General features: G+C 41.4%; 5 protein-coding genes across 6 annotated transcripts; 4 read left to right on the forward strand and 1 right to left on the reverse strand.

Moving 5' to 3' along the window:
* The first annotated feature begins 2,465 nt into the window (after positions 1 to 2,465).
* On the forward strand, positions 2,466 to 46,230 carry trappc8 (trafficking protein particle complex subunit 8). The gene is made up of 29 exons (XM_070908537.1): positions 2,466 to 2,638; positions 5,789 to 5,998; positions 9,110 to 9,199; positions 9,620 to 9,794; positions 10,172 to 10,325; positions 12,545 to 12,641; positions 14,595 to 14,857; positions 16,296 to 16,411; positions 16,534 to 16,684; positions 18,662 to 18,762; positions 19,609 to 19,714; positions 21,855 to 21,986; positions 22,592 to 22,816; positions 23,820 to 23,925; positions 24,564 to 24,758; positions 25,013 to 25,185; positions 25,308 to 25,382; positions 27,722 to 27,827; positions 28,441 to 28,598; positions 30,933 to 31,357; positions 34,425 to 34,581; positions 34,711 to 34,807; positions 36,014 to 36,082; positions 36,183 to 36,241; positions 37,288 to 37,494; positions 39,117 to 39,218; positions 40,173 to 40,312; positions 41,594 to 41,683; positions 44,724 to 46,230. The coding sequence occupies exons 1-29, from the start codon at positions 2,482 to 2,484 to the stop codon at positions 44,956 to 44,958; spliced, it is 4,371 nt and encodes a 1,456-aa protein (XP_070764638.1). The 5' UTR covers positions 2,466 to 2,481; the 3' UTR covers positions 44,959 to 46,230.
* A 1,917-nt stretch (positions 46,231 to 48,147) lies between these two features.
* On the reverse strand, positions 48,148 to 61,470 carry ctns (cystinosin, lysosomal cystine transporter). 2 transcript variants are annotated; one of them, XM_070909238.1, is made up of 11 exons: positions 61,397 to 61,470; positions 60,407 to 60,484; positions 60,070 to 60,151; positions 58,042 to 58,132; positions 56,762 to 56,865; positions 55,655 to 55,792; positions 53,806 to 53,905; positions 52,897 to 53,016; positions 51,993 to 52,163; positions 51,543 to 51,660; positions 48,148 to 48,580 (listed from the first exon to the last, which is right to left on the reverse strand). In XM_070909238.1, exons 2-11 carry the CDS (start codon positions 60,480 to 60,482, stop codon positions 48,417 to 48,419), a joined length of 1,164 nt encoding a protein of 387 aa, XP_070765339.1. In that variant the 5' UTR covers positions 60,483 to 60,484; positions 61,397 to 61,470; the 3' UTR covers positions 48,148 to 48,416. The 2 variants fall into 2 exon arrangements, with proteins under 2 accessions (XP_070765339.1, XP_070765340.1); XM_070909239.1 differs by lacking the exon at positions 61,397 to 61,470 and having other exon boundaries at positions 60,407 to 60,508.
* Positions 61,471 to 66,188: 4,718 nt separating this feature from the next.
* Positions 66,189 to 68,351, forward strand: mrpl55 (mitochondrial ribosomal protein L55). Its single transcript, XM_070909302.1, has 3 exons — positions 66,189 to 66,308; positions 66,609 to 66,837; positions 67,879 to 68,351. The coding sequence occupies exons 1-3, from the start codon at positions 66,265 to 66,267 to the stop codon at positions 68,026 to 68,028; spliced, it is 423 nt and encodes a 140-aa protein (XP_070765403.1). The 5' UTR covers positions 66,189 to 66,264; the 3' UTR covers positions 68,029 to 68,351.
* A 230-nt stretch (positions 68,352 to 68,581) lies between these two features.
* ndufa11 (NADH:ubiquinone oxidoreductase subunit A11) lies at positions 68,582 to 74,085 on the forward strand. Its single transcript, XM_070909403.1, has 4 exons — positions 68,582 to 68,677; positions 70,448 to 70,540; positions 72,183 to 72,305; positions 73,894 to 74,085. Exons 1-4 carry the CDS (start codon positions 68,599 to 68,601, stop codon positions 74,004 to 74,006), a joined length of 408 nt encoding a protein of 135 aa, XP_070765504.1. The 5' UTR covers positions 68,582 to 68,598; the 3' UTR covers positions 74,007 to 74,085.
* Positions 74,086 to 82,616: 8,531 nt separating this feature from the next.
* slc5a9 (solute carrier family 5 member 9) lies at positions 82,617 to 118,737 on the forward strand. Its single transcript, XM_070909614.1, has 13 exons — positions 82,617 to 82,649; positions 84,080 to 84,151; positions 86,835 to 86,939; positions 89,340 to 89,504; positions 89,623 to 89,728; positions 90,833 to 90,913; positions 91,290 to 91,495; positions 98,792 to 98,927; positions 99,620 to 99,727; positions 114,080 to 114,230; positions 115,568 to 115,736; positions 117,188 to 117,403; positions 118,426 to 118,737. Exons 1-13 carry the CDS (start codon positions 82,632 to 82,634, stop codon positions 118,735 to 118,737), a joined length of 1,845 nt encoding a protein of 614 aa, XP_070765715.1. The 5' UTR covers positions 82,617 to 82,631.
* Positions 118,738 to 144,179: the final 25,442 nt, after the last annotated feature.

Consider the following 144,179-nt stretch of genomic DNA (forward strand, 5'->3'; position numbering starts at 1 on the left):
AACACAAAATAATGAGTACTGTGACTATTCTAAAGTAATTTTGTAGAATTCCTCATTAATGTAGCACATTCTTCTGAGGCCAGTGAGGGTGATGAAGATGTGTGAAAATCCTTTCAGTGCCAAATATACCTTTTTAATGGAGCTGCAAATAGTGGCTTTGGTCAGATTTTCAGCCACTTTCATGCCACTAGCAAAAAAATCATAGCTCAATACATGGTTCCATGTTACGCGGTGCTGAATCTTCGAGCCCAGCAGTCCGCACAGGTAGAGTATGCCGTCCCCAGAAAATCTGTGCCGCTCTTGCAGTTAGTTGTTGGGAAAAGCCAATAGGTCCGACCTGTCCCGCAACACTCTTTCCCGTCGAGAAGTCCCTCTCAGTATGAGGTGGTAAATGATGTGCCACTGCTTTCATGAAACCGAGTCATGACTAAATTCAACCAGGATAACTGGAAAATTCCGACTTAATCCGCTATCTAGGTTTTGTGAAATAGCCCCCTGGTTTAATTGGTAATCTGGTTTTATGACACACCTCTCAGGTGATTCTTTTGGTGTGGACTTTCGACAATCAGGCCAGGGACCGTAGTGTGCCCCAGTTACACCGCAAAGTATAATACCTGACATTCTCTGTGAGGGGTTTAAGGCTGGGAACAAAATAAAGCCTACAGCTATGAGGAAGAGGAGACGAAGGTTACGCACTGTGACAGTCCAGCGAGGAGCAGAGGAGGGGAAAAATGCAGCTCTACACCGACAGGCAGGAGGGAGAGAGCATAAACCATTAGGTGATATCAAAACAGAAGCTCAGTACAGAAGCTCTGATGTTCAAGTTCTTCCATCACAGGCACGTTCTCCACAGCTACGAAGAAAAAAATGTGTTTTAGTCATTGTTTGAATTATTAAGACCGAGAAAAGTGTAAAAATATATAGGCCCCTGCAAAAGGGCAGAGCCCCGGACAGCCCCGACCCAATTTAACCACTGGATGTAACCTAACAGTTTCTAACAAATGAGGTCCGATAAATAACGGAGTGCTTTACAATAGTATGATTCAATATGTTACATGCAGAGAGGGCACTGTTACTGAGATTCATGACAGAACAAAACAGGTTGTGGATGAAATGAATTTAATTGAAACATGGTTAGAATCCCAATTTTCTTAAATGTCATTTCTCTTTGGAGTCCTTATAATGGGTATACGTGAGTTTACAGCAATTCATCACATCCAGATGTGTTAGCTGAAGGGGCGGAGTATTTAAACAGAAAGTCTTCCGGGGAGGCTGCTCTCGTGTATCCTCGCTCATCGTTCCTCAGAGATCCCTCGATCCTCGTTCCTCGGTGCAGAATTAAGAGGTTTGGGACGGCCTGCAAGATGGCGGACCCCAACGACTTCCGGTTCAAGTGAGGAGCGAGGAGCGAGGAAATGACAAAAAAGAGCCTTGGAATGTACCCAAAGTTGCATCAACACAGTCCAGATATAGTGTGACCTCTGGGGCCTGCAGATTACGGCTAGGTGTATTTTCGGACAATTGATGTCCATAAAACTTAACAGGAAGATGAAAAAGTAATTTAAATCCGACATGAATTAAATTGCATTAAGACTCCCCATAATTAATACCAAGAACACATGAGTTGGACCAAAACTAAAGTCATCTACTTTCTCTATGGTTATGCAGCTGTATACCTTGTACTATGGGTAGGCTTATTTTTAGGAGAGAATAGAGAAAAGTGAGAATTTAAGTGAATGGTGACACTGAACCCATGTCAGTTGAGCATCCTCCAACATTTTTTCCAGACTATCAATTTGGAGTCCCTTTAGATGAAAATGTAAACATTTAATAAATGTTGATTTTGGAAAAGCTCAACTCCCTCCCTGGAACAGAGTTATCCCTCTCTGACAGAATCCTTATAAATAATCAAAACCAAATATGCAAAAGGCAAGAAGCTAAAGTGAATAGATTCATATTACAATGTGGAGTACAATTTGCGTATTTGTGTTTCACTACTTATTTTATTGTGCTACATATACTTTTATAGCAGATATTTATTTGCTGCTCAAAACTATACAAATGTCACACTATCATTGATTATATTGTCTTGCTTTTTACTTTGTAAATTCAGATTGGTACCAAAATCCTTTCTGACTGACGCACATCATAATAATCTCGGCACACAGAAAACAGTGTGGGAATGTCATAAATAAGCATATAAAAGTCATAAAATGTATATAGTGATAATTTCTTTATTTATATAATCCCCATGACATCTTTTCTCCGGATGTCAGATTGCCAAACGGCAGTGAAGGCAAAGGAGGAAGTAATTCTGTGTGTTAGCCATCACATGACCGTCAGTGGGTTGGCGAATTCAACATGGCTGTTGTCTGCAAATAAAGGAGGAGTTGTCTTAAGCAATGAAATAGTCAGGCTTTTTCAAACCATAGGATAGTTGACTCGGTTCAGTGTGTTCGCTGGTTTTGACGCTGGTCCGACATGGCCCAATGTGTTCAGTCTGTGCAGGAGTTCGTCCAGGACTCGTTTGTCCCGATGGTGGCCGTTTTATGTAGTGAAGAAGCGGAGAGAGTGACTCGCAAGAACAACCTGAATTTCGATGAGCTGCTGAGGCCTTTCTGCAGACTAACGTCCGAAGGTAACGTTAAGAGCAACTATTTAGAACACAGCATGACCCTCCACTGTCGGCCTCATAGCTGTCACAAATGGCGCTTTAGTGAGGTAGCTGCTAATATCTTTAACCGAAGATGGGTTATAGTTGACATTAGCTTCGCGCTAACAAACGGCTAACGTTAGCAGACTGGATTGTGACTAAGCAGCTGTGTGTTGACAGGAGAGACTTGACATCTGAGAGGACCGAGTGACACCTGACCATCCAGCCTTTTGAAAGCTGTTCTGAATGATAACTTTCAGACAGCCACTTTACAATTCTGTTGATGTTGGATAGTCAGACCGAGCAAGAAATAGCTGAAGTAATCAGCGAGCTAATTGGCTAACGGGCTTTAGTTACAGTCCGCACATGAAGGATAACGTTAACTTGATAGCCAAGTGAGATCAAGATTAGTGTTGTCACAAGCCGTTGTCGACACAATAGACTCCCTCGAGACGAACTGCGCCTCGCCTGGAAAGGGCAGAAGCAGGGGGCAGTGACAGAAAGCTGCAGTCAAGACGGGCAGTTTCCGTCAGCCTTCACGGTGTTTACAGTAGCCTAAGTCATATGCACTCAAACCCCGTTAGATCCGATCCCAATTTGATTAAATATTATCAAATCAATTATGTTCTTCTGTGTTAAAGGGTAGCCTATTAAAATGCTAACGCTTTATGGGCTATCTGTGATGATCATGACAGCATTTTAATTCAATTTTAGACAGACATTATCTCATGACACTTTACATATAGATCAGGTTTAGACCTTACTCTTTATAATATATGAGCAGGTCTAGACCGTACTCTTTATAATATTATTTACAGAGACTCCACAATTTATGGTTTAACCTCCATGTTACTCAGTTATTTTACATTAAAATTCAGATGAGCTGGAAGTCGTTTATATTCATATTGTAGACTAGAACTATCATGGATTGTATGCAGTCTATGAGAACTGTGTAAAATAAATGCATTCAGCCTCTCTGACTGATAACAGTCACACAACTATTCTGTTAACCAAATAAACCTTCATGAACAAAGTCCAACTATTCTCTCCAATTAAACAAAAAATGAAAAGTTTCCACAAAATGTTGATCAGTAACAGTCTTAGGCAGTGACTTAATTTAGGATTTTAGTGCCCTGAGGGTAGAAGCTCTTCCTGAGCCCCTTAGTGCTGGCTTGGTGTATCTGGTATGTTCTTCCCGACAGCAGGGAGAAAAGGTCGTTATCCGGGTGGTTGGGATCCTTAATGATTCTCCTAGCCTCATTCTTGCAGCTGAACGAACCACTCTTTGTAGGGCCTTGTGTTCCTGGGGAGAAACAGTCTCAACCTTGCATTTCTCACCGTAGGGGGCGTAGTTCTTTCCCTGCTTCTTCCCAAAGTCCACTATCAGCTCCTTATTTTCACTGATTTTCAGGAGTAGGTTGTTGTCCTGACACCAGCAGGCCAGGTCCTCTACCTCCAGATAGGCCTTTTCATTGTTATCTGTGATCAGGCCCACCACAGCTGTGTCGTTAGCGAACTTGATGATGGTGTTGGAGATGAAAGTGGCTACACAGTCGGGAGGTGGGGGAGGTGTTAAGGATGAGGGTGGAAGAGGTGTGTCTGCCAGCGCTTCTGTTACAAAAAATTGGTGCCGGTCAACGTGTCCGGGAAGATTTCAATGTCCCGGACAAACATTATCTGTGTTTATTATTGAGCTTAAAAACTATTTATAAGCAGGCTATATAAAGCAGGCTTATAATATTTCTTATTGAAAAGTAGGCTATTTCAAAGAAAAGAAGTTCCGTCAATAGACTCGCGTGTATAACGCAAAAATAAATAAATAAATATTATGCACATTGTAACACGTAGAAAAAAAGAATTTCCTTCAGCTTTAGGCCTACATAAGAATATGTAAAATAAAACAAACAAAACAATACATGTAGGCCTATCTGGCTCATAACATTTTAATTACAGCGTGCTGCTGGCAACTTGAAATCAAAGGTGCCAAGTGTCTCTCCACAACTTGCAATGCACATAAGCCTTGTGACCTTGTTCTCCCCAAGGCGACTTCGCTGTGCTGTAGACTGAGATGGGGGTCATGCAGGCTACCTTGGCCAGTTTGCCTCACTGGGGATAGATTTAGCTTAAATCACTGATGAGGACTTTGCAGGCCATTGAGAAAGTCAAGCCTCCATAACCGCGGAGCCCTGTCATCACAGCGATGGCATCTCATTGTGCGCTTGTGGCATTGATGAGGCTGTGGCTGGTGCTGACTCGTCCTCGCTGGTAATTTGTAGGCCAAAATGAGCAATACTGGTTCCGCATGGCTGGTTCAGCATATTCTTGAGTCACCAAGCCTATTTTAAAACAATTAAATTGTGCAAGAATTATTTTCACCGGAGAGATTTACATTTTGTCAAACACAGATTTTCCTGGTCAAAGTCCGGTAAATGGAAACCCTGGTGTCCGCCCACCCTCACCACCTGGGGTCTGCCGGTCAGGAAGTCAAGGATCCACATGCACAGGATCTTGAGCTATGTGACAAGTCTAGAGGGAACTAGGGTATTAAATTCTGAATTGTATTCAATGAACAGCAATTTCACATTGCTACCTTTCTAGGTGAGATAGGGTGGTGTGGAGGATGTGTGCTGTGGTGTCTTCCGTTGATCGGTTGGGAGGGTAGGCAAACTGTAGTGGCTAGTTAGAAGCAGGTACAGTTCTTGACCAGCCGTTCAAAGCATTTCATCACTACAGAGATGAGTGCCACTGTGCAGTAGTAAATCAGGCAGGCTGTCTTGTTTATTTTTTTTTGGCACAGGAATGTTGGTGGACTTCTTGAAGCATGATACTGTCTGGTCCTGCTGCTTTCTTGGTGTTTGAAGCCCTTCCTGACATCATGCTCAGAAAGGGTGATAGATGTCTTAAAATGTTTGCTGTTTCAATACAAATAAACTCAACTTCAGTGCGACCGTAGAAGAGTCGTAGCCAAAATGAGGCTAACAGCAATACATAAATACATACATACATGTATTTCTTGCGAGGCTCCAGACCACAGCAATGTAGTCACATTTGGGTTTTTTTGAGACAGTGTGACTTAAATGCAGTGATCTACTGTGCTGAATGACTAAACAAAGTGTTGTTCTTCTTTTTCTGTAGGTCACATCCGGGACCCCAACAACCAGGTGCAGGTTGTGAAAAACCTGCGCATCTGTATCAACAATATGGTGACGAGACCAAGTACAGCATCTGCTGCCCTCAGCCCTGCCCAGCGGCGACTGCTCAATGAGGTGGTGTTATCCTGCCAGCCACAAGAGGGCGCTGTAACCAATGTGATAACTGCAGGAGACTATGTCCTCAACTTCAGTGGTAAGGAGTAGAGCTTGAATGCTCCTGATATGTCATGGCAATTTGTATGTTGCCATTTATTGTGCAACCACAAAAAAGTAGGATGACTTTGAAAACTGCTTGTAGGCTTGCATTTTTTGTTAGATGGCCTCTTACTGCAATAATCTCTATATATCAGTAGTTTCTGAATCGTGGTGCTGTGGAGGTAGTGGTTAGTGTTTTTCTTCCGCGTTCCTGCTTGGTTGCATTTTCTGGGCAATATTGTTGCAAGATTGACACCCATTGGTTCTCGAGTATACCTGTAACACACAGCAAATGACACTTTTTACATTTAGGCTGTAGCTTAGGTCACATATACTTAGAACTCTATGGTACCCTAGTCTTAGCCAAACGAATATGCACTAGGCCTACTTACCAAACCTCGTCAACACAGCAGATCACTTTTCTTTTTGGGTGAAGATAGAAGGCTGGTGCTTCCCAGGGTAGGTGGGAGACATATTTCTCTATAGATGAAATGGGGCAGAGGGGATCATCAGGCTGTTCATACCTTGTGCTCTCTTAATTCTTCTCTTGTGGGTCATTGTGATTCTTAATGTGTTTGTTGAAGGCCAATGTTGCACTGTTTCGCCTCTTTTGTGAATGACGTGGGTTTGAGCTGTCGACTGCCGCCATTTTCCCTGTGCTCGAAGTGTAGTTGAACGTTAAACCATGCTTTGTTTACTAGCCCCTCTGGAGTGTTGGAATCCAGCACTTTCTGTATATTTTTTGAAGTCATCTTTTGATATTGATGCATGAAGAATCGTGTCGAGTCCTTTTTCTTTTCAAGGGTTTTCACAATGCCAGTGAATACATAGCTGCACGTTTTAAACTCTGTGTCTTTGAGGAGGCACATCCAAGCACTACACACCTATCACTGTGTCCTGACTGATGTGTGGGTAGCTATAGTCCTCTCAGCTCTGCTGCACTTGCTCTGCTCCTCTCCTTTTTGTGTCCAGTTACTGCTCTGTCTTGTGGGCATCTCCAGCTTTTTGTTACAAAGTGGTGGGCACCCGCCACTTTCTTTTGTATATATTGAGATTACCAGAAGCATTAAATAATAAATCATTATTTTTGACGTGCGGCCAGATATAAACGATGCGTATGCACAAAAAACAAGCATTTCCCACATACATACTGGTATTCATAGAAGAACAATGTGCGCACCTCATGCATTCTTCAGACCTGACGTACACTTTTCTAGAGCCAGCTACGGGTGATGATGATGATGAGGAGATTAAATATAAGGTGATACTATGTAAAACATTGTTTGTTAATGTTGTTTCCCAATTTCCCTGATTGTCTTGTTGTTTTTGCAGTCTACACAATGTTCTGTAAAATGAATTTTATCATTCTTTTTATTTACATTTGAGCCATCGTTTTCCCGGGTCAGTGATCTTTAAATTTGATCCTCAATTGTGAATAACTTTGTAAAGTCTGTTTCAATATGTGCTATAAATTCACAAATTGTTCATTCTCTTTCTGACCTTTTAATAATTATGACTGAGATATCACCGTCGATGATGATGTGTTTATAGGTACATGTGATAAATTAAAAGGGCACTATAAATAGCCAGTTAGAATGTCACTGAAGTTGAAGCTGTCCAAAATGAAGTCCAAAATGTCCCAACATGTCCAAAATCAAGCAGGTGTAGTATTGGCATCCCATACATTTAATTCCCTTTTCTTACTACTATATCTCTCCAGCTCTTTAGAAATTGCGTGGGGACAGGGGAAAAAAATTATGAAAATGCCAATATTATATTATAGTTTTGTTTACGATAGTTTCCGTTGGTGTGCTAGATGATGATGTCACTTCAGGACCTCAGTATACATGATGTCGTGCAACACAGCATCTGTCTGAGTGGCAGCTGAGCTGCTTTGTCAGAGTGTGGTGGAGAAAGTGAGAAAGGAAACTATGATAAATGGTAAATGGTAAATGATCTCACTTATATAGCGCCTTTCAACCCTCACGGTTCCCAAAGCGCTTTACAGCTAAGTCTCATTCACCCCTTCACTCACACATTCACACGCCAATGGCGGGTTCAGTGTCTTGCTCAAGGACACTTCGACATGACTGGATATTAATGATTTATGTTTCTGTTATTGTAATTGTGGTTATATAGTAAGGAAGGAAAAAATTGGATTAAGAATCAAAATCAAATCATGAGATAACCACAGGTACTGACTGTATGTGTATCACACAGTTTAATTCCACTCTTTATTTGGATGTCATACTTTTTATGAAGCCATAACCCTTTATTACAAAGGAAAGGAGGCAGTCATTTTACTTTGGATTGAAGTTTATGCCAACTTAAATTTTTAGTTGATTTCTCTGGGAAATATGAGCAAAACCTCACCCATGACTCTTTAAATTGTTTCCCTCTATCATCTTTCTGATTTTCTTTTAGAATTTTGTGCCTTTTTATTAGCTAAATAGTAAAGAGATGACAGGAAATGGCCACAAGCAAACCAGAGACATTGTGGTTCATGGTCGGCACCTTAACTCCTAGGCATCCAGGGTGCCCCCAACTTTGTGATTTCATTGATGATCTTGTAGCAAAGATGTACACGTTGACCTTTGAGCAATCAAAGTTTAACATTTGTTACCTTACAAATTCTGAACAGGTCTAAATTTTGGTGTTGCTGGTGTTGCTTTTCATACATCATATTGAGATGATGAGTTTAATTTGTTTTATTAAAATGTGTTACTTTGGCACCATCCTGTCGATGAATTCCCCACAGATCTGACCCATGGACAATGGGATGAATGGTCTGAAAGCAACATATTGACTGCACCATGTTTCAATGGGATTGTTTCATTTCTCAACGTAACAAAAACAGTTAAAATAAAAAAAGAGGCAATTACACATAGTGGCTTTAAGACAAAAACCCTGCATCTTATTTAGCAGCCCAGGTTGTATTATCTTGATGAAATTGTGACAGTGTCAGTCACATATGTTTTAACACCAAAATTCACTAAAAGCAATGGTTTTTCATAATAGTCTGGTAAACAAGGAAATATATATAGTATGATGGCTGATTGATGTTTGTTGGATGGAAGTCCTGTATCTCATTTTGTCTTTGTGTTTCTAGCAACCACGCCCTGGTTTGAAACCTATAGGGAGAACTTCCTGCAGTCAATGCCTGCCTCCGACCATGAGTTCCTCAATCACTACCTCGCCTGTATCCTTTCATACATTTTAAATACCAGTTAGGTTAAGCAGTGTCTTTGTGATATCATTCATGGCACAGACTGTTAAAATGCAACATTGATTAAAAATTGTATTAGCAATTAGATATTATCGTCAGTTGGGTCAGCCCTACAATTAAGTTTTACTGTACACAAAAAGCTGTTACTGCTTCAAAACATGATGTCTTGATAGTTTCCTGATGTAAAGGCCCCATGAAAATACAACTTTACTTGCATAATGTGATGCATTTCCTGTTTATTCAGGATATAACATTGTTGTTGTTGTTGTTGTTAGTAGTAGTAGTGTTCTTCCGCTCCCATAGACCCTCCTGGTTCCTGGTTCAAATTCTCTGCTCTTCTCTGATGGATCCACATGATTTATAGTTGTGTCCTTGACATGCTTGTCCTGACAGGCCTGCTGGTGGTGTCCTCCACTGAGGCAGTCCCTGTGGAGCAGTTCCTAAAGCTTTCCCAGGAGCAGCACAGGATTCAGCACAGTGGAGAATGCACTAACCCTAAGTGGTTTATCCCCAACACGCTCAAGTACTACGTCTTACTGCATGACATGAGCGAAGGGGATGAACAGAGGTACAGAAAGAAACTTCATTATGTATGTATAGATTTCTGCAGATCTGCCAGTTTGTGTTGTAGTACTGTAGAGAAAAAAAAAAAGATACCATTACACAGTCTAAGGTTGTGTAACCTCATTGAAATATACCATGTTGTATAATTTCTCTGGTAAAGACCTATGAATGACAAGACTTCTAGTTTTGTGATTTTTGACTTTTGGGCTACATTTTGATTTAAAAGGCATCCATGCATGATTAGAGAAAAGCAAGCAGTGTTGAAAATGGTGTCTGAAAAAAAAATCTCCAATTAAAACCACTGCAGTCATGTGTCATGCTGTTGTATTGGTTGGGAGTAAGCTGTTTTGAGTTTGATCAGTGTTCCTCCTTCCTCTCCAGGGCAGATACGGTGTATGAGGATATGAAACAGAGGTATGGTTCTCAAGGCTGCTATCTGTTGAAAATGAACTCTCGTACCTTCTCATCTGAAGAAGATGAACAGATTCCAGACCCTTGGAGTCAATACCTACACAGGAATAACCTGCATAACCAGGTAAGCACTGTAGCTTCCTCCACATGGTCCAGTGTCATCAGCTGTGGCAAAAGTAATCTAAAACTTTGGAAAAAAAAAATGGAACGCAAAATCCACATGCCTCTGACTGAGGACCACTAATGAGCGAGCATGGCCACTGGTGAACCGGAAAGTCTGCCTGCAGTGTGCCCCTGCTGTCCTGTAGTAGATGTTGCTTGTTATAATAATTTATTTCATCTGATTAGAACGCAATAAAGAAGAAATTTCAAGTTTGTTGATCACTGAACTGTATTGTGGCACATATAAGTAGCCCTGAATGTCTGATTCCAGCATTACACATACATTTTCTTCCGTCTTGGTATTCCAGTGGTTGTTCTAGACAGTTGATTTTTGACAGGATATTTGGATTTTGGTGCGGTGTCTGTCGATCCATGTAGGCAGGCATATACGTGCGTGCGTGCGTGCGTGCGATTATTTACTAAAAGTCCCAGTACCTAGTAGTGTAGGTACATGCACACGCACGTGTGACTCTTAGCCCAGGCTTCTGCTGCAGGTGAAATCTGTTATCACAGAGGCAACAGAAACCAGCTATTTATCTAATTGACTTAATTGATCTATTAACTAACTATAAATCATAATGCAGCTGTATGACCTGTCCATTAAATGCTTCTATGACATTATGAACTAAAACAAGATATAACTCCATTTGTTTTTAGTCATGTCTATTTTTCCAGGTTATGGAAACTAGCATAATGGGCCTATTAATAATTATAGGCTAATAATATTAGTCTATTAATCTTTTTTTTGTTTTAGATGTATTGTCATTCATTTTTTACACTGAGGCGTTGTACAATATCTCCAGGCTCTGTGGATCTTTGTTGTGCTCTGACTTCTCTCCCCCTGACCTGCCGGACCAGCACCCTCTCTGTGATCCTGGACTTCCTGATTTACACATTAAGCACTGGCCCTGGTGTTGGTCCCAATGTGGGAGGTCCCGGATCTTGCCTATATATAGTAAATAAAATATTCATTTTAAAAGGAAAATGCTAATACTATACCTCAAAAGGAAAGGCTACACATCATTTCACTTCAAAGTCCTGCAGGTGAAAGCAGTGGAAGTTATCACTCTATTATCACAGTGTGCATGGCTGAGTTGTACTGATCACACACACATGCACGTATATACACAGGTGTGGGAGAAAATAATCACACGAACGTATCTACGTATTTCTCATCCTCCGTGAACCTTTTCATCCCCCATAGTGTGTGTGTGTGATCAGACCAGCCAAACGAAACACAGCTTCACCAACTGAAGTTCTCACAGAACATTTGGTACCAAACAAGCAGCATTCACAGGATTCATTCCTGTGTGTGATTCACAGTTGGTTTTGTCCAGCAGAATTCCTGCGCCGTTGAGCAGTCAGGATGGCGTCGTGGGCCGGTCCTTTGTCTTGCACTCGTCAGCAAAAAAGTTTCTACTTTACTCCCTTTGCATTGAAGAAAACAAAGAGGAGAAGGGAAACTGGTTGCCTTTCTGTTCTTTTTGTCTTGCAGTGAAAAATCAACCGGTTGTTCCTCGTGTTTACTCGAGTACTAAGCTAAGTTAATCTTACTCTAACGTGGCCAAGCAGTGAGATCAGAAAAACTTGGTCTCTTTGTTCTTTCTCCAAAAAGGAGGGAAAATCCCTTCAGTATATGTGCAATAACGGAGGTCAGCGAGTTGTGGCATCACACAGAGAGACCAGTTTGAATCCGTTATAGGCCACACTCAACCAATGGTAGACGAAAACTGGCTCCATGGACAGGGTTTCACACACAGGTGTGAAAACGTGAAGGATCCTGGGAAACTGAGTTCAATGGCTCTCCTTTGTCTACAGAACAAAGGAGTATGCGGTCTCTGCCGCCATTTTGAGTTGGCTGAGGCCCTATTGTACTTGAACATCCATGCTGTAGAGTTTAAAAGTGGTACATTAATGTTTTTCCCCCAAACCTGCGTGTCAACCTATACACTGTGTTTTGAGACTCAATAAACTCCCACATTAATATGAACTACCTTCATCTGTTGGAGGGGGTGATTGTGATTGAACAGTGACCAACCCAAACATCTATGCTTTCACTGTCGATAAAAACGTGTTCAGTTCGACTCATGTCATAGTAGTAAGGGCACAACACGAGTCATCCAGAGGATTAGTCTGTTAAGTCAAAAACTACTTGTGTTAATATGGTGACCCTTATTGCAGGATATGCTTGATGATGTAGCTCCAACTGTGAACACTGCTGCTTTTGAGAACAATATCAGTGCAGCTGAAGTGGACTGCCATCACTCAACAGAAAAAGGTCAGTCAATTCAACAGCTATATATACACACGCATACATATACACACGCGCATGCACGCATACATGCATACATTCATACATACATACATGCATACATACATACATGCATGCATACCTACATGCACGCATACATACAGTACATGCACACATACATACATGCACACATCCATGCACACATGCACACATCAGAATCAGAATCAGAAATACTTTATTGATCCCCGGGGGGAAATTGTACAGTACCGGTGCTCCCATTCCAGAGTAGAAAAATAGCATAATTTAGAACTAAAGGTATGTACAAAATATAAAAATAAGAAATAGAAAATAAAAAATATACACATTTACAGTATTTAAGTGAAGTGAGGTAAAAAAATATATATATATATACAGTAACAATGTATATATATATGTATGGATGTGTTGCACTGTAGTGTATGACTATATATGTATTGCACTATACATGTATTGCACTTAAACATTCACAATAAATAGTGAGGTAGTGTATGACAGGTGAAGTAGTTACAGATACAGATTTCCAGTTTCTTCCTGAGTGTCTGACCCTCAGAGGGAGGAGTTGAACAGTCTGATGGCCACAGGCAGGAATGATTTCCTGTGGCGCTCTGCATGCATACATACATACAGTGGGGTCCAAAAGTCTTAGACCACTAGTCAAGATACTTCTATTTTTCATTTGTTTTGAATGTAATACTATTTTTTTTTCATTACAAATGATAATATCAGCTGAATTTTTGAAAAATGTACAGGAATTTCAGAAAAAATGGAGTAGTACTTCTCCTTGGCCAGGGTGTAGTTGATTCGGTGCAGATGTCCATCTCCAGAGTAGGCAAAACACCCCCAGACTTTTGAGTTTGGTACACAGCGGTATCATTCTCTCTCCTGTTCGTCTCCTTACATACACCCTTCTGTTACTTCCATAAATCTCTAACTTGGATTCATCAGTAAATAGGACTTTTTGTCATCCACAGTAAAATGCTGGTATTTCTTAGCCCACCCCAAGTGTTTAGCCGTGTTTCCCCTTCTGAGAAGTGGTTTAGAAACTGCTACTCATCTTCTGAGACCACTGCAAGACAGCCTTCTTTTGCGTCTTGCGTTCTTTATTTAGAAAATTCTGTGTCTGTGATGAAGTTGCTTTTTTATCTATCAGGGAACTAAGCTTGATGTATTGATCTTCTGATGGTGTGGTCACTTTTGGTCTGCCTGATCGTGCTTTGGATACAACTGATTCTGTTCTGGAAAGCATTTTAGAGTTCCATGCACTGCCTTCTTAGAAACCTTTAGTCTTGGCATGATTTGACACTGAGAAAGCACCTCTTTGCTCAGAATAACAATTTTACTTCTGACGTTTTCACTTAGTCTGGATGCCATGTTTCCCACTATCACAATGCTACTTAGTATGTGATGATCTGTTGGAAACCTGAGGCACAGCCATATTTATAATAGGTAAACACTGGCTACAAGCTGAGTTAATTGAACGAGCCTCTGATGAGTAGATCAAATCCACCTGAGTGTCATCTGGACGCATGCTTCAATGGAAGGGATGCAACTCTAACCTTTTGTATGAAGGAGTTAAGTTGGTCAATGCCATACATTTCCTTAAATTTGATTGCTGACCTAAAGATGGTGCAGAATCAAAAATGAGGATGGATGGGCGTCTGGCATGAACTGCCTGCTTCAGGTCCCACCACAGCATTTCAATTGGATATATATCTATGTATATTATATCAGTGGCCTATATGATCATAGGGTACCTCAGCAGGAAACTTTGAGTCTTGGCAACACTCAATGTTGAAGAAGTAATGTTTTCTGTCAAATCATCTGATTCATCTGCACAGTGTTGTTTGGTTGCTGTGACAAATAAAAGCTCTGATAAAGTGAGTGAAGGCCAAATGTCACTATGTTGTGAGTGAGCTTTTTTAAAAATCTGTTTCCTATCAGACCGACGGTCCACCAGCCTGGAAAGCAATCCTCTCCAGCTGGACACAACAAGCAGCTCGGAGAGCCTGCACACCCTCAGTGCTGTTAGCACTGATGTGAAGAAGGGTGCAAGAGATCCAGAGATCCTGGCGGGGGGAGCAGGGAGCCACGGGGCATGTCTGACCCTTAATGACCATGACCACATCAGACAGTTCATTCAAGAGTTCACCTTCAGAGGCCTACTGCCACACATAGAGAAGAACATCAGACAGCTCAACGACCAGGTACAACTTCAAGTCTTTACCCTCAACATATTTAAACTGATTTTCATTGTGATAAATGGGCATTGTAACTGAATCACCAAAACTGCTCTCCAGACATAAAAAATGTATTCAATTCCAGCTTCTCCAGTGGTATGTGCAATTACTACCAGAATGATCCACAGAGATAGATATAAAACAACTGAAGTGAGATCTAATATTTAGAAGTGAGCTGTTGATTCAGCTGTGTGGTTGTTGTGGAGGATTTATCTTGTGGTGCTGTTGAATGGTATTGCATTATACAGAGAGGTTTTTCTACTTACTTAGCCTACCCTCACATAAATGGGTAGACAAAATAATAGAAAGACCTGTCAGTATAACGACCATACAGTCGAATCAACACCTCTGTAAAACAGTTTCAACACAAACTGAACATTAGAATCCTCACGAAGGAAGGATTTATTGCAGGACAGTTGTATTAGACTGCATTAATTTTAGCTAGGTGTACCTAAAGAAAATCCTAAAAAACATTTAACCCTTTGTTACGTTTTCAGTCACTTTTATGTCCTTGTATCTTTGATTTAGTTTTTGGGGTGGTTTGGGAGCAGTGGCACCCACATGTGGCCATTTATATAGCACTTCATCTTTTGCCCAGTAACTACTGTCTTAAAAATGTAAACACACACCTTTTAACTAAATGTATATCCTATTAAAACTGCATTCATTAAAATAGACTTAAAGAGACAATAATATTTCAAACCGTTCATTTACTTATGCATTGGTCAAATGTATTGAATAACCATGACATTTCATTCTCAGCATCAATTATTATCATAATTAAAATATTCAACTATTAAAACTGAGTGTCCCAGTCCTAGCTTATAATGGAGTATATGAGAATGTCCATATTGAAATGTAACCGTTTTGGTTTTCATTGTTTTAATTGACTTGGCCTGTAATTATCGGCTACTCCCACCAATTTCTAGTGTCATGAAATTGCACATATGTAGCTAATGTTAATTGGCATGCAAGGTACATTTTGGATTTGGATTTCGAAAGCCGTTAGTTAGGTTTAGGAAAAAAAAAAAAAAAAAGCTCTGGGTGGGTTGTCATCTGCCTCGACTGGTTTGCTTGAGAGAGAAGGGGAGAGGAGAGAGAGTTATGTTCAGATTATTTGACACATGTACAACCTTAATGCACATAAGAGATAACTGTACGTATTCTCAAATTGGTGTGTGCGTTTAGAGATTGTTGTACACATTCACAAATCTGAGTACGCACATACAGATTGAGATCCAGTTTCACAACTCTGCACACACATTTGCAAATAATATTGCAACAATAATACCCCTAATACCCCTACCGTTTCATAGTTTGCTCAGCTGGACTAGTGCTGTTTAGCCTGACATCCCCCCAACATCCTCCCAGCCCTTAGATACATGATCTTCCTCTCTGTCTACAGCTGGTCTCCAGGAAAGGTCTGAGCCGGTCTCTGTTCACTGCAACCAAGAAGTGGTTTGGAGGAGGAAAAGTTCCAGAGAAGAGCATCAGTGAACCAAAGAGCACATGTGGCCTTCTGTAAGATTACACTTCATATGAGATGTCAACAGGACTCCCCCATGCATTTATACATTAAGATCATGCTACACCATAAACACTATATACATTGCTGGTTTGATCTTTCACATCTATGTTGTCAGATATCCCCCAGAAGCCCCTGAGCTGCAGATCAGGAAGATGGCTGACCTGTGCTTCCTGGTTCAGCACTACGAGCTAGCCTACAGCTGTTACCACACTGCCAAGAAAGACTTCCTGTCAGACCAGGCCATGTTGTATGCTGCAGGGGCACTGGTGAGAACACACACACACACACACACACACACACACACACACACACACACGCACCTGTATGTCCTTATGAGGACCATGTGTTAATGCCATTAATTCCTCAACCCAAATCATAAAGTTGCATTAAGGAAGCCTGGTGTCAAGCAGGCCTCTCTAACAGGAAGTTCAACTTCAGATGAACGTTTCTGACAGTTATGCACACAGATTTGTTGCTGTGTGTGTCACAGCTCAGGCTCAGTAAGCTAGTCAAAGAGGGGTAGAGAGAGCGCTACCTGCAGGAAACCTGTAAAGGGAAAAACACAAGACAGCAGGAAGAGCACTGACAGGGCTTCTCACTCACTCATAAGGTACAAGTAAACTCCTTAAAGAGGTGACTGACTGGCTGATCAACTGACTGGCTGATCAACCCTCTGCTCAATATAGCTCCAGCTGGATGATCAAGATGAGGAGCAGCAAGCACTGGCTTGGACATTTTTATTCCAATGTCGAAAAAGTTGACATTAAGCTTCAGGCACCAGCTCATAGGCTTTTAACACAGCAGCTTTCATTTTGACATAGTCTTTACTGTCTGCTGGGCTTAATGCTTAATATGCTTCTTGAGTTTTACCAGTAAAAACTTGCATGTATCTGCCACTCGCTCAAACAAGGAGAGAAATTTGTCCAGACAACTTACTGTTTCAACCCTGATTTGGTCTGCCCTGTCTTGAATTACATTTTTTCCAATTCTAGTTGCATTTCAAGTTATGGGTTAGGGTTAGGGTTAGGGTTGCAATATTAACAGCTTGTTTTTGTTGTTCAAAACTTAACCCTGCATTTACCAAATTAGGCTGAATCCCTTCCTCCTTTTAAGGACTCCAGCCTCTAATATATTTGCTTTCAAAATGGCTTTGATATTTTCTTTCAAATGTTTATCACCAACCTCTATATCATAATGTTCTGCTATTTTCAAAAGCTTATCCTTAGTACACTGATTGAGAGAGTGATCAGAAGGAAAATTAAGAATCTCATCCACCACAGAAACCGTTACCCATTGAGCAGATTTTACAAATTCAAATTTTTTTGTTGAGAGTGCCAGAGAGGAGGGACTGTGGTACTTTTTGCACACTAAGAGTTCAGTCATACCAGTAGGGATTAGTATTGATAAGATTTTAACGGTTTAGCCATAAATATGTGTGTGTTCATAACAAAAAGAACTGATAAGAGTACCATTAAAGTATTGGATGGATAAGCAGTATTGGTAAGAGTAGTAGTACCATTAAAATCTTATTTTATCGATACTCATCCCTACTGGCTATCATTGGGCTAATGGGTAATCAATAACCCATGTTTGTATCATTTAGTTAACTATGTGTTTTAACTGCACTCCCGGCACAATACACAATCAGTAGTAAGTCAGAAGAAAATTGACATGGAACCCTAAAAAATGCGCTTTATCTAGCAGTTTTCTGCATCAAGCGTGAGACTTAAATGTTGCTTAAGGTTGAGTATTGATTAAAGGTTTTTTGCTCATATCACTGGGGGAATGCACTGCGATAGTTCAGGCCATGTTTTTCTTGGGTTTTAAGTGAGATTATGTAACTTTGGCTGAACCGTAGTGTAACAGTAGCACAATAGGAAAGAGTCATAAAGTCAGTGAACAGACTAATTCATTTCAATTTCACAGTAATATCTAAAAGTAGACAACATAAACCACAATAAGCTACTTCTCATACCAGACCAAATAAGGCTATAACAGCAAATCCCTTGAGTGGATTCAGCTGAGCAATGGTGTGTTTTCATTGCGTATCAATTCAACATTTCAGTTGTAAGAAGAAGAATGTTTTCTTTCTTCTTTCAAAAGTCATATCATCTCACTTCAGCTCCTGTGTTAAATCGTAATCATGACATTTATTTTCCTCAGTCCCTCTATTCTCTGCCTTCCTTTGTTGATTACTCCATCTGTCCTCATGTTTCATCCATTTATTCTGCCACCTTCTATAGGAAATGGCTGCAGTGTCAGCCTTTCTGCAGGCTGGAGCTCCTAGGCCATATCCAGCACACTACATGGACACCGCAATACAGACGTACAGAGATGTTTGCAAGTATGACCTAATTAGATAATTTTTTCCTGCCTGCTGTTTCAATTTAAAGTCAGTTTGTGGGTAACATGCTGTTGTGCTAATGCAACATCACTTACAGGTTCAACAAAGTAGATCTTTCTTTGTGGACCTTTTTCAATGAAAGTTTCAAGTGCTTAATATGTCTATTTTCATCATTTTTTTAGTGTAAGTTCATTTTGTCTCTGGAATGTTTACCCAGGATTTAACCCTCCTTTGACAGCAGGGTTTTTCCTGGCTCACAAAGGATGTTTTGGTGGTATCCAGTGTGTGTTCAGTGCTCACCACTATGAGCCAAGGCCCTCTCACTTTTCAAACTTGTTGGTTGTCAAGAATAACCACGGGTATTCTCAGGGGTTTGGGTTCATAAATCTGATTCTAAAACTATTGAACACTATTGGGAAAAAAAAGAACACTTTTAGACCTGGTTTAGAGATGGCCCCCTAGTGTCCTTAAGGCTCTGATATTTCAATCACATTAGTCATTCAGGAACTGCACTTTGAACTGTATGGCCCCTCATATGAGACCAGTTTACCATGAGGAACTCTTGCTCCAAATGCTCGTGAAGCTTACAAACCCCTCTCCATAATGATGTTACATTTTGAGGACACAACATGGCAACATGTATGACAAAATTTGGATTATTGGAGTACAGACACATGAGTTGGCTGTAAACTCATTTGACAACTGTGTAATGCGGGCTGCCAGAGTAAATCAGAATTAATCATTTAGTTTTGCTTATCCTTTCAGTAATTCCTTTCAGTGTCATGTCTGTGACTTTGATCTAGCATGTCGACATTTTTTCTCCTGACTTCCTTCTACCCTGTACAGGAACATGGTGCTGGCTGAGCGATGTGCTTTACTCAGTACTGAGATACTCAAGAGTCAGGGCAAATACTCAGAGGCTGCAACTCTCCTCATTAAGATGACCAGCGAGGTGAGGAAAACCCACATAATTTTCAGTCCTGTTGTATCCTACAGTCCTTATCTCTACTTTCATGAAAATAGGGATGCCTGTACAACATACTCCAGTAGTTCTCATATACACAGGTAAAACTGTGATAAATTGTTTACTTGTGTGATAAATGTATTGATTTCCATTATGTAGTGCATTGGTCGTTTCATAGTGATGTCCAAATGAGAATTTTTATACCTTTTTATACAGTGGACATAAATGATCCCACAATGAAATGTAAAACATTGTGTAAAATTGATGGTCACCAAGAGATACAGTGCATCCGGAAAGTATTCACAGCGCTTCACTTTTTCCACATTTTGTTATGTTGCAGCCTTATACCAAAATGGATTAAATTCATTTTTTTCCTCAAAATTCTACACACAACACCCCATAATGACAACGTGAAAAAAGTTGAGATTTTTGCAAATTTATTAAAAATAAAAAACCTGAGAAATCACATGTACATAAGTATTCACAGCCTTTGCTCAATACTTTGTTGATGCACCTTTGGCAGCAATTACAGCCTCAAGTCTTTTTGAATATGATGCCACAAGCTTGGCACACCTATCTTTGGGCAGTTTCACCCATTCCTCTTTGCAGCACCTCTCAAGCTCCATCAGGTTGGATGGGAAGCGTCGGTGCACAGCCATTTTCAGATCTCTCCAGAGATGTTCAATCGGATTCAAGTCTGGGCTCTGGCTGGGCCACTCAAGGACATTCACAGAGTTGTCCTGAAGCCACTCCTTTGATATCTTGGCTGTGTGCTTAGGGTCGTTGTCCTGCTGAAAGATAAACCGTCGCCCCAGTCTGAGGTCAAGAGCGCTCTGGAGCAGGTTTTCATCCAGGATGTCTCTGTACTTTGCTGCATTCATCTTTCCCTCTATCCTGACTAGTCTCCCAGTTCCTGCCGCTGAAAAACATCCCCACAGCATGATGCTGCCACCACCATGCTTCACTGTAGGGATGGTATTGGCCTGGTGATGAGCGGTGCCTGGTTTCCTCCAAACGTCACGCCTGGCATTCACACCAAAGAGTTCAATCTTTGTCTCATCAGACCAGAGAATTTTGTTTCTCATGGTCTGAGAGTCCTTCAGGTGCCTTTTGGCAAACTCCAGGCGGGCTGCTATGTGCCTTTTACTAAGGAGTGGCTTCCGTCTGGCCACTCTACCATACAGGCCTGATTGGTGGATTGCTGCAGAGATGGTTGTCCTTCTGGAAGGTTCTCCTCTCTCCACAGAGGAACTCTGGAGCTCTGACAGAGTGACCATCGGGTTCTTGGTCGCCTCCCTGACTAAGGCCCTTCTCCCCCGATTACTCAGTTTAGATGGCCGGCCAGCTCTAGGAAGAGTCCTGGTGGTTCCGAACTTCTTCCACTTATGGATGATGGAGGCCACTGTGCTCATTGGGACCTTCAAAGCAGCAGAAATTTTTCTGTAACCTTCCCCAGATTTGTGCCTCGAGACAATCCTGTCTCGGAGGTCTACAGACAATTCCTTTGACTTCATGCTTGGTTTGTGCTCTGACATGCACTGTCAACTGTGGGACCTTATATAGACAGGTGTGTGCCTTTCCAAATCATGTCCAATCAACTGAATTTACCACAGGTGGACTCCAATTAAGCTGCAGAAACATCTCAAGGATGATCAGTGGAAACAGGATGCACCTGAGCTCAATTTTGAGCTTCATGGCAAAGGCTGTGAATACTTATGTAAATGTGATTTCTTAGTTTTTTATTTTTAATAAATTTGCAAAAATTTCAAAAAAACTTTTTTCACATTGTCATTATGGGGTGTTGTGTGTAGAATTTTGAGGAAAAAAAATAATTTAATCCATTTTGGAATAAGGGTGTAACATAACAAAATGTGGAAAAAGTGAAGCGCCGTGAATACTTTCCGGATGCACTGTAAGTATCATCATGCACTGCAAGACAGAAAAAAGAAAAGGGGCTGCAAAGGTAAATGCAACTTCCACATGAGAGTAATGACCTGAGTACTGTGGAAACTGCTATTCACCCCAATTTACAGTTCTACAATGGATCTAGAAGCCTAAGTAACTCCATAAGTAAAATTGCAGTGGATTAATTCTGCTTGGACATTATTTATTTTACTTTTTTGTCCAGGACTCTGACCTGCGCAGTGCTCTGCTGTTGGAACAGGCCGCCCACTGCTTTATTAATATGCGTAACCCTATGGTACGCAAGTTTGCCTTCCATATGATCCTGGCTGGTCATCGTTTCAGCAAAGCAGGACAGGTGAGCCATTCAACCATCACTGATCTGTGTGCACTAAGCTGACACTGGTGCACAGGAGCTCTAAACAAGTTTATACCTGTGAATGGGGTGATGTGCCTGTCTGTAACAAAGTGGATGAGAGCACTCCATTTGTCCCCATTTACACCATACAATTGTCATAACCATGCATTTTATTTCTTTTGTTTTAGCCAAAATTCCACACTTACTATCCCAGGTTTGTTTGTGTTTAGCAATTAACGGTGAAGTGACATACACCAGACTGATTTACTATCATATTTAGAATCAGGTAACTATCTGTAATGTTCCACTGATTTACTGTTAGTGTCAGAGAGGATGCAATATATGAGAGGAAGATGGACACTCAGGTCAAGTTTCTTTTAGTTGGAAGGTCATGAAGATAGAATATGGAGTGAGTTGTGAGTTCAGTGATCCATTATAAAACCTGACTAATGGCCTGACAAATGGGGCATCTTAAACTTTTCTTGCCCTCACACTCCTTTTGTACTCCTTTTCCTCCTTATTTTCTGCTCCTCGTTGGTTGCCTTATTTACTCACAACCTCTTCTTTCTCCTGCCCCTTGCCCTCCCTACTGTGTCTGCATATAGAGGAGGCACGCACTGCGCTGTTACTGCCAAGCGATGCAGGTGTACAAGGAGAGGGGCTGGTCTTTGGCAGAGGACCATATCAACTTCACAATCGGTCGTCAGTCCTTCACACTTCGCCAACAAGAGAATGCTGTAACAGCCTTCAGACAGATCCTGACAAATGACAGCAGGCAGACGGCCACACAGCAGGGCGCCTTTCTCAGAGAGTACCTCTATGTCTACAAGGTAACTACAATTTGTAACCATGTCTAAATACTAAAATTGCTGACTTTACAGGATAGACACTACTTTTTTTACGTAACAATATCACCAAGTGACTGTGGTCATTTACAGTCACTGAGTAAGTGCATTGAACAACTCAGTGATTGTGGATTGAAGAATTAAATCTTCTATTTTAGTTTGTTCTTTTTATATCCTATTTATATGCCCATCTTAGTTTACCCTGACTTGTCTTGCCTTCACGACAGTAGCAAAAGGTAAAATCCCTTACAACGGTAAGTGTCAAAGTAATAAAACAATGACAACATGAACTGAATGAGACCACCTAATATGACCTAGTAAAATGAATTTGGTGCAGGTCATTGTTAACGATAACAAAATCACATACATATCTCAAAACCTACATATTGTAAAATATATGATGACATTTTATGACTGTATATTAGCGTTTTCAGTAGATACAGTATATACACCCAAAAAACCCATGGCTAATATGGATATCATTCTTAAAGAGGTAGAGGCATTCACTGTTTAATTAAATCAGCCAGTCAAATAAGCTCAGAAATGTGTGTGTCACAGTATGTCACTCAGCTGTAATGCCGACAAGGAAACCAGGTATTGAACAATACCACAACATGATGGCTTTACATATTTTTTTGAGAATGTATACAATTTGCAGAAGAGATAATGCATAACGAGGGGTTACTTTGATCAGAAATGTCTCCAAGACTTGACCCATAGATGCAAGTCATTGTTTCCTAAGAATGACATGAGAAATAATACATTACTCATGATATAATATATATATATTATATATATATATATATATATATATATATATATATATATATATATATATATATATATATATAAATAATATAAAAATATATATCATTATATCACTCTGTATAGTCAGATAATTATATTAAATGAATGAAAGAAAATTAGAATAGGTTCGGAGCCTAAACACAAGTTGACACACAAATAACCTAGTGTGTGTGTGTTTCAGAGTGTGATAGGCGGAAATGAAGTCAGCCTTCCCCAGCTGCCTCTGCCCTGCATCCACAGCTCAGCCACAAGGGTCTACTTCGGACATGAACGCTGCCTTGCAGAAGGTAACCCACTGATAAGTAATTTGTGATCTGTTCCTAGCTTGACTGAAAGAGTGGGGATTAGTTCTCCTCACCCTTGACCATTTGCTTTGGGTATATGCTCAGGGTTTTTCAGGCATCAAACACACAGACACACCACTTAGACTTAGCTGTAAGGGTTTTTTTAAGCCCCTTTCGGGCTGTTGGGAGACATTATGCGTCTATGAACTAAAGTATTTTTTGTGGACTTTCAGTCAGCACCATCAGCATGGTAGCACACACTGTCATTGTCACTACTGCTAGCTACAATAGCTAGACAGCAGCTCATTGTCTCGTATTAGGCCAGTGCAGATTTTATCAAAGAGGTATTGAAAAGTCTAGAATTTAACTTGGTGAACCCTGCGACACACTAGTACGATTTTCAAACCAAAATATACAATGCAATACTAGTGATGGCTGACCAAGACTACCCTTATATATTAACAGCAATATATTAACTACCGAGGTGCCTTTGAGCAAAGGTTTACTCTTACCTTACAAAGGTCACTCTAACTTGGGGCTCCAATGTGTGAATGTGTAAGTGTGACAGAGGAAAGACTTATTATTATTGATACTATTGATTGGTACTAATCATGAATTTTTGATTGAACTGCTGTACGAAGGGGAAAAGCAGGCAGCCACTCATGTGTCCCTGGACCAGGAGTATGACCAGGATTTGGCAACCATGTGGTGCCACCTAGAGGAGCAGCTTGTGGCTGCTGCCAATCGTGGGGCCGTCCCAGTAAACTTCCAGCCCACCCAGTGCTGCCTGAACAGCCAGACAGACAACCTGCGCCACCCACTGGCTGTGGTAGAGGGTAAGAGTTCCTCAGCAGACACAATGGCAATGGAACTTTATTTAAAATGGCACCTAGACTATGACTTAGTACTAGTCCATACCTAAGTACTAGGTATTTAGGTGTTCTGACATACAGTTTTAGCAGACACTTATACATACACACAGACATAGCATAAAGAATAATAATATAAGCCATCCCATCACTATCTAATCGAATTGGACTGAATTGTGCCTGCTCAGTATACAGCCCTCTTTCTGTCTTTGTCTTTGCAGAGCCAATCATAGTGGAGGTGATGTTCAGGAACCCTCTGAAGGTTTCTCTGGCTCTGTCCAGCCTCTCACTCCTCTGGAGGTTCACTGCCAATGGTGTGTCTCAATTGAAGGAGAAGACAACTGAAGAGTTGGCAGGAGAGGCCATCACCAATGAGGAGACCATGACTCTAGGGGTGGGCAACCTAGGCAAATTTCCTCTTGGAGATTGTGATTTTTATTCAGTTTGATGGATAGATGCAATAAAAAACAAAACTACAATTTTCATAGTCTCTTCAATATCTGTTTACTCTTGCAGATGACACAGGAAGATGACATTGTCACCACTGAGGTCATTGGGGAGTTTCATATGGGTCCAGAGGAGACTAAAATGGTAAGGTGCTCACTTGACTCCTTGATGGTAAATTGTCGACTGACTGTGCAATCAATATACAAGGACAACAAAGGTAAACCTTAAGTATTATGTACATACAAGTAGGTGGAAAAAGATATTATAAAATAAATAAAATATATAAATTTAAAAAATATAAAAAGTATATATACACTATATTGCCAAAAGTATTGGGTCACCTGCCTTGACTTGCATATGAACTTAAGTGACATCCCATTCTTAATCCATAGGGTTTAATATGACGTTGGTCCACCCTTTGCAGCTATAACAGCTTAAACTCTTCTGGGAAGGCTTTCCACAAGGTTTAGGAGTGTGTTTATGGGAATTTTTGACCATTCTTCCAGAAGCGCATTTGTGAGGTCACACACTGATGTTGGACGAGAAGGCCTGGCTCTCAATCTCTGCTCTAATTCATCCCAAAGGTGTTCTATCGGGTTGAGGTCAGGACTCTGTGCTGGCCAGTCAAGTTCATCCACACCAAACTCTCTCATCCATGTCTTTATGGACCTTGCTTTGTGCACTGGCGCACAGTCATGTTGGAACAGGAAGGGGCCATCCCCAAACTGTTCCCACAAAGTTGGGAGCATGGAATTGTCCAAAATCTCTCTCTCAATGCTGAAGCATTCAGAGTTCCTTTCACTGGAACTAAGGGGCCAAGCCCAGCTCCTGAAAAACAACCCCACACCATAATCCCCCCTCCACCAAACTTTACACTTGGCACAATGCAGTCAGACAAGTACCGTTCTCCTGGTCACCGCCAAACCCAGACTCGTCCATCAGATCGCCAGATGGTGAAGCGCGATTCGTCACTCCAGAGAGCGCGTCTCCACTGCTCTAGAGTCCAGTGGCGGCGTGCTTTACACCACTGCATCTGACGCTTTGCATTGCACTTGGTGATGTATGGCTTGGATGCAGCTGCTCGGCCATGGAAACCCATTCCATGAAGCTCTCTACGCACTGTTCTTGAGCTAATCTGAAGGCCACATGAAATTTGGAGGTCTGTAGCGATTGACTCTGTAGAAAGTTGGCAACCTCTGCGCACTGTACGCCTCAGCATCCGCTGACCACGCTCTGTCATTTTACGTGGCCTACCACTTCGTGGCTGAGTTGCTGTCATTCCCAATCGCTTCCACTTTGTTATAATACCACTGACAGTTGACTGTGGAATATTTAGGAGCGAGGAAATTTCACGACTGGACTTGTTGTACAGGTGGCATCCTATCACAGTACCACGCTGGAATTCACTGAGCTCCTGAGAGCGACCCATTCTTTCACAAATGTTTGTAGAAACAGTCTGCATGCCTTGGTGCATGATTTTATACACCTGTGGCCATGGAAGTGATTGGAATACCTGATTTCAATTATTTGGATGGGTGAGTGAATACTTTTAGCAATATAGTGTATGTAGATAATCCAATAGTCATATCCAACAAATTAAACAACACTTTAGCTGTAACACGCTCCTCCTTAACACTCCAATATGTAGTAATGAACTATTCAAACCTGCTAAGATTGACGCTAGATTCTCTCTTTGGGACAGACAAGGTCTTAGCACAAATGGTGATTTCTATAGTGAAGGCATATTCTCTAGCTTCTCTCAGTTGTGTATTGCCTTCAACCTACAGCAATCTAACCTTTTCAGGTACTTTCAAATTCAGCATTTCCTCAAATCTAACACACTTTATTTTCCAGATTCCCTACCCTCTTTGGGAATTGATAACCTTTTGCCAGTGATGAAAATAATAAGGTGGCATATGTTGTTTTTATATGACCTAATAGCTCCAGGTACACCTATGGCTTTGCTGAAGATTGAAACAGAAAGACAAACAGAAGTGGGCATTATCATGTCTGACGATCGGTGGACTAAGGAGCTGAAATAAATAAAATCTTGTTCATCTTGTGCAAAATTTCAACTCATACAATTCAAAATTCAGATAAATCAACAAATTGATTTATCTGCATTGTGTTATTAGGTTATGGATTTATTAGCAGTAGGGATCATCAACCTGATGAGGTATTAAAGCCCCCAGCAACAAAGGGCTTGACACATCTCATGAGATGCTAGTTAATAAGGTTATCTAGTTAGTGCAGAAAGGCGGCTGTAAAACTGGTTACTCTTGTGCACGTAAATGTATGTGTGTCCCCCAGATGCTCAAAAACCTGCTCACATCCGGAATAAAAATGCATAAAGAGCATTAAAATTACTGATTTTTTAAAACTCTTTTAAATCTCCAGCAGGTAATTATTGGGACTGTACCTTCTTTGGCTGGACAAAAATCTAGTTATGTTGCTTAACAGTCACTGTGACCTTTTGATCTTAGGCTCGACTCAGGTTGCTGCCACACAGAACTGGCCAGCTGAACATTGTGGGTGTGGTGTACAACCTGGCTGCAGCCTCCTCTGGAGAGATGGTTTCCAGTACTGAGGGTAAGGCGTACAGTTTTCATACATCAGCTGATTGCTTTAAGTATTGTTGGCTGCTTTAGTATCAGTTCATACTCATTTTGTGTCAGTAGATATGTCTGATATGTAATTTACTTGTAGTTTTGCTTCCTTAATGGATTTACTGTCTTCGGGGCCATTCAGATGTTGCGACAATGTGTGGAAAGTGCCAGCTGTGAAGCTTTCATCCTTTTATCCAAGCTGCTTGGGGGGGTTGTGCTATTGTCACGCCTGCCGTTGCTAAGCAACGAAAACCGATTGCTATTTCATGTGGAAAAGCTGTGCTGACCTCACCTACTTGATTTGTCTGTGAAAAAGAAAAAAAAACCTTGCTGTCTGGGTGCATCCAATCATTCAAGCCTGTTAACTTAACAACTAGTAACTTAAAAATGTCTTATCATGCCCACCAGTTATCCCAAGTTCTGAGCTGATAAATCTCCAGGAATTTGGCTGACCTTTCAACTGGATGTTGTGACGGAGCTGAACATTTTTAAAGAAAACATTTAAGAAAGAAAATAAAAATCCCAATGACAGATCATTAAGTATGTTTTGCATTATGCTGCCACACTTACACACAGTGTCTTCTTCCGCTCTACAGGTCAGCAGACATTTGATTTGATGGTGGTTCGTGGCAGACAGGACCTGAAGATCCAGGGCCCACGACTCAACCAGACCAAAGAGGACAAGATGTTGGTTCGACATGGTCCTGATCGACGTCTGGATCCCATCGTAACACCACCCATGCCCCTAATGGAGGTACTATTGACTCACTGATCATAGAGATACTAATCCCATCCTGCAATGCTAACAGAGTCTGCCAAATCTAAAGACTAAGGATGTGCCGATTTGTTTTTTATTGCCCCCAAACACCTGTCTTAATCACTTAATGTTGAGCATGTGCTGATACTGTCATTAAATTTACAGTTTATTTGCAGTTTACTTCTGATATTTCCCAACATAATACAAATGTGTACAACCAGTGCACACATGGCCCACTTTAAGCATGCATCCCAGATTTTATTATTAGGCTCCTCAAAATATTATACATAAAAGTGTTTATAATGTAGTGTTTATGTGTAATGATTAATGTAATAGGAGGCTTTAAACATGTTCCTGGGAAATGAAAATGAGATTAAGTGACACAAGACGACTTGAGACATCTTGGAATAGGATCCCACCAGCCGCGACGCCCGCCAACATGTTGACATTCCGACCCATGAGTTTTCATGAGTATTGTAATGACTACTGAGTCGTACCGCACCCACATTTTGGGATACAGTGATCTGTGCCAGGGACGTAAAGTGAAGGGGCCAATGGCTACTTTCTACCCTCTACTTCCGGCTTCCAAAAATTAACAATCTTTTTTTTCTTCATTAATGTAAATTCAAATACCAAGCTACCAGAATGTATTATCAACTGATTGGTTATGCTCTTGGAAGTGCAGCTACATGTCACAAAACAAATCACTGCCTGTGCAACAGTTCTACTTTGAAGAGAGTTTAATGTCAGCCAGAAATGTAGCACTGCCCAGGCTGAATAGCAGCACAAGGCCAACCACATTAACAGGGTGGGTGCAGGTCCTTAAAAAGTCTTAAAATGTCACATGTACTAATAAAAGGTCTCTAAAAAGTATGAAGTAAAATTCACTCCAAACGCAAAATGCCTGTACATTTACTCTTTGGCGAAATCAACAAGAGTTGAATTTGAATACCACAGTTATCCTTGTCCCCTCGTCTTTTAGGCTTTGCTATTTGTGCAAACTATGTCCCCTGGTGACCATGCATCTGTCTGGATGTCATGGAGGAGCTAGCTAGTTAGCAAACACTCCGGTTTCTGTGGGTTTATTTTCTACCTAACTTAACCCTTTCTCCATTGCTTCCATTTAGACATTAATCTCCAGTATTTCAGAGCAAGTTTCATTCATGTCATTGCACCCGTCAACGTGAACTGGTGATTTGCAGCGATCGGTCCCTCGGTTTCCTATTCACCATATAAATACAAGAAGCTATATTGGCTAAATAATGTGTAGGAAACACTGCCAGGTAATAAATAATACCAAAATAATCGTCCAACTCCAAGTTTACTGGATTCATTATGACAACAAACTGTCTATAGGCTGAATGAGCCTGGATGGCATTTACCTATTTATTTAAAAGCCATGTATAAACCAAAAACGGACAATCGCAATAATAATACAAATCTACATTTTGCATTTGGCATTCTACCTTGATATAGCCTTATTTCAGACAGTTGTAGACAGTTTAAGACAGTTGTAGTGATTAATAACATAAAGGACAAATATATTTTTTTCACACAAATGTATTTGGATTGTAATTGTTTTACCTTACTTAGAATTTTGAACTGACAATATATGTATTTACTCAGAAGAGTATGCCTGTAGACACCCTGAGTAAATGTAATAGAAGTATGTTATAAAGCATTTTTTAAGATCAGACGCCCCAAATTACTTCACAACAAGTAGTAGACATATAATACAGTAAATACAGTATATGTATTAAGTAGTAATACAAACAAAAAATAAATAAATGAAATAAATAAAAACTACACAATGGCAAGTCTAAACAGGTGGATCTTTTGCCTTTGGGCTGCTTTTTAAAAGTGTCCACACCTAATCACAAAACTTCAGAGACCTACTGGTGATGTAGGGCAGACAGGTGCCTGACCATGTAGTGCTCGAAGAGTGATCACAAGAATCTTGAATTGGATCATGGTCTCCACGCTTGACTATGCAGATTATATCAAATTAAGACATTTTACCTAAAATGCAAGATTCAGTTATTTTCAGCATATTTTCCATAAACATTATCATTTTCAAGATTCAAAATCGTGTTCTATTCATCATATACAATCCTCTGGACTGCTCACAAAGTCTTCTGTGACACCACCAAAAGATTATGCAAGGTTATGCAGTTATGCCAATGCTGCCTGTTTATCGTGTGTGTGTGTGTGTGTGTGTGTGTGTGTGTGTGTGTGTGTGTGTGTGTGTGTGTGTGTGTGTGTGTGTGTGTGTGTGTGTGTGTGTGTGTGTGTGTGTGTGTGTGTGTGTGTGTGTGTGTGTGTGCGAGTCAGGTCTTCTTCCTGCAGTTTCCGACTGCTCTGCTGTGTGGTGAGATCAGGAAGGCCTATGTTGAGTTCTGTAATGTCAGCGGTGTTGCTTTGTGCGGTCTTCGAGTGGCATCCACACATCCCGATTTCTTCACCTTTGGCAGCCATGCCCCAACACCCCTCAGCCCGACCTCAGCTGAAAACTGCTCAGCCTATAAAACTTCAGTCACGCCCTCCCAGCCTGGCTCAGTGGCATCTGAGATGTTTGTTTCAGCTGAGGATTTCAGCCAGCCGTCTGGTGTGATGGTGATCCCAATAGATGGCAGCACACTGCAACCCGGGGAGTCCACCCAACTACCTCTCTGGCTCAGAGGACCAGACCAGGAGGGAGTCCATGAAATCAACTTCCTGTTCTACTATGAAAGCAGGCAGAAAGGAATCAAAATCAGGTAACATTTTAAGTAAACTGAAGGGAGGTGGGAGAAAAAAAATGTGATTTAGAGATACAAACAACTAATTTTAACATACAATATAGCTGCTTGCAGCCTTCTCGAGCTGCTACTCAGCAAATGGCACCTAATGATTTTTTTAAGATATTTTTTGGGGCATTTTTTGCATTTTATTATATAGGGACAGGTGAAGACAGACAGGAAAGATGGGAAAGAGAGGGGATGACATGCAGCAAAGGGCACAGGTTGGAATCAAATGGAATGGCCATGACCGCCACAACTCGGCAGTCATAGCCACTCAGACATATCCACACATGTCCACCACATGTGGTTGCAATAGCAAAAAGCATTCTGGAGATACATTTTTTGTAATGTAAGCCCTGCCCACAGCATTTTAGCAAACTTTGAGGGCCAGCTATAGAAAAACTGTATGGAATATCAAAAATCCAAAAAAGTAACTTTTGTGGGCATGTTCTGTACCAAATTTGGTGATGATTGCTCAAAATCTGTTGCGAATTGGACAAAATTCAAAATGGTGTGAAATCGATGTAGACACAAATGGAGGTGGCTTATATGGGTAGATTCGCCTGGACTCATAGAATCCAGAGGAGTAAATGCGTCATTTGGGTGCAAAAGCTCACACAAACATTTTATGGCCTCAATGAAGTCAAACCCCCATTCAGTGGCTATGGATAAGCCCCAGATTTTACATACCTCAATAGTGCAACTTAAGGTGATGTTGTTCTTGGAGCAAGCAGCAGGCACATTGCATCTGGAATACACGTAGTATCACCAAGATGGGAGATCTCCAAGTACAACGCTGTTGCATCTCTTCCAGGTGTTGCCATGAAACCAAAGCACAGTCAACCCTCTGGCATGTTCACAACTCCATCAGCAAAAGATCTGAGATGTGAATCACCAATAACCAACACAAACTACATAAAGGAAAAGACAAATCAAACATCATGTTACTAAGTTGGCTAATTACTGTTGGTATTACATTAACTGATGTCACAACTTTGCTTGTATCCAATTATATTGTATTAGATGCTATAGACTACATAAACTTTTGCATACGTCCTCATTGGCGTAACATTTGTCTGGGAAAACAATCTTGATGATGCCTACTGATGTCTGACAGAGGCCATTGAAGGACGTCATGGTCTGCATTGCACACAGCGATAATATACATTCTAAATTTTTAATGTAATACTTTTGTGATCTGGCAAACAACCAACGCACTCTTGCCAGGACTAGCACCTGGAATCTTCAACCCAATGGACATGGCAGGTGCTTGAAGCAATTCCAAACACGAAGTGGGAATAACTCTGCAATGCTTTAGTAAATCAGCCTCAAACTTCATATGGTTACTGAAGGACCAGTCCTGATCAAACATATGAGGGATTTATTATTCTTAGCTATAGCACCTATAATTAGGGGTGTACTACACACAACAAGGGTTTTCACTATTTTCTTCAAATTTTGTCACCACAACCCACAAGCATGCCTGACTCTGAATTGGAAAGGTATGGGTGATGTGTTGAACAGGGTTGCCATTGCAGATGCATGGCATTATGTTAAACATGAAGTGGGAATAACTTAGCAATGCTTTGGCCTAAAACTGGTTATTGATGGACCATTTCTTATCCCCACCTATGTGACATTCACGATAGTGTCACTTTTAACTACGCCTGTGATGTCTTGTCCTTCTCTGAGGCTTCCCATAACAGGTTGTTGCAAAACAGATGGTGTTGTTGCTCAACTGGAAGTGAATGTGTATCTCGGAACCAATTTGGTGTATTGGCATGGAGCTTCATATGTAAACTGTAGGATTCACCAAAATTATAAGCAAGGTCATCACAGGGAGTTGAAACCCATCTAAGTAAACTGATAGTACCATCACCAATGACCTTTGGTTTTCATGGCTAAAATGTTATCAAAAGCAAAACCTGTATTAAATTTGGTTTGGGATCAATGTCACGCTATATAGAGGGACTGAAATTTAGCCATAAAAAGTGAAAGAATTTCAGTGTTGTCTGACAAACTGTAGCCATGAAACTGATTTTGTTTTTATGGATTTCTTTTTTTGTTTGCAAAGATATTATTTTGGGCATTTTGGGCCTTTATTTGATAGTGACAGCTTGAAGAGAGACAGGAAATGTGGGAGAGAGAGAGGATGACATGCCATGGGCCAGGTTGGAATCGAACCTGGCCTCTGTAGTAAAGACTTAGCCTATATGGTACATGCTCTACCAGGTGAGCTACCAGGGCGCTGCTCAATGGGTTCATATATATCCTTGGGCACTGACTCTGTCAGTTCATTTTTGTTTCTTCAAAAAGTATCTATAGCCATTTTTATATAAGTATAATTTAAGCTGTGTTGTAATAAAGGTAATGAACTCTCAATCATACACTTTTAGTGTCCACGAGCGTATTAAGTTTAAGCAGGATTTCATGTTGAAGAGCTGATCTGCAGGCTGTCATTGAGCATGTCCTACTCCTCTATCTCTTGCTCAATAGAGCGTATGTAAAAGTGATTTTTAGTTCCCAGTTAAGTTCCTGTGTGGCTTCATAGTTCCTGGAACTCTAGTTGAAAAAGTTGGCTTCCATTAATTTTAAAGCTGTTGGCAGTCACACAGCCTGCAGTTTGACTTCTGGGGACTTGTGTTGCAATGCCATACCCCTTTCCGTGTTTCCTGTCTTTCTCTACACTGACTATAAAATGAAGGCAAAAACAAAAAAAAACAACAGTATCTTGCCAAAACAATTTAACAGAAAATTCTGAAAAAAGTCTGTTGGCAGTTGACTTTTCAAGCACATTCAAACATATTACAACCGACAGCTTGACATTTTGTATTCAACATTTCAAAATGTCTTGCTTTTTTATATGCATAAATTCAATATAACAGTTTTATTATAAATTAATTAGTGATATAATGGCTATAAACTGAGGTCTCTTCATTGACACTGCACTAACCCAGCAGTGAATGCAGCTCAAACTGTTTATCATGTGTAGACAACCCATCTCCATCATGTCTTACTCTTTCTACTCTCTCTTCATGTGAAGTCATCGGGTGTTGCGTCACACAGTGTTTATCTGTGCCAGTCGGTCTCTTAGTGTGCAGGCATCGGCCTGCCGCAGCAGTGTTCCTCCCCATCACAGTCTGGAAGACAAAGGCAGTGGTGGAACGCTGGTCTTTATTGATGTGGAGAACATCAATACGGTGAGCTACCCAGCATGCCACACACCTCCAGGACACACTTATAGTATGCAGCTTTTTGCTTTTGCTGTCAAGTTGAACAACCTCTCACTGCTCAAACTTTGTTTTAATTTGCCTCTTCTTGACTCCCAGAGTGAAGCTGGCGTGCGTGAGTTCCACATCGTCCAGGTGTCCAGCAGTAGTCAACACTGGCGCCTCCGCAAGTGTATCAACCTAACCAAGGATAAAGGTGTGTCTTTCACACTGTGCTTTATTTCTTCCACTAGTGCAGTGCCCATTTGGAGCGTGTGCCCAGGGGTTCAAAAGTTACAGGCCAAAACATAAAGTTCATTGTTATAGTGCCACCATCTGGCCAAATTGCACCAAATTGGACACTGCACTCCCTTGGGTCCTTAGCAATACACCTACCAAGTGTGGAGTCGATCAGATGAGTAGTTGAGACAGATCTTCCTTGTTCTTTCCTTCCTTCCTTTATAGTTATATGGTCTATTTCAATCTGCCCATTTATTCTATATTGTGTGCAGCTGTATGTAGTCTCCATTTCAACAGAATCATCTACAGTATCTGAAGAAAATAAGTAAAAACAGCCAGATGAACAATTGAGCTGAGTCTGTACTGAATTCACTACTCGTTTACCAAGACCCTCTTTGTTTTTAATATTACACAACTTTTGTTTTCCACCTTTTCACCATGGTTGTTATTACTCACTTGTATCTTGAACACCAGGAGCAAGGAAGATTTCCCAGTGTCCTGTCTTTCCCTCACAAATTTCAAGAACAGAGTCTTACATTTGGGAACTACACATCAACCTCTGAATATCCAGATAGTCAACCTTTTTCCAAGTACCATCTGGAATTTGCAATGACTGATATAAAATCCATAGTTCATTTAGCTCAGAGAAGTCTGTATCAGTTACTTGTCACCTCGTTTTCAAGGTGGCTGTGATAGTGTACAGCTCAGACAGGTGCGATCTGGGTGAATGGCTAACACTCTGCCCTCCCTAAATACACACCTGTGCACTGCCTTTGAGCAAGGAACTTTACCCCAAAATGCTGCAGTGGAGCTGTTCAGTTGTAGTGGTAAAAGACTTGTTCTAAACTAGTCCTATATATATATAATGAGAAGTAATATTTAGAACTGCACTGCCCAGCTTTGTCCTTAAGTGACTTCAGAGGTAGTATAGTCCCCAGAAATCTTGCAAAATGACCATGATGATGATAAATTAATCTCAACTCACATCAACTTTTTTTTTCTGAACTTTCAACCACATCTCACGGCTCAGGTGTCATCATGGAACTTTGGTGTCGTGATAACCAGTCGTCATGTATCATAATGTATGCTTAAGCTAGTTACTGCTACATGTACTGTAACAAAAATGACACATCCTTCTAGCTATACAGAGCTTACATGAAAAGCCTGCCCTCTTCCCCTCCAGACTGTAAACTCACCAGCAGAGAAAGAGCCAAGCTGTGTTTCAGGGCCACACGATGCAAGCCCCACCAAGGTACTTCATGCAGAATAAACAAACCATATATATGTGCTTTGATTAGATTTACTGTTTTGAATAAACATCAGTTTGGTTATGTTTGGTCTCTTGTTTCTAGCTACCTTGGATGCTGTAGAGAAATACACCTTTGCAGACCTGAATCTAGGAACTGAACGGGTAAATTGAAAGCATTTTTTTTTTCAGATGTATGTTCTCATTTTGATAATTTGTAATAGTTTGTTGCAATTTGTCATCTGATCCTTTGGAGCTCAGTGATCAGACATAGGCCTGATTTCACCTGATTCCACACTCTATCTCTGTGGATACCTCTGGTGTTTGATACTTTGTCAAACAAAATTAAATGGTGAAAGTGAAACAATACTGTAAACTTGCAGGCTGTAAAACCAAAATAATTAGCTGAAAGATGCTATAAAGCTCCGTAGAGCTAAGGGAACTGCAGAGTCTGTTGATAATTCTCTGTGAGAGCATCACTATGAGACATACCTTTCACATACAAGTCATCATGTAATCCATTTTTTTTTTTTTCTGACATAGTTGTTTTTATAACCCGGTATTGAAATAAGTGCATACAACATTGATCTAGTGATGCGTTCCTGTCTTTTATTGGCTAGATTATTCGCATAGTTATGAAATGTCAGGGCGTTAGAATGTGAAAGACATTTTTTGGGCATCCCCCCTTTATTTTATAGTGACAGCTTGAAGACATGTAGCAAAAGGCAGATGGAATTGTATGTAATGAAATTACATAATATAGTCAGAAAAAATGTGTAGGGCAAAGTCTGTGAAGATCTTATTTTGAAGCCACTGGTCAAGGGCTGATGATGCTTTGCTAATCTCATTTTGACTTAGTATGTTCTGCCTGTTGCTGTGTAGTTCAAATCAAAAGAGGTGGATGGAATACCCCTTTAACCACTTTAAGGTTACAGAAAACACAGTAGTGTTAGTAACTGCTAAGAAATAACAATTTTAGTAAGACCCCAGGATAAACCTGGTGTGATAAACCTGTGGCAGTGCACCACAGATGGCCCTCTGTTGGGGAAACACTTAGATAAGGGAAGATGATGAAACAAAACTGGTGTGGAGGTCATGGTGGTAACATTCACACAGCCTGGCTTTCCTTGGTCTATGTGTTCTTTCCGTGTATTTTCTGCTCTCTTTGTCCTCCTACCTCCCCCTCACCTCTTGCTACTGTCTCTTTGCAGATCATCAGTTCCTCCACACCCTGTGGCGATTTCTTCTTCCGTGGCGGTCGGACCTCAGAGTCTCAGCAAGTGTGTGTGGCATCATCCAGGACATCATCCAGCAGCAAGAGTCAGGGCTCTGTCTCCATTGAGGACAGAGCCTCTGATATCACCAACATTGTCAAGAAGTGTAATGAGCTGGACCTCAACATAATCGTCATCTGGAAGGTACACAACAGAGCCAGATGATAACCAGTTCCATGTCACAGTATCAGGCTTAGTGAAGCCAAATAAGCATGGTTCGAATTAAGGGTGGGGGGGCCCTAATTAAGACTTGGACCCCCCCCAAAAGAGGTGAAAACAACAGGTCATGAGGGACATGGAACATTTTGTCTGCCTGCCTCAGTTCCGTCATTGCAGTGGCTCACGTCCTCATTAAAGTCTTGCATGTGTCACACAAGCCAGTGGTGATGCTGTAGGTTAATGTAAATAGATAGCTCTCTAGTTGTTGTTTTTTTATTTAAAGATATTTTTGCCTGCATAGTGACAAGTGAAGTGGGACAGGAAAGGTGGGAGAGAGGAGATGACTTGCAGCAAGGGGCAGGGTCGTAATCGAACCCGCGCCGCTGTGTTGAAGATTCAGCCTTTTTACATGGTACGTGCACTCTACTAGGTGATCTACCAGGGCACCCATATCTAGTTAAATGGTAAATGATCTCACTTATAGCGCTTTTCAACCTTCATGGTTCCCACAGCGCTTTACAGCCCATTCACTCACACATTCACACACCAATGGCTGCCATGCAAGGTGCTGGTCTCCATCGGGAGCAACTTAGGTTTCAGTGTCTTGGTCAAGGACAGCCGGGGATCTCGTGCAACAGTGCTAACCACTGCGCCACCATGCCACCCTTGATTTAATAGTTGATTTAATTTAATAATTTAGTTGATTTAATACACTTTACATTTTACTTTCTTAGCTTCAGAGTTTCTGAATTACATTGTGTCAACTGTCGATGTCTGAACGCTGGCAGGTTTGCTCTAGAATACTTTGTTGGTGACCCCTGACTACAGAAGTTGTGTTGTATGTGCTGCATGAGCTGGTGTAATAATTTGATTTATCATCTACAGACTGCAGACATATGTTAAATAAGCAAGATACTGTAAGGACTGTAAGATTTCAGTTCACTGGAGCATTTGCCTGTGCTGTACTGGGTTTCCTTTATGTCCTGGATTAGAAGTTGATCCCCCGATTATCATTGTATAACTCGCACTAAGTCATAGAGAGCCTGATTATGTTGGACATCCTTCCTAATATAGGCGTTGTGATATGGACCATAGACAAAACAGTTTTTATTGAAATTGCAAAAACTTCTTGTTTACATTTAAATTTATCCTAACAAGCTACAGTATAAACATTTTACATTTTGGCTGCTCTCACCAGCTTAAATGATGAACGTACCCGTCCCCATTTTCGTAATTAATACTGGCAAATTTGAGTATCCTAACACTGTTCACCAGGAACAAAATGTTAAGAGTTTTGTGGTAAAGCGGCACCAGTCCCCTCATACCCGATTCATGCTAACATCTTGAAACATTTATCATTTTGTTCATATTTGGGTAAAGCAAGCAGAGGGTGGTGATTGACAGATGTATCCAATGCTTCAAATCTTGCATGAAATTATTTGCCAGTGGAGAAAAGACACCACGAAAGTCCTGCCAACCACTGATATTTAATACATCAACTAGATTTCAATATTTTGTTCACAACTTAAAATATAATAACTGTAATGAAACTCAATATGGACGGTCAGTGCTTGAGTTTCCAGTTTATGATGTGTCTGTCTGTACAGGCCTATGTGGTTGAGGACAACAAACAGCTGATCCTAGAAGGTCAGCTCCATGTGGCGCTGCAGACCATCGGGAAAGAGGCCAGTTCTCTGACTGCCAAAGAGGTACAGTATGCACGCACATGCACACACACACACACACACACACACACACACGCCCTCTCTGTAACTCAGTGAATGCTTCAATGCTTTAATGGTGAGATACGGTTTTATCTAAAAATCCAAAAAAGGGTCCAAGGTTCTACATAACATGTATATTCGCAAAAAAGAAACCATTGAAGTAGCCCTGTGCTGATGTAAAAAATGCAACGTGACATGCTTCTAAGGTTGTGCTAAAAGAAAAGCTAGCATATAAAAAGGAAAATGTACAGGGCAGTGCAAAGGATTATAAGCTAGACAAGGCCAAGGATATATAGAGGTCACCATCCTGATGACGTGATGATGTCTTTCTTTGTTGGACTTGTGGCTATAGAGGCTTTTGCCTTAGTGTAGAAGCTGTAATAGTCCATTGCTGGGTTGGTGAGGATCCTTCATAGGTCTGGTTCTGCACCTTCTGGTTATTGAGTCCTGCGGAGTGGGGAGTGTACATCCGACGGCACACCACTCTCTGTAGGGCTCTGCAGTCCTAGGCAGAGCAGTTCTCAGACCAGTTGGTTATTTCTGCTGTTTGGATGCTTTCCTCAGCATCAGAGTAAAATGTCTTTGGGACCCCCAGAAAGACTCTGAATTACGAAGCTGTCTGATGTGGTTAAGGCGTTGCCTTGACTTCGTCAAGATGTCGACCTTGATGTGTGGACCATGTCAGATTCTTAGTGATTGACTTTAAAAACACATGCATTTGCCCTTGCATATAGTTTTCTGCTGGCACTTGGAATTACATGACCAGACACTGTACCTGCCGGGCACTGAAATCTTTAAAATAAAAATTTGATGTGATGCTTCATATCTCAGTAGGGTTTTATTTTGAAAACTGATTGACATCGACTCTTGTTTATGGCCTCATCCAGAGCAAGTGTTCTGCACTGTAACTTTGAGTGTGTCTGTGTGTTTTTGTTGCAGGAAGCTCAAGAAATGGTGCTGCTCAAGTTTAAATCAGAACTGCCTCCTCCAGCCGTCCTGCCCTCTGCAGAGCTGTCACAACTCATCAAAACCAACCTGCACTACCCTGAGACCTACACACATCCATTTGTCCAGGAGAGGTGGGATACGCACGCACGAACGCACGCACTATGGGGGATGTGAAATGGGTCATGGAGGACGAGACGCACGTACATACATTCGTGTGATTATAACAGTCCCACGTTTGTATGTACATGTGTTTGTGATAAGTTAACAATTAGCATATTTTGAAGTTGAAGGTATAATCCAAAAAGAGGTTTGTGTGTGTTATTGGATGTTGTCCTCTTTCACACACACACCAACATCCTGTGGGTCACAATGTATGAGGAGAGAGGGACAAGTGAAGAGGTTAGAGATCTGGTTTAGGGGGAGCAAGCAGTAAGCACTACAGGAGACTGGTGGGTCTTTCTGTGGGTTGCTGTGTGTTGTAGTTATCAATGTTGTGTCAGTTATTAATGTTTGCCCCAGGAAGATGTGTGTATGAACAGAAGGTAGAGGTGTGTATGAGTAGCTTGATATCAAAGATAGTGGTGTTTTTTACGTCTCTCTCAGATGTAGATGATTGTGGCAGAGCTAGCAAGGTTACATGTAGCATCGTTCTCTTGATCAGTTATTAAACTGCCTTCCTGGAGTGCCTGCACCACTTGTCAGAACTGAACAGTATTGGTATCCTTCTCATACTAAATCCCAACTACTTTCTAAGCCACCACTTAGTCTAGTTTCAAGCCCCCATCTTGCATTGGAATAAAGCTTTAAATGGCTCTAATTTAGCCAAAAAATCTGTCAGCATTTTCTTCTTTCAGCCCTTAATAACTTTAGATAAATATCAGGTTTGTATGACCCAACACTGAGATACAGAAGAACAAAACACTCTACTTCTTTAGTACAAAGTAGTTTATTCTTCAGATTGCAGAAAGTATAATACAAATCTGGAATACAAATGGTCTGGGTCTCTTGATGGGATGGAATACTTCTGGTTGGTAAGATTTAGAGACATGGATCGTGTGTCATACAACTGTTGCTATGAAACGCATGTCTGCAAAAACTTTCCCCTACATTCCGATAATAGGGCGACTTCCTGTACCGATGCTCTTGTCTTCTTTCTTTCAATAACGAGCCTTCTAGCATCTGGAGGGCAAGATGACCTTTTCCTTTTGTTCATGTGCTTGAATATACTTACTTTCCTATCATCTGTGCATCATGTTTTCTATAATTAAAATTAACGCACATATGTTATCCAAGTAAGTATGCTTTGATTGAAATAAACACGTGTTATTTATATAATCATTGCATACCCTAAGTTCCTTCAACAACCACTTAGAGAGAAAAGCAGCTTCACTGACCAGTTTTTCTGTCTCTAGTCTCTGTGTAGTGCCGGTTACTCTGACTCTGTCCAACTGCTCCTTGGCTCAAGTGGATGTCATCATTGACTTGCAGCACAAAAGCAACAGGTGCGTTTAACAGATTATGTGTTTTATACACACACACACACACACACACACACACACACACACACACACACACACACACTGTGATCTCCTCCTAACACAAATCCACTTTAAGACATGGAGGACAAAGTGCACTGCCCTGGTTCTGTGTAAAAATACAGTGCATCCGGAAAGTATTCACGGCGCTTCACTTTTTCCACATTTTGTTATGTTACACCCTTATTCCAAAATGGATTAAATTAATTTTTTTCCTCAAAATTCTACACACAACACCCCATAATGACAATGTGAAAAAAGTTTTTTTGAAATTTTTGCAAATTTATTAAAAATAAAAAACTAAGAAATCACATGTACATAAGTATTCACAGCCTTTGCCATGAAGCTCAAAATTGAGCTCAGGTGCATCCTGTTTCCACTGATCATCCTTGAGATGTTTCTGCAGCTTAATTGGAGTCCACCTGTGGTAAATTCAGTTGATTGGACATGATTTGGAAAGGCACACACCTGTCTATATAAGGTCCCACAGTTGACAGTGCATGTCAGAGCACAAACCAAGCATGAAGTCAAAGGAATTGTCTGTAGACCTCCGAGACAGGATTGTCTCGAGGCACAAATCTGGGGAAGGTTACAGAAAAATTTCTGCTGCTTTGAAGGTCCCAATGAGCACAGTGGCCTCCATCATCCATAAGTGGAAGAAGTTCGGAACCACCAGGACTCTTCCTAGAGCTGGCCGGCCATCTAAACTGAGTAATCGGGGGAGAAGGGCCTTAGTCAGGGAGGTGACCAAGAACCCGATGGTCACTCTGTCAGAGCTCCAGAGTTCTTCTGTGGAGAGAGGAGAACCTTCCAGAAGGACAACCATCTCTGCAGCAATCCACCAATCAGGCCTGTATGGTAGAGTGGCCAGACGGAAGCCACTCCTTAGTAAAAGGCACATAGCAGCCCGCCTGGAGTTTGCCAAAAGGCACCTGAAGGACTCTCAGACCATGAGAAACAAAATTCTCTGGTCTGATGAGACAAAGATTGAACTCTTTGGTGTGAATGCCAGGCGTGACGTTTGGAGGAAACCAGGCACCGCTCATCACCAGGCCAATACCATCCCTACAGTGAAGCGTGGTGGTGGCAGCATCATGCTGTGGGGATGTTTTTCAGCGGCAGGAACTGGGAGACTAGTCAGGATAGAGGGAAAGATGAATGCAGCAAAGTACAGAGACATCCTGGATGAAAACCTGCTCCAGAGCGCTCTTGACCTCAGACTGGGGCGACGGTTTATCTTTCAGCAGGACAACGACCCTAAGCACACAGCCAAGATATCAAAGGAGTGGCTTCAGGACAACTCTGTGAATGTCCTTGAGTGGCCCAGCCAGAGCCCAGACTTGAATCCGATTGAACATCTCTGGAGAGATCTGAAAATGGCTGTGCACCGACGCTTCCCATCCAACCTGATGGAGCTTGAGAGGTGCTGCAAAGAGGAATGGGTGAAACTGCCCAAAGATAGGTGTGCCAAGCTTGTGGCATCATATTCAAAAAGACTTGAGGCTGTAATTGCTGCCAAAGGTGCATCAACAAAGTATTGAGCAAAGGCTGTGAATACTTATGTACATGTGATTTCTCAGGTTTTTTATTTTTAATAAATTTGCAAAAATCTCAAACTTTTTTCATGTTGTCATTATGGGGTGTTGTGTGTAGAATTTTGAGGAAAAAAATGAATTTAATCCATTTTGGTATAAGGCTGCAACATAACAAAATGTGGAAAAAGTGAAGCGCTGTGAATACTTTCCGGATGCACTGTACATCTCTTCACAGCCGGTATGAAGAGGAAGAATGATTACAGCCACCTATAAAGGTTCAAGGTTAATTTATGTCATTTTTACAACATTAAAATGAAATGAATCCCCCTTTATGCTACACACAGAGAGACATTACAAGAGAATAAAAATATGCTGGTTTTACACATCATTTATTTATGGTGGAGTGTGGAAGATGAGCTGGAGCTGAGGAGCCTCACAGCCTGAGGAAAGAAGCTGCCATGCAATCTGGTGGTATAGCAGCAGATACTTTTGTATCACTATCCTGGGCCGTGATGCCCCATGCCAGTTTGTAATGTTTCCAGTCAGGATGCTTTCTATTGCTCTTCTGTAAAACACGTGAGGTGCGGGAATTTTGCCTTCTTAGGTTTCCTTAAGAAACACAGTCGTTTCTGAACTTTCTTTACTAGACTGTAGACCATGACAGGTTCTCTGTGATGCTGATTACCAGGAACCTAAAACTGTTCACCTGCTCCACCTTAGCTCCACTGATGTAGACATGGTGAATTCATGCAATATGAAGTCTCATCGTTGTTTGAAATCTGGCCAATAACTCTTTCAGTTGCTAGAAGCATACAGTACGACATGGGCCGTAAACACCCATGTCTTTTAAACTCCACACCTCCAGTTTGTAATACTCGTCTGTTATTAACTTCTCTAAACCCAAGCAGAAATAACACTGTCAAATATGAGAAAATAACCTTGATGACATCATATTGATCAAAGTTCATCCAGAGCCACAAAAGACATTGTTTAACTGTGTTCACAGGCTAATTAGTCCTCCTTATGATGAGGTAACTGATTTTCATGTGTAATTGGAGTGCCACGTTTTAAATGGTTCACCCCAAAACAAAGCTTACCTCCTAAAAAGTTGTTGCATATAATTTATCATAGTTGATTCTGGTGACTTCTTTCCATTTCCCTTCTTTTATTTTATTTATACCATTGATACATATTTCAGTCAAAATAATGACTGTTAAAAAAAATAAGGTTTAGCTATGTGATTGTCAAAGTAACTTATGTACATAGAGAATGTAATGCTGTCAAATTAAATTAAAGAATAGTCCTATTTCCTAGACTTGTATATCTAATAAACTGTACACACTGAAGGCATGTTGCTGACTGACAGTTGACATGACTTGTATTTGGCCAGTTAAATATAACTTTATCTTTCAATAGTCTTGGTTAAGGTGAACATATTGTCTAAGCTCTCCATCCATCCATGCCTTTTTCAGCACAGAGTCTCTGGAGGTCCACAGCTCGTTCACCTGGGTGGGTCAGACCCAGTACAAGCTGCAGCTGAAGCCGCAGGAGGTGCTGTGCCTGACCCTGCGAGCCTGTTTCCTCCAGGCAGGAGTCTACAACCTTAACACGCCTCGAGTCTTTGCCAAGCCAGCTGAGCAGGGCACCATGTGTGAGACAAGTCAGCAGACAGCTAGTCCTGCTCTTATAATCATCAACAACGCCTGAGCAGAGCATCATGGTCTGCGGACAGGAAAACCTGGACTCTCTGGACACAGAAACCACTGAGCACCAGCTACTACGCTACACACATGACCATACTTGTTCTTCTTGATTAATACTGGACAGCAGGAAACACTTGTTTTGTACCAATTGGTAAAATAGAAAAAGGTTTATTTAAAACAAACATTCACAGTTTATAGAGATTGATGAGCTGATGTTACAGATTAAGTGGTCAGACAGTTTATGGACCTCAGAACTATTTAGTTTCATCAGCCAAGCATCAAAGAATTTCACTTGCACGTTACCTTTTCTGTACGAGGCCCTCTCATTAACTCACAGGTTTACCCTCCTACCATCCCCAGCCCTCCATACCTCTACGGTCTTCACCCGCTCTGTTTCACCCACCTGTCACCAGCATCTCAAACACCCACTTGTGTTTGGACCTAACAAAAGCTAGGTCATCTGGCAGGCACGTGCTGGTGTTAGACCAGAGTGTTGACTCTGATCTAAAGCCTTAAAGTAAAGTCAGAGACAAGCTGCTGCACTTATTTTGAACAGAGTAGTCCATTTTGAGTGCTCACATCACTTCGGGGTTTTTTTTTGGTCGAGTTCAGCTGGAATGGCCTTTTGTTCCAAACTCTGTGGATTGATGTAAATATAACTTCAATCTGCAAATATACTGAAATCTGGAAGAATCCGATGTGTCAATGTGTGAGCAGTAGTCTTGAAATGTCAGTTACTGTGACATTCTAACAAGAGCCGTTTACATCCTGAATACTGTACACCTCACCACCTAGCCGTCTTTTCATTGAGTCTACAGCTTTGGGGCTTCCAGCTTCTCCTGAAGTACTTGGCAAGAGGCTGATGACTGAACCCCATCTTACTGCCCATTATCTGTGTGATTTTTCCAGTCCAGCCAATCCAATCAGCATACCACACCTAATCTGTGTGTTTAACCTCACCATGTTGTGATCGAGCTCTTGTATGCATTGACTTGACAGCTTTTCTGAAAATGATGTATTATATTTATATAACAAATTGGATGTAAATAGAAAATAAAACTGTAACTAATGATACTGTATGTACTATGAGAGATTGTCTGATATCTGTAGTAGTCTGGTGCGAGTCTCTTGAGGGGTGTGTGTGGAGGGGACTTGACTCATTACTTACTCATTGCTACAGTCCTGTTTACAACAACAACTTTTATGTATGAAAACAAAATATATGGATGAATCAAAATCCACTTTAACAGTAAAGTATGTTGACCCATACAAGCAATTTGACTCAGTTTCAGTTTTCAGTAGCTCTCAATACACTCGCACATTGTGTCTAGAATATACAGAAAAAACATATAGATAAATATAATAAACAATATACATGTAGACATACAGTTGAACAAATATATATGTAGACCTAATGAAGCTATTACTGTATGTAGGAAGGTATGCTGGAAATAGGCCTCAACAAATGCACTTTTTGCTTCTGTTTGACAGTGTTTGCTAAAAAAAAACCAGTGCTAGTGCTACAGACAGGGTAGAGAAGCCATAAATTATTGAGAGATGGACTAATGCATTTTTGTTTTTGGTCTTTTCATCTGCCAGAGCAAATAAAACGTGTTGCAGATTTGTCTGGTTACCAGGCAGCTACACTGGTTTATTGATGGAGCACATGCTCTCAAGCAGGCCTGCAGGAGAATGGCGCGCAAATGAGGTAAATCAAAACTGGACGTTTTCTACCACTCATGGCACAAATGTCCCCTGTCCGCTGCCAAAGCACGTAATTTCTCTAGCTTAATCAGTAACAATAAAGCCCAGATTTCTTTTTGACACTGTAGCTCAAAAGCAGCCATCTCTTAGCTGCTCACACTTTACTGCTCATGTTTTAGACTTTCCCTGAAGAAAAATAGATGTGATCAGATACAAAATTAGTTCCTCATCTTCAGCTATTTCTGTAAAATCAGTTGTACATTATTCATATGTTGAATCCTAGTTAGACTCTGTTCTTACAAACTATCTCTCTTGAAACATTTTCGACCTGTTTTCAGAACTGTCACTCCATGATGATCTCAATGATCGTCTGCTTACAACTATATAGATATATATATCCCCATATATATATAGATATATATATAAATGGGGTAGATATGTAAGTGTGTAAGTGTGTTCAAATCAAATCTGTCCCTATTCATTAAGCCTATTGAACTACATGAATGAAAACCATGACATTACTTTTACCTCCTCTGATCATTTCCATTGGAATAAATTGATTTCACTGTCAAATGCTGCTTTAAACTCTGATGTGTCCAGGCCTTAAAACTCAATTGTGGGAAACAAGTAGATATGAGGAAACACTGGCTGGTCATGACAGGTCTGTCAACGTCTGAAAAAGTCTCACTGGACCTTTGAGTTAAGGTTGTTTAGCTGAGCTGGTGGTGTCAGCAAGAATGTTGCTGTCCCAGTGGCAAATTGACTGTACTGTGTCCTCCTGTCCTTGGAAGTCTGGACAGGCTGAGCAAGAACACTTTCAGTCATTTGAACCATCCACAAGAAGAAAGTCCAAACAAGAACACAGATTGAGAAAAGCCTAGTGTATCTGACCTATATGCAGCTATCATTCAGATCAAACTTTTTCATTTAGATTCAGTCATGAAAGAGAGTTTTCCACGGTATTGGCCTTCTCATTGTATTTTGTCACATAAGCCATTAAATCAGGTTAGCGTAACAGGTACATGCCCTTTTTGTGCAGAATAGGAAAAGGATAATGGAACATGGATGGCACAGCATTCTTCCCAAAGATATTCCCTCATTTGGTGTTTTCATGATGGTGGTGGCGAGTGCTGTCCAACACATTGCTCCAAAATCTCTCATAGGTTTTCAGTTGGGTTGAGATCTGTGACCCTAACATATGATTCACATTTTCCTTCTTATCAAACCAGTCAGTGAGCCTTCATGGAAACATTGAAGTTGTCGCTTCCAGGATGACAATCATTCAGATCAAACTTTTTCAAATGTTTGTGTTGAACTATGTAATGGAGCCACAGTCTCTAAAATATTATTTCTGTACTGACATTTCCACCAAAATGTATGCCAATACTGATCTGTGATGAGCTAAAAGTGGCTGAATATTGGCCTGCCAAGTTATCAACCAGGTCCTCTAATTATATTATCCAAAAATACTATGATTTCAGGTGTGATATTGCATTTAATAAAAAGTGTTTACATTGACATTATTACATTCCATCAACCAAAAAGTTTTGTACAGTGGTAAAAAAAGAAAAGTGCTGATCCTGAGATATTTAAGAAGGCACACTGAGCTCAGCTGGATACAAATGAGATATGTGTATAACCTGATCTGGAGAACTGGAGCAACATATCATGATGGAAGTTAAAGATGACAACCTAATCAGGTGTGCTCTTTCCAGTTGACTGAGAAATTGGTTGTGTGCTCCCTTGTGATTGTGTGTTCTATCCACACAGCCTTGAGTCTTCTTGTTGCTCTCTAACAGCTTCGTACTGTGGTGGCTGTCTGTAGAGACAGTAGTGCTGAGTCATGAAGATGATGTCAAACACCACAGAGAACAGGCCCAGACCAAACTTTGTAGGATCACCAAATATCAGCTGCCACTCATCTGAGGAGGGACACACATTACAGTTAATATAAAAACATGCTCAGTCAGTCAGATAAACAGTATACTATTTGTTGTGGCAAATGTATGTGAATTATCACCAGCAGGTGGTCAAAGTATTTTCATTTGTTCAATTGGAGTGTCAGTTGAGATGATCAATGTGAGAACATTTGCACATTCCTTGGTCAATATTTTGCACATTCCATCCTCTTTGTTTTAAAATGAAAAGAGCTGTACAGTGTTTAAAAAAGATCAAATTTAAAAAGTATTTATGATTCTTGACTTTCAGTACTGTTTGTTCTTTTCAGATTCCCTGTAGGTAGAAACTTACTTTAACTGTATCATGTGAGGGAAGATGTCATAGACCTTAACCTAACATATGGTTTCTGTAGTTCAGAAAAGGTGATTAGATTGGGTTGAGCAAGCTGTGTTGATTATACTGTTGCAAAAAGTTTATACATTCCAACAGTACAATTCTATAATTACAGTGAATAACAGGCTGCTTGAGGCACAACCCTGACGTCCTGTGTGGCAACACTCCCATTCACATGGCATCACGTCACCTATTTGAAATTCTTAACTTTTAACATACTAATCCAGAAGTACAGAGTTGAGAGACATCAGCTCTTTCAGTACCAACGACTTAAATCCATCATTAAATCTCAGATTAACATAACCAACAATCCACTCAACCCCTCAAAACTAGTTGAAAAAAATCATGAAGATCACAGACTCCAAAAGATTGATCTCGTAACTCTCTCAAACTAACCCAACTCAGATGACTCCATAACAATCTCAACCTCAAAGAGGGGAAATTACCTAGCTATCCCTCCCAACTCCACTTTCTGGACACTAATCTGCAAAAATACCATCCCTATGACAAGTAACACAAATTTACAACTTATACAGTACAAACTTATCCGTAGAACTCACATTACTCAACATAAAATGCTACAAATGGGCTTAAATGACATTTGTTGACAATGTACTTTGGTTGGCATGTCAAGGTTACGTGAAAGTAATTGTCAGCGCTACTCAGGATAGTGGTCACAGAAAAACATTCCAGTATATTGGGTGGCAGAAATGGCGACAGGCGGCAGCAGTTGTGCAGTGGTTTTTAACCTGTTTGACTGGTTTTATCATCACTACTAAGTTATTTTTAACTGATCTGCGTATGACAGAACGACTCACTTCAGTTTGACGGGCTTTTTCCTCCTTTATAACAATGCTTGTCTTCTTGCTTTAACAGAAACATGGCTAAAAGAACAAGACTTACACTCCAATCTAGAAATCAAAGGTTTTCTGAGGACCGTTTCGCCTTGACAGGGACCCCACAGTGAGAAGAGAGTTGAGGCAGAGCAGCCGGAGGACATCAGAAGAAAACCCAGAAAACATTTTCTCCATAAAATATGATCAGGTTTCAAAAATCAGTGAATGTAATTGTGTTTTTGTACAGTAATCAGTGAGGCCCAGTCCCCAGAAACACTCAGCTCCAGCATTATCTATCCTTTAAGAGACATGAGCTCAAACGGCTTGTGTCAGACAGACGGTGAACGAAGGGGCTGCATGAAAGACCAGTATAAGATGAATGAGGACTTTTTTTGAACTGTGAATCATGCAAAGCTACTCTATCGGTGTCCCAGAATAGAAATATAGAGCTGGAAATGAGGTCCCCCTTTAACTTGTTTATTTATGTTGTTTGCAAAAGTTATTATTAAAGTCTGTTTCAATATGAGGCTATAAATTAACCATTGATCTTTGACGTTTTAATAATGTTGATTGAAATATCACCACCGATGATCATTTACAAGTACGTGTGAAAAATTAACAGTATGGGCACTATTGATAGCCATAACTGTGCGAAACTCTTACGCATAATGATAGTTGGACTGGTGCTGTTGGAGAACCTCGTCAATGTGACACAGTCGGTAAAATTGCACTTCTTCTTTGCCATTCTTTTCATCAACTGAGTGGTTGGCGCAGGGTGAAGTATCGATATGCAAACGTATGGTTAAGGGCATTTCTACATCCATTTATGGCTAACTGTGGAAGTGAAAATGGGGCTCCTGCATGTGCGCCCAGTTCCACAATAATGTGTATGCATGTTTCTGTCTGTCGAGTTTTGCATATCTGGCCCCTGGTATCTGGTTTGCACAATTCATCACATGTATACACACATATAGATAAGGGTTGGGTGATATGACGGTATATACGTGCAACAGTATAAATGTATCCACCGGTCAAGATTTGGTAATACCGTTTCCACCACGGCGCTGTCTCTGCTGTATATTCAGGGCTGGATTCTCACGGTTCTCGAGAATCCAGCTGCCTCGTCACGTAACATGATTTGGGCAGAAGGACTGCTTACCACGTTCTCACGAGGTGAGAGCAACAGTTGGTACTGCACCTCTGAACTTGTTTGGCAAGTGACAAGTAAACTTGGAGGAGGAGAGTGAAATTGTAAATACTGAGCAAGAAGTAAGGTATGGTTAAACCATTTCTTGATTGAATTTACAAAACAATTACTGTATCGTGATTTTTACTGTTATCGTGATATACAATTTCATATACCGTGATAGAAGATTTTGGTCATATCGTCCACCTCTAATATAGATATGAAAAAAAACCCAACATATTTCTAAATCAGGTTTCCTTGATCTTTAAAGACAAGAATGCCTCATTTCAAAATAAATCAACCTCTTTTTAGAGTTTTCCCCTTTTTAAGAATAGTCCTGAATACATCTACAGCCACATTACATCAGTCTTTTCAGACATCTTTTACTAACCTTATTTAGACCTACAATCCAAGTCCAATGGAGGTCCTTCAAAGGACTCTCTGAGATTAGTGATGCAACCACAGAAACTTTTTGTCCTACTTTCATTTTATTTAAATGTGTGGCTGCCCTAAATGCTACAAAAGATACCAGATGAAGTACATCATAGAGTATAAAATAGCAGTAGTTACCATTGTTGTAAGACTGTAAGATCATCTGTAGAACACTGAGGATTCCGCCAGTGAAGTCCAGCAACACGTTGCCTATACTCCACCCCTCAGTACTCTGTCTTCTGTAGTTCATGTACGCCTGGAAAAACAGCCAGAAAACCACCAACACTGTAACCATTTGTCAGTGATAATTCATCAGATGAACAACAGAAAAATTAAAAAATACAACAAAATATAATACTGGACTGAATTTTGTGGAATAGCATTGAAACAGATTCTCTATTGATCAATTTTGCAATAAACATTGAATCAATGAAACTGCATCCTGTTTGTCAGTGTATATTCTATACATAGAAAAATATAGAAACATGTGTACATTGTCCTGTACAACAGTCCTGTAACAGATCCTACACTTATGAAACTTAGAATTTTAGTTAATAAACATTGTCACTGTGTATGTGTATAGCTTACCTGTGGCACATATTTGATCAGAGTGACTGCTAGTTTAATGTAGGAGAAATAGTAGAGGCAATCCAACCAGGTGATCTGTTTGGCTACAGCAAGAAACAAGCTGACCAAGGCAAATGTCCAGCCAATCAGCAACAAGAACAAGGCTGTCCAGGAAACCTTTTGACCCCCCCTCTAAAAGGCAGAGGACACAGATTACACACTGCTACAGAGTCAAGGATATCCAGTGGCTGGGCATGGAACACTTATTGTTTCATCTCGTGAAGTGAGTGTGTGTGTGTGTGTGTGTGTGTGTGCTTGTTGTTACTGGACGGATCCAATGAGGGTATATATAGACTATACATAAACCTGTGTTGGCGTCATCAGAAACGGACGTCGCTTCACATGACACTTCAGAGGAAAGGACGTCTCATTACTCTTAAAAACACATTTCCTCGTTTCCTCTCTTAACATGGTTTCCTTATGAGGAAAGTGAGGGAAACGTGGATGTAATTAAGAGACTTGAGGTGTGTCTACACAGGAGGTGCAGACGTTAGCAGACCAGCAGCAGCATCAGTGCTCAGTCTGTATCTACGGAGGACGCGTTTAGGCACAGCACTGCAGAATGTAAATAGAAAATGTAGCACTCCTTCTACCGCTTCACAGACTTCAAAAAGGAGAAGTGACAAAAACAAACCAACAAAAAAGGTTAGTTTTGAATGCAATGCAACCATGTCCAATGGAGGAGGACCACCACCTAGTTTTCACTCTGGAGCTATAAGCCAAAACAGGATCTTTGTCACTTTATGTGGGAAAAATTTAGCAAACAGGCATCCGGTTGGATATTTGACACAATTTCACCTTCTGAATACTGGGACTTCAGATGAATTTTTAACATCCAGTCTATCACAAGCTTCTCCATACACACCTCATACACAGCAGCCTGGATGATGTAGATCAAACACAGCAGCACAGCATGGAGACTGAAGAAGACATCGTTAGCATTGACAGGGTTAATTCCATTAGGGTTCCTCTTCAGAAACTCCTCCTACAGGGCAGGCACACAGCAGCTTAACAGACCACAAACACTATATACTGTACATGCTTTACTCAAAACCTAATGTAGCTCTAACGAAAGGCAACGTGTGCAACATTTCAGCTATTTATAAGGGGTCAAAACTGTTCACGTAAATATCAATACATGAACAAGAAATGCCCAATGTATGTTGCAAAAACTAAAATATACAGACAAATGTGTTTCTGAACCCCTGTCCCCCATTGTTAACACAATCCACTATGAACTGACCTGATATTCAAACCTGGAACACTGAAAATGTGTTAAATTGTTTCTGATTAGGAAAACATGACTGTGAGTTGTAATGTTATTTAGCAAAATGAAGTCAGACAGCATTGGCATTGTAGCAATTTTCCATGCTGAGCACTTCCACTATACCATCGAATCACTTCTCTGAAACTTGAATAAATTAAACTTAATTTATTCCTGTCCATTTCCTCCTGGATTGAAGTGCAAGTCTCATAATTCAATTCAACTGTATTTATATAGCGCCAAATCACAACAAAAGTCATCTCATGACACTTTACAAATAGAGCAGGTTTAGACTGCACTCTTTATAATATAGAATATAGAATATTCCTGTTCAGTAGCTGCCCACTGAAGTACAGTTGTGTCTATGACTGTACACTGTTGATTAAAGTGGTACCCCAGTGATTTAGCATTTCACTACTGAAAGGTTTCACCAGGCTCAGTAGTGCTAAACATGATTGGTAAACTGATCATGTATAGACAGTGGAGTGCCCCTTTAAAGGATCAAGTTACCTTTATATAAGACACCCAGAACAGCCCTATATTGAAGACACTGTAGGCGATGAAGCCAGTTAGGTTGAGAGCCAGGAAGTCAAAGTTGAGACCTACAACACTGAAAACAAACATGTTAAGAATTTCAACTAGTTTCACTATGACAATAATTTTGGAAACATCCACTGAATTTATTCTGAACCCAACAGATATGATTAGCAAACTACAGGGAGTGTTTACATGATAAAACTCGTGAACAACTACAAAACAGGTGCTGCAGATATAACTTTCTACTGATACAACTGGTTCTGCATATACAGTATATGGCCTATTTTTAGCCTTAAAAATATTAAAACAGAGACCTGAGTTTTATTTTCACATGTCCAGCGCCACTGTGTTTTTCTAGTTTGAAAATTCAAGAACAGGGCTTTGAGTTGGAAGTCTGTTTGAGCAAGAGCATATTTGAGTGCATGCATATGGTTTCATACTGTATATACACTATATTGCCAAAAGTATTCACTCACCCATCCAAATAATTGAAATCAGGTGTTCCAATCACTTCCATGGCCACAGGTGTATAAAATCATGCACCAAGGCATGCAGACTGTTTCTACAAACATTTGTGAAAGAATGGGTCGCTCTCAGGAGCTCAGTGAATTCCAGCGTGGTACTGTGATAGGATGCCACCTGTGCAACAAGTCCAGTCGTGAAATTTCCTCGCTCCTAAATATTCCACAGTCAACTGTCAGTGGTATTATAACAAAGTGGAAGCGATTGGGAACGACAGCAACTCAGCCACGAAGTGGTAGGCCACGTAAAATGACGGAGCGGGGTCAGCAGATGCTGAGGCGCATAGTGCGCAGAGGTCGCCAACTTTCTGCAGAGTCAATCGCTACAGACCTCCAAACTTCATGTGGCCTTCAGATTAGCTCAAGAACAGTGCGTAGAGAGCTTCATGGAATGGGTTTCCATGGCCGAGCAGCTGCATCCGAGCCATACATCACCAAGTGCAATGCAAAGCGTCTGATGCAGTGGTGTAAAGCACGCCGCCACTGGACTCTAGAGCAGTGGAGACACGTTCTCTGGAGTGACGAATCGCGCTTCACCATCTGGCGATCTGATGGATGAGTCTGGGTTTGGCGGTTGCCAGGAGAACGGTACTTGTCTGACTGCATTGTGCCAAGTGTAAAGTTTGGTGGAGGGGGGATTATGGTGTGGGGTTGTTTTTCAGGAGCTGGGCTTGGCCCCTTAGTTCCAGTGAAAGGAACTCTGAATGCTTCAGCATACCAAGAGATTTTGGACAATTCCATGCTCCCAACTTTGTGGGAACAGTTTGGGGATGGTCCCTTCCTGTTCCAACATGACTGTGCACCAGTGCACAAAGCAAGGTCCATAAAGACACGGATGAGAGAGTTAGGTGTGGATGAACTTGACTGGCCTGCACAGAGTCCTGACCTCAACCCGATAGAACACCTTTGGGATGAATTAGAGCGGAGACTGAGAGCCAGGCCTTCTCGTCCAACATTAGTGTGTGACCTCACAAATGTGCTTCTGGAAGAATGGTCAAAAATTCCCATAAACTCACTCCTAAACCTTGTGGAAAGCCTTCCCAGAAGAGTTGAAGCTGTTACAGCTGCAAAGCGTGGACCGACATCATATTAAACCCAATGGATTAAGAATGGGATGTCACTTAAGTTCATATGCGAGACAAGGCAGGTGAGCCAATACCTTTGGCAATATAGTGTATGTTGATATCTGACAGTATAAAAAAACATACCTATTTAAGTCACTTGAGCAAAACTGCACAAGGAAAATATTAAAGAAAACCTAGATTAATGAAGAGAAGGGCAGAGGACTGACGGAAAACTACCTTTTCCTCCTCCAGTTTTCCCAGGCTTGTGGATAGAAGGACACCGACCAGGCCAGAAAGTAAATCCAGCCAATCACCTGGCTGATTACTGACAGGACGTTGCTATGGACGACCATAAAGCGGATCCTGACGGACAAACTAGAGAATAGAGAATCATACTTACTGACACAAGGAAACTGGACAGTGGCAATGTACCATCATACTCTACAGTACATTTGTCTTTATCAAAATGAATAAAAGCCTTAAAATAGGCTTTTAAATGCTTATTCTCATGTAATTTCAGCATACAGAAGAGAAAATATATCGTAATACACTATCACCCATATCCAGGTGTTCTGGTAGACCCCTGTATCTATCTATCCAGCGTAATTAGCTCTTGAATGTATTAATGTAATCTGATAAATACAGTCTGATCTGTGCTCACCAGATTGGCCAGCATGATGTGCTGAGAGAGATTATGGTATTTTTATTATTGTACAAAAAATTCATGTACAATAATATGTCTGTCCATGGTGGGAAAAATGTGGAGTCTACCTAAAGATGAATGAATTTGACTCATGGAATAATAACCACAGTGCTCTAATTTTAGTAAGGCTAACAAGATTCAGGTTACCAACATTTCTTCAGACAGCAAAATGACACGTAAATTACATGATGGACAGATTTATGAAAAGGACAAAAAGACAAAGAGGTGATACTCATCAAGCAAAATATGATAAACATGTTGAGAATATGGATTCGTGTGGAAATCTAAAATAGTTAAAAAGACACATTTTAGAGGGAAATTTGTTTGGACATTACTTTAGCACTATCTTAACTCATCTTGGCTCACTTCTTTTCAAAAGGAACACTGGAAGGAAGGCAGCGCACTCCATGAGTGAGAATAAAGGGAAGACAGTTGTCATCTTATGTTGATTTTTTTGTACAACAGTGTTAGCTGCCAGACATCACTGCATCACTGTCAACAAGACAAACCCCTGTTAATTTATTCTACTGAGTGAATAAAGTGATTCTTATTGTCATACTGGACTGATGGAACAGTGGACCGATTAGTGAAGAGGGGAAAAGTTAAGTCTCATGTCAATATGCGTCTGTGCAGATACCCACCTGTTGGGGTCTGTATTGTTGCTAAGCAGGTATGTGGTCACCTGACCGACATCATGGGCTGTCACATTGAAACTGACTGAGGTTGCCTCCACTGGCAACAACACCTAAACAAATACAAGAACATCAGTCAACAACTTATTGGCAGACAGTCCCATGTACCCTCTTCTTGGTTAAAAAATGAGTACAAAGAAATAACATGATCCCTGTCTGCTGATGTTTGCTTTGGTTGATCTTGCACTCAGCATACACAATGTTGAGTGATACTGAATTTCATTTGGTTCAAGCTCACGGAGATATGGGCTCTGTTCTTTGTATTCAAGGCATCTTAATATATTTTTTTGGACAACAATGGAGTTCTTTTGCACAGAGAAACTAGCTAGGTCAGGCTTTGACAACACAGATCATACTTCTTAGTTTATTGTTGATTATTTTCTCTTCAGGGGAATTTTAAATACTGCATCTGCAGTATATCTATATTTTAGGGCTGTTTTCTCTGTTTTTGTTCCTTTATTATTTGGTCATAGAGCACTTTGTGATTGAATTTCAGATGATTAAACAAATTGGTTGTATTGCCTTGTGGTGCAGACACCACCGTGAAACAAATCTTGCACAGTATTTGTTGTTGTTCCTCATATGACTCCTTGAAACCAAAGTGTTTCCAAACAGCTGGATTGGTTTTATCTTTCTTGGTTTGCCACAGCCTGGCTGAGTGTGAGTTTGGGCTTTTAGGGAGGAGCAAAAGTACAGAGGGTGCACTTGATTTTTAACAGAAGACAAAACAAGAGCATCATTGCGAAACGAAATGCTACACAATAATATCTTTTATCTCGATTATCTTGTTTTCATAATAGTTGGAAGCTAAAATTAGAGGAAAGGTAAAGTCACCAAAACATTAGGATTCATCCTCTTCTCCGTTCTATCTCTTTATCGTCTTCACAATTTATACTGAAGATAGTTAAAGGGGTAGAGGTAGAAACGGTCATTGTCTTGGAAACATGAAACATGTAAACCCAACATCACAGCTGGGTGTAGTTACAACACACAAACCACACTTGCTACACAAGGAGAGGGAAAAGCATGTTGTCACCACTAGTTAGCAGGGCAAGACAGAAAATTATAGAGTGGGTACAGTTGTGGTGTAGAGCAAACTATGTCTATGTTGTAATCATTTCAGCTGGTGCAAAGTACATACATACACAATACATACATAAACATAAACTTACATCCAGACTAGCCCAAGTAAGACTACTTTGAAAATATGTTTTGGTTTCATGTGTTACCTGCTCAGGCAGTGTGATTACAGATGAGTAGTTCAACTTGGAGCTGTAGGTTACATTTAACTGAATCACAGCTGACTGGTTGACAGGGGAACTAGAGGAAGACACAAAATTCCAGTCAGACCAACGCTGATCCTGACAGATGCTTTTACAAACTATAGGAGCATTACAAGCAGGATATGACTTCTTAAACCTGAAGAGCATATTTGCTTTTGTAGTTTTGCCTTTGCCGTGAGGCAAAAGCAGTACATCAGCATCTTGTATAAGCTGTTACAGGGCCTGGTTAGATATGTATTTCACTTTAAGCTGCCACACTTACTCACTAACTGACCACAACCATTGTTTATAGTAGTATAGAGGTTGATGCTACGGCTTTTAAACAATAACACTAAAAATTACATTATATCTGCCTTAGCAAACAGAAAACAGAAGTGAGTCAAATCTTTTGATTGGACTAGACAGAATTTTAGAATGTAGCCTATGATGGATTTAGACTAGAAATTAGCAAACCTGTTGATGAATGTGAGGTGCAGTTACAGACGGTGAAAACCATTTTGTCGCTGAACAAATCCTACAAAAGCTCAAATGGGTTGTACAAACAATAACTTAACATGTCTTAATGGACCCACTTGTGGAAATTGTTGTGTTAAAATGCTCATGTGCTTGTAGCTTCCAAAACATAATGAAGTATACACATAATCAAGTATAACCTAAGAGTGAATGTTGTGTAACTGTAATGAGATCGTGTAAGGAAAAACGCTCGGAGAGGTATTATGGCCTTATCAGACACAACTTGGTTTGAGCTGCGCTTGCAGCTGGGTTCAGCACAGCGAGAGCTTTCCTGGCACTGCTCCCTTGTGTTGTATCATGAATTTACAGTAAGGGCTATTAGCAAACTGTAAAGGATAGACAGACACAGTCAATCCAACAGAAACTGCACAATGTTTCTTTTCCCTGCAGTCTCTTAACCTGTGTCTCTGTTCATTTATAGACTCATCATAACCTACTTACAATGTTGTCAGCTAGTGTGGTTTGAAGAAAATGTATGGGTGTAGATGACAGTTGGTTCATGGTTTCTCCCAGGAAATTTGTTAGGAAGCAGGGGTAAGCTAATCTTTGCCATTACATATTTCACTATGTGTAATAATGTCTGGCATTTCAGAAGAGGCAGTTCAGCTCTGCTATAAAACACTGCTTGAAATGCTTGTAGTTCTACATCACAAAGACAATGCAACCATCGATGTCTGTTTACATTATGCTGGCAAACATGTGAGGACCCTAAGTTGTGTAGTGATCTATTGTTAAGAATGTTCACATTGGTGTATTGATGAGATGGATGATATACAATATGACTGCATTCATTTCGCATTTGTATTATACAGCATGCTGAAACTGCTGCTAAATAATTATCACATCACTACAACTACTCTCTTACTGCCCTCTTTCAAAGAAAAAGAAAAAACAACAAAATTGTGAGCAAGGGTTTTGAACCTATACTGTACCCTAAAAATGATCAAAGGCCCATTATCATGTGATGTAACACTCTTTTCACGTCAAATATTTTGTCCATATCCACATTTTGTTCCAAAATTTTGCCTTTTCTCTTTCCATTAACTTAATACAGACATAACAAACCCATACATAACAAGTGAACCATAATCGTAACAACTTGCACATTTGGCATGTTACTCCCCCTAGTCTCACAATCTGTGTGTATTCAATAGCTGATGTACTAAGACAGGCAGCTCATAAGATAGTCAGCTCCTAACTACTGCCCTCCAGGACATCAATGAATCAATCAATTTTATTTGTCACATGCAATCATACATGGTACAATCAGAGTGAAATGCAATTGTGCTAGTTCCAACAATTTGTGTATTAAAAAGAAAAAAATAATATTAAGGCAATGACTTCATTTAGGATCCTAGTGCATCCTACATGCATACATGCACTGCAAGAACCTTGTTTTTTTGCTATAATGTGAATGCAACTTTTCTGAAACACTTGTGCAGACTGTGTTTCTGTGGCTACCTGGAAGTAATGGTGATGTTGGCTGTTGAGGAGTATTCCTCCAATGTGACAGCATCGGGAGCAAACCAATACACTCTGGACTCTGGAGGACAGACAGAGAAATTTAAAAAAAAAAGGACAATCAATCCAAGATAGTAACAGAAACAAACAGTACATAGGTTGGCATCAAAAGATAGTATGGATTGGCATCATCATAGAGCATATCTATTTACAATTTTACCATTACCATAATCATCATGAGGTTACTGCTTCACTTCACATGTTTAACATTTTCAGAACCTGTACATCTTGAACAAAGCCGGTGGATTCGTTGTAAATAGCCATAACAGTCAGTCACCAGAGATGTTGTTCAGCATCCACAGGAGGAGAAGCTGAGCAGGTAGCCATCTCTTTGCCAAGCTCAGACCAGACATTTCTGCAAAATAATGGATACTGCCAACTTAAAAGACAAAAGGTCCACAAAGCATCTTAGCAATTAGACAGTGTAATCTCATTCACATCTATAATGTGAAATCATTTAAAGAACCATTTACAAAATTCAGAACCACTAACGTTAGATGTCACACACACACTGATATCAATACAAAGCTATTCGTCTTTGTCTTTTCAGGAAATGTATGTCAACTTCCAGCTTTTACAGTATTGTAGTTTAGCTTCCAGCTTTTCTACCACTGTATTTCATCTCTTAGATTCTTTAGGTAAAGCAGTTCAGCTCCAATTCTGCCAAGTTTACATTTCAGCTTCCAGGTTTTACAGCAGTGCAGTCCGTGCATTTTTCCTTTCAGATTTTTCAGGCAATTCCTTTCACATTTCTGCATTTCCAGAAATGCTTCCAAAATAATTTCAGCTGTCAGCATTCACAAGCATTTTCTGCAGGAAATGCAATTTTCTAGCTTTCCAACTAATATATGTTGACGTTTTATTTCCATGTTTTTGATATTGATTGTTTTAGTTCTTGAGATGCCATCCACTGAGGGGAGTAGTTTTTAAAGACAATTAAAACTACTTTGAAACCGTTGTCAGTCCAACATTTTCACTCTTTGCACACACATTTACATCAAAATGTTCAAAATCTAACCCAAAATTAATAGAAACTAAAAGCAGCAGCTCCAGAGAGCCATATCAATTTACCATTAACGTTAGGTGTCCAAATTTTGCACTGAATATCCGTAGAAGATCTCTCTTTTGTCTCATCCCTTTCGTCTCGTAGAATACGTTAAAACTATAGACACATATTACAATAAGTTGTCGACGTAAGTAGCATACTAAACGAGCTTAATGCGTGCATTTGCTTTAACTAAACCAGTAAAAATGATTACTTACTTACCTACAGCAGCTGTTTCGACTGCTTCCTCTTTAGTGGGTCACAAGACAAATCTGAATGCTGCTGCTTCTTCTTCTTCTTCTTCTGCTTTGAGTTTTAATTGCGGTTGGCAAACCAGCTTATGTGCACATTATCGTCACCTACTGGGCTGGAGTGTGAAGCAGTAGATTGCAGAAACAACAAACAAAAACCACATAAAGATGTCTTCCTGTGTCATTTAAGTCCTAGTATTCCTGCCAGGTTTTGCGCATATAATCCTTTATGATAGTTTTAACCTCTGTTTTACTTACTAACTGTTGTTTTAATTGTTTAGCCATTATGTCTACCTTCTCATTTCCTTCCACCCCTACATGAGCAGGGACCCAAAGGAAGGAGATATTATATAATGTAGACTTTCCAGACTCAATGTTTGAAAGCGCTGACAAGCTATTAGAAGTGATTACAACACTGGGTTGGTTATTTTCTTCCACTCATTGTAATGCAAACAATATTCAGTGTAATTCAGCTGTGTACACTGAAAGATGGTCTGATAATCTCTTTTTCACTGCTACCTCACAGTGAGGGATGAAGAATGGAGCACCTGTGTGCCCAGTCTCTGGTTCTTTTGAACCATCAGTAAATATGAATATCTTGTGTTGGTGTTTGTCAATATAGTTCTGTACTATTGTCCACTTTGGTACCAGTTTAGGTTTCTCTTTTAATTTTGCTGCAGACTTAATGAATCTCCAAGGAGATATAGCTGATGATGGAAAAGTAGGGCTTAATTTTAGATTACAGATGCATCATTATGCTCCCAGCACTCCTGCAAAATGGCCTTTGTAGGGTGTAATCTACTATGTCCTTGCAGATTAACCCAATACGCCAACATATTCTCCCAATTTGTAGAGGCATTTCCCCCGTTTCAACTTGCATTGCAGATATGGTGATGTTTTAAATGCTGAACTACAAAGCTATGCATCCATTATCAAGGACTGCTCTCATAAGAGCCCAATAAATATTGAATAAAGATGTCCTTTTTGCTTTCCAATCTCACCCTGACAGACATTGCAGTATACTGTTACATCTTTTGCATTTGTTTTTTACTTTGTCAGTATGATGACACCAGGTAAGCTTTTCATCAAGCTTGTCATTCAAGAAATCTAACCACTTTCACCTGTTCGAGTGTCCCCACTTAATTGTCCATTCTTCCACTTTGTCTATTGCTGCTTGCAAAGTAAGTTGTAAAGTGGTTTCCCTATATTTTGCTCAACCCCTTCAAAAATGCTATTAATCATTATATTAAATAACAGTGGACAGCACACGCTCATGGGAATATTCTGTACCCACTTTGTCCTCCCAAACAGGAAGTCTAACACCCAGTTGGACAGTTTACCATTTACACGTAATTTATTACGTTTGATAAGGCATAGCATGTTATAACCTTTTTCAACATCAAAAAACATGGCCATCACCATTTCTTTATTGGTTTGAGGTTTCCTGACCTCTGATTCCACACATAAGACAGAGTCCATCGTCCCTCTCCCTTTACGAAATCTACTTTGATACGTAGAAAATAGATCTTTACTCTCTAGAAAGTACGTTAATCTCTGTTACCATCCGTTCCATGGTCTTCCCTATCTGTGATGTTAATGTGATGGGTGTGTAGTTGGATGGATTTGATGAGTCTTAATATATACTGTATATGTATATATACATAAACATGTATATCTTGCACTGGTGAATATAAATAGAGAATAAAGAATAAATAATGAGGTAATAGTATATGACAGGTGAAATAGGTCCAGAATCCGTCTGTTCAACTGTTCAAGAGGGAGGAGTTGAACAGTTTGATGGCCACAGGCAGGAATGATTTCCTGTGGCGCTCTGTTATTGCATTTGGGAGGAATGAGTCTTTCACTGAAGGTGCTCTTGTGCCTGACCAGTACATCATGGAGAGGATGTGAGACATTGTCCAAGATGACCCTTAGCTTGGACAGCATCCTCCTCTCTGACACCACCATCAGAGATTCCAGCTCCACCTCCACAACGTCACTGGCCTTGTGGATCAGTTTGTTGAGTTTGTCCTCAATCCCGTTTTTTGGTTGGGACTGTAACTGACTGCTTACATACCTACGAGATTATGCCTGTATACCAGATCTTGTTAAACAATCTCAATACTGCTTTACAGGGCCGCTGACACTGGGAGTTGGCCAGAGCCCTGGGTCAAGGTGGGACCCAAAAGGGCCCTCTGCTGGAATAATTTGTCAAAAGTACATATTCACGAAAACATTAAATAGAATTTGTGAGTCACATAAAAGCTTGTTTTTTTTTATCTTCCTAATTTTCCTTGACATAGTGGTCAAAATAATAAAAACATATACTACCTCACTATTAATTTTACATATATACATTTATATATATATATATACACACACACACACACACACACACACACACATATATGTATATATATATGTATACATGTATACACTGCTTTCCAGTGAAGTAGTTGATTTACCTACAGGGTTGGTACGGCCAAGATTGACTCCTGCTGATGGCAGGGCCTATATAAGCAGTTGCTTTTGGCTGTTGAGGGGGAATGTCAGTGTGTACCTGTGTGCATGTGATGTTAAGTTATTATGAGTTGAGTTTTGTTAAGTTTAGCAAAGTTAACTGTTTTGTTATGTAAATACTTTTTACTTTTTGTAAATAAACCAGTTGAGATAGCTATCCAGATTGAAGGTCAACACTACTTGCTGTCAGTCAGGGTATTTGAACAACTGCCCTATCAGGTTGTGTTAGGCTGTGATCTCCCCATCCTTGCTGAGTTGATAGCCAAGCAGTCTTGTGAGGCTAGGGCCAGCTGCACCAGTGAGAGTTTGCTAGCTGTCACAAGGTCCAAAAGCAGGCAGGAACAGGCTACAGTGGGGTGGGAGGAATTACCTTTTGCGAATGAGTAAGTACCTAGTGTTGAGCCCACCAGACCGCATAAGCAAAGGAAAAGCAAGAGACAGAGGAGACAGGACAGAGTAAGGGGAACGATAGTAGTTGAGCATGTGTCTGAGCCTTTAGAGTCCAACCTTATTGCCATTTCTAGTGATGTTGCTAAGCTACAGAGAGAAGACTCCACACTTGCAACTTTGTTTTCTACAAGTGTGCCTGAGACAACCCAAGTCACGGGTAGCGGAAAGGAAGCATTTGTGATCAAGGAAGACATGCTGTATCGCCGTAGCCAGATTGGTGACCAGCTAGTTATTCCGCAGAGTTTGAGGGCACAATCCTTAAATTGAGCCATTCTATCCCTTGGGCAGGACACTTAGGACAGGCAAAAACATGACAACGGACATGACTTGCAAATCCAGCCCAGTAAGGGTTAAGTGGACTCAAGAAAGTGAGAATGCTTTCAAAGACTTGACAAACTGTCTGAGTCAAGGACCTGGGTTAAGTGGGCGAGAACATGCCATTTGTCCCATTTTCACCACCATAGTTTAACCATGTTTGTTGCTTTAGCCATATTTCCTTCTAATCTGTAGGGCCTATATAAGCAGTTGCTTTTGGCTGAGGGGGAACATTAGTGTATAGCTGTGTGCACGTGATAAGTTATTATGAGTTGAGTTGTGTTCGGTTTAGCAAAGTTAACTGTTTTGTATACTTTTTTTTTGGTTACACGTGTAGCATGGTGCCACTTCTTATTTTTTGTAAATAAACCACCGTTTGTTGAAATTGGACCACTCTCCTTGTGTCTGCCTCCTATTTCTAGCCCTCTGGCCAAGCCTCCCCACACAATGAAATAGCAGTCTATAAAGAAAATGAGACCACAGACACAACACCACAGAAACCTGATGGAACAAGCAGCTGAAGTAGGTTGTTTTACTTGACTTTTGCCTGTCTTATTAAACAACCATTTGAGTAGTTTTATTGACATTTTATTGTATTGTGATATTCTTGGGTTTTATTAAATTTGTTTTTAATTTTAAACTTAAGTTGAGTAAGACTATTATCTTATATTATCTTATAGTCTTATTGTATTCTTATTCTAATATTCTATTATTGTCACTAATTGTAAATATGTTTTCATAGAGGGTTAGGATAGGTTAAAAGCGTAGCGTTCCGTAGGAGCGCTGCGAGGGGCACTGGCTCTCGGGAACGGGTTAGGGTTAAAAGAGTGTTAAAAAAAACCTTTGTATAAAAAACTCCATAAAAGTCAATAAAATTGTTTATAAAAGCCCTGTGGATATGTTTTTTTTTTTTTTTCTTAAAAGATGTGTGGGGTATAACTGGGCCACTGAACAGGTGCAACAGCGGGAATAAGTAAGTTAACAAGTTCCTTCGGCCTCCCTGGGTCTCTTGGGGCGTATGTGTGTTAGCCCGTCCCTGTGGTGAACTGTTAAAAAGAGATCACAGCTATTTTAGTGTAGGAGTATCTGTGTGGTAAGTGGCAGCTTTTATTTGTTTGAATGCAGTTACCCTGAGTGTGCCTTTTGTATTTTATTTGGTTAATGGTTTATTTATTGCTGTGTGTGAATATTCTAATGCCGCTTATTTAATGTGCTCCCCATGTTGTAATTAGCTGTGGCCCCTCTTCAGGTTGATTTTAAAAGTTGCAAAAAAGAAAATAACGGGAACTTAACACGTAGGAAACGTAGATGCAATTTAAGAGACTTGGGATGCACCCCTTGTTTCAAACCGACCGCGATCCGTCTAACTTCCGCCCAAGCTGAATTTGTGGGAACCAATCTGCTCTTTACATGGTTTCAGTCGGACATTTACTCTGTGAACTCCAGTATTTGACCTTCCAGTTAAGTACTTCCTGTCAGGGAATGTGACTGCACTCGACTACCGTCAAACGACTAACAGACAAGTTTTGATTCACTGTTTTCATAATCGCAAAAATGTTTTTAATGAAGCTTTGCACTCCACAGAGTCTGTTATCATGGTAAGACTCATAGAATAATGTTTGGAAATGCATGCTCGCTGAGGAGAGGTCTGACAAGTAACGTTAGGGCTCATGTCAGTTTGCTCAAATGTTCTGTAACATTAGATTAACGTTAATGCATCACGTGGAATTTCGCTTAGCTCTGTCTAATTTAATTGCTTATTGTCAAATAACACAAGGTAGCTAACTTGCTACATGGGGCTAAATGTGCTTAATACTTACATGAAGGAAACAGACTTAATTTTCCTTCAAGTTCGTTTTGACATTCACAGTATATTTTGTGTGTGTATGTACGGGCAGGTGTGTTTGCCCAGTGTTCACGCGCCCAGTGTTACCACTCCGTGCACACACTGCAGGACTCAGCCAGGCTTCACTGCTCCACACTCAAACTCCTCAGCTCAACTCCAACAGGACGTCAGTGGTGCGCTGTGGTCGGCAGAGATACGAGAGACTGTATCCTGTGATACTGGTCCGGCCTGATGGATCTACAGTAAACATCAGATACAAAGAACCCAGACGCATTCTCATGGTTAGTGCATTCTCATGCTCTGTTTCTATACAGTGCTTTTTAATAACTTGAATAACTAAACAATTTGTGAGAATTAAAATTGAAATGTCACATTAGAATAAATTCTCGTTAAAATTCAAATTTCAACATGGGTTTTATTTTCATAGTTTTGTCCATTCTTCTCACTTATGGTAACATGACTGACAAACTGCATTTGCATTTCATAGGGATCTGGACCTGCATCAAAATATGCAGTTATGAGATAAATGTGCTAGTTTTCTTCTTTTGAGCAGGTTCAGTAAATGAGTCTTACAATGTTAAGACACACCTTTAAAGGGGAACTCTAGCGATTTTAGTATTACGCCTCCATAAATTTGCAGCTGCAAAAAGTGGCTTATAATATGCCAGGCATATGTCTGAGTGGTATGTCATTGTTGTTTTTTGGTATGCCGACGCTGTTTTAATGGCTTATGGCACTTGTAAATGGTATGTCAGTCATGTTCTACTGTCATTCTCACAAGCATATACAGATTTTTATCTGTAAGTCTGTTCCCCAATCAAATAGAGTTTCCCTCCAGTTAAAATTGTGTTTCCTGCAGTGCCCCAGAGATACATTTAAAAAACAATTGTCAAAATTAGAACAGCAGAGAGAGATATGCTGACTTTTAGTCCCTTGAATGGGTTGAGTTCTGTTATAAATTTGTAGTCTCCAAGCCAAAACTGAGATAACCCTGATGACATCATTATGACTTACTCTGGGTTATTTTGTCTGACTCCGCCATAGCTGTATTCACTAGTTGGGTAGTACTCCCCATGATGAATAAACTGAAATTCCTAATATTTATATGAATATTTTCATTTTAAACAGGTTTTTGCAACATCTGGCTCTGTCACAACCCTAACCCAACCCTGTAAATACTGACTAACAGACACACAGCACAAAAATCATAACTTGCTTGCTCAAGATAAGGTGTACTGATCCTGTAGCATATGAGTCCATGAGTATGTTCATTCATATTTCATGTTTTATGTTTATTGGTGTTTCTTCATTTGTTTTAAAAGATGCCAGTCAATCTGTCTACTCTGTCTGAAGAAGAGCGTCGAGCTCGACAGAAAAAGAGAGAAGTGAAGAAGCCGATAAAACCGACAGCTGTCCACTATGAAGATGACTTCAAAGCTGACAAATACAGCCACTTCTGGAAGAAGAAATAACATATTTTTTGTTTGAACAACTGGGGCAGCATCCCTAAAAATCAGACTCTCGTATGAAGCTTCCACTTGACCATATACAGCATGTTTAAATTGGATCATTGTCATGCCAAAAAAGTGATTGCTCCAAAAGATTCATTCATGGGACCCTGAAACCCAGATTAAGGACATTTTTATGGCAGGATGACTGACTGAATACCACTTGTAGCAGGCAGAGCTCTGCTGCTTAATTATACTTTGACTGGGGTAATTTTCCTTGAAGTGTAAATAACCTGTTAAAGCTGGAAACCATAACAATGTTAAGTTAATAAATTGTTTTAAAGCTGTTTATCTGTGTATGAATTTTCATAAAACACACAAACTTCTTGTTTAATGCTCCAAATGTTGCTTTTGAAAAAGAAACCGGTTGAGCACAGGTTTGTTTTATTCCTTCTAGTTTAGTCCCACTCCATTCCAGTAGGTGACGGTAATGCGCAATAAAGTGGGTTGCCAGCCGCCAAAAACACTCGAGGAATAACTATTCTCGCGAGACGTTTCATTCCTTCCTTCGAGTGTGTCCTTGCTAAATCCACAATGGGGTACTGGGACCTACCAGAGGGCACAGACTGCGTCGAAAAAACATGGATCACTACCAAACTAGGCACGGCTTTGGGTAAATATCAACAGTGATAAAAGCATATAGATGCAGTGTGTTGCGCGGGCTTGCGAAAGCTAACTAACTGTGATGAATAAGTGTTAATGTTTTGGCTAACCCTGACCCGCCTGTGCTAGCAGGTTAGCCCAGGACTCGTATGAAGCAAGCTGCGTTCAGGTTACAGCACAACCGCTAAGCCAAACGAATTTTGTTTTGCTTTAATTTGCCTGCGGAGGTATTTTTGCATTCTTAAGCCACAAACACCCACTGCGTTCCTACAGTATGTTTGTTGCTGCTAACAGAGAGCTAACAACACTCATCAATACTGGTGTTGTGTAACTTCGAGTAACTTGTACAGGTTTGTTGGACAGTTTGGCATCTGAAGTTAAACTGTTTGACCGAACTTCAATATTCTTGTCATTCCCAATGAATACTATTTAATACCAACTAAGTCTTGATTTGGTGATTGGTTGGTATTTGCCAACCTTGTTAAAGTAACTGTACTGAGATCTGCACAATTCCAGGGAGCACACAGTCACCAGCTTAAGTTAATTGGTTGGTTTGGCGTCTGTACATATGTAAATGTAAGTCTGAAATGTACTTTCCAAAACAGACAATCCAACAATCTTGCCCACAATGCGCAGCTATTGGCTAGGTGTGTGAAATATGCAAAATTTTAAATTGTCTCTCAAGTCCCTTTTCATTGTTCACACGACTACTTCTTTTCCTGTGTACAAATGAGTGAAACACCATAAATGCCTCTGAGGAGAGACTGGCTGAAAGTGTATGTGGTTATCATCATAACAATTATTTTATCTTTTCTTGTCTGTCTGCAGGCTTTTCGTGTGGCAATTTAACATGACAATAATCACTTTGGCCTTTTATATGTGGTTGGACGACGCATGATACAAACCTGTTCCTTTTGTGCATATTCCAACTGCCCCATTCTCGTGAATGCAACACCTTAGCAATGCCTTGAGGAAATTTCTTTAAATTTTGCACAAACATCCACTTGGACTCAAGGACAAACTGGTATGAATTTGGTCAAAGGTCAAGGTCACTGTGAACTCACAAACCACGTTTTTGGCCATAACTCGAGAATTTATGCTGGAATTATGACAAAATTTCACACAGATGGCCACTATTCAACACCATAACTCAGGAACAGAAGGGGAGATGGTAACCATATTTGACACTTGGTTGGACACTGAATAGGTGACACTTTTGACTCAAAGGTCGAAGGTCATTGTGATATCCAGGATAGATTTTTAGCCATCATTTAAGAATGAATGGGCGATTCCAGATTTCACACACATGTTCACTGGGACGACACAATGAGTAAACCATGACTAGCAAAGTATGGGCTTTCCCCCATCTCATCCATTCTGCCTTTCACTTCCTGCCTCATTCTGAATTTGGAGTGTAATGGGATTAATGTGACTGCAAACAATGAATTGGAGCATGCCTAGCTAACCTTGAGTGAGTGAGTTTTACCTACTTCTCATAGAGAGGCTCCACATTTTAAAATGCCAGGAGAAAACAAAAGCACCACATTTTGTATAGCTATACTCTATTCTTATAGACCTGATTAGCCAATTCTGATTAATCCTTCATTAATCAGTTCTATTCACTGTAATCATACATCATCAAGATGGTCATATCTTCCATTTAGCCAAGAAGTATATATATATATATAACTGCCATTTGACTGGGTGACAGGCATACAACTGCAGGGTGGTAATTCTAGTTGTTGATTTCAAGTTTGTGTGTGTGTGTGTGTGTTTTCAGGCCTGGTTGGTTCAGCCTATCACATAGTGGCATTCCAACCTGATTCTGCATTGGCAGCGCTACAGAGGGCTACCAACACTACTGTTACCATGGGTAAATATTCATAATAGCATTCAAACATATACAGTTGTCTGGTCTACAGTGTAATTTTTCTGATCATACATTCCCTAATCCCACTGCCCAAAAAACACTAGGATAAAGTGAAAGATTTCTTCTGCTCATGTCAAGTCATGGAAACCTTGGATGCAATTGTTCAAAAAAGTGTTTTAGCAAGTCTTATCATGCACTTCATTGCATCCATAGAATGTATATAAAGATGGACGACACGTCTTCACTTCCTCCAACTGTACAAAAATGAAGCCAAATATCCTTGATATGGCCGCTGCCATCTTGCACTGGTGATGTCATTTGGAGCCAGAGTCTGTGCAGTAGTGATTGGGGAGTAACGCCATGGTATTGAGGTCCTGGCCCAATTGCGAGCAGACAGTCAATCACAGGTGTCAATCATGACGTCTCACCCCGTTTTTATAGCATCAAATAACTTTAAATTAAAACCAAGCTTATCAGACAAATGAACACTTGAACAAACATCAGCGTGATAAGAACTACCTAAAATGACAGAAACCATCTTTGGGAAAAATTTTATTGACTTTTTTTAGTTTGGCCGCTAACATGGAGGGGATTGGGTTTATGACCTATACTCCAGCCAGCCACCAGCGGGCGATCGAAATGTTTTGGCTTCACTTTCAGGGAGCTGTCATGTCGTCAGTCTTTATAGTCTATGATTGAATCATCATAATCTAAAATAGAGGCCATCTGTCATCACTGATAAATCTAATAGGGAAGGTGTATCTGTTTAAACTGCTCTTTTCCTCCAAAAACCCTCACAAGTGACATTTTTCTGTTCAGTGAATGTGTGCTCAGAACACTCAGAACTCTAAAACCATTTCTGCATGTTAAGAAAGACTAAAATCTGAACAGCCCCCAAAGTAACAGATATGTGATGTCTCAACTCAATTTAACTTCATTTATATAGCACATTTCATGCAGCCCAAAGCGCTTCACATAGCAAGATTGAAACGACACAGACAAAAAATAAAAGCAATAATAAACAATAGATGCCATTTGCAAGACTGAAAATTACAACAGTAAAACAATAAAATGTAAAACATCAATGAAAAGCAAAAAAAAGAAACTCAACAAACACAAGATGATATAAAAATCAATGACCAGAATTTTAAAAACTAAGGCTATAACATTACTCCAAATAAAAGCTAGGTTAAAAAGATGGGCCTTTAATTTCCTTATAAAAAATACAGAGAGAGCTTGCCATTCGAATATGCAGAGGTTCCATAGTTTAAGGGCATGAAAACAGAATGCACTCTCACCAGTACTCTGGTGCTCTGTCTGGCCTCTTCTGCAGCCAGCTACAGTTATTACTTGTTTCAGGAGTGTTTTGGATTGACACTCCACTCCACTTTATCCCTTTAACTCCTTGGTTGCTTTGGCTGTATCTTAAGCATTATATATTATATTATACAGCTGCATTATCCTAAAATTAAAGCTAAAGTAGGCATGTCAATTTCATTTTAAATCCAAAGTGCTGCAGTACAGAGCCAGAACTATGATGATTCTGCCACTAATGAAATCTCATGTCATGTGACTCACTGATCTTTGGATTCCACAAATTGCATCAAATTGTGTAATGCTGATATGGATGTTTGTGTTGCACCAGCCACCATGGGAGCCATTTTCGGCATGGCGACGTGTCTCAGTGCTCAGGCTCGTGAAGCCCCAGATGACCCACTGAATTACTTCATTGGGGGCTGTGCCTCTGGGATCTTCCTGGGAGCCAGAAGTAAGTATCAGTCCTGGCAGAGGAGGGTTTTTGGGGGCTTTCCATTGATTCAGCTAATTATGCTTCCTCCCAACCCCGCTCCTCCAGCCTGTGACCTGGAAATTGATCAAGGTCTGCCATCATTGAGGATGTTCCAATCCCTTAAATCCCTTAAAGGCTCCCGGAGGAGTGAGGAACCACAGGTGTATTCTATGTGCAAGACTGAAATGTGTTCATGAGTGGTCAGCTTATCTGAAGGGATAGTAAAAAGAACTGCCAGGTTTCTGTAGGAACAGGAACTCTGAAATATTAATATTCTATGATTGTAATACTGTAGATTAGGCAAACTACCTGTGGGAACAGGAACAGCACACACGGCGACTCTATAGTTATTCGTATTCATATAATAAAAATAGAATCTGGATTATGAATTAATCATGAAAACACTCTTTTCAACTTTTTTCTTCAAAGGGCTTTTCTTTTTTTCTTCTTTAAGGTGGCAATAGACTGCGTTTCAACTTTTCCACCTCGAGCATTTCCAAGTGGTATTATAGTTGCCACCGTTGTCGCAAAGACAACCGGATTGCTTTTCGTTTTCCTCATAGCCAAGCAACTACCAACAACACAGAACACACTGCATTTGTTTCCAAATTTCCATGAAAAATCAATCACCACCACTTTTGAAATAAGAGTTAAAGAAGCATGTTCACTGAAGAGATGAACTGAAATTGTCATTTTATATTGAGTAATAACATAGTTTGAGTATAGCAGCCTGGCTACTGTCCAAAGACAACAACAACCATAAGAATCCCGAACTGGACTAGAAAGCCCAATATCAGTGCTATGATAGAGGCAGAGTAAAACACCCGGGTTTTGTTACTTACTGATCTAGCCAATTGAATGTCGGTTTGGAAACCTCAAGCCCTGGAGCTCTCTCCATTGAGTGAATGCCTGTCTGAGATTGTTTGCTGTTTTACCTTGGTTTTTACCACTCTACCTCTTTGCCGTCGCGATCGGGGGAGATATATATGCTATCCTCTTCTTTGTTTTTCCTTTGTTTTTTTTTTAATTAGGCCTTAGCTATTAATTATTTAGAAAATGAATAGCTGATTTCATTGCTCTCTCACGTCTGCGCTGTTCTTTAAGTAAGAAACTAATTTTAATAAACACATTTTAATTGCGTTTTGGTATTGTCACATTCTGTGATGCCAAAATAGTTCTATAACCAATGTTGGAGCGGCAGGTATTTTTCTCTTAAAATTTAAAATATTAAATTATTTTAAACATTATAGCACTTCCTCAAAATTATGCTAGGGTGAGCAAAGATGTCTTATTTGTTGAATACAGTTCATCCATCCTCACGTCTCGCCCTTGTGTTTCTTACTTGCGTCTCTTACGTCCTAGCTGGGATGCCTTTTTTGGCTTTTGTGCGTACGTACACTTTTAGTATGGGTCCTACGCATTGTTTTATAAATGGGACCTCAGGACACTGTAGTTTACCCCATTTTTTCTGTATAAAACTGTTCAGGCTCTGACATGTTGTGTAGGACGTGTAAAACTGATGTTTGTGTGTGTGTGTATCTCTGTGTGTGTTTGTGTCCATCCCCAGCCCACAGTGCTATGACCGGTACGTCAGCGTGTCTGGGTCTGGGTACACTGGCATTCTTCACAAAAGTCGGCAAGATGGAGGGATGGAAGCTAGCTGGACCCCCCAAACTATGAGGAGGAAGGTGGCTGTAAGATTAACTGTATGTTGTAAAAAGAGTTCATGTAATAAAGTTATTGTGAAAATGACAAAATACATTGAGTCAGTTCACTTGATTTCATTTCAGTTGTTTATATTGAGAATCCAGGGGTGTTATAGTATGGGGAGGTCAATGGAAAATGATTTGGATACGTTAAAGAATCTTGAAATTTAGCCATCTTTGACTCAAGCCTGTTGATCAACTGTAGACATAAACTAGAGTATAACTCATTGGAAAGTCATGTTATTCTTTCACTCCCAACCTGGAAAACACAAGCCAGTTTTATTTGTTATAGTGTACCGCGCTCCAGGTCCGTACTCTGAATTCTTATCTGAATTCTCAGTTTTTATCAGGTCCTTAAAACAGACAAAGTCATTATTGTAGGTGATTTTGATATTCATGTGGACATTAATAAGGATAGCCTTGGTACTGCGTCTATCTCATCATTGGATTTGATCGGCTTCTGTCAGAGGGTACAGAAACCTGTTTTAATCACACCCTGTTTTAATCACACCCTCGACCTGGTTCTGACATATGGAGTTGAAATTGAACATCTAATAGTCTTTCCACAGAATCCTGTTATCGGACCATTATTCATTGACTTTTGAATTCCTACTACTGGACTACACGCCATTAGGCAAAAATGCCAACACCAGATATCTATCCGATAGTGCTGTAGCTAAATTTAAGGAAATGATTCCATCAGCATTTAATTCAATGCAACTGGGGACTCCTATGCTAACTTTAGTCGTTCCCAAATTGATCGTCTTGTTGTCAATGCGACTGACACTTGACTCTATTGCCCCTCTAAAAATGAAGATAATAAAACAAAGAAAGTCAGCTCCATGGTATAACCCCCAAACCTGCAAATTAAAGCAAACGTCGCAGAAACCTGAAAGGAAATGGCACTCCACCGAACTGGAAGAATCACATCCCAACTTGGCTTCTTAAAGGGGTTTTAGCTTTAGTCAGCACTTCTTTACTAGATATGATTACTTATGACTGTCTGTATTAACAGGCTATGTACCTAAAGTAGCTGTAATTAAACCTCTTCTTAAAAAGCCCACTCTTGATCCAGTGGTTTTAGTCAACTATAGACCTATATCCAACCCTCCCTTTCTCTTTAAGATTCTTGAGAAAGCAGTCGCCAACCAGCTGTGTGACTTTCTACATGACAATAAGTTACTTGAGGACTTTCAGTCAGGTTTCAGAGCGCATCATAGCACGGAGACAGCACTGGTGAAAGTTACAAATGACCTAATTGCATCAGACAAAGGACTTATCTCTGTACATGTTTTGTTAGATCTTAGTGCTGCGTTTGACACCATTGACCATCATATCCTATTACAGAGACTGGAACATTTAATTGGCATTAAAGGAACCGCACTATGCTGGTTTAAGTCGTATTTATCAGATCGATCTCAGTTTGTACACGTTAACGAATCCTCCGTGTACGCCAAAGTCATGGAGTTCCACAAGGTTCTGTGCTTGGACCAATACTATTCACTTATATATGCTTCCTTTAGGCAATATTATATATGCTTCCTTTAGCAATTATCTGATGTTGAACTCGGACAAGACAGAAGTTATTGTTCTTGGCCCTGAACACCGCCGAAACACAGTATCTAAAGATATCGTTACTCTAGATGGCATCCCTGCACTGGCTCCCTGTAAAATCCAGAATAGAGTTTAAAATCCTTCTCCTCCCCTACAAAACTATTACTGGTCAGGCACCATCATATCTGAAAGAGCTCATAGTACCTTATTACCCCACTAGAGCACTGCACTCACAGAATGCAGGGTTGCTTGTGGTTCTTAGACTCTCCAAAAGCCGAACAGGAGCCACAGCCTTCAGCTATCAAGCTCCTCTCCTGTGGAATCAGCTCCCAGTTTGGGTCCTGGAGGCAGACACACTCTCTATTTTTAAGAGTAGGCTTAAAGCTTTGCTATTTTGATAACGCTTATAGTTAGGGCTGGCTCAGGCCTGCCTTTTCCTTGCCACTGTCGCCAAAATGCTTGCTCATGGTGGGAACTGTTGGGTCTCTTTGACTTTTGTTGTGATTTGGCGCTATATAAATAAGATTGAATTGAATTGAAATTAATATTGATGTCATCAAGCTACATAACATACACCACCACATAATAAAACCACCTGCCTAAAATTGTGCAGGTCCACCTTGTGCTGCCTAAACAGCTCTGACCTGTCGAGGCATGGACTCCACAAGTCCCCTGAAGGTCCTGTGGTATCCAAGACGTTAGCAGCAGATCCTTTAAGTCTTGTAAATTGCGAGGTGAGGCCTCCATGGATTGGACTTGTTGTTCCATTATATCCCACGGATGCTTGATCGGATTGAGGTCTGGGGAATTTGGAAGCCAAGTCAACACGTTAAACTCTTTGTCATGTTTGTCAAACAATTTGTGCAGTATGGCGGGGTGCATTATCCTCATGAAAGAGGCCACTGCTATCAGGGAATACTGTTGCCATGAAGGGGTGTACTTGGTCTGCAACAACGTTTAAGTAGGTGGTACCTGTCAAAGTAACATCCACAAGAATGCCAGGACCCAAGGTTTCCCAGCAAAACATTGCCCAGAGCATCACACTGCCTCTCCACTTCCGTCTGTCCCATAAGGCATCCTGGTGCCATCTCTTCCTCAGGTAAATGATGCACAGGTGCCATTGGAACGAGATGAAGTTAGTTTTAAGTTGGATATTCTACAGACATCCACTCTATCCAGTGGTGTCTTGCTCACCTTTGAGCCCTCGCTCCTAAAAGCTTGGGTTTGACTTGTCAGTGGGACTTAAAAAAACAGAGCTGTGTGCCTTTAATATTTGGACAGTGTATATATCTGCAAACAAAAACCATAAAAAGTAACTTTTCAGTTCAGAGGAGTGGGCATCTAATTTCTCCAAAAATGTGTTTCCTTATTTCCTCTCCCCTTGCATCTTTTCCTTGCATCTCTCCTCACGTCTTCAGTGAGAGGGACTAAGATGTGAGGAAAAGACACAAGCGATGGAAACGTGGATGCAATTAAGGGAATTGGGATGTACCCTTAAAATAAGCAAATGAGAGGCACCCCGATAGTCTAAAGCCATGTTAGTGGGTCTGTGAGGCTGCACTATATGCTAAATGCCAACACTACTATGGCAACATGCTCAAAGTGACAATGCTTGCATGCTGATGTTTAACAGGTATAATGTTACCATGTTCACCCTCTTAATAGTGTGTTAACATGCAAAAATCTGCTAATTATCCGTAAACACAAAGCATAGCTGAGGATAATGGGAATGGAAATCACCAAAGTTAATACAAGCCATTCTGAGGGGGACCTGACTGTCCATACCGAATTTCATGGTAATCCATTGGCAGTTGTTGAAACCTCTCACCCAGAACCATAAATATCAACCTCATGGTGGTGCTAGAGGAAAAGCCAGGGGATCACAGTCATTATGATTCATTCCTCTATGGACGTTTACACATGTAAGTGTATTTCTATGTCTATCTTCTTCCTCGTTTTATGCACGTAACTACAGTTATTGTGTATTGGGCTCTGAACAGATGACCTACAATCAGTACTGTGCCTGAATGTATCCTGTGTAGACCTAGATGGAGCATTGAAGCTGCTGCTCTGCTAATGTGCTGCTCAAGTTATGCCTCCTGTGTAGACACAGTGTCAAATACATCATCATCTAGCCTAATATCTTGAACATGCTACTCTACTACTTATTGTTTTGCTAAATTACTGGGCCTGTCATAGTTGTGGTTAAACTACATTGAAACAGTAACACCTTTTATTTGCCTATTTGTAACATTACGTACTGTATGTGAGATTTACATACTTTGAAAAACATGCCCAACTAATCAGAATCGGAATCAGAAATACTTCATTGATCCCCGGGGGCAAATTATACAGTACCGGGGCTCCCATTAAAGAGTAGAAAGTAGCATAAATTTAGAAATAAAGTATATACAAAAAATAAGAAACAGAAAAAAAAAAAAAATACACATTTACAATATTTAAGTGAAAAATAAAAGTAAAAAATATATACAATAGCAATGTATAAGTATGTATGTATATATATATATATATATATATATATATATATATGTGTATGTATTGCACTATTGTGTATGAATATATATGTATTGCACTGACAAACTAAGAATGACAACTAAGAAATTAACTATACAAGTCTAAATAGCATATAGGAGCAGCATATTACTTTCACTACTGGTGTAGCGTTGACTAAATATAAATGGTAAATAATAACAACCTACATACTGTATCAAACTGTGGACCCCTTTATAAATGATGTCATGTAACAGTCTTTGAAAGATTATAGCTAAGCAGTGAAGTTTGACTGTCTCAATGACAAACTGATTAATAATTAAGCTTCAGGTTGACTGCACAGATTCACATACCTCTGTCAGGTTTACTAGCAGGGTCGACTAACTTGTTTACATAATCAGGAGTACTCATAAGTAAGAAAAACGCAGGAGAACGCAGTGTCTATAAGAAGTCCACACAATCTGGAAGATTGGAATCATGTCTGCAAGGCTCACTACAGGTCTGTGCTTTCTTTAACTCAGTTTTGTGCTCATATGCTCTTTGGACAACTGCTTTTACAACAACAAGCTTTATTTTCATGGCATGTCAAAAGTAGAGTTTATAGACCACCAAGCAGAGATACAAACTATAAATGAAACACTTAAAAGAGTTAATTCAGCAACTCTCAACAGATTTTGACTTGGGGGGGGGGGGGGCATCTGACGCTTAGCTAGTCAGATGTTCAGAATGCACATGTGCTAATGTAAAGCGAACTGACTAGCTAAGTCAAAATTCCTCACCAAAAGTCAGGGGCTCAGAAGCCAGGGTACAGAGAGAACAAGGAAATGAAAGGAGCAGAGAGGCAATGGCCAAATTTCTGGCTGAAAAAAGTGAAGAAGCACCAGGTATGACAGGCGAATCTGAACATGGCAAAGGTGAGTAGCTAGGCAGACTGTTAAATAAAACTTTGGCTAGCTTTAAGTAACCTAATGCATTGAAAACCCTGTTTTCAAGTACACGTTTTTAAATGATGGGCTTTTTACTACAACAGCCATATTATCATTTGACCTTCAGCCTGGGCAAGATAAAAGCCTTTGCTTTGAGGATTTATTGGCCAACGAGTATAATAAGGAAGAAGCAGTTGAGCCATTTATGTCTATGTATGTAGATAGTTTCAATTACATTTGTCTATGTTTTGAGATCCCCACCACAGAGACCTCTGCCACCACTCCAATATAATGGAGGTGAAGCAGCAAGCCCTGTGGATTATCCAGCAGGGCCGGACTGGGATAATAATTCAGGCTGGGAATCCAATGTCAGCCCTGGCCAATCTCCTCACATTCACACAGACCATGTATACTGTAACCATTTAGAAATGTTTTTTCTTTTTTTTTAATGCCAGTAACATATTTTAGTTGTATCACTACATACAAAAATTGTTTCAAATTGCTTCATCCAAAATACTTAAAGGGTACCTTTTATGCTTTCCCTTATTTTCTTTCATATGTATAATGTTACAATTAGAGCCTGACTGATATTGTATTTTTGGGGCCGATGCTGATACCGATATTAGGGAGTAAAAAAACATACAAAAACATTTCATCTTTAGCAATTTTTCGCTGTTCGTGGTTCGCTGCTGCCAAGTCAAGGGATGAACAGCGCCTCTGCTATAAACGTTCAGGGGTAACTTTCAACATATCCAGTGGAAAAAACAGACTTTTAAAATTTAAATTGGAATTGTTCAATTTGGAGGGCATACCAAAGTGTTTATTTACATTCCAGCATTGCATCTCATCAACTAACTTAGCGTGGAGCCAACACTCAACAGACTCAAACCACCACCGCACCGCCGTCTTGCTGAGCTGCAGAATGAATGGGAAGAGATGCTCTGATGCTTAACGTTACTGATTGCACTGACAAACTTTAGCTGGCTAGCTACCTCACTAACATAGCAAACAGATATGATATGCATGAGTAACATGACGGTTGTCAGGGATAGGGTTATATTAGAGTTATTTTGAAAAGGGAAGATGATGGGTTGACTGCACCACCATCTGCTCAGCTGTGATGTGTACTCTGCCACGTGCTGCAGGCAGTGCTGAGAGTATAGTAGTGACAGCCCACATTTCCCATCATGCCCAGTGCTGGACTGAGTAGTTTGCTACTAAACACTCTTGTGTTTGTAATGTGTCTATTCAGAACATGGTGGTTTATGTTGATAATTGTCATTTTTGTGGTGGTTTATAGTTTTAACCATTAGTGAGGTGGCTATTACGTGTCTTGACTCCAGCTGTATTTCACTTATACATTTTCAAGTCCCCATTGTTGAAGTGTACTATACTGGACAAACTATGGGTCGACACCATTTCTAAACTACCCTTATCTTTCTCCTCAGAATTTTGATATGTAAAATAAAACAATCATATCAGCACATGACTTATTGGCTTATCACAGATATATCAAATACGTTTCCAACATTTTTTGGAAAGGTGATGTCAGATAGGCACGGATTTCTTCATCCACCCGCTCAGTCTTTCGAAGTTATTCGGCCACTCTGCTAAGTTCTGCTCAGTTTTTTGAGGTTGTTCAGTATGTCCCGCAGAAAGTACTTTTTCAGTTGTGAAGGAAAGTAAGTTTCTTAATGGATAGATGGCTTTACTTGTTGTCTGTGTCGCTTGTGGTCAGTGTTGAATGTTATGTTAATAGAACAGCCCAGCAGCCTTAGCACTGGGGCGGGGAAAGCATCTGAGGGAGCTAGATAGATCCTTGGTTGCCACCGCATGTGTGCTCTAATAACACATATAGGTTTGCGGTGGTGAGCGATAAGTGTCGGGCGGGTGTATGGGCGGGACCTCTACCTCGCGGCTCCACTTCTAGATCACTACTACGCAGGCTCTCGCTCCAAATGACATCACCAACACATCTGGTATGTTTTGGCTTCATTTTTGTACAGCGGGAGGAAGTCAATACAATGCCAATACACCAGTTTTTGCCTCATGCAGGTGGTGCTTAAAAGTGTAGCTTTATGAATTTGTGACAATAAATTCCTTTGACTGTGTGCGCAGTGGTGTGCGGCCTCTCTACATTTTTTACAATACATAATTAATGTGAGGAATTAATGTTTGCGAGGTAATAGAATTAAAAAAAAAGATTCCCAGTGACATTTCGGGGCTCCATACATTTGATGTTTTCCAACAATGCTTTGGTGTCCTAACACTAGGCCAATTCGAAGATTGAAGACTTATTGAATATTAAACAATGTTAAATGATTACAAGAAAAATTGCTTATTATATTGAGGAGAAAAATTATGTCTTTATATGCTAATATAAATATTATGATTTAAATTCTCAATGACACCAATAGAAACATAAACCATATATATTTATAACAACACCCAGCATCTGATCTAAAAACCTTTCCATGGCTGGAATTGATTGAATTGTTACTGATTAATCGACAAACTATTGTCTGCTCTTTAAGCCAACTTTGAAGAAATATTTTCCTGTTTGTGTGTAATTAAAATATAATAATGATAATAATAGCCTAATAATAATAATAATAATAATAATAATAATAATAATAATCTGAACAAAATCAATAGGGTCCTAACTTCATTGGTGCTTGGACAATGAAAATAAGAAGTGGTGCATGTGTATTGTGTTTGTTCTAATCAGTCAGCGTGTGTGAAAGTGCGTAAGAGAAAGGAAAGAAAGACGGTGAGACAAATGATAGCTTGGAATGAAAGAATGGCCGGGTTAGGCAGAATGGGTAAACAAGTTTTACCTTGTTTCTAATGTCAGGATCGGTGAAACTGTTGCAAGCCCAATCACTGTGCACATTTTCTTCCTAACACCCCCCTTTGACTCTGGGCTACCCTCAGGCCCATGGGCGGGTGCTGGCCCATCATGGGCCTAATCCCTTCCTAAACTGCTGGAACTCTATTATTATATCTGTAATACTTTTGTTCAGAAATTCTGTATTAAATGTGGATGTTGTTGTGCAAGAGGGAGAAAGAGGGTGAGAGAGAATGTACTTTGTCTCCTCTTGTGGAGTGTTTTTTTTAACGTGGGCCGTTTCGTCCTCTCCTTGCAGGGCACTTCGAACAGCGGCTTTAAAGTGGCTTTGTACAGGCGTCAGCGTTGGGATAAGCAGGGGCACTACAGGCACACTCAAAATGTATTAGTTGAATTCATGATTTACAAAACACAAAATTCCTGTCTGTGGAATAATTTGCCCATTTGTCCAATAAGGGAACTGCTACAGTAACTTGTAATATAATAAAACGTGCTTTCATTATTGTTATCTGTTGCAATGTTTTGTTGTTATTTACTTTAAAGATTACAGAGGCTGTGTTCAGTATGTGGATACGCTTCCATGAATGCAGTGATGTCACTACTGTCAAAGAGAAGAAAATGTTACCATTGTGAAGTTCTATTCTGTACTTGGCATGCAGGCAGCAGCTCCTCTGGGTTCACCACTGTGGCGCCTCCCAACACAGATCTTCGTGTGGATGCTGCTGACATTGCTGTGGTTGTTGTCTACTTTATCTTTGTCATGGTTTTTGGAATCTGGGTAAGACCTGGAAGTGGCTCAACTCATTTTACACTTACAACTTCACCATTATTTTAAATAATATCTTAAAAATATCTTAAGACCTATGGTGAGCAGATGTTCATGATACTGTGTTAAACCCCTCTGAGCTTACTCTTAACAAATTCAAATTTAACTAATAACTATTTTTTGATTCCACAAATGCTATTAAAGTGTCCTAAAAATGCTCAGAGGAAATATGCTAAACATATGGATACTAAGGTACCCGACGAAGAGCCAATTGGGCTTAAAAAGTTGCACTTTTATTTATGTGAAAAGTAAGAAAGCTTTACATGAGCAGGGAACAATGTATGCTAAACAGGTTTCTATACATAGATTACAAATATTTCTTTCATGTTCTAGGCTACTTGAAAGGTGCTTGCCTCTTTTTGGCTCTTATTCTTTAATGAGTCTCATAATCCCACCGTGTCTAAGGATAAGCAAAACAACATACTGCCGTATGCCAGGCAAGCACTGCCATTTATTGTTCAGCGTACCGAAAATAGCTAAATAAAGTTACAGAGTTACAAGCTCTCTGCTCAACAGTTAACAGAGGGAAGGGGAAGGGCTGCGGGTGGCGCTAAATCATTAAACAAAAAAAACAAACCACACTTCCTAACCACACAAATCCCCACTGACAGCTGAGAACAGCTGAAAGAAACTAAATGAAAGCCTAAATGGCTGACAGACAGAGGAAAAAGACTGCACCACAGTAAAACATAACGATATAAGGAGTTGTCACCCGAAGACCAATGAATAACAATGAGTACAGCCATTATGATTTGTCCATGAAATTAAGTTAACTAGTTAACTTTGAGTCAGCCACCTCTCAACCAACCATCTCGACACACCCTTTCCAATTGCCGCTTTCTGCACACCATCTCCTTCCAGTCCGCTCTGAGTCACAGACACTGTCGACACCCTATTGGCCAAAGAGGTCAAAGAGGGGTTCATGATAGGCGCATTTGACAATCTTCTCTTCACTGTTTTCCGCACAAGCCCAAAAGGCATTGCCACTCTGAAATACTCCAGAAAGAAGAGGCTAATAATAGACTTATCAGCAGCATCATTCCTAGTCCAGATTTCTCCATGGAATACGCAACCATCGACCACGCCATCATCCTCATCCATCTGGCAGTCCATGGAGCTTGGCAGGCTAAAGCATGTCACTAGTCTTGCCCATAAACTCAGACTTCTGGTGTTTTTTTGGAGTTTGCTGATGAATGCCACAAGCTGAAATGCGTCCATCTCACAATAAAGTTGTTATGACATTGTTGTAACAACCAAAAACAATTCCAAATCCCATGGTTGTCACAACCAAATAAAAAAACCCCACATGTGTTATTGCAGGTGAGAAAACATACATTTTCAGTGTTTTTTTAGCGTAGTGCTGACCTCTGTCTCTTTTATAGTCATCAATGCAAGCCAATCGCAGCACTGTGGGGGGATACTTCTTGGCTGGCCGTTCAATGACCTGGTGGCCTGTGAGTACCAAACTTCTGTCTGGTGTGCATAATGTTTTGTTCTAAATTCCATGTTAATGTGCTATTTGCTGTATACTATATGTACTCTTCTATTGTCTAAATTCTGTTTTGTAGTTTTGTAGAACAGTTATACTGACAGTCAGTAGTCAGTAGCCAATCAGTATTGGATGTTTTAGCATGGAGCTTTAGGAACAGTATAAATAACAAAACAGTTTACAAATGGGTAAAAAGGGAGCTACGTGTGGCATGTTCACCTGGTAAAAGATTATTATTATATATTATTCTAAAATTTAATCTGTTATATGAGAAATTAACTTTATAAGTTAATACGCTTTTTTTCAAAATATGTTTATTGATTTTCCACGGCAGAACAACAGACAATACTTTCAAGGACAACCCCCCCCCACTCAGCTCACGGACACGAACATCTATACAGGAAAGAGATGCAGGAATTACATAATATAAAATAAATAAACTTAACAAAAATTCTACATAAACCCTGTAGTAAGAATCCAATCCAATATAGGCAATAAAGGCTCCCATGACCCTATGTCACTGTGTTTTAGTTGGGACTTTGTCTGTTATCCAGTTCAGAAGTATGCACTTTGTTGCACAGAATGTTAGCATTTTATAAAGTTTCCTTTATATCTGTCAGTAATAAAGCCAGTTGGTATCCCAAGTACCAGGCATATTTGATCACTTTCTAGATTAGTGGCAAATATTTTATTAATTTCCTACCATATAATATGCTAAAACCTCTGTATTTTCTGTCAAGACCACAGGCAATGGGTGAGACTACCCTTCTCTAATTTGCACTTGAGACATAGAGGAGAGAAGTCAGCATTAAATGTACGGCGTTGGGAAGGGGATATATGAGCTCTGTGTAGTATATTGAGTTGAATAGCTTTTATTCTATTACATACGTTTAAGGTTCTTGCACTCTCCCAGGCATCATCCCATTCGTCATCTGTAATACCTATATTAAGTTCCTTTTTCCATGTTTCCTTTAAGTGAAGGGTACCTGTAGTACCATACTCTGGAAGAAACTTAAAGAACTTTGATTGGAAAATAATGTAGTGTCCCTCCTAACATAATCCCTTATCTGTAGGGAACGGAAAAAATCCTGTCTTTGAATATTGTATTTTTTGGTTATTTGGCTTCAAGACATTAAGGTGAGTCCGTCAAATCCCAAAGATTAGAAATGCCTTTAGTAGCCCAAATCTGGAAACCAGTGTCTGTTGTGCCTGGCAAGAAATGATTATCACATATTGAAGTGAAGACAGAGGTGATTCGAGATCTACCCTCAAATCTTCTTATAGCCCACCATGCTTTAATAGTGCACACTGTAATGGGGTTGTTGCAGCAAGTTTCAGAGATTTAAGCTTTTTAAGAAATTATATGTTTGTTAAGGGAAATTTAACCAAAAAGATCAAACCATAAAGATGTGGGCTCTTTGTGCATCCAGTCAACTATAAGGCATAAGGGCGCAAGTGAGCACTAAGCTGATATTTTCGGATGTCAGGAAGGTCAATACCACCTTCTAAAGATGAGAGATGTAACATAGCCATTTTGAGGCGCGGCCTTTTCTTAGCCCATATGAATGAACTAAACCAACTATTCAAGTTGTTGATAGTTTTGTGTGAGAAGAGAATTGGGATCATTTTAATTGGATATAATAACCTATGAAGGACGTTCGTTCATTTTCAACAAATCCAATCTAATACGTTCAGACAGGGGAATAAAATGTATTTTGTACATTTGATCAGAAGCAGGTGTTATATATATTTATATATTCCCAAATATATAAAAACTGTGGGAGAACATTTAAAAGAGAAGGGAGATGGGATTTTAGGTTTTTGTTTTAGACTGCCCTATGGTATTGCTTCTGACTTGGTGAAGTTTAGTCTGCACCCTGAAAAGACACTGAACTTGCTGATGATCTCAATAAGGGTAGAAGTGGATACCTCAGGCCTGGTTAAAAAGATCAGGACGTCATCTGCATGAAGAGTAATGTTGTTTGTCTGCAATGGTTAGGCCATGTATGTCAGGACTCCTAATTGACTCAGCCAAAGGCTCTATGGCTAGAGTAAACAGGAGAGGTGACAGAGGACAACCTTCCTTCTACCACTCTGAGTGCAAGATCGTTGGAAGATCGTAAGCCATTAGTAAGCACTGCGGCCTGTGGATTGTTATATAGTAACTTAACCCATCTAATAAACTGCCTAAATTTAGCCAAATTTAGAACACCCCTTTCAAAAGAGTCATCAAACATGTTTAGCAGAGAATCATCATCAAGTTTGGGGTGGGTTGAGAGAGAAAGAGAGAGGGGGAGGGAGAGAGAGAGAGAGAGAGAGATAGAGAGAGAGAGAGAGAGAGACAGACAGGCATAGCAACAACAGTAATACAGCCATATTGGCACATTTTAGTTTTGTTGTACATGTTTGTGTAACTCAAATAAGTGAGATGGACTTTCCCATGCATAGAATGAATTACATAATAGTCACTTTTCTTGCTTTCTTGGCAGCAAACTCAGCAGTAACTCTGTGTAATTCATCTTGGATGCAACATCCTTTTCAATGGATAGAATAGCAAGCCCACATAGACAGATGTACAGGAAATAATAATAATTTAAGGAAATATACACTTTTCTTGTTATTGTGTATCAATATGTATGTGTTTACAGATTGGAGCCTCTCTGATGTCCAGTAATGTTGGCAGCGGTTTGTTTATTGGTCTGGCGGGAACAGGAGCAGCTGGAGGTATCGCTGTTGGGGGATTTGAATGGAATGTAAGAAACACGGTCTACATGTGTGATTTTGAGAGGGGAATGGGGCAGCCACTTGTTCACCTCTTCTCATTCCTTCTCTACCACCATATGTAAATGTATATTTACGCCCCCCAATTTTTAGTGGATGCACCTTTTGAGCAACTACAACCTTGAGTCTGTGTGGATAGGTCTCTATCAGCTTTGTACGTCTGAACAGTGCAAGGATTTTCTATGATACTGACTCACCAAAGGTTGGACCCTCCAACCTTTTACATTCAGGGGTCTAATTTATAAAACGGACTTACGATCAATATTCTTTTAAGTATGACTTTAGCAGAAAACCATGTATAAGTAGTTATTATTAAAACCTTATTTTGACGTGGAAATGGTTTTTATCTCTAAGCAAACCTTAGACTTGACTTAAGTGATTTTCCTGCTGTTATGTGTTGCTTATTCATCTTATTCTGGCCCTTCATGCAGCCCCTCAGTTCACTCTCTTTCTGAGGCCCGCCTCCCTAAAGGTCCACTTTCTTCTGATTGGCCAGTTCCCTGCAGCCCACGAGGGGCAGGGTGACGCCTCTGTCTCTCTCTCTTTCAGCTCGCACTCTGCACACAGCGGCATCACTTCATACTCTAGTTGCTGTGGTGAGCTGCATGACAGAAACAGTAATTTAGCTTGAAAATTAGAGATATTAGGCACTGAATTTGATGAACTTACTGTTTATCAGACCACAAATAAGACAAGAAGTAGGTTGAAAAACGATAGACGCTGCTGGAGCTGAGTGTTTCACTGATTTCTGTAAGAAAACACACAATTTTATTCACTGATTTTGTTGAAACTCAATCATTTTATGGAGAAAATGTTTTCTGGTTTTCCATCTGATGTCCTGCGGCTGCTGTGCCTACAGCCTCTGGGTGAGTCATGGAGTTTCCTGATGGACAGAAAGCTTTATAAAGTTGCTGCTAACTGTAGCTTCCGTTAGCTCAGTTCGCTCTGAGCACCAGTAAAGTGTTGGTGTTTACACCACCAGCACAGGAGTTTTGGACCGCCGGGAGGAGGAGGTTTTCAGGCCCTGGCTCCAAGAGTCAGATGGTTAGAGCAGCTAACTAAGAGCATAGATATAGACATACATCTATGGCTAAGAGGACTGCTAAATGCACAGCTAAGCTAACTAGCGAAGGGCAGCTACAGTTAGCAGTAGTTAACGATTTAGCAACAAGTAAAGCCATCTGTTCATCAAGAAACTACTTACTTCACAACAGAAAAAGGACTTTCTGTGAGACATACTAAACAACCTGAGTAGCAGTAAAGAGCAGCCCTGACCAGAGCAGCCGGATAACTCAGACAGACTGAACGGGTGGATGAGTGTGCCCCTCTACTGGGCGTGCGTTTTTTTTCTTTTTTCTTCTTCGTGGGCATGCTGTCACTGCTTTGCCCCAAGCAGATACGAAAAGCGAATGGAGTGTTCTGAGCAGTCTGAAGGTTAAGCTTTTGGCACACAGGGATTACTTTTACATACGTTTTCCTCATTATTTGGCAACTTTGGTAACGTTAAATAGGAATATCCAACATTGTAACACTATGTAAATGACAGAAAATAAGGAAAAGCATAATATGTCATCTTTAAAGGTGTGAGGAATTAATTGTCAGATGCAAGGTGTTTTGAATTAAAATAATTTTGCAAGGTTGTATAAATGCATTGAAACCATACTTTTAGAGGGGAGAGAGTTTTCAGAGACTGGAATGACTTTTTTGCTCATCCATGGCTTATAAATCGCTATCACCTCCCAAGAAATGTTCTGTTAGATTTGTGCGTGGATTTAGCTCCCTATCTGGAAAGGAAGACACGCTGTAATCATGTAATACCGTACCTGTCCAAGTTCTGTCCACTTTTGGACATAAAGGGGAAATTGCTGATTGTAAGGCAGGTGCCATCAATTTTAAGTTAATATGAGATTTATTGATCACAGGTGCGTAAGTTGCAAATGGGCCCCTTACGACCTGCGTAAGCACGTTTTTTTTTAATCACACCAAAAATTATCTTAAGACTAAGTTCAAGTATAAATCTAAGAACATTTTTATAAATGAGGGCCCAGGTGTGTCCTATTGCAGTAAAGTGGGTGAATATTTATGCAAACATGTTTTGTATTTCTTGTTTTGTGTAATGTCACGGGGTGTGTATGAGGCAAGAAAGGAAAATGACCCAAATGCAGACAACCAGGCAGGCAGGAAGAGTTGGCTGGGGAAGTGGGAATGTGACTGAAAGGAGGGACAGAGAGGCAGAGTGGGCAATAAAGGACTGAAGCAGACATTGTGACAATACTTTGTGCATTGCATTCAATATATTGACAATAAAGTACAAAACTACAATAGCAGACAATATTGACAATGTGTTGTAACTTGAGCGTGTGTGTGTGTAGGCAGTGTGGGTCCTGGTGGCTCTGGGTTGGATCTTTATCCCTGTCTACATTTCTGCTGGTGTGGTGACCATGCCTGAATACCTGGCCAAACGCTTTGGAGGCCAGAGGATATGCATATACATGTCCGTTTTGTCACTCATCCTCTACATCTTCACCAAAATATCTGTAAGACACACACACACACACACACACACACACACACACACACACACATACACTTACATGTCCACATGGAGACACTTATCCAAAGTCACATTCGTCTGTCTGTATGTGTGTTACCCAGACAGATATCTTTTCGGGGGCGTTGTTCATCCAGGTGTCCATGGGCTGGGATCTCTATCTGTCCACATGCATACTGCTGCTGGTTACTGCTGCTTATACTGTGGGAGGTAAACAAACACACACACACACACAAACTTCTTTCTCCATTATAATACATTATCATGATCATAAATAAATAGAACAAACTAAATGTCCATTTGGTTTTACTTTGTTCATTCAGTCTGATTCAGTCATCTAATTTCAGCTTTATTCATTCATCAAATTTTTTGTGTTTGCATTTATTAATATTCTATTTTTCAATTCATAATGTAATAATCCAGGTTATGATGAGAATGTCTCGTAATTTGTAGAAATCATTTAGTAGCATATATGTTTTAAAGAAAGTGGAAAATCAAAATATACTTTCTACCTGATGCACGGGGATTTTCAGCCTCATAGAAACCGATATTTAATTAAGTTTTTACTGCTAAAAGACAATAGACTCCTCTTGTCCCTGACTATGATATTATTATCAACGATACAGGTTCAATGGGACAATTAGAACAACAAGAACATTTATTGGAAGTTGTTTTATGCTTCCTTTATTACAATTTTTGCGATTTCCCCACTTGCGGAATTTGCCTCATTGTGTTAAAACTCTACACACAAGCCAAATAATACACAACACTTGGCGATAAACATCTCACTTCTATGTCAAAATGAAACTCTGCAATCAAAACCTAACAATCCTTTTTCAAAATGGAATTTTTGCAACAAAATGATACACACATGCACCATTTGAATTACTCCTTCAAAGCAGCTACAACACACTGATGTACTTTATACAAAACATTGGTGTCTTTAGTACTTTGTATACCTTTTTAATGTTCTCATACAGGCTTCTGTGAAAGAGTGTTCCAATACAATACATCTACTAATTTTTTAATGAACACAAAAATACAATGGCTTCAGAAAACAATTTATACAGTTTATTAATTTTTTTTTTACCATTGCAGGTTTTTACAAAAAAACACAAAGTAGAATTACACTGCAGTAATCAATACAAAATGTTACTGTAAACCCATGGAAACAAAAATAACTACAGTAAAATTCTAGTTAACTTTAACAAATGCTCAGAGCATAATCAGTTGCCTGTCAGAGAGCATCCCTACTCTACTACAATGTGCACAACATAAACACGTATGTGTGTGTGTGTGTGTTTGTGTGTGTAGGTGGTTTGGCAGCAGTGATCTACACTGATGCACTCCAGACACTGATCATGGTTGGGGGAGCCTTTGCACTAATGTTCATAGGTAGGGTGCACACACACACAAACAATAAAGGCACCAACATACTGGAGACAGACTTTGTGGAAACAGTAGCAGCCTACTGAAGGATTTTCAATTCTGTGTGGACTAAATCTACAAATTGGCCAATGATGACTGATAATGATGCTGACTGAAGCAGTATGTTTTTGAATGACTGTTTTTGGAAACATGATAACTGATATTTAATAATGGGAATTGTTGAATGAACATTTTCTTGTCAAATATCTCAGAAAATAACTGATTCCACCCAGTTTTGTCTTCCTGTCAGGGTGAACTTTCACTTTCACTTTAATCCTAGGAAGCATTTCATGGGCAAACCCAGTATAATGTTGATCAGTTTGTGTGTTTGTACATTTTACAGCATTCTCCAAAATTGGCTGGTATGAGGGCCTTGTGGACCGCTATATGTCAGCTGTTCCCTTGGTGACAGTCGCCAACACCACCTGCCACTTACCTCGTAGTGACGCCTTCCACTTGTTCAGAGACCCAGTGTCAGGGGATTTACCCTGGCCAGGTCTGGTATTTGGGCTCACTGTACTGGCTACATGGGTGTGGTGCACAGATCAGGTGACTTTACCTACACTAATACATGTGGACTACATGGAATTTTTTAATGGGGGTGGGGGGTCTCAAAAAACTGATAAGTAAACATTCGTATTTCTAAAGCTGCAATGAATGATGTTAGAAATACACTCAATCAAATTCAAATCCTGTCATCAGTAATTTTAAATGTGCCCTGGTCAGTTCAGCTCACTTCATCTCACAGAAAGTCAATAGAATTTTTTAATACTGAAAGTTTTGTTTTTTTGGCTGTATACACCAGCACATTAGATTTACAATCTATCTAAATAACTATGAGGTTAAACTGCACTCGAGTTGATTTAGGTCCCACACTTGCAGGAGTCTACTGTCTGTTGACTTCTTCAAACATGAGGACCAAATAACTATCAATACAGTAAAAAAAAGGGCCAACATGAGGCTGAAAAATGTTACGTGTGCAATGTGCAAACACAAGTCCAGGTTACAATGTGCAAAAAAAAGTACAATAAGAAATGTGTGGAGTGAGTTGTGGAGTATGGATGAATGAGACAAAAATCAACCTGGACCAGAGGGAATCGACTGATGAAAATAACTTATGTACCTCATCTGTCAAACATGATGAAGGGTGGGGGTGGGGGTGGTATATGGTAGTTCCTGCTTTGCATTATTTATACAGATTGTAATTTATATTTTTAAGCTGTCCAACATAATAACTGTATCGCATTTTCCTCAACATGCCATTTGTGGAACAAGCAAAAAGAGAAAACAGTGACTGGTATTACCAGTAGTAACTCTTTAATAACCACAGAACTCATATAGACCACATAGCATAACAGATTCACAGCCATAATTGTCATGGTCACAGGTTGTCATTTGTAATTTTTCATTGGTTGCCAAGCTTCAAGAGTATTATCTAATATGAGCCTGTCTGAGGGCAGACACCAAAGACAGAGAGCAGAGGAAGAAGATAGGAGAGTGACATGCTGCTGTTTTATTGCGACTGTGATGGGCCAATGAACAATAACCCTACTCCTTTATGTATTTCGGTTTAGTTTCTGTCTGAATGCCTAAATGAAATGAAACCAACAGCGAGCTCAGTGCATGGTTGGTGATACGAGAGTGTAAGCCTTGCATCTTTTGTTGTTGTTGGCAACTGAAGACATTCAGTGTAGGTTGTAGCCTGTAAGTAGCTGGTATGGCCATAAGGCTTAATAGTAATTAAATCCCCTAGCCCAACCAACAAATAATTTTACCAGTACTACCTGTACTGTGACATAAGCAACATAAAACCTCCAAACCACAAAATATGTTGTTTATCATTGCCTTTAAAAACGACCCACATTAGTGTTTTCTGATCTTGGGCCCCGATTGGCAGCACAACATCATTTGTCAAAAAACTGCTTGGTTAAGGTTAGAAAAAGATTGTGGTCATGGTTGCTTTGGGGGCACGTTTTTTCAGCTGAGATGCTTTGCTAATTTTGCAGATAGTTTGTGTTAAACTGAATGTAAAAATGTCTGCACAAGTAGAGTACTTGCTCTCGCCCTTGCTCTGGATGAAGGGAAGGTGGGTTTATGAGATTTTGAAAGGAAACATCTCAGTCGGTCTTTGTGGTATTTGCCCCTCCTCCACTGTGATTGGACGGCTGGATAAAAAGTGCGTCTCACTTCACTTACAGGATGCCACTTTGTCAGACAAGCTTGTTCTGAAAAACAACAAAGAAAACAGGTTGCCAGTCACGTTCAAATGTTTCAGCAAAATATACACAGCAGTAAACAACACTATATAAGACCGAATCAAACATAAAATAGGCACAGCAGTAAAGAACACTACAAGGCCTATTGAAATATAAAATAGACACAGCAGTAAACAACATTATACAAGGCCAATTTAAACAAATTTGGCTGACCAATGACTGACAGGGACAGACATTTGTCAAAAAGTAGCTCCTCTACCTCCCTCAATACAGACGAGTGAGGGCGAGAGCTGTGTGTGGGTTTCTTCACCCATCTCCCACTACTATTCTCCCCTGTTTAAGGTAATTACCATCCACAAAGCACAATAAATATATGAACATGTTAGTAATAACTACGGCTAGGGTTGCTCAGTAATAGGGTCAACTACTCCACCTAGGGGAATTTCACCCCAAGGAAATTATTAACAGATCTAACCACTTTAGGGACTCAAAAAGGTCACGCAGATTTGAAAACAATAAGACAGGAGATGTGATTCCAAAAATAGATATACATTTTATTATAATATTTCTTAAAATCACAGATAACTCTTTCTAAAATACAAAGTGGCACCGCAACACATTAGTTATTTAGCACTATAAACCATAATTAGGGCAGCCTAGTTCATATGCCAGCGAAAATTGATCAGCTAAAAAGTTAAAAATATTAACAATTTAGATGTTATGTGATAATTGAGTGAAAACATAATTTAAATAATCTAGAACGCTAAAAAGAATGGTATGGCGATGTGCGTGTTTTGTTGATTCCAAGCGAGCTGCAAAGATGCCTTCTGATGAATTGTGATTCAAACTGGCAGCCTTGGTCAGTGTGAATTGACTCCGGCAAGCCATGTTGTCTTCAAAAATGCACTTTACCACAGTAGTACCACGCTGGTCTTTCAATGGGAAAAGGTTAACACAGTGTGTGAAACAATCCATTACCACCAGAACATACCTGTTACCTTGGTTAGTGACAGGTAGCTCAGTCTGCAGCAATCTTCATAAATGGTCTCGCGCGCTTGAGTTTGCTGTAATGGTGCTCCTTCATGGGGAGTTGGGAAACTCTGGGGAACTGTTTGACATGGCAAGCACTCAGCACAAAACTTGTGAATATCACTAGTCATGTATGGCCATTAACAGATGCAGATGCAGATTTTTTATGTATGTATGTTGGATACTGTTTCCTTTTGCAGTATTGTTGATTTAAAAAAAAATGTGTTGAATATTATCTTACTCTTATTTCTAACAACACAACTATACCAGAGTCTTACAAAGAATTTGACAATGTACAGTCTTGGAATGCTGTGTTTTCAACAACAACAAAAGAAATTAAATTAAATTAAAATAGATAATATACACTATACAAAAACTTGAATAAAGTCCTGATTGGCTACTGTGCTAGATCAACCAAGAGATCTCAAGAGATTTCAAATCGGCACTTGAAACATTCCATTTGCTTTTAATTGTGTTCTCTTCTTTGTGATGTTTTCTCTTCTGCTATTTTCCTATAATGTGTTCGCGTTTTAATAACAGACTTCGCTGGTGAGTTTTCCAACCATTATATTATAATATTATTTTTAGGATTGCAGCAGGCCACTGGGCTTGCAATTCACTTGCGGACACCCTGCTCTTATCGGTTCTTTTGTAATGAATGTACCCATATTTATAGTATTTATAGCTAAACGACCAGCTAGCTTATGGTTAGTTTTTATAAAGCTAATATATATATTAAATACAATATCAAAATATAAATATATATATACATATACTGTTTTTTGGGGGCATTTCACTTGACAGGTGAGTAGACAGACAGGATAGGCAGGAGAGAGAGAGAGAGAGAGAAAGAAAGAGAGGGGATGACAGTTGCACTTGATATGTTGATACTTTTAATCATTAACCATGTTTGTATAATTCAGTTCACTTCATGTGGGCTCTAGGCTGCTAGCATACATAACATACCTGAGGTGGACGGGGCACCGAGAGATGAACTACAAGCTAGGCAGTCGAAAACTGTGCATTTCTACGTCTGTATGTGATGTATGTTTCTGCTCGTGTTTCTGCCGTTGCATGCAAGACTTGTTTCTTTTCGGGCAACAAGCATGGCAGCATCGACTAGTGTAACCGGACTTTTGAGTGTTAAGTTCTGTGACATTGTGGCATCTGTGACATCTCTCTCTCTCTGTGAGTGTGTCCTGCCCCTCGCACATATGGGGAGAGATGGACGAATGTCTTAATCTTATTACTAATTAGACATGGAGTAGTTGAGATAAAATATGCAAGATAACGTTTTGTAGCCTAAATGAATAGGAAATCTATTTTCTTAATGTTTCCAATACTGGCAGCAGAACCGATAACTTCAGAGCTTATAGATACTATGGTCTTTAATAATACCTCCCCGGCCCGTTTAATACTCATCACGACTTATGGTCTTTGATCACTGTGAATGAACTGCCAGACAGAAAGTGTTTGACCATTTTCTTTCAGGAGGTGGGTGTGTGCCACAATTGGTTTATGAGTGACTGCGTGTTTCAATGACTGAAAAGCATCCTCACATTTGACAGTCCATGTGAATATTGCTCCTTTTAATGTGAGAGCATGTAGTGGAGTGACAATGACAGAGAAGTTTTTGAGCACTAAAAACATAGCTGTAAGACAGCAGTAAAGCCTCAAGCTGTTGTCTCTATTCGTCCGTAAGTGCTGACCTGTCAACACAACTGCCAAGGGAAGGGTTCTGTTGTCATAGTAACTGTGACTGTGAATGAAAATCTCCTAGCCTAGTGTCACATGGAACTTGGAGGTCAGCATTAGTTGGGTTCATTACTCTGGCATAGGTCAGTCCTGCCTGTACAGGAGCAAGTGTGTGTGCTGCTAACAGACCTTAAAAACTAAATAGACCTGGCTCTAAGATACCTACATAGTCAGCTTCGAGATCAGGCACACAAATAGTGGGCTGAACCGTAGCTTAAACAGTCATCTGTTACATCATCATTACTTAGCCTGATGGTAATTGTAAGTGTGCCGAGACCATCTAAATAGTCACCAGTCACTGCCCTAGCAAAAAGTTGACCGTGTTTTTGTGGGTTTTTGTGTGAAGGTGGCAGTACCTGTTTTGGGGCCTCATCACCAGTAGCAGCAGACACCTGGCCCTTAACATCTGCTACCATTTGTTTCCCTGAACAGAGGGGTCTTCTTTAAAGCTCACGTGATAGCTCCTTTCCCTATGTGGTGGGTGTCTGTCCCTAGCAAAGTGGGCTTGATGTGAGTCATACCTGGGTCTACCTGAGTCATAAGGGGGAGAATAGGAGGTCTGCCTGTAGGAGTCATGGTGGTGTGGTTGTCTTGTGTGGTCAGGAGAGTGGTGCGTGTCTGGGCTGTAGTACCTGAAGTGATCCTGACTGCAGGCAGAATGATAGTCACATTGATGATGTGTAGAAGATGGAGGAGTAGGTGAGTAGCGCCTGTGGTGCAGAGCAGGAGAGTATCTGGGATGGAGATGATCACTGTGTGACCGGCTGGATCACTGATAGTTTGTTGCAGAGGAGTAAGCACTACCGTCTGGAGACACAGATGGAGAGCAGCGATATCTTTCTCGGCCACGCTCATCCCTCAGTTCACTCGAAGGGTCGCACTTGTGTTTGGAGAAAACAGCATGGGGAGCATGGTGGCTAGCAGAGTGGCTATAATCTTGTCCCAGCTGAGTAACTTCAAGCCTGAGTACATGAACATCTTCTGAGAGCTGCTTGACAGCATTAATAAGTCCAAGAGATGGGTCTGAGTGAGGTTTTTAACGTTTGTGGGGCAGAAGGAGCAGCATAAGGTGTGGGTGCATGTGAAGAAGCAGGTGGGGGAAGGAGTGTGTGCACGCTCCCATTTACATGCAATGGCAATATACATGCATTTCATTAAATTCTGTGGAAGACAAATAAATTTAAGGGATACTTTTGAAGTTTATATCTTTATTTATTTATTATACAGCAAGGCTGGTTGGACTATTAAAACATATGTATGAAGAAAATCATAATACGGACATATATAGTATAAAGGAAAAATCGTCTGATACATTGCAATATCTATTCAGAGTTTTATAAAAATTGCTAGTTTTACACAAACTTCCTGCATATATTGCATTCACTATTTAGGTTAATTGTACAGTTATTTGTTCTTTGCTGTTGTTTTTTAGACAATGAATATAATGAAATATACATAAAGATATTTCAAAAGAAGTAGGCTATACAATGGTAAAATAGGGTCCCTTAAGAAAAAGGTTGGGGGCCACTGGTCTAATCTAACATACTGGGATTGTTGATTAGGAAGTCCAGTATCCAGTTGCAGAGGGAGATGGTGATGATGAACAGCATTCTCACATAGGCGTAGCTGTTGTCCAGGTGGGAGAGGGCAGAGTGTAGCGCTGTGGACATGGCATCCTCCAAACACCTGTTGTGGCAATAGGTGAATTGGAGGGGGTCCAGTGTGGGTGGTAAGAAGGTTTTGAGATGAGCCAGGAAAGCCTCTCGAAGAACTTCATGATGGTGGGGGTGAGTGCAACAGGGCGGAAGTAATTTAGGCTTGCTGCAGTTGAGTGTTTTGGCACCGACACGATGGAGGTGGTTTTATCAGGTTGGAGATGTTGGTCAAGACCTCAGTCAGCTGCCCAGCACAGGCCCCTTAGCACACGTCTGTGGATGCCATCAGGGCCAGAGTGATGATCCACAGTCCAGCTCATCCTTTTTGTTCGCCAGAGACTGTACATCGGCGAGGAAAATGCTGGGTAGAGATAGAAGACATGCAGAAAAATAGACTGCATTTTTAATTCCACTTTAATTGTATAAATGGCACGACAGGGATATTTAATTGCAGATGGTTATTGTGTGGATCATTTTGATGACAAATTACGCATGAGAAAACATGATGACCATCAGATCTTCAACATGTCTAAAAGCAAGAATTCAATTTCAAAAGTGTCATCATCTGTTCTTGGCAGTATATTTGAGCTGTTGTATTCATATTTGAAACTCTACACATCCCTGACAACAATAATTTTCCTCTGAGAAAAACTTCGATCTGCTACAGGGTCCAGAAAATTAGAGCTATTAGAGAAAATAAAATATGAACAAAAAAACATTTTGGGTTTACAAGGTTCTAAGGAACATTTGCGGTCCTTCATGTGGCTTAGAGTGCATGCTTAGATAGAAGCTAACTAGGTGAGGATTTACAAAATTTGTGAATATAAATTGTAGCTGTCAAAACATTTAAATTTACAATGTACTGAAAACTGTATTGTGCCATTGGAAAGTACATGTAATTTAATGTAAAAATGTAGGGCTTATTATTGAAACTAAAAATATGGGTAGCAAGTACTTACTTCTGTACCACATTAAAGTAAAAAAATATTCTGCTGATTACAAAAGTACAAAAATCTGCAATGCAATACTCTTAATAATGGTATTGATTACAACCACTGACTAGGTTTAGGTTAGGGTTAAGGTTGGGATTAGGTATTTAGTTATGATGGATAGGATCTAGGGAATGCATTATGTCAATGAGGGTCCTCACAAGTGTATAAAGACAAAAACTTGTGCATGTGTGTACGCAGGTTATAGTCCAGAGGTCTCTGTCAGCCAAGTCTTTGACTCATGCCAAAGCAGGCAGTGTGTTGGGAGGCTACCTCAAACTACTGCCCATGTTCTTCATTGTCATGCCAGGCATGATCAGCCGAGCACTGTTCCCAGGTCAGTCTGTCTGCCTCTCTCTGTTGGGTTGTGATGTCAAATGTTTCTTTATGTTGAAGAGCATGCATAATTTTGATTTGATTACCTCAAAAGATGTTCATTTACCCAAAAATATTTGACTGGTTGACTGTTTTGCTATAAATAAAGGGGGGAAAGTAGCTGACAGTATAATTCCTTTACCTCTATTTCTTTTGTTCTTTGAATTTTTATATTTGTAAATTATAGTTGTTTTTTTTAGTTTTAGTAGCTTCAGTCTTTATTGTCTATCTTCATTTTCTACTTATGTCTCTATTGCACTATCCTGTATGCTGCTGTAACAATGCAAATTTCCACGCTGAGGGATTAATAAAGGATTATCTTATTTTATAACGTTTTCAAAATCTAAAACACTACAGAATGCTCATTAAGATGGTTACCAGTAATGTAAAGTGCCTGTGCAATGAAACATCTTTTAATGTATGACAAATTAACCTGTGGGGAAGGCAGAGGCAGTTATTATGGTTATCCAAAAGGTGGAGAGTTTTTGTTTTAAAACACTGATATTTCAGAAATGGTAATTGTAGAAGCTGGACAAATAACTGAATCATGATCATGTGTTTTTTGTCGAGTAATTGCCCCTTTATATAGTTTGTCTCTAACTAATTAACTAAGGTGTTACATATTTTATTCTCTCCCCTTCTCTGTGTTTGTAGATGAAGTAGGTTGTGTGGATCCAGCAGTGTGTCAGAGTGTGTGTGGAGCTTCAGTTGGTTGCTCCAACATTGCCTACCCTAAACTAGTGGTTGAGCTAATGCCTGCGGGTGAGTCACACAGACGCACACACACTCACACAAAGCTTGGCTTTGAAATTCAACACTTGATGAACTTGAGTATGCACAGCCTTTCTTTTTGTAACTTAACGTCTTGCACCATGCTCTCAATTGCCTGGACTCCATCTATTAATCCTCAATGCAACGCTTGTGTCAGGACATATTCTGAGAAACTAAAGTTCATACAGTACTTTAAATTCAAGCATTTATGAAATAGTAGTGTATAGTATTCAATTTTCAATTCAATTTTATTTATATAGCACCAAATCACAACAAAAGTTATCTCATGACACTTTACAAAAAGAGCAGGTCTAGACCATACTCTTGAAAATGTTATTACAGAGACACAACAGTTCCCACCATGAGCAAGCACTTTGGTGACAGTGGCAAGGAAAAACTTCCTTTTAAGAGGCAGAAACCTCGAGCAGAACCAGACTCAAGGTGGGTGGTCATCTGCTTTGACTGGTTGGGTTGGAGAGAGAGAGAGAGGGAGAGAGCGAAAGAGAGAGCCCATGGCAGCAGCAGCCAGGTGTACCAGGACCACGATCCACAGGAACCTGTGAGACGGAAAAGCACAAAGAAACTCCGGGGAAGATATAAAGTTGGTAACATGCAACTAGGGGCTGGTCCAGGTAGGCCTGAGCCAGCCCTAATTATAAGCGTTATCAAAAAGCAAAGTTTTAAGCCTACTCTTAAAAGCAGAGAGTGTGTCTGCCTCCCGGACCCAAACTGGGAGCCGATTCTGCAGGAGAGGAGCTTGATGGCTCTGGCTCCTATTCGACTTTTGGAGACTCTAGGAAACACAAGCAACCCTGCATTCTGGGAACGTAGTGCTCTAGTGGGGTAATAAGGTACTATGAGCTCTTTAAGATATGAAGGAGATTCTTCAGGGACTTATTGGTACTGCCTGATAATAAGGAATTGCAATAATCCAGCCTAGACGTGACAAATGCATGGACTAATTTTTCTGCATCTGTTTCAGACAGGATCTTCCTGATTTTTGCAATGTTACGGAGGTGAAAGAAGGCAGTCCTTGAAGTTTGTTTTACGTGAGAGTTAAAGGACATGTCCTGATCAAAGACAACTCAGATTCCTCACGGTGGCGCTGGAGGCCAGGGCAATGCCATCTAGAGTAACTATATCCTTAGATACTGTGTTTCTGAGGTGTTCAGGGCCAAGAACAATAACTTCTGTCTTGTCCAAGTTCAACATCAGATAATTGCAGGTTGTCCAGGTCTTTAAGTCCTCAAGGCATGCTTGGAGCTTAGCTAACTGATGAGGTTCTTCTGGCTTGATCGATAGATATACAGTGCATCTGGAAAGTATTCATACCGCTTCACTTTTTCCACATTTTGTTATGTTACAGCCTTATTCCAAAATGGATTAAATTCTTTTATTCTCATAATTCTGCACACAATACCCCATGATGACAAAGTGAAAAATGTTTAGACAATTTTGCAAATTTATTAAAAATAAAACACTCAAATATCGCATGTACATAAGTATTCACACCCTTTACTCAATACTTTGTTGAAGCACCTTTGACAGCGAATACAGCCTCCAGTTTTCTTGGGTATGATGTTACAAGCTTGGCACACCTGGATTTGGAGAGTTTCTCCCATTCTTCTTTGCACATGCTCAAGCTCAATGAGGTTGGATGGTGAGCGTTGGCGCACAGCTATTTTCAGGTCTTTCCAGAGATGTTCAATCGGGTTCAAGTCTGGGCTCTGGCTGGGCCACTCAAGGACATTCAGAGACGAAGCCACTCCTTTGTCACACTCTTGGCTGTTTGCTTAGGGTCGTTGTCCTGTTGGAAGGTGAACCTTCGCCCCAGTCTGAGGTCCAGAGCGCTCTGAAGCAGGTTTTCGTGAAGGATCTCTCTGTACTTTGCTGCATTCATCTTTCCCTCGATCCTGACTAGTCTCCCAGTTCCTGCCGCTGAAAAACATCCCCACAGCATGATGCTGCCACCACCATGCTTCAGACCAGAGAATTTTGTTTCTCATGGTCTGAGAGTCCTTTAGGTGCCTATTGGCAAACTCCAAGCGGGCTGTCATGTGCTTTGTACTGAGGAGTGGCTTCCGTCTGGCCACTCTTCCATAAAGGCCTGGTTGGTGGAGTGCTGCAGAGATGGTTGTCCTTCTGGAAGGTTCTCCCATCTCCACAGAGGAACGCTGGAGCTCTGCCAGAGTGACCATCGGGTTCTTGGTCACCTCCCTGACCAAGTCCCTTCTCCCCCGATTGCTCATTTTGGCTGGGCGGCCAGCTCTAGGCCCTGGTGGTTCAAAACTTCTTCCATTTATGAATGATGGAGACCACTGTGCTCTTTGGGACCTTCAATGCTGCAGACATTTTACTGTACCCTTCCCCAGATCTGTGCCTCGATACAATCCTGTCTAGGAGGTCTACAGACAATTCCTTTGACTTCATGGCTTGGTTTGTGCTCTGACATGCACTGTCAACGGTGGGACCTTATATAGACAGGTGTGTGCCTTTCCAAATCATGTCCAATCAATTGAATTTGGTGGACTCCAATCAAGTTGTAGAAACATTTCAAGGATGATCAGTGGAAACAGGATGCACCTGAGCTCAATTTTGAGTTTCATAGCATCGTCCACATATAGTCATAGCAATGAAAGTTTATGGAGTGTTTTCTAATAGTATCTCCTAAAGGAAGCATATGTAAGGTGAATAATCTTGGTCCAAGCACAGAACCTTGTGGAACTCCATGGCGTACATGGAGGATTCGTTGTTAACGTGTACAAACTGAGATTGCTCTGATAAATACGACTTATACCCGCTTGGTGCGGTTCCTTTAATGCCAATTGAATGTTCCAGTCTTTGTAACAGGACATGATGGTCAATGGTGTCGAATGCAGCACTAACGTATAACAAAACAAGTACAGAGACAAGTCCTTTGTCTGATGCTATTAGAAGGTAATTTGTGACTTTCATCAGTGCTGTCTCTGTGCTATGATGAACTGACTGAAAGCCCTCAAGTAACTTATTGTCATGTAGAAAGTCACACAGCTGGTTGGCGACTGCTTTCTCAAGAATCTTGGAGAGAAAGGGAGGGTTAGATATAGGTCTATAGTTGGCTAAAACCTCTGGATCAATAGTTTTTTTAAGAAGTGGTTTTACAGCAACTTTAAAGGACTGTGGTACATAGTGTGACAAAGTGGGTGAGAATTCTGACCACTCACCACTTGTCCCTTCTGGGGTAGTCTTACACATTACATTATCATTTTCTACATGTGTTAATTTTGCTATAATTTACCATTGCTTTTGTAACATTGCATCACTTACTATCCTGGGTTTGTTTTTCTGTTTCTCTTACACAGTCCAAGTAATGTTTTAGGAATTATTTACTGTTAAAGAGCCATTCAGTAGGGTTAATGAGCTGAGGTGTAAGCTTGTGAATGGTGTTTGATTTTCTATAAGTTTACGCTGTAGTTCACCCACTTTTGGTTTAGCACTGGCTGAAGCAGGCTTTGTGTTAATGGAACACCCTATAAATAGTCAGCTGGTTTTTGCTGGGGAGAGAGAGGGGAGGCCGTGTTGCCATGCAGACGTGCGGTTAGGTTGAGTTGCAATGAGCTCATTTTCTTAGTTTTCTTTGTATTTTTTTCTTTTTGAGTTGCATGTAAATGGAAAACACTGTAAATAAAAAACATCACTTCTGGGAAATTCTCATGACTGCTGAGTCTGTTTACCTACCACCTTCCTAGACGCTCAAGCTAAACTATCTCACACATAGCCTGTTAATAAAGACAGATTGATCATATCTAGTAAATAAGTGCTGACTAAAGGTAAAATCTCTTTAAGCAGCCAAGTTGGGATGGGGTCTAAGAGACAAGTTGATGGCTTAATGAAGAAATGGTTTTTAGTTATTTGGTGAAGGTCGATGGGAGAAAAACAATCTAAATACACATCAGGTTTTACAGCAGTTTCTGAGATTCCTGTGTTTGAAGGTAAGGTAGCACCTGAGGGAAGGATATGATCAATTTTGTCTCTACTAGTTAGAATTTTATCATTAAAGAAGCACATGAAGTCATTACTGCTGAGGGTTACAGGAATACATGGCTCAATAGCGCTGTGACTCTCTGTCAGTCTGGCTACAGTGCTGAAGAGAAACCTGGGGTTGTTCTTGTTCTCTTCTATTAATGATGAGTAATAGGCTGCTCTGGCTTTACAGAGGGCCCTCCTATAAGTTTTAAGACTGTCTTGCCAAATTAAACGTGATTCTTCCAGTTTGGTGGAGCGTCATTTCCTTTCAAGTTTCTGCACCGTTTGCTTTAATTTGTGGGTTTGGGTGTTATACCATGGAGCCGACTTTCTTTGTTTTATTATCTTCTTTTTCAGAGGGGCAATAGCGTCAAGTGTCAGTCGCAAGACCGTCAATTTGGGAGGGACTAAATTTAGCATAGGAGTCCTCAGTTGTATTGGGACATGGCATTGAATTAAATGCCGATGGAATCACTTCCTTAAATTTAGCTACAGCACTATCAGATAGATATCTGGTGTAGGCATTTTTGTCTAATGGTGTGTAGTCCAGTAATAGGAATTCAAAAGTTATTAAATAATGGTCCGATAACAAAGGATTCTGTGGAAAGACTATTAGATGTTCAATTTCAAGTCCATATGTCAGAACCAGGTCGAGGGTGTGATTAAAACAGTGAGTGGGTTTCTGTACACTTTGACAGAAACCGATTGAATCCAATAATGAGAGAAATGCAGTACCAAGGCTATCATTATCAACATCCACATGAATATTAAAATCACCTATAATAATGACTTTGTCTGTTTTAAGGACTAAACCTGATAAAAACTCTGACAATTCAGATAAAAATTCAGAGTATGGACCTGGAGCGCGATAGACTATAACGAAGACTGGCTTTAGTGTTTTCCAGGTTGGGAGTGAGAGACTTAGAACAAGGCTTTCAAATGAGTTATAATCCAGTTTAGGTCTAGAGTTGATCAACAGGCTTGAGTCAAAGATGGCTGCAACTCCACCTCCTCGGCCGGTGCCTCGGGGGATGTGAGTATTAGTATGACTGGGCGGAGTGGATGCATTCAGGCTAACATATTCTTCATGGCACAGCCAGGTTTCTGTCAGACACAGTAGATCAATATGATTATCTGATATTAACTCGTTTATTAATACAGATGACAGAGATCTGATGTTTAACAGTCCACACTTAATTTTCCTATTGTTTTGGCCTATAGCAATGGTGGTGTTAATTTTTTAGCACCACCATTAAAGACTGTTATAAAAAAGTTCTTTATTCATGACCCCTCTCCTGTTCACTTTTGAATTAATTTAAGCGGTTGGGAGGCAGACACAGTCATTATGGGGTTTTGGGTGGGTAACTGCTCTAATGGAAGCGCAGAGAAGCGCGTAGGACTGCGACTCTGCCTCCTGTTCTGGACTCTGGATTGTAGTACAATATGCATATCACTGTAGAGTACTGTACATAGTAGTACATTGATTGTAAATTGAGTCATTAATGCACTTACATTATGAAATTGATGCTAACAGCATTACAAAATATGAACATGTTTTTATCAAAGGAGAATGTCACTGTTGCAGCAACTAAATTGAAGTACCTTTTGAACCATTTACATTCTCACCAATTTCTGTATAATTTCAGCAGATCAGTCCAACTTTGTAACGAATTTCCTAAATGTCAACTATAAATTGCTAATTACCGACAAATACCACTTCATAATTAAGAATCTAGTTACTAATTGCCCATTTAAAGTCTCATTCGTTGCTTGCTTATTGAGGCCTCCTAATAATGTCTTCGCACCACTCGACAAGTTGAGACGACATACACATATTCTAAGACAACAATACATTAACAAACAGGAACAGGAAAAAAAAGTAACTTTAACAAAAGTTTTTGAAATGAAAACAGCATTTGTGTTAATACTTTTATATCTTAAATAATGCTCTGATGTCTTTAAAAAGGCGTCCAACCACTCCATCACAGTGTCTTTTGGCCAACCAGTGGTTCCACTTGATTAATCTGAGGCTCATTTTCAGAGCAGTGGGCGTTTGTTTCCCTCGAAGGGGTAAATGTCATCCGTATAAGTGTGCCAGGCAGGTTGACTCGATAATGGATGTAACCATCTTGCGACAGTCTTTGATACGCTCTATTCAAAAACCGTTCTGAATGTTACCTCCACGAAATCCATTTAAAGGGTGGTTTTGAAGTTACAAAGGCTTTGGGCAATTTGACATGGATGCATACAACAAACTCACCATCTGTGTCCATCTCTTGTGTCCTTTGCTATTGTAAACTTCATTTATTTTTTTATTTTTATTTTTTACATCACAGCATCTTCTTTGCCAGTCCATGCCTTTGGAGCCATCTTACCAATGGCGTACCGCCTCATTCTGCCTTATGCATCATGGTGCGAATCATTGCACTTGTAAATGGGTAGAAAAAAAACATATACTTAGTCAGTCCCATACAGAACTTTTTCACAAAAACCATTACAGTTTCTAACAGCGCATTAGCTTCTATTTGTAATAAGAAATGTATTGCTATAATTGCTACGTTGCAAACATTACCTTACATGCTGTAGCTATGGTAATCAATACAATAATAATATATAATTATTTTGTGAGGTAAATGGGGTGCAACATTAAAATTTACTAGCTTCATTTATTTCAATAACAGAATGATAGCATGTAACGTTAATGTTAGATAGACACCCCATCCCCCAAAGCTGGTGCATAAGACAAGAGATGGACTGTTGGCTTGACAAAATAACATTAATTGTCCTATGTTTCTATGTAAACGTCTGGCTAGTCAAAAAGAATAGGGTTTTTGCTCATTAGTTATTGCAGTGGCTGTTTGGTAAGTTAAGAGGCAAAGCTTAGATATAATTACCAGGTGGTTTTACAATCATTGCAACTGGAATTAATAACATTTGTTAGAATTCTGCAATTACGAGGGGAATTTGTCAGGGGGAAAAAACATTCCAATTTACAAATAAATAAATATCAAGCAAGATGCTGTGGCATACCAGATGTCAAGATAAGAGGCATACAGTGGTATGCTGAGGCACACTCTTGTGCCATTGAGTGATATCAGGGGTGCCAGTTCCAGTGTGTTATCAAATGGGTTGAGAACCACTACATTAACGTAACACTAACAATAAACTAAAGAACAAACAGTGTTACTGTGATCCCTCAACACGAGTGATTTGACAGTTTCTGATTATTGCAGATAAGATAATAAAGAAAGGTTCTTAGTAGACAACCTTTAGTGTGAACTCACAACAATTCAAATCAATTAAGTAGGCCTCATCATTTAAAATGGGGCAACAATGTTGGTGTACAAGCTATAAACATCCCAGAGGTTTACATCAATCAGACTATTGTGCTGTGTACCAATTATACAATTTTGAATTTGGTTCACTCTTTTATACACCCAACCAATCTCTATTGTATCTGAGATACTGACAGCATTTATCAAAGGTGGAAAAAAAATACAAATTTGCATACAAATGTTAATATGCATCTAAAATGACTGCAATGTCACATATAAATAATATTGACAAGAAACATCAGGACGTGTTACTGTCCATAAACAAATCACAGTACTGTATAAGGGATGCTACAAGTTCGTGCAGTGAACAAATCCAGCTGAAGCCATCATGATGAACTGGATGACTATTTTTTTATTTTAAGAAGAAGAAGAAGAAAAAACCCCAAAAGAATAGGTTCATTACATGAACGTGACAAAGCAGTTGGCAAAGGAATGCAATGACACTTCTGGAAAATTTGCACTTTGGAGAACTTACCGGTTATGTAATAACAACGTAGACACCAAAAGTATCCATCTTTCTCTGGGAGATTGCTTGCTCCGGTAACCAATGCTAACACTATAGCATACAGAACTGAGAACTGAGAACTGAATGTCAAACTATTAATGACACACGGCTCCACCTGGCATTATTGTTCAGTACAGCCGTGTGTCATTAAAAATAGCTTGACATTGAGTTACAGAATTGCTACAAGTTCTCCTTTTATCATTTTTGGGATACTGTAAGCTGTGATACTTATGATGTATGTATGTAGCATTGGTTACCTGACAAAACAATGTACCGGAGAAAGATGGATGGTTTTGGTGTCTACATGTCATCACATAACTAGTAAGTTATACAAAAGGCAAATTTCCCAGACAGTGTATTTCTTAAACATGGCAAAAATACATTGCTAATGTTTTAAGAACTTGTAGTTCAAAGGCAGCAGCACCTTCATCTTCCGCAAGTCCTGTATCTCCGCCTTTATCTTTGGGTTTTTGTCCAGAAAGGCCTTGCATGTTCTGGCGAATCTTGAATCTTGGAATACTGGCCTGGTGTCCTCATCTACCACGACAAACACTTCAGCAGTTATCGCAGTCAGTTTAATTGTGTCTTTGGTCTTGTACTCTTGTGCCACAAAACAACAGTATGTTCACTGATGGCCAGCTGAAGCAAGATATGAGTGTAGTTAGTCTCACAACTGGTTTGAGCACAGCCTGAGCGATAAGTTAAAGCCTCTGTGTCTTGTATGTATAACCCCTTTGCTCCACCTGGCACGCAATGTACATGTACAGTTATTGTACATCATATGGCGGTGCATGGCGATCCCTACATGCTACACTTAAATGTGCATAGAACAAGACTGAGATTATTGCAACATAACAACTCAACTCAAGGACGTTGGTTTTCAAGCACAATTTGAAGAACATTACCACAGAAATATGGAACTCATCTACCACACACACACACACACACAGTGAAAAAAATGTATGTCTGCGCTGCACACTACACTACATTTCTTTCTTAGTACATTAAAATGTGGTGATAGTGACTGAATCCCCAATACATTATTGATCAGTACTATTTTGTCCTTGAGTAGTTGGTCTAGACATTTAGGCTAAATGTAATTAAGTATTACCAAAACATGTTATGGAGCTCAGCACAGTGGACAATGTCAGGTAAAAGAAATGTAATTTGTTAAAACCAAAAACTCACCACCTATGTCATCAATTGATCCATGGAATACAGCATTCTTCTTTTTGTGATTGGAGCCATTGTCAGACTAAACTGTAACATTATAACAAACAATCAAAAGGAAAATTGTATTAACAGTACACATATATGTGTTATACATGGACACACACTAGCTACATCCAACAACCATAATAAAAAAACACTATAAGTATTGACTGCCATATAGTCTAATATAACATCACGTATCAGTACAATGTGCCTGCGGCTGGGCAATATGTCTGAAAAGTGATTTTATTTTTGGAACCAATGGCAATAATAGAGACAATGTTTCTCTATACTACATATCCCCAATGGTGTACATTTTTGGAACTACATGTGAGCTACAAGTGGGTTGAGTGGTGACATGCAGGGAACTAGAGAAAAGGACAGAAAGGGAGAGGATGTTTAGCGTGGATTTTTAAATGTTAAATGACTTAAATATCTCCATGTTCACGTTTTCATATCATCATTGAAATGTCCATCTATTACCCAACCACGTGCCTCACACTTTTTACTTCACAAGCTTGCATGTTGTTTGAATTTTTAAGTTAACATTACCACACTTATCTTGACAAACTGCTGCACATGAAAAATATCACAATATTAAAAGCAGTGTCAAATCAGTTATCCGTGGAATCAAATTTCACAAAAGAAACACTAGCCAGCCAAGAATTGCGCCTTCTACATAGTCTACGCAAGGCACGCATACATTAAGCTAATGCCAGTCAAGTTACAAGCGAGAAACAATCCTACCCTTACCCTTTGCGTTGTTGTGTGCATGGCCGATGTATGAGTATGGAACGATGTTAAGAATGTCAAAATGCTAGGTTAGCTAACGTTAGCTTCACCAAGTAACCAAGTTACTAGTAACTGTGTTACTCACTGTTTATGCCAACACACCATGAAATATCGCTACATTGTCATAACACTTTGTTACAATGCAATTGCCAATATTTTAAACAACTAACGTCAGTTATAAATGGGATTGGGCAAAACTAAGAAGAGCTTTAAGTTAGCTAGGTAATGGCTGTTAAGTTACATGTTAAAACTAACTAAATTTAGTTTTTTAGCACATGCCATGACATTGGCAACGTTTTTAAAAAGCGTTATTCAAAACTTCTCAAACGTGACGTTCAAGAAACATACTTACTATAATGTTATTCTTGGTACTTTCAAGCCAGGCACATTGCTGATGGGATTTCCGTCAAGTGAGTCGTCGTTGAGTGAAGGTGGTTGAGGCAACCTCTGCTTGGATGTTGATGCCTGAGCATAAACAAGAGCATGCAAGATTTAGTAGCCCCACCTAGTGGAAAAGTCACGCCACGCCACTGGTAACCATACCAAGTAGAAACACTATATTACACATCATATATTATCATAAAAGTTTACTGCACTGTTTTTTGTTTTTGTCTTTTTTTAATTAAAGGGAAAGTCACCTCTAATTATATTATAACACATTCATATTGTCTTCAAAGGCTTAACATATTAGTGAAAATTCAGACTGCCTTCCCAGAGAAAGTGAAAAAAAGATTTTCCAGATTAATTCTTTATTTCATATAAGATTCAACTAACTTGTGCTCTTTGAAATATCAATTTTAAGTGGCTCTTTATTCGTAAATCCGCACGTTTCAACCAATAAGATAACCTTGTGGGCAGGACGTGCTGTCATCACAGCACATGACTACAACAGGTACAGAACGACGGAGATACTACTGGATAATACTCCATTTCTTTTGTCCGACTACCCATGTTTACAGTCAGACAATAGATCCATGACCCTGTGTGTGTAGTTTGTTTAGTAAATAAATGGTAATGGTCAGAACACATACATACATAGATTATTGTAACAGAATTTCTGTCTATTTTCTATTCTTATGTCAGTCTCTCTCCCTATCACATAGCCGAAAACAATTCTCGAGTTCTGAAACTTGTAAACTGTAACGAAATATAAAAACTAAATAGGGCTGTATTTCATAATAAAAAAACGAAATAAAAACAAACTACTGAAAACTAAACTGAAGCTAACTAAATTGGACATGAAATTCAAAAATAATATAGAAATAACAATTAGGCTAATTGAAGAGAGAAAACTATTATAACATGTGTTTGTGTGTTCGAATATATGCATGCTTTATGTCTAACGATCTCCAAATCAAGGATGTAACATAAATGTACATGAAATTCAAGAAAAATAATTCCAAAATATTTACAAAAATAAGGGATATGCATAAAGAGAGAAAAAGAAAGAAAAAAGTCATTATTCTTATTTTGCTTCAGCGCCATTTCTTTGGGCAGTGTCAGGCAAGAGGTTTAATCTTTTGCGTTTTCCATTTTGACAAAGTATGAATACAACTCTAAAGTCCATGTGAACGAGCAGATAGTAAACATGTTGTCCCCCTCCAATGATGTAGTGCTACTTTTGGGTTAGTCAATGGCAACACAACTTTCTGCCACCTTGTGGCAGCACATGATAATGCAGCGAACGAACATACCGAATCATAGTCCCCCTACCATCGACCATTGTTCGCCACCCGATGAAATTGGAGGGGGAACAATGGTAGATGCAACAGCTTCCCTCATTATCATACCATGGACAAGAACATGGTCAACCAAGGCTCCACAAATTTCATTAGAGATAAACGTTGTTGCCCTTAATCTTCCTCATCCTTGTCCCTACCTACTCTCATTCACACTTTCTCTTCTTCTAGCGCTCTCCTCATTGTTGGCATCCATTGTTCTAAAACATGTCACCTCCCCTTTATGTATCTGATTGTTGGTTGAACATTAAAGCTTGATCATGTTTACATCTTGAGGACTGTGTTTTCAACATGAAAACATGATGTTACTGCTTTATAGATAGACTTGTGTTTAGGGTTTTGCAAAAGTGGCTCAACAAAGCTACCATTTGTCTGAAAACAGGTGAATAATGCTTTTACATTGGTCTAAAGAGTCTATGTGTTGGCAGCTAATGTAATGGTTTGGGGTGTTTGGTTCATACATACAGTGTAAGCGATTGTGAAAAACTGTACCGTAACTGCTTACTAGGAAATTATATGGGTAAATGTTGGGATAATTTTTAAGAACTTTTAAAGAAGTTACTTGCTAATTATTACCTACTTACCAGGAAACTGCAGACCTGGGAATAAAGCCTTTGTGTTAGCTACCTCATAGCTATCAATTAACTTTGTATTACTTTCCTGGCAATATAGAAGAAATTACCAGCTATTTATTACCTGCCTATTGGGAAATAGTGACAATATAATTATTAAATAATGTTGGGGTCATTTTTGATAAATTATGGGGTAAATATTGGGGTAATATGGGTGTAATTCCTAAGAAACATGTTACTTGCTAATTACCACCTACTTACCATGAAATTTGCGGACCTGTAAAATGAAGCATTGCCGTTAATTTCACCACCCAAAATTAAATGGTGGGAGTTTAGGTCAGGTAAAAATGAAATTAGCCTTCCAATGAATGCTTCATGATCCCAATTTGGTGCATAGAGATTCACAAGATCAACAGCGACATTACTGAGGGAACCTGAAACTATGACAAAACAGCCTGAGGGCTATGACATTAGTTGGGCTAAGTTGGGTTAAAATTTAACAACAGCTTCAATCTTGGTGATTTTTTCAAAGTTGTTACAGTTGACAGACAGTTGTTAAAAGATGTAATTTGTTGTCCCAGAGAGTCAACTGCTTCAGGGATTCTGTTGATTGCTCTATCAGGATAGCCATGTCAGCTTTGAAGCTATCACGCTGTTTACTGAGTAGAGACTCAAGGTCGTTCTTGGTGACTGGGTCAGTGTTGCGCCTGCTGTCGGTGGGTAATCGTCCGTCGCTGGCCGAGATGGTGTTGGCCATCGTAGCTAGCTTAGCCAAGATGCGCGAAGCATGAGTTGTTGTTGTCTGCTGTTTCTGCTCTGAGTTGCTAATTACACTGCCGCACTTTTATATTTAAATGCAAAAATGTGAATCGGTCAAAGAGTGCTGATAATTTGTTAGATTTAGAAGGTATATGAAAAGGTTAACGGAGCCCCCACTCACATGTCTGCTCACTACATCATCAAACCAAAAGTCCAAACAATACATTTTTAACCTTTATTTTTTCAGGGAAGTTTCACTGAGAGCCAAGCTTTCTTTTGCAGGAATGCTCTGAACACACTCACACAGTTTCACATATTCACACCTCAGTGGTGGTAACTTTCCAGTCACAAGCCCACTTCTCTAACCTTAAGGCCACCACTGCCCAAATAAGGGTGCACAGTTACCATTGTAAGTAGGGATGTTAATAATTAGCCATTTAAATTTTGACCAATTAATACTTCAGTAAACAGTAAAAAATATTATTAATAGACACTCAGCAAGGCACTCTATCTGCGTTCCCCGGACATTGGCACCTTCTGAGCGGCTATTCTCCGCTGCAGGTCTCACAATCAACAGACTGCGCACCAGACTAACCCCACTGCTTGTCGACACATTGCTATTTCTAAATAAACTGAGTAGCTGTCCGCGAGTCAGGACTGAGGTTGGCCTGCCCTGTTTATTTTATTTTTAAATGCGACTACAGGTTTCCGTTTTGTTAACCTGTCTGCTGTTTTTGATTATTAATTAGCCTATTACAAAGTCTGGCTACTATTTGCTTAGTTATTTATTTTATTCAGTGATACATAATATTTTTTCCTACATGGGATATTTAGAGAGAGAGATGTTCTCTACAGCCGTCTAGGCACTGGAGGATTCAGTGTCTGTCAGTTGTTGTTTGTGTTTCTATTGCACAAAAATAAACCCTTATGAAAAAAAACCCATTTGCTGTAAGTGTATTGGTAATTTTTAATGGGTCACAGACATTTGTTCATTCTACATAGTACATTTTAATCTTGTCGGTTACAGGTTAATGATCTGTTAACGAGGGTCAGCTATCGGTCAGAAAAGAAAAACTAAATTAGCATCTGTAATTGTAAGCATTGTTTTTTTTAAGTCCTCCCACATAACAAAAAAGAATACAAATATTGGCATCTGCATATTGTCCCTTAAAATTAAATGTTTGACAAACATTCACACATGGACAACAAACCGTGATTGAGTGTATAGATCAGTCAAACCATTATTAACTTTTGTTTGTTGTGCTTTTATTTGCTTCTGTTGTTTTTCCCTGTGTAAATTGATTATTTATAATATAATAATATAATATAAAATATTTTTAGAACCCTAGATAGTAGTATGTAAACATCAAAATTATTCACCTGATAGTTTACCAAGTCCGTGCCATCTTTTTGATCCTCTGCAGGTCTTCGTGGTCTGATGCTAGCAGTTATGTTAGCTGCTCTGATGTCATCTCTGACCTCCATCTTTAACAGCAGCTCCACTCTGTTTACACTGGACCTCTACCACAGAGCCAGGCCCAAAGCTTCAGAGAAGGAACTCATGATTGTTGGAAGGTAGGGGTGTAACGATGAACTGATACATATCGGAAAACCAATACAAGAGTCACAGATTCTGCTACATAAATACAAAACCAAGGATCCAACCCAAATCTTGCAAAAAAATAAAATACAAATGTTGAAGAATTGTCCAAAGAACTCTATCTATCTATCTATCTATCTATCTATCTATCTATCTATCTCTGCACTGCTGTGCCTGTAGCCTTTGTGTGTGTGTTGGTGTGTGCCACCTGCCCCTCTGCAGCTGGCTTGCTACTTTTCCCAATCATATACCTGCTTCAAACCATCCACAACACTTTTCCACAATTTTTCAAGAAATGTTGGTTCCACTGTGTTCACTGCTGCTTGACAACTTTTCCTTATTTTCTGTCATATACATAGTGTTACAATGTTGTATATTCCTATTAAATGTTACCAAAGTTGCCAAATAATGAGGAAAATGTAAAAGTAATCCCTGTGAACCAAAAGCTCAGTCTTCAGACTGCTCAGAGTGCTCTGTTCGCATGTCTACTTCCGTGAGACCTATTATGTAATCATCCCGGATTTCCTCAGAAGATCATCTGCTACAGGGCACAGAAGTGACAGCATGCCCACGAAGAAGAAGAAAAAAGAAATAAAAGCACACCCACAAAGTGGAGGGAAGTGCTCATCCACCTGCTCAGCCTGTCTGAGTTATTCCGCGACACTCCAGCTTGGATCCAAGGGTCTTACTGCGCTCCTCATGTGAATAGACAGGCAGACAGGCACTCTGCGAGTAAACGCCAGGCGGTAAAAATTACCTTGGAGTGAGCAAGGATGTCCTATGTGTGCTAATCACTAGAAATTCAATGACATTTGATTCGGAATTTATCATAAGTAAAACAATTTTTCTTTCTGCAGGCATTACAATCCCAACAGACCACTCACACCGGAATGGACAATTCACATATTTCTGAATGTAACAATGGTGCAATCCAGTATAATCTGTTTATCTTCATTTCTTTCTTTCTGTGAATTTGTAAATTTGTAAATGTATGAATTATAGTTGTTTTTAACAGTCTTCATTGTTTTTATCTATTATATCTTGTTTTTCTACTTATGTATCTATTGCACTACACTATCCTGTATGCTGCTGGAACAATGCCAATTTCCCTGTTGAAGGATTAATAAAGGATTATTTTATCTCTTATCCTTATAAAGAAATCCAGAAATCTAAAATCCAAAAATTTGTTTTCAAACAAACTCTTGGTTGAATAGTTTCAGTTGTCATTTGACATTAGATGCATCTTTCTGAAACTTTCCTCTCTTTTTCACGTCACCCAAAGCTGACATAATAATATTGTGTGTATTTTCAGGGTTTTCATTCTGGTCTTGGTGTGTGTTAGTCTGTTGTGGATTCCAATCATCCAAACAGCCAATAGTGGACAGCTGTTTGATTATATCCAGTCAGTGACCAGCTTTTTGGCTCCACCCATTACCGCTGTATTCCTGATGGCTATCTTCTGGCCACGTGCCAATGAGCAAGTAGGTCTGACACACTCACACTCACACACACAAACACAAATCGTCTTACATGGCACTTTACCCACAAGATCAAATGTCTTTCTGTCCCTTTGTGAGGAGAGTGCATGTTTGCAGACTATTAGTCAACATCAAATTACTTACCCACACTTTCACGTTTGAGGTAGTCTTGCATAGCCAGACCTATCTCCACACTTCGTTTTAGTGTGTACAAAAGTACAGGCTTTGCTTTTGGGGGGCTGTCATGCCGCTGTGTGTGCACCCTATGCCTGTGTGAAAAGACAGTGAAAATTATCTGTTGATAGTCATATTGACACCTTACCAGCAACATTACACACATTTCCCTACAGTTCCAATGTCTGTCTCTGTAGAATATGTCACAGGCATGAAAATTTTTTACTCAACACTTACAATTGAGCACATGCGCTTTAACCCTATTCTGTCTAAACTAAATTACTAACTAAAACAAAAACATTAAATTTAGAGTGAAATTAAATGAAACATTCTATTATTGATGGCCATAATCAAAGGCAGAGTCAATGTAGAAAGACAGGGCTGGCAGCAGCAGCGTCGCAGTAGCAATGCTGTCTGTGTGGAAACCAGCCGCAGCAGTTCAGCAAGGTAGACGTCACGCACAGGTAGAGGTAGGATGTGTGGCCCGTCTGTAATATGCGATAAAGAGCAGAACGAAAGTCAGATGTCTGGTGCAGAAGGCAAATAGCTAGTCGCTTGAAACGGATCATTATCCATTGTTTGGAAATATTTCAGATTGAATGCAAGTGATGTTAAGGAAGAACAAATCATATGCAAAGAGTGCAAAACACCACAAACTGCAGTACAATGAAAGCATGAATATAACATTGCTTACGTTACCTCACTGAATCCCTGTCCTTGTCCAGCATCTGATCCATAACAGCCACGCTGTATAGCGCGTCACCGTAAAAAGTTTTGGTACAATTTTATTTATATTTTGCTTCCAGGAGATGCACTGTGAGTAGAGACCAGTCTTATTTTGATGCAAAGATTTGTACATTAGCAGGAATGTAGCACAACATGGAAGTGAAAGAAGTGTTCTGTTTAATTTGAATGTGATATTATGTGAAATATTTTGATTATTTTTTATCTCAATATTGATCAAAATAATCGTGATTATCATTTTGGCCATAATAGTGCATCAGAAACCTGTAGAAAAAAACGTGTAATTACATATTTGAGGAGGGAGGTGCATGTCAGTTGTGCTGTAAGGCCTTAACGTGCAACTATAAATCAAGCTTAACAAAAAGTATTAAGGTAGTAAGTAATTTTTGTAAGTAATTTTGACACTGGGCACCTCTGCGAGACAGGGCCACAAGATTAAACATGAAGAACCCTAAGGCCCTTTTCATTTCAATGTTGCCTTTTTTGCCAGTTCAATATGACTCTGCAACCAATATTTTTGTGTGTGTGTGTCCCAGGGTGCATTCTGGGGTCTGATGACTGGACTAGTGGTGGGACTGATCCGCATGGTTCTTGAGTTCTCCTATATAACTCCTTCCTGTGGCCAGCCTGATCATCGGCCTGCTATCCTGGCTGATGTCCACTACCTGTACTTTGCTCTTTTCCTGTTGGCTCTCACCTGCTTTGTCATTGTTGCTGTCAGCTTGGCCACTGCCCCAATACCTAAAGAACATGTAAGGAACATGTCATACATTCATTGCATCTATGTTCTCATCTTTAAAATGAGAAATAGAAGTACAGAGACTGGACAAAAAAAAACTCTGTCTGACATTTACAATTAATATACTGTCATGTTTCCAATACTGTACCACACCTGAACTTAAGTGAAGGCCGTAGGTAGCTGTACCTTCTCAGAGGCAGAGCAGAACCTTGCAAGTACTTTACTCTTACTGCCAAATATAAATAGTATATTCAGTATTCAGTTCTCCAATCCAAGCAGCGTCAGTCAAAGGCTGCTACTTTGTGACCTTCGTGAAGGAAACTTTATTGACTATTACCAAAACTATTGTCAGAAGTACAGCCAAACTCCAACACAAACGCCTGTCTTCTGCTCTCATTAACAATCACAACATCTGATGCTATTAGCTATAAGGTTTGAACATTACAGTTAGTATAATACAGTTTTAATACTGAGCATTTTGCATTCTCACAAAAAACAGAGCATGACATTCATATTAGTCATATTCGATAATTCAGTGCCAATGTTCAGTTGTACTACAAGAAAACATCGGCGAGTCTGTTCCAATGTTACACCTCAACACAATTTGTGACAGGTGTACACTTATAACATCCAGTAATCAGGGTCCACATATAGCCCTTTTCCACTGCAGAAACTTAGCAACCCATAACCTGGTGCTTCCCTGTACCTGAACTTTGGTACGTGGAACTTCTTTGCATTTCTGCTGTATGTTACAAACCAGGACGTTTGATTTCAGTCTTTAAAAAGACAGGGGGATCATCATCATTTTCAAGTGCCATTTGGTAGGCAAGTGAAGTAAGCGGTTGTCCCCACAGCTGGTGGAGAACAATAGAAACAAAAGCCGAATCTGTGACAATGGCTACACATTACATTCCAGCAGTGGAAAAGGGCTAGTCCACATTCAAAGGTGAACTTTGTACTACATGTCCTCGATTGGAGTGTCAAGCAAAAACATTAACACAGACATATGTGCTGGATCTCTTTCTCTCTGTCCAGCTATACCGGTTGACTTGGTGGTCCAGATATAGCCAGGCCCCTCGGATCGATCTCACAGGTCCCCGGATGATCTCTGACCCAGTGAACTCTGACCTCAGCCCTGACTCTAACCGCTTACCAGATTCATGGTGGCAGAGAGCTGCTCTATGGCTGTGTGGTCTGACTGGTCCGAGCTCTGGCCCTGTATCTCCAGTGATTGAAAACAGTGAACTGAATTCCCTACGGGAGAAGCCACAATGGAGAAGAGTCTGCAATGTTAATGCCCTGCTACTACTGGCTGTTAATGTGTTTCTCTGGGGGTACTTGGCCTAATGTGCAGTTTTCATGAACTCCTGAACCAGTTGTTCTCAGTAAGGTTGACCTGAATACTGATGTACTACACTGGCATTTGGTCTTTTGTTGAAAATGTTTGATGAAATGAAAGGCTTGGTCCAGTGGCTAAACCAGCTGCTGTGCTGGATCTGCATTATATGCAACAACACACTGTGAATTTGTAAAAAAAAAATGTCATCACTGTTTAAACATTCTTTAAAAAAGCTTTACCTGAGTGACAGTGATGCAGTTATACTTATAGGCAATAAATGGAAAGTTATGGAAAGTAAGTTGCGCTGAAGATATTTCATTGCCACTCATAATCCATATTGTGCTCATTGTCAAAGTAATGCACTTTTTTGTGCCCCCTCAAGTAAAATGGTGGATCATACTGAGAAGTTCACTACATCCAGCATCTACAGTTAGCAGTAGTTAACAATTATTTTAGCAACAAGTAAAGCCATCTGTCCATCAAGAAACTACCTACTACCTACCTACTTTCCTTCACAACAGAAAAAGGACTTTCTGTGAGACATACTGAACAACCTGAGTAGCAGTAAAGAGTAATCCTGAGCAGAACAGCTGAATAACTCAGACAGGCCGAGCGGGTGAATGAGGGAGTCCCTTTACTTCATGGGCATGCTTTTTTTAATTTTTTCTTCTTCTTCATGGGCCACTGCTGTACCCTGAGTAGATGACCATCTGTTCTGTCTTATGTAATACATACACAGAAGTAGACCGGAAAAGTGAACCGAGTGTTCTGAGCTTTTGGCTCACAGGGTTTACTTTTATGTCATGTCTCGTCATTTACATTAAGTTACCGTTTTTGTCTTGTTTAGTTATGTTGTCTTGTCATTTCCTGTTTTATTTTGTAGTAACTGTGTTCCCTCTCGTTTCAGACCACTTGTCTTCCTGCCCTCGTGTTTCCCGCCTTTGTGATTGTCAGCCCCGCCCTGATTGTTTCCACCTGTGTTTCACTCACCTCTTGTTTAAATAGTCTGCGTCTCCCTTTGTCGTGTGCCAGTTCGTCTTGTCCTTCATGTCATGTTTAGCAGGTCTAAGTCCGCATCTTGTTACTCAGTGAGTTCCTGTGTGAGTTTGATTCAGTGTTCTTGTTAATTTTTTCTGTCTAGATTTTCCCTGTTTTAGTCCTCCCCTCGTAGGAGTGATTTTCTGTTGATTACTTTGTTAGTTTAAGCTCCTTTGTTTTCTCGTATTTTTGTATTAGCGTTTTCCTCCGTTTTTAGGAGTGATTTTGATTTATTACTTTGTAGAGATTTCTTGCTTGGTCAAGCTTATTTTGTTATCAATAAAGACTTTTGTTGTACTTTGTTTGAGTCGAGCGTTTGGGTTCATTTTTTGCCTTGCCCAGTCGTGACAGAACGAACTGGCCAATCATGAACCCAGCCGACTCTAGTCAGCTTAAAGAACAGGTTCTAGCATCAACTAGCATCAGACAGCATGAGGAGCAGGTGGCTGCCATAAGTCGTGGTGTTACTGATCTGTCCACGTGTCAGGAGGATTTTAAGATTTCAGTTATCACGCAGGTTAATTGCTTAGCTCAGCAGATGCAGGATATGCTCACTCACCTGCGAGAAGCTCCTCATAGTTCGAGCCCGACCACATCTACCGAACGCTTGAGTGTTTCTGCTCCTGTTTTGCCGGTCATCTCTGCCATGCCTCCCCATCTTGCTGCACCTGAAAGATTCACGGGTGAGTCTGTTCTGAGCAGGCCCTTCCTGGTCCAGTGCAACCTGCACTTCGAGATGAATCCCACTGCCTTCCCCACACCATGTTCTCGGGTCGCCTTCATCACGTCGCATCTCACCGGACAAGCGGCGGCTTGGGCCACCTCCGAGTGGGCTCGGGATTCCCCAGTGTGCAACTCGCCGGAGCTGTTCATAGACTCTCTAAAGAAGATCTTTGACCACACCACACGGGAGGCAGCCCGAGTCCTGAAGAGGTTAGTACAAGGCAACCGACCTGTGTCAGACTACGCAGTTGAGTTCCGCACCATAACCGCAAGCAGCGATTGGAACGATCCAGCGTTATTTGACGCTTTTATTGAAGGACTGTCTGATCCCATTCAAGACCATCTAGCCCCTCAAGATCTACCCCAGGATCTGGACTGGAAGAAAGCCTGATGGCTTGGGATCTTGCTAAAGAACTAAGATTAAGATCAGAGCTATTACCTTGCCCTCTTAAGGCAAGCGCACTTGATGGCAACACCTTATTTCATGTCACACATAGGACCGAACCTTTTGACTCTGATTCCTTAGTTTTAGGTTTCCCGTGACTGTGCAGACACAATCCCCATGTTGATTGGAACACTGGCTCCATCTTGAGATGGAGGGAAAGCTGTAAACTTAGCTGTCTGCAGCCTGAGAGGAGGGTGACACTGGGTCGGTGCTCTGGAGAGAGTGTTGGTCTTCCCCTCCAGGGCCTGCTCAGGCTTCCGACCTATCCAATGTTCCTGCCTGTTACCATGACCTCGCCTAGCAGAGCTAGCAAAGCTAAGGCGACGTCTCTTCCTCCTCACCGTTCTATGCCTGTCCCATTGACCTCATTCCAGGTACTACCTTACCCAGGGGGCGTCTCTATTCCATCTCGGGACCAGAGAGGAAGGCTATGGAGGATTACATTGAGACCTCTCTGAATTATATTGACTATGCTCCTCTTAATTACCATAAAGAACCGGTACCCTCTCCCTCTTATGTCCTCAGTGTTTGAGCAGTTACAGTCGGCCAAGATCTTCATTAAGCTCGACCTCCGAAACGCCTACCACCTTGTCCGCATCAGAGAAGGGGGATGAGTGGAAGACGGGATTCAACACACCTACTGGGCACTATGAATACATGGTTATGCCTTTTGGGTTAACAAATGCTCCGGCAGTGTTTCAAAACCTGGTGAATGATGTTTTGAGAGATTCTCTGGACCATTTTGTTTATGTTTATCTGGATGACATTTTGGTCTACTCGCCGGATGAGGAGACTCACATTACTCATGTTCGTCAGGTATTGTCACGATTGTTGGAGCACAGGCTGTATGTCAAGGCCGAGAAGTGCGATTTTCATGCTGAGTCAGAGTCGTTCCTGGGCTTCATCATAGCCCCTGGATTGATACAGATGGATCCGGCTAAAGTAAAAGCTGTGGCAGAGTGGCCAGTTCCGGATAGCCGCAAAAAGGTTCAGCAATTCTTAGGATTTGCTAACTTTTACCGTCGGTTCATCCGGAACTTTAGCGCTATTGCAGCGCCTCTGCATACCTTAACCTCTCCTCAGTCTCCTTTTCAGTGGACCGCCCAGGCTCAGGAGGCATTCCACCGGCTTAAGACCTTGTTCACCACAGCTCCTATCCTGTCTGTACCAGACCCCACCCGGCAGTTTGTGGTGGAGGTGGACGCCTCCAATGAAGGAGTCGGGGCGGTTCTCTCCCAGAGAGCAGAGGAGGATGGTAAGATGCATCCATGTGCATTCTTATCCTGGAAGCTGACCAAGGCGGAGCGGAACTATGATGTGGGTAATCGTGAGCTGCTGGTGGTCAAAGTGGCGCTGGAGGAATGGCGTCACTTGCTGGAGGGGGCCCAGCAGCCGTTCATTGTTTGGACGGATCATAAAAATCTCCAGTATATCCGCAGTGCCAAGAGACTCAATTCTAGGCAAGCTCGCTGGTCACTGTTCTTTAACCGTTTCAACTTTGCTCTTTCTTACAGGTCCCAGAACGTTAAACCGGATGCCCTCTCCCGGCTGTACGATCCTGAGCCTGTTGCCAAGGAACCAGAATCCATCCTGCCACTTAACCGTGTGGTTGGGGAGGTTTCCTGGCGCAGAGTATCCGAGGTAGACCAAGACAATGGTGTGAATCCGCCCCTGGGCGATTTTCCTCCCAACCGCTTGTTTGTGGCGGTGGATATGCATTCCCAGGTGGTTCATTGGGCTCACACCTCGCTGCTTACCTGTCATCCTGGCGTTAAGCGGACGGTCTTCTTCATTCGCCAACGTTTCTGGTGGCCGGTGATGGAAAGGGTCATCAGGGAGTATGTGGAATCGTGCCCGTGTGTGTGCTCGGAGCAAGTCTTCCTCCAAGGTGCGGGCAGGTCTTCTCCAGCCGCTTCCCGTTCCCAGCCGTCCCTGGGCCGATATATCGGTGGACTTTGTAACAGGACTCCCTCCGTCTGAAGGTAACAAAGGTTTTCCAAAATGACTCATTTCATTGCCTTGCCCAAGCTGCCGTCTGCTAAGGAGACGGCAGAAGTTATGTGTCACCATGTCTTTCGTGTTCATGGATTTCCCAGGGACATTGTCTCGGACCGTGGTCCCCAGTTCATGTCGAGGTTTTGGAAGGAATTCTGCGACCTCATCGGGGTCACTGTCAGCCTCTCTTCTGGATATCACCCGGAGTCTAATGGTCAGATGGAGCGGCTGAACCAAGTCCTGGAGACCTGCCTGCGCTGCCTGGTGTCCCAAAACCCCACCTCCTGGAGTAAACATCTCACCTGGGTCGAGTACGCCCACAATTCTCTTCCCATGGCGGCCACTGGCATCTCTTCTTTCCACTGTGTCTACGGCTACCAACCACCAGTCTTCGCGGAGACCGCAAAGGAGGTGGTGGTCCCGGTGGCCCTTGCCCTGGTCCGCAGATGTCACCGTGTGTGGGAATCCACCCGCAGGATCCTGTTACGCAGCTGTGACTGGATGAAGAAGGCAGCAGATCGCCGTAGGAGACCGGCTCCCGAGTACCAGCCGGGTCAGAGGGTCTGGCTCTCCACCCGCGATCTACCCCTCCACATCACGTCCAGGAAGCTGGGGCCCCGGTTCGTGGGTCCATTCCTCATCACCAAGGTCATCAACCCTGCTTCGGTGCGTCTCCACCTTCCATGTGGGCAGGGTGAAGCCCGTCAGGGACAGTCCTATGGTTCTTGCAGCCAAACCCCCTCCACCCCCCCGGATGGTCGAGGGCGGTCCTGTCTACACCGTCAAAAAGCTCCTGGTGGTCCACAACAGAGGCAGAGGCAAGCAATTCCTGGTGGACTGGGAGGGTTACGTAGTTCGCACTGTCGCACGGGAGGTAAAGCTGGTTAGAGCGGGTTGGGCCCCCATCATGTCGAAGTGTCCTTGAGCAAGACACTGAACCCTGAGCTCACGGCACCTTGCATGGCAGCCAAGGTCGCCATTGGTGTGTGAATGTATGAGTGAATGAGTGAATGAGACTTAGCTGTAAAGTGCTTTGGGAACCGTGAAGGTTGAAAAGCGCTATATAAGTGAGATCATTTACATTTGATTTACATTTGTAACCCACATTAGTTTCACCAGCGTAATACGTATAATATGAGTTCATTTGAGTTAAAACGTCACTGTGTAATTACTACACTACACTCAGAACTGTTAACAAAGTTTTATGAAGGAAATAACACTAAGAGTTTAAGTGTTAATCAGAATTTACTCTTATTAATTAACTCTTCATGAGTGTTAAACCTACTTTACACTAACTGTTATTGAGAAATTACTCCCAACAGTGTTGATTTTTAATTGACATAATGTACTTGTGTATTTACTATCTATAAGTGTTATTAGTCAACAGCTTGTTGCTTTTCAATGGACTTTTTAATAAAATGTACTCTTCACTAGAACTAATATTTTAGTATTTCGCAATTTTGTATTCATCAGAGACGTCCATGGTGGGATCCTCCTCCTCAGCATCAGAAGGTGTCTCATCCTCAGAGTCGTCCAACGCCTCGGACGACAGAGAGGAAGGTGGTTCAAGGGCGGTGTGACCCACGTGCGTGGTGGATTTGGCTGGCTGGTCCGGGTGACGCCGATGGAACTCCCTGATGAGCCGGGGGTCCAGGATGCGCCGTGCCGGAACCCAGGACCTCTCCTCAGGGCTGTATCCCTCCCAGTCGACCAGGTACTGGAGACCCCTCCCGCGGTGGGTTGGGTGGAATCCGTAGGCACACTGGAAGGGGGAAAGTCCAGTGGTGCAACTGGTCAAAGTGTTATGGGCGTACTCTACCCACAGTAGCTGCTGGGACCAGGACGAGGGGTGTTTGGAAACCATGCAGTGCAGAGTTGTCTCCATCTCCTGGTTCTTGCGCTCGGTCTGGCCGTTGGACGGGGGGTGGAACCCGGATGATAGGCTGACGGTGGCCCCAACTTGCGTGAAGAACTCCCTCCAAAACACAGAGGCACAGAGCACAGAGCCCTCCAAAAACCCTCCAAAAACTGACGGGACAGGGCATCGGGCTTCACATTGCAGGACCCGGGTCGGTAGGACAGGGAGAAGTTGAACCTTGTGAGAAAAAGCGACCATCGGGCTTGGCGGGAGTTGAGCCTCTTGGCTGACTGGATGTACTCAAGGTTCTTATGGTCAGTCCACACCAGAAAAGGCAGCTTGGTCCCCTCGAGCCAGTGGCGCCATTCGTCAATGGCCAGAAAGGAAACGGATGAAGCGTGGTTTTTTTTTTTCGGCCTTGGTCCGGGAGAAGATCAGGATGTCGTCCAGGTAGACAAAGACATGCTTGTTTAGCATGTCTCTGAGCACGTCATTGACCAGAGCCTGGAAGACAGCCGGGGCGTTGGTGAGGCCGAAGGGCATTACCAGGTCCTCATAATGACCAGTAGGGGTGTTGAACGCCGTCTTCCACTTATCACCTTCCCGGATGCGGACCAAGTGGTATGCGTTGCGCAGGTCCAACTTTGAGAAGATGGTGATTATGTATATATTATATACTTATACTTATAATCACTTTCAGTTTAAAAGATGAAACAAAAAAACACATTGTTCTTAACCATTTCTCTCAACACTGAAAAATGTGTGTTTAAAGTGCATTTCAGAGGATACACACATCCGAGGATAATTCCGGCCATTTTCAACCTAGAACAAATTTTGACATCATCTGGAATCTACCAATCGAATCTAACCAAAATCTTATCAAATGGACCACTGAGTGATGTGAGAGTGTGCCTGCTTTCATGTGTGTTAGTGTTGACATTAACAGTTGGCCAAGTTATGATTTTTGTTTTTCAAGACATTACGTATGTGGGTGCTTTAGAAGATCTGATCTGTTGCCTCAATACATTGTACTGCTGCTGGAAAAACACCAGACAACTCAGTAAAATGGATGTAAAATGTTGTATTCCTAACTATGTGTTTCACTTCCAAATTGGGGTGGAGTTAGATTTACTTCTATTCCAACAGGTGTTCAAATTAGATTTTTAAAAGGGGAGATTCACCTATTTTCAACCTCATCTTAATCTATCTGCAATTAGGGATATAGTGTTAAAAAACACCTGCAGTTGTTGCCGATGTTCTATGTCTCTGGAGTACTGTATATGTCGCAGGTGGGAGAAGAACAACAGATTGTGCTGCGGTGCAGTGCCCCTGAGACACAGGATTATTGTGTGAAAAATGCCTGCAGTTATTCTTCATGTTCTCTAATACACATAGATTGAGATAAGATTGAAAATCTGCAAATCTCTCCCTTAAGAAGAGTGACATCTTTCATGGTATGGTGCCAGATGATAGTTATGATCAACAACGACAATTGTCCCTTTTTATCCATCATCCTCTTTATTCATCCTCTTGGCTCCCGCCATTCCTAAATTCTTCTGGTCTGCTCCAATCCTGACTGTTATCTGTATTATTGATTTGTCACACTGAACTTAGTGGTAACACACACTGGTTACACAATGCTCTCGACTTTTTGCTAGGGCAGTGACTGGTGACTATTTAGACAGTCTAGGCACACTTCCAATTACCATCAGGCTAGGTAAAGAGGTTTTCATACACACTGTTCAAGTGGTCAGAAACATTACACAACCTGTGATTGTAGGTCAGGACTTTCTACTCACACGATGCTGTTTTGGATTTGAGGGAAGGTACCTTAAAAGTAGGGAATCATACTACCGTCTCTCTCCTCTGTGCTACTGAGACTGCTCCCCTGAGCAGCAATGCTGTCATCTTAAAGTGAGTCAAAGTAATGCACTTTTTTGTGCCCCCTCAAGTAAAATGGTGGATCATACTGAGAAGTTCACTACATCCAGCATCTACAGTTAGCAGTAGTTAACAATTATTTTAGCAACAAGTAAAGCCATCTGTCCATCAAGAAACTACCTACTACCTACCTACTTTCCTTCACAACAGAAAAAGGACTTTCTGTGAGACATACTGAACAACCTGAGTAGCAGTAAAGAGTAATCCTGAGCAGAACAGCTGAATAACTCAGACAGGCCGAGCGGGTGAATGAGGGAGTCCCTTTACTTCATGGGCATGCTTTTTTAAATTTTTTCTTCTTCTTCATGGGCCACTGCTGTACCCTGAGTAGATGACCATCTGTTCTGTCTTATGTAATACATACACAGAAGTAGACCGGAAAAGTGAACCGAGTGTTCTGAGCTTTTGGCTCACAGGGTTTACTTTTATGTCATGTCTCGTCATTTACATTAAGTTACCGTTTTTGTCTTGTTTAGTTATGTTGTCTTGTCATTTCCTGTTTTATTTTGTAGTAACTGTGTTCCCTCTCGTTTCAGACCACTTGTCTTCCTGCCCTCGTGTTTCCCGCCTTTGTGATTGTCAGCCCCGCCCTGATTGTTTCCACCTGTGTTTCACTCACCTCTTGTTTAAATAGTCTGCGTCTCCCTTTGTCGTGTGCCAGTTCGTCTTGTCCTTCATGTCATGTTTAGCAGGTCTAAGTCCGCATCTTGTTACTCAGTGAGTTCCTGTGTGAGTTTGATTCAGTGTTCTTGTTAATTTTTTCTGTCTAGATTTTCCCTGTTTTAGTCCTCCCCTCGTAGGAGTGATTTTCTGTTGATTACTTTGTTAGTTTAAGCTCCTTTGTTTTCTCGTATTTTTGTATTAGCGTTTTCCTCCGTTTTTAGGAGTGATTTTGATTTATTACTTTGTAGAGATTTCTTGCTTGGTCAAGCTTATTTTGTTATCAATAAAGACTTTTGTTGTACTTTGTTTGAGTCGAGCGTTTGGGTTCATTTTTTGCCTTGCCCAGTCGTGACAGAACGAACTGGCCAATCATGAACCCAGCCGACTCTAGTCAGCTTAAAGAACAGGTTCTAGCATCAACTAGCATCAGACAGCATGAGGAGCAGGTGGCTGCCATAAGTCGTGGTGTTACTGATCTGTCCACGTGTCAGGAGGATTTTAAGATTTCAGTTATCACGCAGGTTAATTGCTTAGCTCAGCAGATGCAGGATATGCTCACTCACCTGCGAGAAGCTCCTCATAGTTCGAGCCCGACCACATCTACCGAACGCTTGAGTGTTTCTGCTCCTGTTTTGCCGGTCATCTCTGCCATGCCTCCCCATCTTGCTGCACCTGAAAGATTCACGGGTGAGTCTGTTCTGTGCAGGCCCTTCCTGGTCCAGTGCAACCTGCACTTCGAGATGAATCCCACTGCCTTCCCCACACCATGTTCTCGGGTCGCCTTCATCACGTCGCATCTCACCGGACAAGCGGCGGCTTGGGCCACCTCCGAGTGGGCTCGGGATTCCCCAGTGTGCAACTCGCCGGAGCTGTTCATAGACTCTCTAAAGAAGATCTTTGACCACACCACACGGGAGGCAGCCCGAGTCCTGAAGAGGTTAGTACAAGGCAACCGACCTGTGTCAGACTACGCAGTTGAGTTCCGCACCATAACCGCAAGCAGCGATTGGAACGATCCAGCGTTATTTGACGCTTTTATTGAAGGACTGTCTGATCCCATTCAAGACCATCTAGCCCCTCAAGATCTACCCCAGGATCTGGACTGGAAGAAAGCCTGATGGCTTGGGATCTTGCTAAAGAACTAAGATTAAGATCAGAGCTATTACCTTGCCCTCTTAAGGCAAGCGCACTTGATGGCAACACCTTATTTCATGTCACACATAGGACCGAACCTTTTGACTCTGATTCCTTAGTTTTAGGTTTCCCGTGACTGTGCAGACACAATCCCCATGTTGATTGGAACACTGGCTCCATCTTGAGATGGAGGGAAAGCTGTAAACTTAGCTGTCTGCAGCCTGAGAGGAGGGTGACACTGGGTCGGTGCTCTGGAGAGAGTGTTGGTCTTCCCCTCCAGGGCCTGCTCAGGCTTCCGACCTATCCAATGTTCCTGCCTGTTACCATGACCTCGCCTAGCAGAGCTAGCAAAGCTAAGGCGACGTCTCTTCCTCCTCACCGTTCTATGCCTGTCCCATTGACCTCATTCCAGGTACTACCTTACCCAGGGGGCGTCTCTATTCCATCTCGGGACCAGAGAGGAAGGCTATGGAGGATTACATTGAGACCTCTCTGAATTATATTGACTATGCTCCTCTTAATTACCATAAAGAACCGGTACCCTCTCCCTCTTATGTCCTCAGTGTTTGAGCAGTTACAGTCGGCCAAGATCTTCATTAAGCTCGACCTCCGAAACGCCTACCACCTTGTCCGCATCAGAGAAGGGGGATGAGTGGAAGACGGGATTCAACACACCTACTGGGCACTATGAATACATGGTTATGCCTTTTGGGTTAACAAATGCTCCGGCAGTGTTTCAAAACCTGGTGAATGATGTTTTGAGAGATTCTCTGGACCATTTTGTTTATGTTTATCTGGATGACATTTTGGTCTACTCGCCGGATGAGGAGACTCACATTACTCATGTTCGTCAGGTATTGTCACGATTGTTGGAGCACAGGCTGTATGTCAAGGCCGAGAAGTGCGATTTTCATGCTGAGTCAGAGTCGTTCCTGGGCTTCATCATAGCCCCTGGATTGATACAGATGGATCCGGCTAAAGTAAAAGCTGTGGCAGAGTGGCCAGTTCCGGATAGCCGCAAAAAGGTTCAGCAATTCTTAGGATTTGCTAACTTTTACCGTCGGTTCATCCGGAACTTTAGCGCTATTGCAGCGCCTCTGCATACCTTAACCTCTCCTCAGTCTCCTTTTCAGTGGACCGCCCAGGCTCAGGAGGCATTCCACCGGCTTAAGACCTTGTTCACCACAGCTCCTATCCTGTCTGTACCAGACCCCACCCGGCAGTTTGTGGTGGAGGTGGACGCCTCCAATGAAGGAGTCGGGGCGGTTCTCTCCCAGAGAGCAGAGGAGGATGGTAAGATGCATCCATGTGCATTCTTATCCTGGAAGCTGACCAAGGCGGAGCGGAACTATGATGTGGGTAATCGTGAGCTGCTGGTGGTCAAAGTGGCGCTGGAGGAATGGCGTCACTTGCTGGAGGGGGCCCAGCAGCCGTTCATTGTTTGGACGGATCATAAAAATCTCCAGTATATCCGCAGTGCCAAGAGACTCAATTCTAGGCAAGCTCGCTGGTCACTGTTCTTTAACCGTTTCAACTTTGCTCTTTCTTACAGGTCCCAGAACGTTAAACCGGATGCCCTCTCCCGGCTGTACGATCCTGAGCCTGTTGCCAAGGAACCAGAATCCATCCTGCCACTTAACCGTGTGGTTGGGGAGGTTTCCTGGCGCAGAGTATCCGAGGTAGACCAAGACAATGGTGTGAATCCGCCCCTGGGCGATTTTCCTCCCAACCGCTTGTTTGTGGCGGTGGATATGCATTCCCAGGTGGTTCATTGGGCTCACACCTCGCTGCTTACCTGTCATCCTGGCGTTAAGCGGACGGTCTTCTTCATTCGCCAACGTTTCTGGTGGCCGGTGATGGAAAGGGTCATCAGGGAGTATGTGGAATCGTGCCCGTGTGTGTGCTCGGAGCAAGTCTTCCTCCAAGGTGCGGGCAGGTCTTCTCCAGCCGCTTCCCGTTCCCAGCCGTCCCTGGGCCGATATATCGGTGGACTTTGTAACAGGACTCCCTCCGTCTGAAGGTAACAAAGGTTTTCCAAAATGACTCATTTCATTGCCTTGCCCAAGCTGCCGTCTGCTAAGGAGACGGCAGAAGTTATGTGTCACCATGTCTTTCGTGTTCATGGATTTCCCAGGGACATTGTCTCGGACCGTGGTCCCCAGTTCATGTCGAGGTTTTGGAAGGAATTCTGCGACCTCATCGGGGTCACTGTCAGCCTCTCTTCTGGATATCACCCGGAGTCTAATGGTCAGATGGAGCGGCTGAACCAAGTCCTGGAGACCTGCCTGCGCTGCCTGGTGTCCCAAAACCCCACCTCCTGGAGTAAACATCTCACCTGGGTCGAGTACGCCCACAATTCTCTTCCCATGGCGGCCACTGGCATCTCTTCTTTCCACTGTGTCTACGGCTACCAACCACCAGTCTTCGCGGAGACCGCAAAGGAGGTGGTGGTCCCGGTGGCCCTTGCCCTGGTCCGCAGATGTCACCGTGTGTGGGAATCCACCCGCAGGATCCTGTTACGCAGCTGTGACTGGATGAAGAAGGCAGCAGATCGCCGTAGGAGACCGGCTCCCGAGTACCAGCCGGGTCAGAGGGTCTGGCTCTCCACCCGCGATCTACCCCTCCACATCACGTCCAGGAAGCTGGGGCCCCGGTTCGTGGGTCCATTCCCCATCACCAAGGTCATCAACCCTGCTTCGGTGCGTCTCCACCTTCCATGTGGGCAGGGTGAAGCCCGTCAGGGACAGTCCTATGGTTCTTGCAGCCAAACCCCCTCCACCCCCCCGGATGGTCGAGGGCGGTCCTGTCTACACCGTCAAAAAGCTCCTGGTGGTCCACAACAGAGGCAGAGGCAAGCAATTCCTGGTGGACTGGGAGGGTTACGTAGTTCGCACTGTCGCACGGGAGGTAAAGCTGGTTAGAGCGGGTTGGGCCCCCATCATGTCGAAGTGTCCTTGAGCAAGACACTGAACCCTGAGCTCACGGCACCTTGCATGGCAGCCAAGGTCGCCATTGGTGTGTGAATGTATGAGTGAATGAGTGAATGAGACTTAGCTGTAAAGTGCTTTGGGAACCGTGAAGGTTGAAAAGCGCTATATAAGTGAGATCATTTACATTTGATTTACATTTGTAACCCACATTAGTTTCACCAGCGTAATACGTATAATATGAGTTCATTTGAGTTAAAACGTCACTGTGTAATTACTACACTACACTCAGAACTGTTAACAAAGTTTTATGAAGGAAATAACACTAAGAGTTTAAGTGTTAATCAGAATTTACTCTTATTAATTAACTCTTCATGAGTGTTAAACCTACTTTACACTAACTGTTATTGAGAAATTACTCCCAACAGTGTTGATTTTTAATTGACATAATGTACTTGTGTATTTACTATCTATAAGTGTTATTAGTCAACAGCTTGTTGCTTTTCAATGGACTTTTTAATAAAATGTACTCTTCACTAGAACTAATATTTTAGTATTTCGCAATTTTGTATTCATCAGAGACGTCCATGGTGGGATCCTCCTCCTCAGCATCAGAAGGTGTCTCATCCTCAGAGTCGTCCAACGCCTCGGACGACAGAGAGGAAGGTGGTTCAAGGGCGGTGTGACCCACGTGCGTGGTGGATTTGGCTGGCTGGTCCGGGTGACGCCGATGGAACTCCCTGATGAGCCGGGGGTCCAGGATGCGCCGTGCCGGAACCCAGGACCTCTCCTCAGGGCTGTATCCCTCCCAGTCGACCAGGTACTGGAGACCCCTCCCGCGGTGGGTTGGGTGGAATCCGTAGGCACACTGGAAGGGGGAAAGTCCAGTGGTGCAACTGGTCAAAGTGTTATGGGCGTACTCTACCCACAGTAGCTGCTGGGACCAGGACGAGGGGTGTTTGGAAACCATGCAGTGCAGAGTTGTCTCCATCTCCTGGTTCTTGCGCTCGGTCTGGCCGTTGGACGGGGGGTGGAACCCGGATGATAGGCTGACGGTGGCCCCAACTTGCGTGAAGAACTCCCTCCAAAACACAGAGGCACAGAGCACAGAGCCCTCCAAAAACCCTCCAAAAACTGACGGGACAGGGCATCGGGCTTCACATTGCAGGACCCGGGTCGGTAGGACAGGGAGAAGTTGAACCTTGTGAGAAAAAGCGACCATCGGGCTTGGCGGGAGTTGAGCCTCTTGGCTGACTGGATGTACTCAAGGTTCTTATGGTCAGTCCACACCAGAAAAGGCAGCTTGGTCCCCTCGAGCCAGTGGCGCCATTCGTCAATGGCCAGAAAGGAAACGGATGAAGCGTGGTTTTTTTTTTTCGGCCTTGGTCCGGGAGAAGATCAGGATGTCGTCCAGGTAGACAAAGACATGCTTGTTTAGCATGTCTCTGAGCACGTCATTGACCAGAGCCTGGAAGACAGCCGGGGCGTTGGTGAGGCCGAAGGGCATTACCAGGTCCTCATAATGACCAGTAGGGGTGTTGAACGCCGTCTTCCACTTATCACCTTCCCGGATGCGGACCAAGTGGTATGCGTTGCGCAGGTCCAACTTTGAGAAGATGGTGATTATGTATATATTATATACTTATACTTATAATCACTTTCAGTTTAAAAGATGAAACAAAAAAACACATTGTTCTTAACCATTTCTCTCAACACTGAAAAATGTGTGTTTAAAGTGCATTTCAGAGGATACACACATCCGAGGATAATTCCGGCCATTTTCAACCTAGAACAAATTTTGACATCATCTGGAATCTACCAATCGAATCTAACCAAAATCTTATCAAATGGACCACTGAGTGATGTGAGAGTGTGCCTGCTTTCATGTGTGTTAGTGTTGACATTAACAGTTGGCCAAGTTATGATTTTTGTTTTTCAAGACATTACGTATGTGGGTGCTTTAGAAGATCTGATCTGTTGCCTCAATACATTGTACTGCTGCTGGAAAAACACCAGACAACTCAGTAAAATGGATGTAAAATGTTGTATTCCTAACTATGTGTTTCACTTCCAAATTGGGGTGGAGTTAGATTTACTTCTATTCCAACAGGTGTTCAAATTAGATTTTTAAAAGGGGAGATTCACCTATTTTCAACCTCATCTTAATCTATCTGCAATTAGGGATATAGTGTTAAAAAACACCTGCAGTTGTTGCCGATGTTCTATGTCTCTGGAGTACTGTATATGTCGCAGGTGGGAGAAGAACAACAGATTGTGCTGCGGTGCAGTGCCCCTGAGACACAGGATTATAGTGTGAAAAATGCCTGCAGTTATTCTTCATGTTCTCTAATACACATAGATTGAGATAAGATTGAAAATCTGCAAATCTCTCCCTTAAGAAGAGTGACATCTTTCATGGTATGGTGCCAGATGATAGTTATGATCAACAACGACAATTGTCCCTTTTTATCCATCATCCTCTTTATTCATCCTCTTGGCTCCCGCCATTCCTAAATTCTTCTGGTCTGCTCCAATCCTGACTGTTATCTGTATTATTGATTTGTCACACTGAACTTAGTGGTAACACACACTGGTTACACAATGCTCTCGACTTTTTGCTAGGGCAGTGACTGGTGACTATTTAGACAGTCTAGGCACACTTCCAATTACCATCAGGCTAGGTAAAGAGGTTTTCATACACACTGTTCAAGTGGTCAGAAACATTACACAACCTGTGATTGTAGGTCAGGACTTTCTACTCACACGATGCTGTTTTGGATTTGAGGGAAGGTACCTTAAAAGTAGGGAATCATACTACCGTCTCTCTCCTCTGTGCTACTGAGACTGCTCCCCTGAGCAGCAATGCTGTCATCTTAAAGTGAGTCAAAGTAATGCACTTTTTTGTGCCCCCTCAAGTAAAATGGTGGATCATACTGAGAAGTTCACTACATCCAGCATCTACAGTTAGCAGTAGTTAACAATTATTTTAGCAACAAGTAAAGCCATCTGTCCATCAAGAAACTACCTACTACCTACCTACTTTCCTTCACAACAGAAAAAGGACTTTCTGTGAGACATACTGAACAACCTGAGTAGCAGTAAAGAGTAATCCTGAGCAGAACAGCTGAATAACTCAGACAGGCCGAGCGGGTGAATGAGGGAGTCCCTTTACTTCATGGGCATGCTTTTTTTAATTTTTTCTTCTTCTTCATGGGCCACTGCTGTACCCTGAGTAGATGACCATCTGTTCTGTCTTATGTAATACATACACAGAAGTAGACCGGAAAAGTGAACCGAGTGTTCTGAGCTTTTGGCTCACAGGGTTTACTTTTATGTCATGTCTCGTCATTTACATTAAGTTACCGTTTTTGTCTTGTTTAGTTATGTTGTCTTGTCATTTCCTGTTTTATTTTGTAGTAACTGTGTTCCCTCTCGTTTCAGACCACTTGTCTTCCTGCCCTCGTGTTTCCCGCCTTTGTGATTGTCAGCCCCGCCCTGATTGTTTCCACCTGTGTTTCACTCACCTCTTGTTTAAATAGTCTGCGTCTCCCTTTGTCGTGTGCCAGTTCGTCTTGTCCTTCATGTCATGTTTAGCAGGTCTAAGTCCGCATCTTGTTACTCAGTGAGTTCCTGTGTGAGTTTGATTCAGTGTTCTTGTTAATTTTTTCTGTCTAGATTTTCCCTGTTTTAGTCCTCCCCTCGTAGGAGTGATTTTCTGTTGATTACTTTGTTAGTTTAAGCTCCTTTGTTTTCTCGTATTTTTGTATTAGCGTTTTCCTCCGTTTTTAGGAGTGATTTTGATTTATTACTTTGTAGAGATTTCTTGCTTGGTCAAGCTTATTTTGTTATCAATAAAGACTTTTGTTGTACTTTGTTTGAGTCGAGCGTTTGGGTTCATTTTTTGCCTTGCCCAGTCGTGACAGAACGAACTGGCCAATCATGAACCCAGCCGACTCTAGTCAGCTTAAAGAACAGGTTCTAGCATCAACTAGCATCAGACAGCATGAGGAGCAGGTGGCTGCCATAAGTCGTGGTGTTACTGATCTGTCCACGTGTCAGGAGGATTTTAAGATTTCAGTTATCACGCAGGTTAATTGCTTAGCTCAGCAGATGCAGGATATGCTCACTCACCTGCGAGAAGCTCCTCATAGTTCGAGCCCGACCACATCTACCGAACGCTTGAGTGTTTCTGCTCCTGTTTTGCCGGTCATCTCTGCCATGCCTCCCCATCTTGCTGCACCTGAAAGATTCACGGGTGAGTCTGTTCTGTGCAGGCCCTTCCTGGTCCAGTGCAACCTGCACTTCGAGATGAATCCCACTGCCTTCCCCACACCATGTTCTCGGGTCGCCTTCATCACGTCGCATCTCACCGGACAAGCGGCGGCTTGGGCCACCTCCGAGTGGGCTCGGGATTCCCCAGTGTGCAACTCGCCGGAGCTGTTCATAGACTCTCTAAAGAAGATCTTTGACCACACCACACGGGAGGCAGCCCGAGTCCTGAAGAGGTTAGTACAAGGCAACCGACCTGTGTCAGACTACGCAGTTGAGTTCCGCACCATAACCGCAAGCAGCGATTGGAACGATCCAGCGTTATTTGACGCTTTTATTGAAGGACTGTCTGATCCCATTCAAGACCATCTAGCCCCTCAAGATCTACCCCAGGATCTGGACTGGAAGAAAGCCTGATGGCTTGGGATCTTGCTAAAGAACTAAGATTAAGATCAGAGCTATTACCTTGCCCTCTTAAGGCAAGCGCACTTGATGGCAACACCTTATTTCATGTCACACATAGGACCGAACCTTTTGACTCTGATTCCTTAGTTTTAGGTTTCCCGTGACTGTGCAGACACAATCCCCATGTTGATTGGAACACTGGCTCCATCTTGAGATGGAGGGAAAGCTGTAAACTTAGCTGTCTGCAGCCTGAGAGGAGGGTGACACTGGGTCGGTGCTCTGGAGAGAGTGTTGGTCTTCCCCTCCAGGGCCTGCTCAGGCTTCCGACCTATCCAATGTTCCTGCCTGTTACCATGACCTCGCCTAGCAGAGCTAGCAAAGCTAAGGCGACGTCTCTTCCTCCTCACCGTTCTATGCCTGTCCCATTGACCTCATTCCAGGTACTACCTTACCCAGGGGGCGTCTCTATTCCATCTCGGGACCAGAGAGGAAGGCTATGGAGGATTACATTGAGACCTCTCTGAATTATATTGACTATGCTCCTCTTAATTACCATAAAGAACCGGTACCCTCTCCCTCTTATGTCCTCAGTGTTTGAGCAGTTACAGTCGGCCAAGATCTTCATTAAGCTCGACCTCCGAAACGCCTACCACCTTGTCCGCATCAGAGAAGGGGGATGAGTGGAAGACGGGATTCAACACACCTACTGGGCACTATGAATACATGGTTATGCCTTTTGGGTTAACAAATGCTCCGGCAGTGTTTCAAAACCTGGTGAATGATGTTTTGAGAGATTCTCTGGACCATTTTGTTTATGTTTATCTGGATGACATTTTGGTCTACTCGCCGGATGAGGAGACTCACATTACTCATGTTTGTCAGGTATTGTCACGATTGTTGGAGCACAGGCTGTATGTCAAGGCCGAGAAGTGCGATTTTCATGCTGAGTCAGAGTCGTTCCTGGGCTTCATCATAGCCCCTGGATTGATACAGATGGATCCGGCTAAAGTAAAAGCTGTGGCAGATGGGCCAGTTCCGGATAGCCGCAAAAAGGTTCAGCAATTCTTAGGATTTGCTAACTTTTACCGTCGGTTCATCCGGAACTTTAGCGCTATTGCAGCGCCTCTGCATACCTTAACCTCTCCTCAGTCTCCTTTTCAGTGGACCGCCCAGGCTCAGGAGGCATTCCACCGGCTTAAGACCTTGTTCACCACAGCTCCTATCCTGTCTGTACCAGACCCCACCCGGCAGTTTGTGGTGGAGGTGGACGCCTCCAATGAAGGAGTCGGGGCGGTTCTCTCCCAGAGAGCAGAGGAGGATGGTAAGATGCATCCATGTGCATTCTTATCCTGGAAGCTGACCAAGGCGGAGCGGAACTATGATGTGGGTAATCGTGAGCTGCTGGTGGTCAAAGTGGCGCTGGAGGAATGGCGTCACTTGCTGGAGGGGGCCCAGCAGCCGTTCATTGTTTGGACGGATCATAAAAATCTCCAGTATATCCGCAGTGCCAAGAGACTCAATTCTAGGCAAGCTCGCTGGTCACTGTTCTTTAACCGTTTCAACTTTGCTCTTTCTTACAGGTCCCAGAACGTTAAACCGGATGCCCTCTCCCGGCTGTACGATCCTGAGCCTGTTGCCAAGGAACCAGAATCCATCCTGCCACTTAACCGTGTGGTTGGGGAGGTTTCCTGGCGCAGAGTATCCGAGGTAGACCAAGACAATGGTGTGAATCCGCCCCTGGGCGATTTTCCTCCCAACCGCTTGTTTGTGGCGGTGGATATGCATTCCCAGGTGGTTCATTGGGCTCACACCTCGCTGCTTACCTGTCATCCTGGCGTTAAGCGGACGGTCTTCTTCATTCGCCAACGTTTCTGGTGGCCGGTGATGGAAAGGGTCATCAGGGAGTATGTGGAATCGTGCCCGTGTGTGTGCTCGGAGCAAGTCTTCCTCCAAGGTGCGGGCAGGTCTTCTCCAGCCGCTTCCCGTTCCCAGCCGTCCCTGGGCCGATATATCGGTGGACTTTGTAACAGGACTCCCTCCGTCTGAAGGTAACAAAGGTTTTCCAAAATGACTCATTTCATTGCCTTGCCCAAGCTGCCGTCTGCTAAGGAGACGGCAGAAGTTATGTGTCACCATGTCTTTCGTGTTCATGGATTTCCCAGGGACATTGTCTCGGACCGTGGTCCCCAGTTCATGTCGAGGTTTTGGAAGGAATTCTGCGACCTCATCGGGGTCACTGTCAGCCTCTCTTCTGGATATCACCCGGAGTCTAATGGTCAGATGGAGCGGCTGAACCAAGTCCTGGAGACCTGCCTGCGCTGCCTGGTGTCCCAAAACCCCACCTCCTGGAGTAAACATCTCACCTGGGTCGAGTACGCCCACAATTCTCTTCCCATGGCGGCCACTGGCATCTCTTCTTTCCACTGTGTCTACGGCTACCAACCACCAGTCTTCGCGGAGACCGCAAAGGAGGTGGTGGTCCCGGTGGCCCTTGCCCTGGTCCGCAGATGTCACCGTGTGTGGGAATCCACCCGCAGGATCCTGTTACGCAGCTGTGACTGGATGAAGAAGGCAGCAGATCGCCGTAGGAGACCGGCTCCCGAGTACCAGCCGGGTCAGAGGGTCTGGCTCTCCACCCGCGATCTACCCCTCCACATCACGTCCAGGAAGCTGGGGCCCCGGTTCGTGGGTCCATTCCCCATCACCAAGGTCATCAACCCTGCTTCGGTGCGTCTCCACCTTCCATGTGGGCAGGGTGAAGCCCGTCAGGGACAGTCCTATGGTTCTTGCAGCCAAACCCCCTCCACCCCCCCGGATGGTCGAGGGCGGTCCTGTCTACACCGTCAAAAAGCTCCTGGTGGTCCACAACAGAGGCAGAGGCAAGCAATTCCTGGTGGACTGGGAGGGTTACGTAGTTCGCACTGTCGCACGGGAGGTAAAGCTGGTTAGAGCGGGTTGGGCCCCCATCATGTCGAAGTGTCCTTGAGCAAGACACTGAACCCTGAGCTCACGGCACCTTGCATGGCAGCCAAGGTCGCCATTGGTGTGTGAATGTATGAGTGAATGAGTGAATGAGACTTAGCTGTAAAGTGCTTTGGGAACCGTGAAGGTTGAAAAGCGCTATATAAGTGAGATCATTTACATTTGATTTACATTTGTAACCCACATTAGTTTCACCAGCGTAATACGTATAATATGAGTTCATTTGAGTTAAAACGTCACTGTGTAATTACTACACTACACTCAGAACTGTTAACAAAGTTTTATGAAGGAAATAACACTAAGAGTTTAAGTGTTAATCAGAATTTACTCTTATTAATTAACTCTTCATGAGTGTTAAACCTACTTTACACTAACTGTTATTGAGAAATTACTCCCAACAGTGTTGATTTTTAATTGACATAATGTACTTGTGTATTTACTATCTATAAGTGTTATTAGTCAACAGCTTGTTGCTTTTCAATGGACTTTTTAATAAAATGTACTCTTCACTAGAACTAATATTTTAGTATTTCGCAATTTTGTATTCATCAGAGACGTCCATGGTGGGATCCTCCTCCTCAGCATCAGAAGGTGTCTCATCCTCAGAGTCGTCCAACGCCTCGGACGACAGAGAGGAAGGTGGTTCAAGGGCGGTGTGACCCACGTGCGTGGTGGATTTGGCTGGCTGGTCCGGGTGACGCCGATGGAACTCCCTGATGAGCCGGGGGTCCAGGATGCGCCGTGCCGGAACCCAGGACCTCTCCTCAGGGCTGTATCCCTCCCAGTCGACCAGGTACTGGAGACCCCTCCCGCGGTGGGTTGGGTGGAATCCGTAGGCACACTGGAAGGGGGAAAGTCCAGTGGTGCAACTGGTCAAAGTGTTATGGGCGTACTCTACCCACAGTAGCTGCTGGGACCAGGACGAGGGGTGTTTGGAAACCATGCAGTGCAGAGTTGTCTCCATCTCCTGGTTCTTGCGCTCGGTCTGGCCGTTGGACGGGGGGTGGAACCCGGATGATAGGCTGACGGTGGCCCCAACTTGCGTGAAGAACTCCCTCCAAAACACAGAGGCACAGAGCACAGAGCCCTCCAAAAACCCTCCAAAAACTGACGGGACAGGGCATCGGGCTTCACATTGCAGGACCCGGGTCGGTAGGACAGGGAGAAGTTGAACCTTGTGAGAAAAAGCGACCATCGGGCTTGGCGGGAGTTGAGCCTCTTGGCTGACTGGATGTACTCAAGGTTCTTATGGTCAGTCCACACCAGAAAAGGCAGCTTGGTCCCCTCGAGCCAGTGGCGCCATTCGTCAATGGCCAGAAAGGAAACGGATGAAGCGTGGTTTTTTTTTTTCGGCCTTGGTCCGGGAGAAGATCAGGATGTCGTCCAGGTAGACAAAGACATGCTTGTTTAGCATGTCTCTGAGCACGTCATTGACCAGAGCCTGGAAGACAGCCGGGGCGTTGGTGAGGCCGAAGGGCATTACCAGGTCCTCATAATGACCAGTAGGGGTGTTGAACGCCGTCTTCCACTTATCACCTTCCCGGATGCGGACCAAGTGGTATGCGTTGCGCAGGTCCAACTTTGAGAAGATGGTGATTATGTATATATTATATACTTATACTTATAATCACTTTCAGTTTAAAAGATGAAACAAAAAAACACATTGTTCTTAACCATTTCTCTCAACACTGAAAAATGTGTGTTTAAAGTGCATTTCAGAGGATACACACATCCGAGGATAATTCCGGCCATTTTCAACCTAGAACAAATTTTGACATCATCTGGAATCTACCAATCGAATCTAACCAAAATCTTATCAAATGGACCACTGAGTGATGTGAGAGTGTGCCTGCTTTCATGTGTGTTAGTGTTGACATTAACAGTTGGCCAAGTTATGATTTTTGTTTTTCAAGACATTACGTATGTGGGTGCTTTAGAAGATCTGATCTGTTGCCTCAATACATTGTACTGCTGCTGGAAAAACACCAGACAACTCAGTAAAATGGATGTAAAATGTTGTATTCCTAACTATGTGTTTCACTTCCAAATTGGGGTGGAGTTAGATTTACTTCTATTCCAACAGGTGTTCAAATTAGATTTTTAAAAGGGGAGATTCACCTATTTTCAACCTCATCTTAATCTATCTGCAATTAGGGATATAGTGTTAAAAAACACCTGCAGTTGTTGCCGATGTTCTATGTCTCTGGAGTACTGTATATGTCGCAGGTGGGAGAAGAACAACAGATTGTGCTGCAGTGCAGTGCCCCTGAGACACAGGATTATAGTGTGAAAAATGCCTGCAGTTATTCTTCATGTTCTCTAATACACATAGATTGAGATAAGATTGAAAATCTGCAAATCTCTCCCTTAAGAAGAGTGACATCTTTCATGGTATGGTGCCAGATGATAGTTATGATCAACAACGACAATTGTCCCTTTTTATCCATCATCCTCTTTATTCATCCTCTTGGCTCCCGCCATTCCTAAATTCTTCTGGTCTGCTCCAATCCTGACTGTTATCTGTATTATTGATTTGTCACACTGAACTTAGTGGTAACACACACTGGTTACACAATGCTCTCGACTTTTTGCTAGGGCAGTGACTGGTGACTATTTAGACAGTCTAGGCACACTTCCAATTACCATCAGGCTAGGTAAAGAGGTTTTCATACACACTGTTCAAGTGGTCAGAAACATTACACAACCTGTGATTGTAGGTCAGGACTTTCTACTCACACGATGCTGTTTTGGATTTGAGGGAAGGTACCTTAAAAGTAGGGAATCATACTACCGTCTCTCTCCTCTGTGCTACTGAGACTGCTCCCCTGAGCAGCAATGCTGTCATCTTAAAGTGAGTCAAAGTAATGCACTTTTTTGTGCCCCCTCAAGTAAAATGGTGGATCATACTGAGAAGTTCACTACATCCAGCATCTACAGTTAGCAGTAGTTAACAATTATTTTAGCAACAAGTAAAGCCATCTGTCCATCAAGAAACTACCTACTACCTACCTACTTTCCTTCACAACAGAAAAAGGACTTTCTGTGAGACATACTGAACAACCTGAGTAGCAGTAAAGAGTAATCCTGAGCAGAACAGCTGAATAACTCAGACAGGCCGAGCGGGTGAATGAGGGAGTCCCTTTACTTCATGGGCATGCTTTTTTTAATTTTTTCTTCTTCTTCATGGGCCACTGCTGTACCCTGAGTAGATGACCATCTGTTCTGTCTTATGTAATACATACACAGAAGTAGACCGGAAAAGTGAACCGAGTGTTCTGAGCTTTTGGCTCACAGGGTTTACTTTTATGTCATGTCTCGTCATTTACATTAAGTTACCGTTTTTGTCTTGTTTAGTTATGTTGTCTTGTCATTTCCTGTTTTATTTTGTAGTAACTGTGTTCCCTCTCGTTTCAGACCACTTGTCTTCCTGCCCTCGTGTTTCCCGCCTTTGTGATTGTCAGCCCCGCCCTGATTGTTTCCACCTGTGTTTCACTCACCTCTTGTTTAAATAGTCTGCGTCTCCCTTTGTCGTGTGCCAGTTCGTCTTGTCCTTCATGTCATGTTTAGCAGGTCTAAGTCCGCATCTTGTTACTCAGTGAGTTCCTGTGTGAGTTTGATTCAGTGTTCTTGTTAATTTTTTCTGTCTAGATTTTCCCTGTTTTAGTCCTCCCCTCGTAGGAGTGATTTTCTGTTGATTACTTTGTTAGTTTAAGCTCCTTTGTTTTCTCGTATTTTTGTATTAGCGTTTTCCTCCGTTTTTAGGAGTGATTTTGATTTATTACTTTGTAGAGATTTCTTGCTTGGTCAAGCTTATTTTGTTATCAATAAAGACTTTTGTTGTACTTTGTTTGAGTCGAGCGTTTGGGTTCATTTTTTGCCTTGCCCAGTCGTGACAGAACGAACTGGCCAATCATGAACCCAGCCGACTCTAGTCAGCTTAAAGAACAGGTTCTAGCATCAACTAGCATCAGACAGCATGAGGAGCAGGTGGCTGCCATAAGTCGTGGTGTTACTGATCTGTCCACGTGTCAGGAGGATTTTAAGATTTCAGTTATCACGCAGGTTAATTGCTTAGCTCAGCAGATGCAGGATATGCTCACTCACCTGCGAGAAGCTCCTCATAGTTCGAGCCCGACCACATCTACCGAACGCTTGAGTGTTTCTGCTCCTGTTTTGCCGGTCATCTCTGCCATGCCTCCCCATCTTGCTGCACCTGAAAGATTCACGGGTGAGTCTGTTCTGTGCAGGCCCTTCCTGGTCCAGTGCAACCTGCACTTCGAGATGAATCCCACTGCCTTCCCCACACCATGTTCTCGGGTCGCCTTCATCACGTCGCATCTCACCGGACAAGCGGCGGCTTGGGCCACCTCCGAGTGGGCTCGGGATTCCCCAGTGTGCAACTCGCCGGAGCTGTTCATAGACTCTCTAAAGAAGATCTTTGACCACACCACACGGGAGGCAGCCCGAGTCCTGAAGAGGTTAGTACAAGGCAACCGACCTGTGTCAGACTACGCAGTTGAGTTCTGCACCATAACCGCAAGCAGCGATTGGAACGATCCAGCGTTATTTGACGCTTTTATTGAAGGACTGTCTGATCCCATTCAAGACCATCTAGCCCCTCAAGATCTACCCCAGGATCTGGACTGGAAGAAAGCCTGATGGCTTGGGATCTTGCTAAAGAACTAAGATTAAGATCAGAGCTATTACCTTGCCCTCTTAAGGCAAGCGCACTTGATGGCAACACCTTATTTCATGTCACACATAGGACCGAACCTTTTGACTCTGATTCCTTAGTTTTAGGTTTCCCGTGACTGTGCAGACACAATCCCCATGTTGATTGGAACACTGGCTCCATCTTGAGATGGAGGGAAAGCTGTAAACTTAGCTGTCTGCAGCCTGAGAGGAGGGTGACACTGGGTCGGTGCTCTGGAGAGAGTGTTGGTCTTCCCCTCCAGGGCCTGCTCAGGCTTCCGACCTATCCAATGTTCCTGCCTGTTACCATGACCTCGCCTAGCAGAGCTAGCAAAGCTAAGGCGACGTCTCTTCCTCCTCACCGTTCTATGCCTGTCC

Source organism: Enoplosus armatus, chromosome 7 (assembly GCF_043641665.1).
Source record: "Enoplosus armatus isolate fEnoArm2 chromosome 7, fEnoArm2.hap1, whole genome shotgun sequence".
Classification (NCBI taxonomy): Eukaryota; Metazoa; Chordata; class Actinopteri; order Centrarchiformes; family Enoplosidae; genus Enoplosus; species Enoplosus armatus.

Coding starts and splice junctions, on each gene's coding strand:
- trappc8 (XM_070908537.1), top strand. CDS start 2,482: ATGGCCCAATGTGTTCAGTCTGTGCAGGAGTTCGTCCAGGACTCGTTT. Junction 16,685..18,661: donor TGTATGCTGCAGGGGCACTG/GTGAGAACACAC, acceptor CACCTTCTATAG/GAAATGGCTGCAGTGTCAGC. Junction 34,808..36,013: donor CAACCTAACCAAGGATAAAG/GTGTGTCTTTCA, acceptor CTTCCCCTCCAG/ACTGTAAACTCACCAGCAGA.
- ctns (XM_070909238.1), bottom strand. CDS start 60,482: ATGTCTGGTCTGAGCTTGGCAAAGAGATGGCTACCTGCTCAGCTTCTC. Junction 56,866..58,041: donor TAATCACACTGCCTGAGCAG/GTAACACATGAA, acceptor GTATTTGTTTAG/GTGTTGTTGCCAGTGGAGGC. Junction 51,661..51,992: donor TGATCAAATATGTGCCACAG/GTAAGCTATACA, acceptor CTGTTTTTCCAG/GCGTACATGAACTACAGAAG.
- mrpl55 (XM_070909302.1), top strand. CDS start 66,265: ATGTTTTTAATGAAGCTTTGCACTCCACAGAGTCTGTTATCATG. Junction 66,309..66,608: donor CCACAGAGTCTGTTATCATG/GTAAGACTCATA, acceptor ATGTACGGGCAG/GTGTGTTTGCCCAGTGTTCA. Junction 66,838..67,878: donor AACCCAGACGCATTCTCATG/GTTAGTGCATTC, acceptor TTGTTTTAAAAG/ATGCCAGTCAATCTGTCTAC.
- ndufa11 (XM_070909403.1), top strand. CDS start 68,599: ATGGGGTACTGGGACCTACCAGAGGGCACAGACTGCGTCGAAAAAACA. Junction 68,678..70,447: donor CAAACTAGGCACGGCTTTGG/GTAAATATCAAC, acceptor GTGTGTTTTCAG/GCCTGGTTGGTTCAGCCTAT. Junction 72,306..73,893: donor GATCTTCCTGGGAGCCAGAA/GTAAGTATCAGT, acceptor GTCCATCCCCAG/CCCACAGTGCTATGACCGGT.
- slc5a9 (XM_070909614.1), top strand. Junction 98,928..99,619: donor CAGCCGAGCACTGTTCCCAG/GTCAGTCTGTCT, acceptor CTGTGTTTGTAG/ATGAAGTAGGTTGTGTGGAT. Junction 117,404..118,425: donor CCCCAATACCTAAAGAACAT/GTAAGGAACATG, acceptor CTCTCTGTCCAG/CTATACCGGTTGACTTGGTG.